We start from the raw sequence: 144,179 nt of genomic DNA, 5'->3' as shown, positions 1-144,179 counted from the left end.
CCCCCCATTAGGGTGTGACCCCCCCCCCCTCAGGAGAGGGTGGATTATTACGTTGGACTATTACGAACTTAATACTATCTTGAACCTGCGCAACCCTATCATTTTCTAATTTTAATTGGTATGTTGAGTGCATGGGATTGTCTGGTTGTATGAATGATCTCACTTTTATTTTATTTAGCTGTATTTGTGTTTTAATTCTATCAGTGAGGACTGCTTGTGTGAGAGTTTGAGTATGAATGATTCGGAGGACCTGGCGGGGCAAGCGGGGGCCATTGGGGTGGTTGGGGGAATTATGCCCACGGGAGAGAGTCGGAGCATTGCGGTCATAACAGGGAGAGGCAGATATGGCGGGGACTTTAGGGCTGGCCATTATAGGGGAAGGAGGGTTCGCTATATTGCAGAGATCCCTCCTTCCGGCCCTATGAGTCCCACTCCAAGGTCAGATGGCGTGAGCGATCAGGACCCTGGTCTCAGGCTGCTGTCGCTAAATGCCAGGTCTGTTATCCATAAGGCTCCCCTCGTCCGGGACTTGATTGTAGACGAGGGGGCAGACCTGGCATGTATTACTGAAACATGGCTGGGCACGGAGGGAGGAGTCCCCCTCGTAGAGCTGTGCCCAGACGGGTTTCAGGTGCTTCATCAGCCGAGAGCCCAGGGAAGGGGTGGCGGTGTGGCTATTGTAGTCCGGGAGTCTTTAGCTCCTCGTAGGATCCCTGCTCCGGAGCTTGTCGGGTGTGAGTCCTTGCTAGTGAAGTTGGACCTCAAGGGTCAAGCGGGTTTGCTGCTAACGTACCTGCCTCCCAACTGCGTTGCAGCGGCCCTCCCTGCGCTCCTCGAGTCAATAGCCGAGCTAGCAGTTGAGTTCCCTAGACTGATGGTTCTGGGGGACTTCAATCTGCCTTCGCTCGGTGAACACTCTGATGGAGCGCAGGAGTTCATGGCCTCCATGACAGCCATGGGCCTGACCCAGGTAATTCGAGGCCCTACCCACTTGGCAGGACATACACTCGACCTCGTATTCCTCTCGGAGCAGTGGAGTTATGATCTTGGTCTGAGGGGAAATGAGATCATTCCCCTGTCGTGGTCAGACCACTACCTACTGAGGCTAGACTTCCGGAGGCCAAACCCCCACCGTAGGGAGGAGGAACCGACCAGGTGGTTCCGCCCCAGGCGACTGATGGACCCTGTTAGGTTCCAGACGGAGCTTGGGGTCATTCCAGATGCTCTCGCCCACAGTTCGGCGGAGACTATTGCTGCGGCCTGGCACTCGGCGGCATCAGAGTCTCTAGACCGAATTGCGCCACTACGGCCCCTCCGGGTCAGCGGCTCGCGGAGACCCCCTTGGTTCACCGAGGAGCTCCGCGAGATAAAGCGCCGGAGGAGACGCCTAGAGCACCGGTGGAGATCCGATAGGTCCGTATCGAACCGAGCACTGTTGACAGCTTGCACCAAGGAGTATATTTGGGCATTGAGAACCGCCAAAAGATCACACATTGCCTCCTTGGTAGCGTCCGCCGAGTCTCGCCCAGCCGCCCTGTTCAGGATAACCCGCTCCCTCCTAAATAGGAGGGAGACGGGGAACCCCCTGCAGGGTAAGGCTGAGGAATATAGTCAGTTCTTGGCGGACAAAATTGCTCGGTTTCGATCGGAACTGGACTCCACCCCTGCAGATCCAGCCGGGACACAGGGGAATAACTTGGTAGACCATCTCTGGGTTGAGTTTCAGGATGTTGCCTCCGGGGATGTGGACAAGGCTATGCGAGCTGTGAGTTCCTCCACCTGCATACTGGACCCGTGTCCCTCTTGGCTGACTGCCAACAGCAGAGAGGTGACACGAGGCTGGATCCAGGCGGTTGTTACCGCCTCTCTTCGGGAGGGACACCTCCCCACCGCGCTGAAGGCGGCGGTGGTGAGGCCCCTCCTGAAGAAACCGTCCTTGGATCCAGCAGTTCTTAACAACTATCGTCCAGTCTCCAACCTCCCCTTTCTGGGGAAGGTTGTTGAGAAGGTGGTGGCCTTACAGCTTCAGCGTACCTTGGAGGAAGCTAACTACCTTGACCCCTTCCAGTCTGGCTTCAGGCCCGGTTACAGCACTGAAACCGCTTTGGTCGCATTGACCGATGATCTCTGGAGAGCCAGAGATGGAGGCTGTGCGTCCATCCTGGTTCTCCTCGACCTCTCAGCGGCTTTCGATACCATCGACCATGGTATCCTTCTGCGACGACTGCGGGAGGTGGGGGTGGGCGGCACTGTTTTACAGTGGTTCTCCTCCTACCTCTCGGACAGGTCGCAGTCGGTGTTGGTGGGGAGGGAGAGATCGTCCCCGAGGCCCCTAACCTATGGGGTGCCGCAGGGTTCGGTTCTGTCCCCCCTGCTGTTTAACATATACATGAAACCGCTGGGCGAGATCATTCGAAGGCACGGGATAAAATACCACCAGTATGCGGACGATACTCAGTTGTATCTGTCCGCCCCGTGCCAACTCAATGAAGCGGTGGACGTGATGAACCGGGGCCTTGAGGCTGTTAAAGACTGGATGAGAGCTAACAAACTGGTACTCAACCCGGAAAAGACCGAGTGGCTGTTGTGTTTTCCTCCCAAAAATTTGGCTAACGTTCCACCAATCAGGCTGGGGGGGCAAAACTTATCCCCCTCAGATAGGGTCCGCAACTTGGGAGTCCTCCTGGATCCACAGCTGAGTTTTGACCACCACTTGTCGGCTGTGACCAGGGGGGCATTTGCCCAGGTTCGCCTGGTGCGCCAGTTGCGGCCCTACCTGAACCGGGAGGCTCTCACAACAGTCACTCGAGCCCTTGTGATCTCTAGGCTGGAATACTGCAATGTGCTCTACATGGGGCTGCCCTTGAGGAGCATCCGGCGACTTCAGCTAGTCCAGAACGCGGCCGCGCGAGTGATCATGGGCGCACCACGGTTCGCCCGTATAACACCAATCCTCCGTGAGCTGCGCTGGCTACCTGTTGATCGTCGGGTGCACTTCAAGGTTTTACTTACCACCTATAAAGCGCTCCATGGTAGTGGATCTGACTATTTGAGAGACCGCCTCCTGCCAATCACCTCCCTGCGTCCCATCAGATCGCACAGAGTAGGCCTCCTCCGAATTCCATCCGCCAGTCAGTGCCGACTGGCGACTACGCGGAGGAGAGCCTTCTCAGTTGCTGCTCCGACATTATGGAACAACCTCCCCGTGGAGATCCGTACCCTCACCACAGTCCAGGCCTTCCGCACAGCCGTTAAGAACTGGCTATCCCGTCAGGCCTGGGGATAGGATTACTCTCACCCCGCCCGAATGTTGAGTGAATGTTGTGTTTTTACGAGCAATTTTCTTTTAATCACGATTCCTTTTTTTTTAAGTCTTGTCTTGCACTTCCTTCCCTTCACTGTTGTAAGCCGCCCTGAGTCCCCTCAGGGAAAAGGGCGGCATATAAATTTTCAATAAAATAAAAAAATAAAAAAAATAAGGATAAACTAATCAATACATGTAAAGGAGGGGCAGCAGGAGCCCTCAACACAACTAATAGCTTTTATTAGTTCTGCTGAAAACAGATCTCCATCACCTACTTTCCATTTTTTTTCACAGTAGTTGGACTATAAGTTTGTAAGTTTCCAGGAGTGAAATTAAAGGCCGATCAGAAAGGGAGTTCATGGTTAATTTAGAGGAAGGGGTAGAAACTTATTTAACTTCAAAATCAATGTGGAGATATAGCTAAAACGGCTAGTAAGTTACAACTCCATGCTATTTTTATAAGCACACCGACTAAGCTGTTAAATATGTAAAGAAAGCTTTTATAGACAGTTGACATAGATGCTGGATCAAAAAATGGATATAGAGAACATTATATCTAATTACAATATTATACCTAATAGCTGTCCTGCTCCATTCCATCAGAGATCAGTGGAATATAGGAAATGGGAGCATTTCATGAGCTCTGCTGAATAATTGGGGTCCTTTTACAAAAGGAAACATTTAACTTTTCAGAACTGATGTTTGAATGTGCTTTTGTTCTTTTCCTGCCCTTGTTCTTTTCTTTTATAAAAGGCCTTTTAACCTGTAAATTTTATCAATCAGGTCAGTCTTGTTCTGCTGATTATATATATATTATTTAAATCTTTTTTTTTTGGCTTCAATATCAGGGTAAAAGTACTTCAAATAATAATTTTAAAAATCCTCTAGTTTTAATACAGGCATGGTATTAACCCGAGCAATGAAATTAAGAGAAGATTACATATTTCCCACCAGATAGAAACCTTATAATCTATTTTTTGTAGTTTTAATTTTTGAGGCAAATCTTTGAAGCAGGCAAATATTATTTCCTTTGAATGCTCTGAGTCATCCCTAATGAGGCTTACAAAGAGCTTAACAAGCAATAGAATTGAAGTGAAAGATTATAAAGCAAGGAAAATTATACACAATTTTAAGTTCTAAAGTATTTTTTTACAGATTGGTTGGTTGTGCTAATATTAGTTTGAGTGGTGTACACTTTTTGATGAATTCGCATGGATATCCATTTTGTTGGAAGATGTATAAATAATCTTTTTCCCTTTTCTGCTGTTTAGAATTGCTGCGCTGTGTTTGTGGTTCTCTAAGTAGAATTCCTACAGTTCTTAAAACTCTATTGGTTCAAGATACCTGAGTATCTAAAAGACTGGATTTCCCAGATAGAGGCTGTCCACCCAATTCAGGCAGCCACAAAATGCCTGCCGAAAGTCTCCTAGTTTACATACAACAGGTGGATGCACAAGGGCAAACATTCTTTATAACAGGTCCTCTCCCATTCGTACAGCCTGTCCCAGAGGTGAGACTGTATCATCTCTTCATGACCTATGGAAGCTTGTATAATGCCTAGAAGGCCATGGTTAAGATGAAGCCATCAGTTCTGGTCTTTATGGATGTTTATGCACTATTTATGGATGATCTATTTTATGGTTATTATTGCTACTTTGCAGCGGTGAAATCCTCTGAGGTCTATCACCCGTTTGGTGAGTAGGCTACTGAGTGCGCACTTTGTGCGTGAGGTGCACCTACACAGCACATAAAAAGGAACATTTTGAAGCCTTCCGAGTCTGTGACGTGCGGGGAGGTTTATGGCTGGTGAGGCACTGACAAAAAAAAATTTTTAGACTTGTGGACTTCAACTCCCAGAATTCCACAGCCAGGCATGCTCAGTTAAGATTTAAAGCGACAGCATTTGTTTTTCTCCTTTGCGAAATTAGTTTCCTTCTTTCTTTTTCTTTTTCTTCTCCCGTCCCCTCCTTCCCTCCTCTCTCCCTTCCTCTCCCCCTCTCAAACACACACACACACAAAGTTGGATTGGAGGGAGTCAGGGAGACCAAAGGAGGAAGCCAGTCAAAGAGCCATACTGGAGCACACACATTTTCCCCCAGCCCCGGAAGGATCCAGTCCAGCTTCACTGATTACACGTTTGAAAAGACAACGTGGCTCTGCCTGCAATCAAACTACACTTGGGGAGGGAGAGCACTTCCCTCCAGCCTTTGCCCAAAGCTCCGCACCAGGAGGATGAAGTTCAAATTCCTCCTCCTCCCTCTAACCCACATGTACCTTTTCCAGCTGTTTCAGAGAGGATTTCAACTCTGCTCTTGCCTGTCATCATGAAAAGAAAATAACATGTAAAAGGAAAAAGGCGAGAGCTGAGGTCAGGTGAGCTAGTTGCTGCCTCACCATGGATGACTCTGCTTACCTGTTTAAAAAAGCCTCTAAAAAGCACCCTCTACAGGAGGAGGCAGGAGAACAACATGCCTCACCTATGTCAGGAATTTTTAGGCTTTCAACCCTTGCTTAACTCTGCTCAAGTGATCATAAAATGCCTAAAGTCAGACTAGATGAGGCACGTCGTTCTCCTGTCTCCTCCTGTAGAGGGTGCTTTTTAGGGGCTTTTTTAAACAGTTAAGCACTAAGCAGAGTCATCCATGGTGACTCTGGCAGCAACTAGCTCAGCCTGACCTCAGCTTTTGCCTTTTGCCTTTTATATTTTTTTTTATTTTCATGATGACAGTGGTGAGACTCTACCTCCCCTGCCTCCCCTGACTGCACGTCACTGCTGCAAAGATAAATAGAACAGTGAGGGGAGGGGGGAATCCACTGTACCACGTGATTTAGATTAGCTAGAAAGCAGGAAATCTGATGATTCTAGCTAATATAAATCATGCGTCACAGCTGATCGTCGCACAGCTGATCATCAGAAATACCAGTTTGCCCAAACCAAAAGCATTTCATCCCTGCTACTTTACTATTGTTTTAATTTTAGTAGCTGCATCCTGCCTTGTCCATTTGGATTGAAGTGGGAAATAAAGGTGAGTGTGGAGGGAATGGTAATAATTAAAAGTGTTGAGTCAGAGGAACAGCAGGTCTAAAAAAGAGTGATTTGAATCCCAGAATATAACAGCAATGTTAGTTTTTAATGAAAGAAATTAAGCAAACCATATGCTAGATGTTAATAAATATTGAACACAGAATGACATTACAGAAGAAAAGTGAAGAAAAACCCATTCAATCTACCAAAAATTCTGTTGAACTCACTTCTTAATCAGCTTGACTCTTCAGTAACACAAGCCCAGGCCAGGACGGAGCAGATTTTTCCTCCTTTAATAAGGTCATTTGATCTATACATATACATTGGAACTATGCCATTCCACCTTTTTGTGTTCATGAAACTTTAACACTGTACTAATAATGCTACTTATAAAAGCCCATTATGCATAATTAAGCCTGAGAGTTCTTGTTGTCCAAAAGAAATAGATCTGCCTTTCTATTTTGCACCAGAATGAATGTGAAACAGTGGACAAAGGTATTGCACAGAATCATGCTAATAGGATCTAATTAAGATTCTATTGTTTTTCAATATGTATAACTTTAGAAATAAGAACAGTTCATTTTGCAGGGTTGCAATATTTCCATTATCCAAAATTCTTTGTCCCTGCCCTCTCCGTCCACCCCACCATCTTTCCTGGCTCCTTAGGTGTCTCTCCCTCTGATGTAATCCAGGTACTCTAGCATGATTTTTGCTACTTTCCCCCAACACAGAGATGTGGTAGTGCTTTGCTGTTTGAAAAACAAACTTGATGACATAAGGAAGACAATGTAGAGGAGGCACCGTCTGGAGGCAGTAGTAACTGGCTGAATAGGAGGATGGACTGATGAGGATATTTGCACACAACTGTTACAAAAGGCTTGGAGCTAGCACTATGCAGACATTGCCCTGATCCCGGTGGGCTGTGGGAAAGGGTCATTAAAGTCATTCCAGTTTTCATATGACTATTCCAAATCTTTTAAAAATTAAAAGTGTGTGTGAGGATGAGTGGTGGGTTTCGATTTATTTTACTATTGGTTCGCTTGTGTGTGTGCTCACACGCTTGCACGAGCTTTTGCGCATGCGCAGAAGCATCTGAGTGGGTGGGCGGAGCTACTGCCACCACCACTGACAGAAACCCACCTGTGGTATGGATAATGAAGATTGACAGATGATATTATTTATAACTGAGGGTTGAATAGTGGACTTCTTGGTGCTTTCTGAGCTTGGTTGTTTTCTTGCAGCTATTACCAAACCATGCAACGTTAACAATACTAGTAGGGAGCTGGGTTTGATCTCAGTGTATATTCTAGTGGCTTGCTCTGTCAGTGTTGTTTGAGGTGATCTTGATGGATGCTTGATTGGGCTGTTATTTACTGTTAGCTTGTTTGAGTATAAAATGAGAGCAAACCCCATTCCCTACTAAGTACTGATGATGTTATCTGGCTGGGTAATAAAATGTCTGCAAGAAAACAGCAAAGCTCAGAGAGCACCAGAGACCCCATAGTGAGCTATTGCTAACATCAGTTGCTTTTCTGTGTCCTTGCATAAATATCATTTTCTCTCTCTTTAAGACAAAGCACATCTTTACCTTGACTCTATCCTCTGGTTTTGAAATGCCCAGATTTACACTGTAGACAGGAAAGCAATTATTTTATCTAGTGCTGACAGGATGATTCTATCTTCTGACTTAGATTCTCTTCATTCTTCTTGTTCCTTTCAATTTACAAGCTGATAAGATTGTAAATCAGTTGCAAGGGTTGCTGATCCTATATTCTTATGTACTCCATGAAACACTCTGGAAGAGCGGGAATGAACGGTGTTGTATGTTGATCTTGGCAATGTAAGTAGTGTTGTAGGATATACCTCATAAACTTTTAAAGCTGGGGCTTTTTAAAGGCACTGGGGTTCTTGGCTTTGATTGCTGGGCACAGAGATTACTCCACTAGCTTAATAAAGGAAACTGACTTTCTTTAGAGGCAACTTTTCCACCACAATATTAACTAGAGGTTCCAAAATCTGCTAGTTTTAAAATACATCCTGGGACCCTCATGAATAGGCAAAACCTTTTGAACCCCATTCCTTCACTTCAACTTGATTGTAACACAAATTGCTTGTTATTTAAGTAACTTGTTAACTAACATTTCAAGAGTCCACAGAACTACTTTCATTTCCATTTGACAGAACCTGCCTCGAGAGCAAAGATGTCCTCTGTGGCTTGAACAAAACTTCTTAGACTTCTCTGCCAGGCCAGTTTGGCAGGCAGACTGAATTAAAGTACAAGCAGAAGAACAGAGGAAAGCTAAGAGAAGAAATACAAAATGCAGAATCGTTCAACTGGGAGAGGAAAATCAGAAAGGAAGAACTATGTTATGTAGTTTAAATATGTGGGTTGCCCCCGTTTTAATCCATTTACTCCTTCCAGCTGAGAAAAAATGCATAAACTCTCCTACTCCCCAAGAATACTCAATGCTTTATACTTAAAAATGAATTACTCCGTAGATTGATTTTCAATTTTATTATGCCGGTATCTATGAATGTCCTTTCCCTGCATGAGGTTGTAAAGCTATATTCTAATAGTCTACATTGTGGATAGTAAAATTTTCTTGATCTTGGCAGAATGGAGCCCCAAGAGGGGAAATGATTGGAAGTTTTGCAATTCCTTTCGAATTAGCATGCAAGACAGGATAGCCTTGCAGCAGGATTATTACTGTGGCTGACAACCTTGTGTCCCGGTGGAACTCTTCAGTCAACTAACAGCACCAGCAACAGCGAGAGTTTTTACACCTTGTAGTCAGAAAGCCAAAAGAAAGTTAATATTGCATACCTGAAGGCATATATAAAACTACATGAAAAATGAAAGCACCTTGCTTCTTGTAAAAACAAACATCCTTAAGTCTCCTGGAAAGCATCATCATAAATAAAACAAATCTTCCCTTTTCCAGAAGCATGAACATAAAACTTTGGAGAGAAAAATATCATCTATATAATTTTTTTGTGTTATCTAGCAATGAACACCATGAAGGAAAGTAGTTCTTTGTATTGGAGTGTAAGAGACCCCCCCCCACCAGGCAGAATATGAATGGCAAAAATAATTCTTGACATAAACATCTTTCCAAGAATTCATAAAATTAATTCAGAAGAAGTTAGGAATAGCCATGACTTGTATGGTAAGCTGGAAAACCTACAAACCTAAGCTCTTATTTTCTTCTTTTCCCCTACAATTCCATTTAGAAATTCTTACTGTAGATTGTTTTCCACATAACCAGGTTAGTGGTTGCTATGAAGGAAATAGTTAGAGGATAGTTTGGATAACATGGACTGTCAGGGCATCAGTCTTGATAACTTCAATTTAATTAAAATAAAAAAGGGTGCATGAAAGTAAAAATCTGCCTTGTGGCAGATTGAATGTTAAGCAAATTTTATGGTTTCTTCCCTAATATACAGGAAAAATATGTCAGGTCTAAAAAAAAAGCCTGTTACACTATGAAAGCAAAAAAAAAATACATTTGGAAAAATAGAAAGAGGAACTTGTTTAAATTTCATTGTTTATTTGGTAATGTAGTTGTTGGACAAGAATATCATTAACTGTAATTATTTAGCTGAACTCTACAGTTGCTGTTTGTTTTGACACCTAACTATCATAAAACTCCTTAATATTATAGACCAACATGTATTTGTACATAGAGTATAAACTCAATTTGGTTAAATCAAACTAAGCAGATATCAGATTGTAGCCTTAATTGGGAGGGGGGTATATTGTTTTTAAAAATCCAAGTAAGTTCCTAACTGGATTAATTGGGCAGGGCCTGGGATTCCTATTTGCTAATGTGTCTCAGTTAGGTGGGTGGATTTTGCTCAGAGATGTTATTCAGCCAGTTCTGACAGGTTCTGAGAACTGGTAGTGGAAATTTTGAGTAGTTCAGAGAACTGGCAGATAGGCTGCCAGTTCTCCACTGACTCCCAGACTTCCAGCTGATCGGAGCTGGAAAACAAGTTAGTGGGGCGGGGAGGGAATGGGAATTTTGCAGTAACCTTTCCCTGCCATGCCCACAAAGCCATGCCCACAGAACTGGTAATAAAAAAATTTGAATCTCACCACTGGTTTTGTTCATTCTGAAATGAACAGTTTCAAATATTGCATTATCATCTCTTAAAAATAGGGTCATTAGATAAGCCTTTCTGCCAAGAATAGTTTAATGACTTAAACATTACTGTGGCTAGGATTGATTGATTCCAATCTTTTTGGATACACTTTCAGAGATATCTTAGGTCTCTCTGACATGGCAAAGAGACCTCAGCAAAAAAGAAAATCATAGTAAATTCTCTGTGCCTTCACCTAAAGTCTGAAGCTTGTCTTTGAAATGCAGTGTAGAGATTAAATCATGACTCCTGAGAAACAAATAGGTATTTATTTCTAAAATACCTCTTTTAATTTAAATGCAAATTGAGGTATGCCGTGTTATCAGAAGGTCACTTGTGCCAACAAAGCATATAATTGGAGCTGGTGCTACAATTGGGTTTCTGCATCTCAGGCTTTATTTTTAAATTAGAATTTATTGTGGGGTGAATGAGCCTCGTCTATTTTATTTCTTTTCACCAATCCCTTTTTCTAATTTGGATTTCATTTGGATTTCTAGTGACCCATTTTGGTAAAAATAAGATGGGGCTTTTCTTTATATTTTCTAGCATTCCTGCACTAATTTTGTTTTCCTTTATTAAACTAAAGACAATCTCAATCTTACACAGGAAAAGACCTGAATACAACAAGACCAGCATATGTATATGTATATGTATATGTATATGTATATGTATATGTATATGTATATGTATATGTATATGTATATGTATATGTATATGTATATGTATATGTATATGTATATGTATATGTATATGTATATGTATATGTATATGTATATGTATATGTATATGTATATGTATATGTATATGTATATGTATATGTATATGTATATGTATATGTGTGTATATATGATAATAAATAATTATATATATTATATATATAATTATATATATAATTATATATATTATATGATAATATAATCGAGAAATAAAAATAAAAAAGTAAGACATAAGCATATCCAATCTGATCCTTTCCCAATGTTATCGCAATATAGCATTGCCACTGTTAAGAAAATTTTCAATCAACCAACTTGGTTGGGTCCCTGCACTATTTTGAGACACCTTTTGCAGATACAGTTTTGATAATAAGTAACAAAATCCCAAGCAATGGTTTTATTTATTAATCAAATTTATTTGGCCACCTGTCTCATGGAAAGTGTCTCTGAGTGGCTATTTAATTAGTAATCAAATTTATATAGCTGCCCATTTCACCTAAAGGGCCTCTGACTGGCTATTTATTTATTCATAAAATTTTATATGGCCACCCAATTAATGGAAAGTGATTCTGTATGGCTATTTATTTATTAATTTATTAAATTTAATGATAATTTTCATTTGTAAAAAATATTTGAGCTTTACTTGCTCAATTGCAAGATGGTATAAGATACCTTGAAAGGAGACATTTATCAGAATGTGAAACCACTTCTTAGAAGTCTTATACTACATACCTGACAAGTCATGCAAAAAATCCATACGTATCAATATGTCATAAGGTACCATCTGTATCTCCTTTCTTTGTTCTGAAAGCTTAAGGGAAACTAGAATGCATATTACATTTTGATAGGTTCTAGATAGCCCTTCCTACAACTATTAAGCATTGGTAACTTTTTAAAGCTAAAATCCTGCATATGATAGCAATATCACTTAGACTTATATACCACTTTACAATGCTTTACAGCCCTCTCTAAGTGGTTTACAGAGTCGGCATATTGCCCCCAACAATTTGGGTCCTCATTTTACCCACTTCAGAAGGATGGAAATCTGAGTCAAACTTGAGCTTGGTGAGATTTGAACGGCCAAATTGCAGGCAGCTGGCAGTCAGCAGAAGTAGCCTGCAGTACTGCATTCTAACCACTGTGCCACTACCACCATAATTTAAAATGTGACAATCCATGAGTTCAATTCCCAGTAGAGGGTTTGAATTATATAGAATAACATTTGGCACTTGCATCTAAAGAATCCCAATAAAAATGAAATGGAACACATAATGCTTCCTGTGAAAAAATATCACACAAAATACACATTGTATAAAAATAGAGAAATCATGTAGAAGACACGTAGAAACTCTATGCGAGGAGACATGACATAATATTTGTAATTCTCTGCTTTAAGGGAAAGTTGGCTGTGAATACCATTCTTATAGCTTACAGGCAAGTTATTAAACTATTTTGTGCACATTCTGACAGAAAGTTAAACTTAGAAAACAATATTTGGCATCATAGAATGAAAATTGGACAGAGGGGACTGAAGAGATGTATAAAGTATGCTAACCACTTAAAGAATATTTTAACTCTTTCAGAAAATTGCCTAGAAAAGAACTGAGATAAAATTCTTCTTGCTTTGTTCTAACTCTAAGAACATATTTCACATTGGAAAGCAGAGGATATGCTGCCAAAAGACAAAATCCTGGGCTTAAAACATAAATGCAGAGAGATGTGTTACAAGTCTTAAGATCTTATCTGAGTGAAAGACAAATGTCCCTCAATCCATTGGTTCAACATTTCATTCTAATCATTCTTCTTTCCTTTAGACTCTATTAGTGTTAGACCTTTCATCTTATCTGTAATTGAAGGAATGGTTCTTGAAATAAGGAGCACATACTAATTTGCCTTGATGAACCGTTTGTTTAAGACAATGATAACAAGCTACTGGGAGATAAAAATGGAGAAAAATCACTTGCCTTTTCCATTTTAGTAACCAGATCCTCAGAGAGTGGCAAAGTGCATAAGGCCATTAGAAAAAAGTGGCCTTAATTTGAAAATATATTGAACTGTTTGCTAATTTAGAAATACCGTAAGTGTTTTGGCTTGTTTTTAGATCACTTAGGTAGAAACTTAGGTTTTCCTTTCTGAAGGAAAATTCACAGTTTTATTATTTTGCAGATATATAATTTGAGGAACAATTTCATTCAAGATGAAATGAGCAGTATCTAATTCATTTTATGAGCTACAATCTTAAGAGTCCTATCCACCTAGAAATTCAGGCATGGGAAGAACAATTTGCAACCTCTAAATATAGCAATTCTACATTTAGTAGAAAAAAGAAGGTACAGCAATAATTTCAAGTAATTACTACTGCTTCATTCTCTACCTCTCCTGATATTTCATTTCTCAATTAAAATTAAAAGGAAAAAAAATACTTGGAAGGGAAGAGCTTAAACATTGCATGCAGAATGTTTCCTCTAAGATTATTTTGTAAGAATAAGCATAAAAAAGAAACTTTGAAGAAACTGTACGAAACTACAAACTGGGTTCTTCTAGGGACTGATGTGATATTGATGTTTCTTAAACACTTGTATGTAAATTATTTTAGAAGAGTCCATGTTTCTTGATGATAACCAGGGTAGTAGGAGTGTAAAAATAAACCTATGAAGAGCTTCAGCAAGACTAGATGAATGGGATTCAAAATGGCAAATAGGAAAAGTAGTAGCATCTTCAGACACCCTTTGAGAATAAATTGTATTTTTTCTTTTAAAAGACAATTGGCAATCTTTTTCTTTCTCTGCTTTTGGGAGATGAATTGCTCCCGGTTTGGCCGAACCAGTAATGGCAGCGGCATCTGGCTCCGCCCACCCACCTGGATGCTTCTACGCATGCACAGAAGCATTGCGCACGCACACGAGTGCACGCGTGAGCACAAGGAAACATGTAGTAAACCAGTTAGCAACCCACCACTGATCATAGGAGTTCATGACCTAGAGTCTCATGAATTGATAGGGAAGGAAGGAAGGGTTAAAACTAAAACATTAGTCATACAAAGATTTAAGATCAAGAGCAATATATTTTATCATAAAGCACATAATTAAACTATGGAATTCATTGTCAGCACTTGTGGTATTGTAATTTGGATGGTTTTTGAAAGAAGACTGAATAAGGTAAAGGTAAAGAAAATCAGACTACTGATATTTATTACAAATTTGCATATTAAGATGTTAGATATACTGACAGGTGAGGGCAAAGTCTAACAAAACAAAATGAAAATCCCCAACTCGAACCTTCCACAAAATATAACTCCGTACAATACTGGCACAGAATTAGCTTAAAATTCTTAAACCTTCTAATAAGGTTGCTTCTAATGCTTCTAAGCATTTACTCTTTATGAGGCTTACCGAAAAGGGCAAGTCAGGACATGTTTCAACATATACCGTATTGTGTAAACACAGAACCCGTCTTTGGAATACTATCCTTCTGGGCTTTCTTAGCTAATTTACATGCTGCTCTAAGCTAATCTTTTGATCATGACTGCTTCATAGTTGAATCTTTTACCTCTTCTGTGATATTGCTCTTACACACCAAAAGGAGTTGCTTATGTACTCGTTGCAATCTTTGAGTGCTATTAAATAATGTTTTCCCTAAATTGTATCAGTTCTGTTCAGCTGTTAATGAATATTTAAAAATGTCCATCTTGGAGGCTCGATAATTGCTTTCTAATGAGCCTGCATAGGAAAGTTGTGATTATCTGCTCCTTAATTGTATCTTGGATAACATTTTAAACTTTTATTTTCACTTTATATTTCACAACATCTCTAAGAAATAATAATTCTGAAAAAAATGGAAGAAACTCTCTGTGAAGTTCTTTTCTGCAGGAAGATACATTGAAATAAGGTTGAAAGATCTATTAAGATCTATCTTCTTTTTCAAAAAAAGGAAAAATGACAGAAATTGGCATACAGATAAACTGTTACTGAAATAACAATATCAATTTAGACTTATATATCACTTCATAGTGCTTTATAGCCCTCTCTAAGTGGTTTACAGAGTCAGCATCTTGCCCCCAACAATTTGGGTCCTCATTTTATCCACCTTGGAAGGATGAAAGTCTGAGTCAACTTTGAGCCTGGTGAGGTAATTGCAGGCAACTGGCAGTGAGCAGATGTTGCCTGCAGTACTGCATTCTAACCACTGCGCCACCATGGCTCAATAGGTAATGGAATGATTACTATCAAGGCCACTGATAGATTTCACTTTCTTTCAACCATGCTGTCGAGATCAATGCATTGCATCACCTTGAACTTTGGATGCTATATGAAACAAGTTAGAAAATCTTAGATTTAGATGTATGTCTATCATATTTTCCTCCCTGGAAGACAACTGGAAAAAGAAAGAAAAATGCAGGTATTTGCCAATGAAACAGTATTTGGGGGGGAGATTAGATTTGTGATATTATATTACTTGGTTGATGGACACCCAGCCGCAAATGGGTTACATCTCAAAACACTAGGAAGAATTTATTTGGCTGAAGTATCACATTTGAACTGATTTTTGGTATGTGTTAGTCATGATTTAGAACTTCAGCTGAGAGCTTATACCCTGCAAGTGTAAGAGTTCAGTATGCTGGGGCCTATTAAATCTCTCAGTGAAGGACTGGAAGCAACCTTCACCCATTAAGTTCTTGGCCTGCATTGTTTATAGACTTAAGAGTATGAGAAATAAGATGAGATTTATCTTTCAGTACAGAAAGATAAATATGATTTAGTAAAGGGAGCATGAACAGAGCACATAATATTGCTTAAAAAAACAGAAACAATAGAAAGGAAAGAGTTGCAGTATATGTTTAAAAAATACCACAGCTACTCTGAAATCTGAAGGAAGAGAATTTGGTGATATTATTTATATAAATTAAATAAATGGTAGAAATTGTAAAAGCAGTACTGTTTCCGGTTTCCACTCCAACTACCCAGCCAAAGAAAATATGTGAACAATGTCTTCTAAAAGCATGTTCTAGATTAGGGGTGTCAAACTGGTAGCCTGCTTGCTGGATGCGTCATGCACAGGCCATGCCTACCCATGAAGGGGGAAATGCCGTCATACATCATGTGACGGCAACGTGATGTCATGAGTTTCACATCCATGTTCTAGATCTTTCAAAGAGAGTGGGGGACGCTAAGAAGGAGCACCAAGAAATATCCATGATTTGTTGCTAAATGCAACTTATAAAATGGAAGATACCTGATCATAAGAGTGAAAGGATCTTGGATTTGCAGCTGATTAAAAGTCAAATATTAATCAACAGTAAAAAAAAATTCTATAAAAATGCAAATGGAATAAGCTACAATGGTAAAAATATAGTTTCCAGTTCATAGATTCACAGAGTTTCACTTAATTCCATTTTGTCTTTACACATGAATGGATCTTTAGGCTTTTGCATTCTTAGGAGGCTAGTGAATTCTTGAGGTTTTGATTAGCTTTTGATTAGACTTGCATGTTGCTGCTAACAACTCTGAGACCGCCTCCTTATGAGCTCTGGATTAGCAAGTTCTCAGGACTCTGCTTGGTGCACGGTGCTTGCCCTCTTCTGCATAGAATAAAGCTTATTTTTGAAAGAAGATTCAAATGGTTATATTCATCATTTTTAGTTTGCTTCAAATCCTAGTGGCAAAGCCAGAGAAAAGCAGTTCCTGAAAAATGGAAAGGTCTGAGAAGCTTAGCAGAACAAATCAAACCAAAATCTCAAATGGAAGTTTTGTCTTTTGAAATAAGAGAGAAAATGGGTTTTCATGGAGGCCGTTATGTGGACATTGAGGTACAGCTGAAAAACCTCTTGAACAGCCCCTTCCTTTTGTGAGGAGGTGGGCCCCGGTGGCACAGTGACTAGAATGCAGTATTGCAGGCTAACTGTGCCCACAGCCTGGAGTTTGATTCTGTTAGGGCTTCCATCCTTCCAAGGTCAGTAAAATGAGGACCCAGATTGTTGGGGGCAATATGCTAACATTATAAACTACCCAGGGAGTGCTTGTAAAACACCCGTGGGGTGATATGTGAGGTTAAATGCTATTGCTATTTTGAAAGCTCCCTCTCTCTCAGTCTAAATACTGACACTCCTCCTTTGGTTTCAATTCATTTTTTCTTGCCTCTTAAAATTGTCCTTGTTTCCTTGTTTTTTCTTGCCTTTCAGTATATAATTTGGATATGTGTGCTTGATTTTTCTTTCTTCATCCTTTCACATTCAGGCTACAGTAGTATTCACTGTTTGCTTCTGATATAATTTAGCAATGTATCTATTTCTTTATGCTAATAGGGCTAAAATATTGGTTACTCCCAATATTCTGTGCTTATATAATGTTAATACTGGATCTCTGGCTTGCCCATTTTTCATCTTTTCTGTATTCAGATGTATTCTGTATTTATTGTCTTAATTTCAAGTTTCTTTGCAAATACTTACATTTTCTTGCTCAAGACACTTTTTCTCTCAACTTCATACATTTTACATGTTTTGACCAGAGATGTATTCAGCCAGTTCTGACCAGTTATGGAGAACTGGTAGTGGAAATTATGAATAGTTCAAAGAACTGGCAAGTAGGCTGGCCCCGTCCCCGCTGCCTCCCAGCCAATCTTATTTTGTTGTCCTGAACAGGAGAACGGAGCTGGAAAGTAGATTAGTGGGGTGGGGAAGGAATGGGGATTTTGCAGTATTCTTATCCTGCCATTCCCACAAAGCCACACCCACAGAAACAGTAGTAAAAAAAATTGAATGCCACCACTGGTTTTGACTCTTTACTTTAGTGATACTTTTCTACTGCCATAAGTAAAATTTGAAATTCAAAAATGCTATCATTTTAGTTTGCAAGGGAACAGTTTTGAAATCCCTTCCCAGCAAAAATTAAGGTGTTATGAACTTTGATTTTCACACATCAACTTTGATGCGCGCACACACACACACACACACACACACAACAAATACATAGAAAAGTTATCAAATGAGCATTATGCAAAAGTAGGACTGATAATAAACTTGAATCCACCCCCTCCCCCCGAGACCTATCACCAAACAGAAGGAAAAAAAATACCAATGTCCAATGAGGACTCACAGTAAGTAGGACAAACTTAAATTTCTACAGTTAATCATTACATCTGCTCATGTACAATTACATAAGTCACCATAGCACTACTGCATTAGAAAGAGAGGGATTTGAGATGTTTCCTTAGGGAAGACTCTTTTTTTGCTTTACATATTTACAGAACAGTTGCCAAAAAGCTGGCTCATTAGCAAGCCTTTGTACTTATTCCAGAGATTTTTGTAGAAGATTGCATTAGTGCTTCCATGTGAAAAGAATTTTGAAACACATGATGGTCATTTCACTGTTCTTGGACTCTGGTTAGATGGGACAACATAGCTGAAAAATTAACTTGGCAGAAGAAAAGTAACACTTCTCAGTAGGTGACTGTCATGAGTTCTTTTTACACTACTATATATCCATTTGCGTTGACTCATGCACAAACTATCCATCAAAAGCAATGGGGTCTTTATATCTCCCTATAAGGTTTGGAGAGATGTTTTATTTTGGAAAATAAAATGCATGAAAATGTTTACATGCCATTTCTTTGTCTATTTATTGTCTTATTTCCATCACTATACATTGCTCACCATATTCTATTATTATCATACTCAATATTGCTTGCACTTTTATGCTATATTGTACTATTTTTATTGCAAGTATACTATTGCTAATGTAGTATTACTGACATAACAGCAATAGTACTTTAAGTCTTACAGACCCTGGCCCGCTTTTAAATTCATGTCCTCTGATTTCTTTTATTGTTATTTTCTTCTTTAATAGTGGGCAACAGATAAAACACTTACACTTTCCTAACACCGAGCTTGAGTTGGCTTTGGTGTACCTCTTCTATTTCTTTTGGACATTTCCACCTCTGTGAAGAAAACTGCTCATCCTCTTGCTCTTCAAAAACACACACATTTCGTCCTCCATATCTTTCAAAGTAAATTTGTTCATAAACAATTCTGCTGGGCTGATGCTGGGGAGAAGACTCAAATAGGAGAAGGGAACGGCAGCAAAAGTGCCTGCAATTTTCTTAAAAGCTTGTTGTTCTACTGTGATGGGCCTGGATTTATGACTGAGACAGCATTGGTCATTCCCTGGATGATATATGTTGGTACCTGAATGTGGCAATTTAACTTTCTTTGTTCTTTTAGACTTTAGACTTCAATATCCTTTGGAGGCTATTGACCATGGCACCTTATTGGTGTGCCTGTGAAGGTTGCAGATGGGGATTCCTGTTTTGCAGGGTTTCACTCCTTCTTCTGTGGGTGATTTTAGCCTGTTGTAATGGCAGAGGACAAGCCAACCCATGGTCTTTTACTAGCATGAGGCGTCTGCTCTCAACCCCTGCTTTTTATTGTCTTATGAAACTGTTGAGGGAGATCATCTGACAATTCCTGGTGTAGTATGCTTCTGAGGATACCCAACAATACATGGCCATCCAGAGTTGTGGAATGAACGAACTCAATGGCCAACTCACCATGGCCAATTCATTGCAAGACAACTCACCATGGAATAAGTTGCTGTGGGACAATTTGACAATTCAATTTAATTATTTAAAATAATTTTTAAAAATATTTTAATGTTTGTCATTCACATTACATTTTGTCCCTTCTTTGGTGTTCTTTCTTTAATGATTCTATCCACTATTTCTTCAATATCAGTGTAACACTTATTCCACGGCAAGTTGTCCCGTGGTGAGTTGGCTGTGGTTGAGTTGGCTGCAGCAAGTTGGCCGTGGCAAATTGGCCATGACAAGTTGTCATAGACCCCTCCCCCCAATTGTTGGGGAGCTGCTGTTGATGTTTGTATTTAAAGATTACCCAGAAATTACAATTAGTACAGAATATGATAGCCATGGTCTTAATTCCCAAATTAGAAGTATATTACATGTGACTGCACTGGTTAACAGTATAATTCCAAGTTCAAGTCAAAGTTCTAGCGTTAACCTAAAAATGCCATCATCATGTAAGAGGATGTTCATTGTTGTCCCACATATCTGGGATATTACAGGAGATGAAGCTGGAAGGTGCTGCCTTTTTATAGTACAGTCAACACTTTTAGAACTGGTTCCTCACTGAGATCAGACTGGCCCCCTCTCCTGCAGATTGTTAAGAAGATACTAAAAAATGTACTTTTTCAAAGAGACTTGCAGTAATCTGTTTAATTCAGTTGTAGCTACCGTGATGTTGAAACCACTGAGACTCAAGAGATTGTAGCAGGAAAATAATCAAATAGGTCTCACTCAAAAAGAGGCAAGGTATAATATATCCACCTTGAAATGCTTGAAATGCTCTTGAAATGTAAAAAAGGACAGCCTAATATATCCACCGTCTCACTGACGGAAAATGAGTTAGCAGTCATAAGGCTTACAGGAAAATTAGTTTTATCTCAGGTTTCTCTCCACTAGATTTCAGTTCCTGCATGATATGAAGCAACTTTATATAACAGGACACTTTGAGTTATAATAAGCAAACACTGTATGTTAAAGAATTAGCTTCATGCCAAACTTTCAGGTACTTCAAGTATAATACAACAATGGAATAGAACAACAGCAACTATTTTAAAATTGCACATATAGCCTCCCCTCAAAATCAGAATTGAAAATCTAATGCTGCCAAAATGTCCTTAGACAAACTAGGCTACATAGCAGGACAAACAAGGCCTATTTGCTGTAGAAAAATTAATCAACCTAGTCTATTCAGAAACTACCCTATTAACAATTATGAAGTCACATTTTTTGGCTCAGTCCCTGGAATTGTTATGACCTGGTTGCCTGTGCAAATAAGTAGCCAGGATGTAACAGTACCAGGGATGGATTCATCAGAAAGCACTCTCTTGACTTTCCATACGATAAGCACAAACCTGTGCATAAGCGGAATATTATAGCATTACAAGCAGAAGCAGCAGAAAATGCCTCGTGCCTTCCTCAAAATGTTAAGCAACTCTGAAATCACACAATAATATCAAAACCAAACAAACCATATTATAGTTTGCTGCAATATGTGAACTAGGCCACAGCTGAAAAGAACTGACACAGGCTCCATGGATGATGGTCACTCTAATTTATACAAACAGGAAATGAAACTATACTTAGAACTTTCCAAATTTGCACTGCAGATAACTTGCCTTCCCCCCACTTATAAAATATGATACCCAAAGAAGCAACTCATGGGAATTGATAAAAGAAACCTTTCTTGTGAGATCTAGTTTTTTAAGGTACTATTTTTCTCTATTGAAAGGCACCAAATCGTTTTCAGTATATCGTGAAACTGTTTTTAACCACTCTATGAACTAAAGATGGCCTAATTAGAAAATCACAGGTTGTAGGTGCATTTTAGAATAACTATTCAAGCAGTATAGAAGCTGAGCCATTCAAAGATAAAAATACATTTGGGATTTTTTATATTGCAACACATTTTATATAAAAGTACTGTACTGATTTATTGATCTATTTGAATAGTATTCAAGGGCATCCACAAGAAGCAGAGATTTTGGCAAAATGATAAAATGTGATATTATAATGTCAAGACACAAACCCTTCTTCCCTTATGTACTTACATATAATGTCGCCATGCAAATATGAAAGGGGAAAAGTTTTTGTCATAACATTGCAATACACATTATGCCTTTTGCATATGTACCAGTGGTGGGTTGCAAGCAGTATACCCTGGTACGAGTGTACCAGTGCTTGCCCAGAGCACTAGGTACCGTTCCGGTACGGTGCTCTGGAGGGTCCACCTTCTCACCTGATCTCCTTACCTGTGTCTTCGGCACTTACACACACGGAGTGTACGGCACCTGCGCAATGCTACATCCAACAGCTGAAGCATCGCGGAGGCTCACGGAGGCATTATGTGTGCATGTGGTGGACGCCAGGCCCCGTTGCAACCATACTGGTTGCAATGGCATCCTGAACCCACCATTAACATGTACACACATGCTACACAGATGTCCATGATAACATTAGGCTGGAATAACTAGGGAAGTCTAGGGGAATCTTACTTCACAACATCGAAAGTATTCAAATTAACCTAAATCACATGTGCATGACTCCCCCAAACAAAGGAAGCAGGCTTGGACTATACCGTAGTATCATTTTACCGGAGGATTGACTGGCATCTGTCAATATTATATTTCTTCTATGTCACCAAAAGAACAACTAACTATTTTTTTAATATTATAAAGATATACAAATAGCATTTATATGTCAGAGTAATAAAATGTATTATTAGATTTGACATTGGTATATATCAGACAGGTACCATGAAGGAGATTACATTGGTTTATTATAGCTTCTTTAAAATATATTCACTATCAGAGTTGTGCAAAAAATGGGAGGGGGAATTGCCTCAGAATGTGTGAAAGCACAAATGAAGACTGACTTTGCTCTGGATCATTAAAGCTTATCTAGCTGTTCAAAATCTGCTCCTGGCTACTTGCACCTAAGGAGTGCTGAGACATGACATTTTACTGGGAAGTAAGAACTGGTCTTCAAGCTCTTGGGGCATGTAATTTCACATATTTATTTCCAGTCTCATGGCTTCAGAAAGACCTCAGAATTGTCCCTGAAGAGACAGAAGAGCACCAGAACTGCCCTGTATTAAAGTAAGAAACAGTTTCTGGAAACATGTCCAAGAATTATTAATGATTTAAACTGCTCTTAGTTCAAATTATGTATGTGCTTTGTAACAAGGAGCATTACTATTCCTGAGCTGTAAAAACTCTAGGGTTAGGAGAGTGATATAGCAAATTCTCCTTGCTCTTGGACAGCAGAGTTCCCGGAACTTTAACAGGAATAATTAAAAGGAACTCATTTTTAAAGCAATATTTGCTTGATAGTACAGTATTGTACAGGTGTAATCTGTTCAACTCTTGTCTCGCAGCTCCATTCGCTGCTTCTGTAATGGATGATTGTACAACAATATTGTTGTAAATATTGTTCATTATGAAAGTTCCAGGAATCCCTGCAGTTTACAGAAATTTCAGTACAGTGACATCCTGGGAGTTGGGGAGAGGGAAGGACTGAAAGAGGAGTTCTGGTTATTCTGAGGTTCTGTGCAAGTCTGACAGCACAAATTCAGTGCTCCTGATGAACCATGATAGTGAGCTTGAAAGGGATGCTTTGGAAAGCCTTCATAAAGCTTCTGAGACCTTCTGAAGGTCTTGGTGGGAACAGAGTGCAATATTTGGAGAAGGGTGCAAGTGCATTCAGGAAGAAGGCCCAGCAAGGTCAGCAGGTATTTTGGATAAGTGGGCCAACTGGCACAGCAGTGTGGGCAGCATTGGCTTTGTGCCGTATCACTAAGATGGCTGACCACAATGTGGGACTTAAGAAGGCATTCGTTGGCAGTTGCAGTGCTGGAGATGCAATTGAGACCTGAGGTGGTGGCAGCCAACTGACAGTGCTGAAGGCCCCAGACCTCTACAGCTCATTTCCATTGCCACTGAAAAGTTCTGCTGTGTAGAAAGCAGAAATGGAGAAGAGGAGATAGGTGTGTATAGTGGGGTAGCAGAAGGTAGGGAAGATAGTCCCTTAACTTACTGAGGCTCTGGACTGGGACAAATTAAGTCAGGAATGACTTGTATAAGGGTGGGTCCCTGCCTAACAACCACTGGGATTCTGTTAATGACAGCAACAAGGAGTGCTGGTATTGCCATTACTAAATAGTGTGGTCATGTAATATTTCACTTAATGACCACATTGCTTAGACAGAAATTCTGGTTCCAAGTTCCATCTTAACTTGAGGATCACCTATATGCTTTAACAATATAGACCAGGGATGTAAATTCGATTTCATTGAAGACCACCTCAGCGTTGTGTCATGGGGTTGGGGTGGGTGTGGCCTGCTCAATGCCACTCATGTTGGGGGCACCTGTGGTGCTCTGCCAGCTAAAATGGTTCCCAAGCTCCGTTTCTAGCTGTGACAGCCTCCTGCAACCCTCTGCCAGCGAAAATGGAGCTTGGGAGGGCCGCTTCACTGAAAGAGGCACCGCAGGCCAGTCCCTCACTGTTTCCAGGGTGGCCCCATGGGTCACATCAAAGCACCCTGTGGGCCAGATCCGGCCTGAAGGCCTTGAGTTTGACGCCCCTTATATAGACAGTATAAATTCTTGTCTGTTCATGTCTTTCTCTCCCTCCCTGTTTTTGCCTGCCTAATAACCTGCTTTTCCCAATTAACTTTCTTGCTATTTGCTGAAGTTTAATATCTAAAACCAAGGTATATATTTTGCTAGCTGTAGCGAATGGCATATGTGCTTGCTTTGCTTTGGAGATAGAAATTGTCTGGGAGTGTGCTGGGTGCAAACTCACAGTAATTTTTCCACTTGCCTTCATGAAAGTTATTGCTAAGGGAAAAGTTATCAAACCAGCTGCTCTCTATCTATCTCACATTTACCTGGTGTGGTGTCTTTGGCTGGGAAGAAGGAATAAATTGCAAGTAAGATTGCTTCAGTCTAACAGCTGTGGTGTTCTGCCAGGAAGAAGGAAAATGATGAAAGCAGGTATCTCTAGCCCATATTGCTTAGGCCTGCAGAATTTATGTAGGCAAGGAAGATTTCAGTCTTCCTTCACATGCAACCATGTCGGCCTAATGCTATAGGCCAGTGTTTTATAAAGCGTGGCCTGAGGACCCCCGGGGGGTCCCCCAAGAACATCTCTTGGCTCTATTAAATCAACATTATTTGCCAGATACTGAAGGTATTTTCAAAAATTTGAAACAATTTCACTCTTCTTATTTTTTATTTGTTTAAAATAGTGGTTTTTTAAAATGAAAAATATTGTACCTACCGTGTTTCCCTCAAAATAAGACAGGGTCTTATTTTCTCTGAACTTCCTCCTAAATAAATACTTGGCCTTATTTTCAGGGAGATCTTCTTATTTTTGAGGTGCAGGAGGCAGCAAGTGTGATCACCAGTGACGTGTAGTCACTAGAGGCAGGGGAGGTGGGGCCTCACCAGTCTCCTGAGGAAAAGGAAACAATTTTTAAAATAATTAAAAAGGCCAAGGTAGTTGCTCCTAGACTCTAAGTCACAATGACTCTAAGTCTGCTCAGTGCAGTTAGTAGGAAGAGGCTAGAGAACTATGGGCCTCCTTTGCATAAGGAATTTTTTACCTTTTAAGAGTTAACCAAGGGTTAAAAAGCAAAAAATTCCGTATGCAAATGAGGCACGTGATTCTCCCACCTTCTCCTGCAGAGGGCACTTTGTTTAGAGGCTATTTTAAAACATTTAAGCAGAGTCATCCACGTCATCCAGCAGCAAGTAGCCTAGCCTGCCTGGCCCTGGCCCTAGCTAGACCAAATCTTGCATTTTTGATACAGCTGGAAGGTATGTGGGTCAGAGGGAGGGGGCATGGGGGAGGAGTTCAATTTATTTGTAATGTAAGTAATTGTAATTTGTTTTTATTATGTGTGTGTGTGTGTGTGTGTGTGTGTGTGTGTGTGGTTTTTAGCCGCCTCTGCTGGCGCGCGGGCTGGAACATCTATTTTTATTTTTCATTTTTCTATATTTTTTTATTTTTTAAAGCCATGCCGCCTCGGCGCGCCATAGAGCGAAACATGGCCTGGCTTGTGGCCGGGCGGCATGCATTTTAAAGTGCAAGCGTGCCACCCGGCCACAAACCAGGACATATTTCGCTGAATGGTGGCCGAGCCCTGCCGGCACTCTAAAGTGCTGACATGCCTTTAAAGTGCCGGCTTGCCTTTCACACCAGCAGGCCTGGAAGGCAAGCCGGCACTTTAGAGCTCGGCTGCCATTCAGCGAAACATGTTTCGCTGAATGGCGGCCGAGCCCTGCCGGCACTCTAAGTGCCAGCATGCCTTCTGGGCCTGCTGGCCATTCAGCACTCACATCCAGCGCTCGCACACCTACTGGATGGTGCCGGGGAGGAGAGGTGCGGGTCCCACCACTGACGGTACGGGCGAGGGTTGGCCGGATGGGGGTGGGGGTGGCTGCTGCCAAGGCTTCCAGCCTTGCAATCCTGGGCGGGGAAGGCAAAGGTTCACTCCAGAGCTGCGGAAGACTGTTGCACTAGGAGGCCTCTGCCCCGGGGATCCCCCACTCCCCCCATTCAGATTACCCCCAAACCCAAAGAAGCCTGGGCACAGGGGTGCAGGCCAGGGAAGACGGGGTTTGGGGGCGTGGAGGAGGAAGGAGTGATCTCCCCCTCCGTTCGTCTGTCCCGCTGCAGAGCTCCTCCCGGGGGAGGGAGAGGCGGCGAATGTGCTGATCCCCGTTTACAAGACCAGCCCTCCACCTTCTTGTCCCGTTGGGAAGGGGGGGTTGGAGATAAGAAGGGGGCAGGCTGACCTCGCCGCTTGCATTTCCCCTATCCCCTCCCTCCCAATATAGGTGCAGAGAAAGAGCCAGGCTTCGGAAAGGAAAGGATATTTTTAATAATTTTCTTTGTCTGAATATGATTTCCCATTGAGGAAAAGGGGAGTTTTAATTCCTCACCAGTAAAAAAAACGTTTAGTCTTTGAAGGGCCCTTGTGTGACATCTGCCTCTGTGTGTGTGTGTGTGTGTGTGTGTGTGTGTGTGTGTGTGTGTGTGAGAGAGAGAGAGAGAGAGAGAGAGAGAGAGAGAGAGATCAGTGCCTCACCAGCCATAAACCTCATCACACGTCACTGGTGATCACTCATGGCTGCTGCTGTGTTTCAGGGCTTATTTTCAGGGGAGGACTTATTTTAGCACATGCGCTCAAAAGTTCGATTGGACTTATTATCCGCAGAGGTCTTATTTTCAGGGAAACAGGGCATGTTAATATCTGATGACTTTAGTATTGCTATTTTTATATGAATTAATAAATATTCTAGAAATGCATCACTTTTAATTTTTAATATGGTAAATATTGATAAATATAACACATACAAACTAAAGCTATTTTAGGGTCCTTCAAATTTATAAAAGCAGGAAGGGGTCTCGAGAGCAAAAACTTTAAGAAATATTGTATAAACCAAGGTATATAGTAAACCTCTCTATAGTAACTCTCCACTGAGTTACCTGATCCACCTATAAGCCTCTTTGTTTTCTCCAGATAGCATAAGCAGGAGGCTTTGTTGCTCGGAAGCTGCTACATTGATCAGTAAAGAGATAACATTTTTTTTCTCCTCAGTTTGGACAAAGTGGCTGTCAGCCAGTGAAATAAACACAGTGTGAAATGTTATTGGAAGAGAAGAGAAACAGCCTTCTACCAGCTGTAATTCAGGATCCCTGTGGTAGTGAGAGCAAAGCATGGAATGCAGATGAGGGCTAAAATTGGCATTGCTTGGATGACCCTTTAACAGAACCCCATCAATATATATTTATAGTTTAATCAGCATGCATCCTTTTAAGGAAGCAAATCAATAGCAGCTCACCAGAATGAAAATGAGGTAAACCGAAACGCTTGTTGTGTCCCTTTTCCCTCAAGTTACCAATTCCAGAATGTAACAAACAACAAGGCAACACTCATGAATGAAATGAGAAATCTTGTGATTCAAAATTTCAGCCCTGTATAGGCTGGATATTGATTCTTAAACAAAATCCTGCTATAAGCCTAACAAACTGAGGTATATGAATAGAACTTCAGATAAAGAGCTGTTCAAATACATACATACATACATACATACATACATACATACATACATACATACATACATACATACATACATACATACGGCTTTATATTCCATCTTCATTGTAACAATTATAAATAACCTTAACATAATCCTCTCTTAAACTAAAATAAATGATTTGTGAGAGTGAGATTGCTGAGACAGGGGAAGGAGTCAAATGGGCAATTACCGTATTTATCGGCGTATAACACGCACCGGCGTATAACACGCATCCCCCATTTTAACACAAAAATTTGAGTAAAAATTTTTTTCATTAAAAATAAATGACTTGGAAGCTCGGAACTTAATGTTGGATTAAAATTTATAACATTAGAACATGAATTATAACATTAACTCCTCTTAAAAGGCAAATATGAAATGAAAAAACACCTCTTTGAGCAAAAAAACTTAATCAGAATCACTGCTTTTTGGAAAACCAAAAAACTCTTCCTCATCTTCACTTGTATCCTCAAAATCAAACTGAGCACTGCTTTCACTGCTTTCACTGTCTTCATAGATCAGTTCGTCTTCTTCCCCATCCAAAGCATTGCTTATGCCACATTTCTTAAAAGAGTTGATAACAATATCTTCTTTGACTGCGTCCCATGATGTTTTCACCCACTGACACACTTTTGAAATGCTAGGTCTTTTCATTCGCCCAGAATTTGTAAATTCATGTTGAGTTTCATCACACATGTATTTATTCCACTCTTCACGCATAAAAGCTTTGAAGGGCTTGTTAATGCAAACATCTAATGGCTGTAATTGTGAGGTCAGTCCGCCTGGAATAACTGCTATATCAGTTTTGAACTTTTGAAACTCCGCCTTTGTTCTTTCTGTAAGATGAGATCTAAATGCGTCCAATACCAATAAGCATGGCTTCTTTAACAAAGCACCTGGGCGCTTCCCCCACACATTTTTAATCCAAAGCTTCATGCCTTCTTCATCTATCCATCCGTTTGGATGAACATGCACTTGTACGCCACTAGGAATTCTCTCCTTTGGTAACGTTTTTCTTTTAAAAATTACCAATGGAGGCAGCTTATTTCCATCTGCAGTGCAGGCAAGAACAAGAGTGTAACGATTTTTTTCATGCCCTGAAGTTTTAATTGTTACTGTTTTAGTACCTTTTGAATCCACAGTTTTATTTGAAGGAACATCGAAAGTGAGGGGAACTTCGTCCATGTTGCCGATTTGACCCATTTCAAAATTTTGTCTTTTTCTTGCATTGATAATAAATCTATGAAAATGTATTATCTTTTCCTCATAATCATCTGGCATACGCTGGGCAATCCTTGTTCTTGTTCGCATCCGAAGGTCATGCCTCTTCATAAATCTTTGGCACCATGACGTTGTCCCTTTAAAATCCTGGATTTGCAGCTCTTTGCTGATTTTCACAGCTTCAAAAGTCAGCATTTTTGTTGATAAAGCAATGCCTGCTTTTCTTTGGTTCAGGACGAATTCCTTCACTTTACTTTCTAGTTGTGGCCATTTCGTTATGCCACTGCGCAAAGCACATTTTGATTTTGGTAACATCTTGATTTTTTCGACATTTTTTCGCCACTCTCGTATTGTGCATTCTGTTGGTGGCTCTCCAAAATGCCTTGCTGCAGCCCTATTCCCATGTTGCTTGGCATATTCTACAACTTTTAACTTGAAAGCAGCTGTATATGCTGAACGCTTCTGTCTTGATTCCATCAGGGATATACAGTATTTTACCTATGGCTGTTTAAACAATAAAAGTTACCGTCAGACATGCGGTTCATTTCCCCCTCTGCCACTTCACTTCCCCACCAATGTTCCCTCTAATTTTTTTTCAGTGTGAGCGGAAAAGTATAGTGTTTGAGCGGCACATTTTCATGCCTGAGCACCTTAATTTTTTTCACAGATGTCACCTAAGACAACAACGAAATCAGTATTATTTGAAACTCAAAGTTATGTTTATTCAAGGTACCCGCTTAATTAAAAGTGTTATATAATATCAGTATCACTTAACAACGGTCCTGCTTAGCAACCAAAATGTTGGCTCAGAAACTCTGGCATTGAAGCGTGCAAGTCTTAAAGCTGTCAAGTTACAAGACCCTCGCACCCCTAACCCTTTAGGAAAAAAACCCCAGGGGTCTTCAAACCTGACAGCTTTAAGCCTTGTGGACTTCAACTCCCAGAATTCCTCCTCCAGTCATGTTGCAGCAACGTCATCTGCGTGGATCTGCTCCATCTTCGGTTTTTTCACAGGAGGCAGGGCTGCTGCTGAAGATGCCAACGAGCTCCCGCCGCCACTAGAATATGCATTTGTTTAGCATGACATAGAATAGTCTTTCAACCAGAAGTATGGAATAAAAGAGAGACTGATAAATATTAAAAAAAATAAAACCAAAAAGCAGCTATTTATTTGAGTTCTAGATAAACATTTAGTTCAGAAGAGATTAGAATAGAACAGAGAAAGAATAGAATATAGAGAATACAATAGAAATAGAATTGGAAGGGACCTTGGAGGTCTTCTAGTCCAACCCCCTGCCTAGGCAGGAAACCCTACACTACTTAAGACAAACGGTTATCCAAAATCTTCTTTAAAACTTCCAGTGTTGGAGCATTCCCAACTTTTGGAGGCAAGTTGGTCCATTGGTTAATTGTTCTCACTGTCAGGAAATTTATCCTTAGTTCTAGGTTGCTTCTCTCCTTGATTAGTTTCCATCCATTGCTTCTTGTCCAGCCTTCAGGTGCCTTGGAGAATAGTTTGACTCCCTCTTCTTTGGAGCAACCCTGGGCCCTGAGATATTGGAAGACTGCTATCATGTCTCCCCTAGTCCTTCTTTTCATCAAACTGGACATACCCAGTTCCTACAACCGTTCTTTATATGTCAATATCATTTAGACAAAGTTGATCCCCTTATTCTCCACTCCAGAACCTTGGAGTTTGAAGTTCTTTGGTTCTCTTCTCCCACCCTCTGTGTTCCCACGAGGGGATTAGCATCATAGCTCAACTGCCCCCCTCCCACCCATAAAGACCAGGAGAGCATCGCTGCGCATAGCCAAATGCTACCATAGCAACTATGGCGTTGTCTGATGTCTTTCTTGCACGCTAAGATGGACTGACGGGGTGAAGCATAGCTTGCATTGTCCCTAGTGCGGATTCTTTTCCCAGCCTTGGTCACTTTACGAGGGGTGGACTTCAGTTCCCAGAATTCTTCAGCCCTCCCTTATTCCTGTTTCCTTTTCCTTCATTATATTCAATTGTTTCAATATTAAGTGTAATTCTTCCTTCCTAACATTTTTCCATTTTTTCCCTTATATTCTTTTCCATTTCAACATTGTCTTTGTTCCTTCCATTCTTTCTTCCTTCTTTCAATCCTTCCAATATTTTTTCCTTCATTCCCTTGTCTGTTTCAATATTAAGTACATTTCTTCCTTTCTTCCTATACTTTTTTCCATTTTCTTCCTTATATTCTTTTCCATTTCAACATTGTCTTCCTTTTTTCCTTCCTTCCTTCCTATACGTCTTTCCATTTTCTTCCTTATATTATCTTTTCTGTTTCAACAGTCTTTGTTTCTTTCTTTCTTCCTTCCTTCCCTTCCTATACTTCTTCTTTCATTCATTATATTTTCTTTTCCATTTCAATATTAAGTGTAATTCTTTGTTCCTCCTTCCTTCTTTCAATCCTTCCAATACTTTTTCCTTCATTCTCTTTTCCTTCAATATTAAGTGCAATTCCTTCCTTCCTTCCTTCCTTCCTAAGTTATTTCCATTTTCTTCCTTATATAATATTTTCTGTTTCAACATAAAGTGCCTTCCTTCCTTCCCTCCCTCCCATCCCTTTCTTTATGTTTTCTTCATGCTTTCTTTTCTTTTTCCTCTGCTCTTTTTAAATCCCCCCCCTTCTTCTCCTCCTCTACATTTAGGTTGGATTAGTTTGTACAATGGTCATCAAACTTCTGAAGTAAAAATAAATAAATAAATCATATTTAAGAAGAAGAAGAAAAAGGAAGATGTTTTTAGTTAAGTCAAACGTTTTAATAAAAGTTTCATCTTTTAAGATTTGTCCAACACATCCAATTGTAACCTTAACAGTAAAGAATATCACCCCAGCTGCTAAAGGTTCAACCAGTCTGAGAACCATTGAAAAGACAACAGTGCAAAATCCAAAAGACACAACTTCCTCACCGCCATTGCTTTGGTACCAAATCTTTGAGGAAGGGGCTCCAGAAAGAAGGAGGAGGAGGAGGAGGAGGAGGAGGAGGAGGAGGGAACCAAAGAGAGGCTTTTACCGAGTCTGCGCCCCACAGCCAGGACCGTCCTGGCGCCTCAAGCCGCGTTTCTTCCCCGCAAAGCCCTTCGGGCAACCCGAGAGTTCCTTTTGGCGCCAGAAGGGCTTTGCAGGAAGAAACGCCGCGTTTCTTCCTGCAAAGCCCTTCTGGCGTCAAGCGGAACTCTCGGGTTGCCCGAAGGGCTTTGCAGGAAGAAACGCGGCTTGAGGGGCGCAAGGACAGTCCTGGCTGTGGGGCGCAGACTCGGTAAAAGCTCTCTTTAGTTCCCTCCTCCTCCCCCTCCTTCCACAGTCTGAGTGACGCTGCCGCCAGGCTGAGAGCTGCCGCTGAAACAAGTTTGGGAAGGTCCTTTGCGGGCGGCCAGTTCTAGCCGCCTGCAAAGGACTCCCCCACGTTTGCTTTGAAAGAAACCTCTGCGCGGGAGTCGCACCTTAGAGGGAACAGTGGACCCGGCGTATAACGCGCAGTATCGGCGTATAACACGCAGGCAGGGTTTAACCTTGCAATTTTAGTTTTAAAACTGCGTGTTATACGCCGATAAATACGGTAATCTGGTATCCAAATGTGGGCATAAAAGGGCAAAGTTTTACATGATCGCCCCCCTAATTATTTTTAAATGCAAAGCTGATCTTCACTGATCAGAAAGAAGTTATTGAGTAATAGGAATAGTCAATCTATGGCTGCCTGTTACAAAAGAAATGTGAATATTATATTGACTATATTTAGGGAACAAATAAAAACAAACTGACAACATAACACTCTTAAATAAATCAGTCTGTCAGACCTGCTTCAGCTTGAATCTCTAAATTAGAACAATCCTTAATTCTATTTGTTTAAAAAAGTACACTTTAATAGAGGTCAAAAGAATTACAATAATGCAAAGCCAGAACTGAAATTCTCATGCCAAAATCACTAAGTTCTATTCCCACCCCTTCTCTGCCTCTCGCTGTCCACCAATCAAATTCTTACAGGTTGTTCTATAACAACCAGTCTGAGCCTACATTGATATGCGGCTCCCTCCTTCTAGCTGGGTGACCTTGGAGCAGCATCTCAAGGTGGCTTCTACTTTTGTTTTCCTCCAAGCACCCCCTCCCTTCATTCTCCCTTCCCATAGTTTGATTGTCACCGCATAGTAGTGAGGCACAAGTGAGCATAAGGTAGCAGCTGACACAGTGTTATGAGCACTTTTAGAATAATATGCAGGGTCCCAGTTATTGAAGTATTGAAAAGCTAAAAGAATGAGCTCCAAAAATGATTTTTAAAAAGCTGGAAACAAATCCTTAATATAGAAAAACGTAGAATACTGAGTTTTTCAATCTCAAAAAAGCCCAAGTAAATAAATAGCAACTTACATATAGCATTATACAGCATGGAAAAATGGAGTGGGACTTTTCCTTCCATTTTATAATGCTAGATTTGATGGAACAGAATGTGATATTTACTCTAGATAAAATGTTTTTCATATACTGAAGGTACTGAGTTGACTACCGTAAGATATATAATAGTCCCCATCTCAAAGCCCATTAATAGAAATGTGAATAAGAAAGGGCTATTGAACTTATGTCCTACTTGAGGGCTTCTTATTAGGAAAATCTGGTTGATCACTGTGAGAACAGAAAGATAGATTAGGTAAGATTTTGGTTGATCCAGATGAATTTATTTTAAGCTTTTAAGAATCAACTCTCATAGTCCCTGCAGTGTGTTCCACAGTTCTGTCTCAGGCATAATGGAAACACTGCCAACGGTTAATTGCATAAGAAAGCCTAAGAACACACAGAAGTCCCAGTCTTGAGATTTTAGTCTTATGTTTCATTAAAGGAGAAGCAATAGAAAAATAGAAATAGCTACAATAATAGCAGAAAAAAGATTTGATTCACATCTTTAAAAAGAGGAGATTCATTTAAACGTTAGGCCAGAAGTTAATGAAAAGGGTGGGCTAGAGAAGAGAGTTAATTACATTGAATGTATCATTAATTGTTTCCAGTAAGGGCCTAATAACAATGTTTTTATTTCAAACATGCAGAATGAGCCTTAAAATGCTATTTAAAGCTAAGCAATAATTACTCAAATTCATTTGCTTGAGGAAAAAAGAGGACAGACAAACCATCTATTAATATAATTTCATATTGTGTGTGGGGAGCCATATTTGAGTATTCAATATGACCAAAAATAATAATAAAATTAGTCTACAATCTATAATCTAAACTAACAGTTCTTATTAGGAAAATCTGGTTGATCACTGTAAGAACAGAAATCAGAGCATGGCCTCTGGAATTGTTTCCAACTTGTTAAGAGAATAACAGAATTGGAAGGGACCTTGGAAGTCTTCTAGTCCAACCCCCTGCTCAAGCAGGAGACCCTATACCATTTCAAACAAATGACTATCCAATCTCTTCTTAAAAACCTCCAGTGATGGTACATCCACAACTTCTGACGGCAACTTAGGCTACTGATTAATCTCACTGTCAGGAAATTTCTTCTTATTTCTAGGTTAAATATCTCTTTGATAAGTTTGCATCTGTTACTTCTTGTCTTGCCCTCAGGGTGTTTTGGAGACTAGGTAGCAAATTGCAATGGCTGTAGGAAGCATGGGTATTTTCTTCTATGTAAAAAAACTTTGTAGTGCAGTGCATTGATGTGCATATTTCTGCTGTCCCTTTGTGTTGCAGTTTAACTGTACGTATGCCATGGGAAGCATGGGACAGGCTCCCTATTTTGCCCTCTGGGTCACATGATTCAACCATCGGGGCTTAGAATGGAGGAATCAACAGGGTATAGGTATATATTGGGAACTGTTCTTTTTCCCCCTGGATTTTTTTTTTCTCTAGAATACCCATTTCTTAACTCAGTTTTTTTGAAATTCTCAGATTTTATTACTGCACAATTGCATAAAGTGTGTGAATAGAATTACAAACAAAATTTTACCATTTTAATTTTAAAATGGTAAAGGTTTTGATGAAAAATGGAGAATCAAATGGAAACTTGTTAGTCTAACTATATTCAAATTAATAAAATAAACACATATGGGAATTTGAGAATACTTTTTCATAGCTTCCTACAAGCTTTATTGATCTTGACTTATATATGGCCTCCAAGGGCAACTAAGAGGCTCTCATACATGACTGCAGTTTATGCATATTATGAGAAATGTACAATCCAATATAATAATTGGCATCACCTCTTATGTTTTTTGAAGGTGATTTCCATACAGTAGTGAAATAGATGCAAAGCCAGCAGTGTCCCTGATTCCTGAAAACAGTGTTTAGATATAGTGACTAGAAGGAATAGGCTGAGGAAAAATGTATTTGTGGCATTCAACTAATGCTCTCTAAGGTAAAGGTAAAGGTTCCCCTTGAACATATGTGCTAGTCATTCCCAATTCTAGGGGGTGGTGCTCATATCTGTTTCAAAGCCAAAGAGCCAGCACTGTCTGAAGATGTCTCTGTAGTTATGTGGCGGGCATGACTAAACGCACATGGAACGCTGTTACCTTCCTACCAGTTTTGTGTGGGAATGTACAAGATGGGAAGGGCCAGGAACCTAAAAGTATGCTGATAAGAAACCCAAAGTTTGGAAGGAACATTCACCTATTTGGGGATCAGTCTTTAGTAGCCAATCATCTTTCAAATGACTAGAATAGAAAAAAAAATGATGTCACATAAAATATCTGTGCTTTCACATTAGTGGTAGAGATATAACCAAGTAATTGCTGATTTTTATATGTTCCCACAAGCCACAGTACTGTTCAGGAAGAAGGAAGTTCTTCAAAATGTTTTTCAGTATGTTGATAATTCTCCAGCAAATACCTAAACTAGGATGCCTTAGTAATAGTAGCTAGGATCACCTCATAACAAAATTATTGCAACCAATTTGTGCATAATGCAATGGCTAGACTACTAGTTTGGGAAACACAGAGTTGCAGTATTCACCTCCATCTTGAGGACCCTGTACTGACTGACTCCATATTGTGGCGTTAGTTCACAATTCTGGGGATCACCTCTGAAGCTCTATACAGTCTGGCAGTACAATATATCAGGGCCAGATATAATTCTGTCCACCTAGTCCGGGGTCAGCCAACCTTAAAGATTCAAAGAGCCACAAAGGTCCTAACCAGAAGCCCCCCATTCAATTCTGAAGCCAACCAGAAGTCCCATTGTCCCACCAGAGAGTTTCCTCCTAGCGTGGCATCCTTTTTCCTCTACCTGTCCTAACTAGAAGACCTATTAATTGTGGAGCCAACCGTTGACAGAGAGCTACAGCAGAGGGATGAAAGAGGCACAGGTTGCTGACCCCTGACCTAGTCCAATCAGTAAGGAAAGACATGCTAAGGATTCCCTCTCCCACTGCCTCCTTCCCAAATATCCCTTTAGATTTCATTTAGGAAAGACCTTAAATCCACCCTGTTTTAGGGGTGGATCCTCAAATCTGAAATAATTGGAGTTGTTGTTTAGATTGTATTGCTTTTAATTGCTCAGATAATCTGGTTGGATGAAAGGAGTTTAGGTTTTTTTGGTTCACTTTTGGGCCCAAGCTTGCCTTATAATGGGACATACAAATACAATGCTAAACATAAACATCTGTCATTGTTTCAGAGGCAATAATTAATAAGTGTTGACTGATCTGCCACAGCATGTAGTAAATTCTGCTGTTTGTTGAATCGTAAACATTCCATTAACGAGATAATAGCCAATAGAATTACTCAGGAGGTACAAGTGTTGAATTATGCTTATGTTTTCAAGGCCAAATGTTTGTTGACATATCTGTTTGACCTTGGTAATGCTATGTATGTTTTAAGTTGCAGTTCTCATTCTTTACAAGTTTCGCATTGAATAAGTATTGCTAGTCATTGCTACTACAGGAAGGGCAATCATAAACTAGATGACACCAGGTTGGAAAAGGCTGCTTTGGAAATTAGTAATCTCTGCCTCCAAGATCACAACACAATTTTAAAGGAAATATAAAATAAACTGTTCTTGTTCTTGTTCTGGGCCGTATCTACCAGGCTTCATATTGCATGAGTGAGGCTGGTGGAAAAATACAACCTCACTTCAGCACAAATGCCAACTTGTAATCAGGTAGCTGGATCCTCGGTTTCCATTATTACACAAAGAAGCTCTTGATTACAAAGCCCACTACTTTTCAGGATGGATGAAAGTGTAGTATTTTGGAGACGGGGATGAATGAATTCATTATATAAATTTTATTAGCTAAAGCCAAAGAACGAGGAGGGAGAGGTGGAGACAGCAGACATGAAAAGGCCAGAGTCATTAGGAAAAGTAACTATTACAGCTCTAATTTAGGATTTCATCAGTGCCGGCAATTATTACTATTCTGTGGAAATGGCCCACTGGATATTCAGTGTATTTTTATTTTCTTCTTATTTTACCTCCCAGCTGCATTTGCCAAAACAGAGCAAGCCACTACACCCTTCAGATTCTCTGTAGCCTTTTTTTTTTTTTTTTGGACAGCTATTTCAGCAGTGCAGCGCTGCCATCTAGGGACATATGCATATAATATTCAATCTACATTCTCGGGAGAAAAATAAGCCCTTTTGCTGGAAGATAGACTTCCTCCACGTGTAGCTACTCATTAATATTTAAAGATTGGTGTTCGATGAAGATTGCAAAGAGGCCACAAACTGTTTAGGGAAACAGCATTGGATTCCAGCAGTCGGAAATTAAGGATAAGAGAAATGCTTCCAACACTGTATCTAATTATCTTTCAACTCTCAAATGATTAAGGCAGTAAAGCTATCAAAAGGAGGTAAGTTATTAAGGAAACTACAGGGAAGAAGCATTTGTTTTCTATCACCATGTTTATGTCCCCTGAAAATCCCATATCCTTCTTACTGGTCACCCAAGACAGCAGAATTAATTTTTAAATATGCTTGGAGAACTGAGACTCTCAAATAATCATAATTTTATCTTCGATAGAATAAGAATTCATCCTTATTCCTCCCTTAAGTTAACCAAGAGTTTAATTGTGCTTTTCTATCTGTGGAGGTTTTTTTTTACATTCAAAACAAGTAGGGAAATTTACTGAGTACTTAAGAGTCGCATGCAAAAAATTAAAATCTTGCTTCTGTTCAAATATTTCCATAAATCCCTAAAGCAATACAGGCACTTAAAATTTCTCCCTGGGTACAAAATTTAAGGCAATGTCTTAATACAAATTCGAATGCATACTTACTATTTATCTGAAGTTACCTACTGATTAAAAGAAAAGAAAATGAATATGGCAGGTGCAGAAATTCAGACCTACTTCCAAATCACTTGAGACACAAATGACCAGTGTCAAATTATCCTACTTTGGACATATTACATGAAGACCTACCTTTATGGAGAAGACTCTGATGCTGAGAAAGATGGAAGGAAAGAGAATGGCTAACAGCAAAGTGCTGCTTAGCTCAGAGATGGCAAGAAGAGCTAAAAGTCCAGGTTAGGGACAGATTACCATGGAGAGAAATCTATGTGGTTGCTAAGGTTCAATTACTTGATGACATATAATTTAATTAAATTAGTGTGTAATTTGAACCTGACAGTAAATAATTTGCTCTTCTGATCAGGAAGCATGAAGCTGGGCAAAGCTTTGACAGGTCACATTAGTACGAGAAAGTTCTGAGAATTTTCTAAAGCTTGCCTAACCTTGAAGGGTCCAAATACTAATTGATAACCTTTAGAATGTAAATTCCATTTAATTTGCTTTTATAAATGCAATATTTCCTAAAAGGGAAGCTGGATTTGAAAATTGAACTATTGTAGTTTATTATTGAACTTTTTAAAAAGAAAAAGATTATTGCTTTACTTAATATCCTGCTGTGCTACATACCATCACACTTCCCCAGTGCATAATCATACACACTGTTTTACCTTCCTCAAAGCACACTGGCCACATTTAATACAGTTTTAATGCCAGAGCAATTTTATATAGGCAATGAACTGCTCGCTGAAGTTTGTAATCTATGCATTCAAATTGGCTAGATGGGAATATACTACATAACAATTCAGTGCAATATCATTACTTAAACCATGTATTCAATTCTTGAGGAACTTGTAGAGATGGTTTCTGAATTAGATATATTAAAGGGACAAGGATTTTTATTATTTCTTATATTTTGAACAATTTATTTTAGATAAGCTATAATCTTGTACAAGGCTATTATGGATATCTGTGTGTGTCTGCTTTCTTTATAAGGATAAGGAATTACCTTTTCAAAGTATTCAGTGGTTTGAGTGTTATGGCAGTAAATCCTTTAATACTCAGATTTATGCAGGGGTGGGTTCCTGCCAGTTCTAACCTCTTCTATAGAAGAGGTTCCACAAATCTGCAGTGCCGTTTATAACCGGTTCCAGCTCCCTCCCCCTGCCCGTCCGGACATCATCAAGATGAAGAGCGAGAGGAGGTTTGAACACCCCTGGGTTTTTTTTTCTAAAGGGGGGTGCAAGGGTCTTGTAACTTGACAGTTTTAAGACTTGCACACTTCAATGCCAGAGTTCCTGAGCCAACATGACTGGAGGAGGAATTCTGGGAGTTGAAGTCCACAAGTCTTAAAGCTGTCAAGTTTGAACTTGACTGGGGTTTTTCTTTCTAAAGGGTTAGGGGTGCAACGGTCTTGTAACTTGACAGCTTTAAGACTTGCGTGCTTCAAATGCCAGAGTTTCTGAGCCAATATTTTGGTTGCTAAGCAAGAGCGTTGTTGAGTTTTACCACATTTTATAAGTTGGCCACTCCCACCCAGTCACATGGCTGACAAGCCACTCCCACAAAGCAGGCCACACCTACAGAAGAGGTTCTAAAAAAAATTTGAAACCCACCACTGGATTCATGTATTGTTATATAAAAAAGCTTTTCAAGTACTTATACTTGCTCATGTGGAAAGAAGATTGACACACATCTCAGTTTCATCGTACTTTCTTTATTACACTGATTAGCCAGTTTCTATCTATGGCATTTCTGTAAATCTAATGTACAGTATTACCATATGCCCATAAAATTTGTAGCCAATTCTTCTCATGATGTATCAGTCATTTAACAGATGAACTATAAATCTAACCCTAATAGAATTAGGTCAAAAAGACCATTGGGCTTACCTGAATGGTCATTCTCGGGAGAGTCCAAGCAGTGGGTTGTTTCAGTCTGGTTGCCCTGGAAACTGAGGAAACTTTTCCTTGGCCACGCCTCCTGGCGTGACCTCTCTCCAGAAATTTGAGATTATTTGGCCGTGAGGATGCAGCAGCAAAACAACCGTTCTATACTGTTCTATACTGTTGACATGACGGCTTCAGATCCCTGGATGGATCAGGGTGGGTTGGACTCTCCCGCGATGCACAGAGAAGGACCCTTCAGGTAAGCCCAATGGTCTTTCTCCTGTGCACCGCTTGGAGAGTCCAAGCAGTGGGACATACCCAAGCTAATGTCCATCTGGGCGGGCAGAAGAAGAGTCCCAGGATACGACCAAAGAAGTCACTGCCTATAGCACCCGCCTGCCAAAGGTCACCTCAGCAGAGGCAAAAGTGTCCAGTCTATAATGTTTAATGAACGGAGATGGTGAAGACCACGCGGCTGCCCTGCAGATTTCTTCGATCAGAGCTTGAGTGGCCCAAGCCGCTGAGGTAGCTGCAGTGCGTGTTGAGTGGGCAGTTATATGGTGAGGCACCTCCCTCAACTGGAGCTCATATGCAGACTCAATGCAAGCCCTGAGCCATCTGCCAACGGTAGAAGATGAGACCTTCTTGCCCAAGGACCCGGGCTGGAAAGATCTGAAGAGGGCCTCGGACCTTCGGAATTCCGAAGTACGATGGATATATATCTTTAAAGCTCGTCGCATGTCCAGCTTGTGCCACTTGTGCTCACTCGGATGGGAGGGACAAGGGCAAAAGTTCGGCAGAACAAGTTCCTGCGCCCTATGATATCAGGTATTGACCTTGGTAACAAAGGTTGGTTCAAGACGCAAAACGACCCTGTCGGAATGAACGACACACAAGTCCTGACGTACCGACAGGGCCGCCAACTCCGAGATCTGACGGGCGGATGTAATAGCTATAAGGAAGGCCGTCTTCAGAGAGCGATGTCTAACAGAAGTCGTTTGGAGAGGCTCAAAGGGTGGTGCAGTGACAGCCTGCAGTACTATTGAAAGATGCCATGTAGGGTAGCAGTGGACCATAGGGGGCCGGATGTTAGAGGCGCCCTTGAGAAAGCAGTGCACCCTGGGAATCCTGCTGAGCAGTAGAAAGGGATCTACAGACCACACGGTTGACAAGGCCGCCACCTGGCGATGGAGCGTGGCTGGAGCGAGACCCCTCTCAAGGCCCTCTGCAAAAAATCCAACACCCGAGACACTGGCACCGTGACCGGGTCGAGCCGTAAGACTTCACACCACTGGGCGAAGGTAGCCCAAGTACAGTCATATATCCTCATTGTCAAGAGACGCCGAGCAGCTTGGATGGTACGAACAACCCCGTCCGACAATTCCTCAGCCTTCAGCAGGTCCCCCTCAAGTGCCAGACAGCCAACTGAAGCCACTGACGCTCTGGATGGACAATGGACCCCTGGCTGAGGGAGACCTGATCCGGGGGAATCCACCATGGCGGGGACACCGACAGGCTGACTAGGTCGGCGAACCACGACCTCCAGGGCCAATGGGGCACCACAAGCAGCACCTCCACCCCCTCCTCCATGATCTTGTGTAGAAGATGTGGAAGAAGAGGAAGATGGGGGAACCCGTAGAGGAGGCCCCAGGGCCAGCTGCAACCAAGTGCGTCCGTTCCCTCTGCCCCCAGAGAGTGGAAGCGGGAGAAGAAGCATGGTATTTGAGCATTGTCCTTGGTCGCAAAAAGGACGACCTGTGGCAGTCCGAATTTGCGAGACAGTTGATGGAACATAGCAGGATCCAGCCATCATTCTGCGGAGTCGATGGTGGTCCTGCTCAGCCAGTCCGCTTCTGTGTTGTCCACGCCGGAGATATGGTTGGAGTGGAGCAACTCCAGATGTTGTTCCACCCAGCGTCCTAGGGCCTCTGCCTCCACCATCAGTCTTTTGGACCTGGTGCCACCCTGGCGGTTGATACGCACCTTCGTGGCCACATTGTCCGTCATCAATAGGACGTGGCGGTGTCGGATGGACTGGTGGAAGTGCCGAAGGGCCAACCTCGCTGCACGCAGCTCCAGAAACAGTTTAACTGTTTAATAAATTTATAGGCCACCCAGTCCTGAAGGACTCCGGGTGGCTTACAGAAATACATTTCAAAAATAAAAAAATAAAAATAGAGAGAATAAAAACGGATTAAAAGATCACTTCATACACTCAATCTAGGCGGGGCTGGACCTTGTACATGAAGTCAACAGCCCCAGGCCTGCCGGAATAGCCAGGTTTTAGTAGCCTTTCGGAAGGCCGTGAGAGTGGGAAGGGTCCGGATCTCCGGGGGTAGATCGTTCCATAGGGTCGGAGCAGCTACAGAGAAGGCCCTCCCCCCGGAGGGGGGGGGGTCGCCAGACAACATTGTCCGGTTGACAGTACCTGGAGAAAGTTGATGCTGCACTTCGACTCCGCTGGGGACGAGACGTCCCATGTGCGCTCCCCAGCCGGCGAGACTGGTGTCGGTGGTAATGACCAGCCGGTCGGGCTCCTTGAACAGATGTCCCTTGAGGAGTGCAGGTGATGCCCACCACCGGAGGGACCTCTTCACAGCCTGTGGAACGGGAATCAGTCTGGTCAAATTGCTCCTGCTGGCTCTCTGGTGAGGTAGAAGAAGACACTGCAGGGCCCTAGAATGGAGGCAAGCCCAGGGAATGATCGACAGGCAGAAGATCATCTTCCCCAATAGTTGGGAGAAGAAGACAATCGGCACCTGCCTTGCCTGCATCACCGTGTGGGTCATGGAGCTGAGGGCCTTTAACCTGTCTTGGGAAAGAAAAACCCTGCAGGACATGGTGCCGATCACTGTCCACAGATGGTTGATCTTGGTTGTGGGGGTGCGGTGACTCTTCTCTAAGTTCAGTGAAAACCCGTGGTTTCTGAGGGTCCTCATAGTGATCTGAAGATCCCACAAGGCCTGCCACCTGGACGACAACTGGATGATGATGTCATCCAGGTAGCATTGGAGCCTTATAGGCCTGCGTCTGAGATGGACCACCACTACCGCCAGGACCTTCGTGAAGGTCGAATGGGAGTGCCCTGTATTGAAAATGGTGGCCTGCATAAAAGAAGCGCAGGAACTTCCGGTGCTGGGGGTGAATGGGAATATGGAGGTAAGCCTCCCGCAGATCGATGGAGGTGAGGAGGTCTCCCTGGCGGATCCCTGCCAGGATCGACTGGAGGGACTGCATCTTGAACCTCCGGTAGGCGATGTGCCTGTTGAGGTTCTTGAGGTCCAAGATGGTCCTCCACCCCCACCCCACCCAAGCTCTTTGGGACCAGGAAGAGGATGGAGTAGTATCCCCTCCCTTCCTGGTCTGGGGGCACCTGCTCTATTGCATTCATCTCCAGGAGGTGGAGGACCTCCTGGTTCATCTGCTCCCTCTTGATGGGACATGAGGAGGTAGGACACCTGACAAAGTTCCTAGGAGGGGGGATAGGAATTCCAGAGACAGAACCTCCTGAACTATCCGCAGAACCCAAGCGTCGTGAGCTGTCTGGGCCCAATGGGAGGCAAACAGTTGGAGTTGGTCCCCAATGGGTGACGAGCTCGGGAAGTCACTTTGATTTTCGGAAGGGCCTATTGGAGGCACCTCCGCGATTAAATTTGCGGAATCCAAATTGTTGTCTGCCTCTGTCACGAAAGGAAGACCTGTCCTGAGCCCTCTCCCCCGACTGCCCTGACGATCTATTAGGGGGGGTAGAAGGGAGTGGAGGTGGATGGCTCGGAGGGCCGAAAGGACTGCCTCCTCGAATATGGGGTAGACTTGCGGTCCTGCTTTTTTGAGGTTGATGGGAGGACCTTCCTCTTGTCTTTTGACTCGATGAGGAAAGGGTCCAAGACGTCTCCAAATAATTTTGATCCCTTAAAGGGAGCTGAAGCCAATTTCCATTTGTGCTTCTGGTCTGCTTGCCAATGTCGGAGCCAGAGCAAACAGTGAGATGTGACATTTGCAGCTAGGGCCCTGGAGGCTAATTTAGTGGCGTTGAGAGCGGCATCCGCCGCATATTGCGAAGTTGCAATAAGTTTGGTCACATCTTGATAGAGGTGTGCGTCTCCCATGGGGATTTTATTCGCGAGTTCACACAGCCAAATGACCGCAGCCCTACTAAAGAATGAGTGGAAGAGGACGCCCTAATGGCCCAGGCCGCCGCAAGGTGGGTCTTATGGCAGACCTTTTCTGCCTTCTTATCCTCCGCCTTGAGACCCTCTAACAGGTCCGCAGGCAAGGAGGCACTAGAAGTAAGGGCTGTAATAGGTGGATCTACAGCCAGAAGAGCTGGGAGATCCTCCAGGACGGACTCCATTGTATTAAGTTTCTTGTCCACTCCGCTGGGAGAGGACAATGTGGCTGGTTGGACCCACTGGCATTGGATGAGGTCCAAGAATAAGCAGTTGGGGTATCAAACATGGCCGCATTTGGATTAACCGGGGCCGAATCAGCCAGAGGTGGAGTGGGCTTGGGTTTAATACCCACCTTGGTGGTTGCCTTGACCTTACGAAGAACCAATTTGAATAGACTAGGCTTGAGAAAGAAGGGGCATCCGGAGTAAGATCCTCATCCTCAGACAGTCCCTGCTCCACCGGGTCCGGAGCCTCCAAGGCCAAAGCATCGCTAACCATGGAGGACTCCAGGGATGGATGATGAACCCGCTTGCCGGGGGAGGCCCGCCCTGATCAGAGGGGGAAGTGACAAGGGCTACAGGCTTGTCGTGTGCCCACATGGCATCTGCAATGCCCTTTGCGATGGCACGCTCCACCACTGCTTGCATGTGGGCGGAGAGTTCAGGTTCTTGGTCCGAGTCTGGGTCCAGATCAGCGGACTCCTCCATCTGGGATGGTGGATCCTCCAGCGACTATCCCCGACCTCCTGGGCAGGGTCCTGGTTGAGGAACTAAGAAGGGGCTGGGGAGGTTCAGTTATTGACCGGCCTGGAGACAAGTCTTGAGAATCGACCTCCTCTGCCATCAGAACCATAGGATCCCTCCTAGGGAGGGGAAGGACGAAGGAATCCCCAGGGGGAATCTCCTTTGCCGCCAGGCGTCGGGCTTTCTCAAATTGTTTGTCAAGCGCCCGTTGGCGCCTTGCAGCATCTCTGGCCTCAGCAGCAGAAGGGGCCTTGATAGGAGGGGTCTGGGTGGGAACCCTGTCTCTACTAGCCCCATTGCCCTTGGAAGGGGGAGAAACCTTGCCCAGGCCCTGGGAGGCTCCTGGTCTACTGGACACTGGGCCTGATGAACCCGACTTCTCCATGTCAATGACCGCACAGGTTGTTGCAAGCGCAGGCCAATAACAGGAGTAGCTGAGACTGGGATAAGCTACACTGCAAGAGAAAAGAACATTTTTTGTTAAATGGATTAAAGGAAAAAAACATGCAAAAGGTAAAGAATCAGTATGAACCTTCTAATGACAGTAAAGCAGTGTTAGTGAATAAGGTGGAGGATGGGGCCTGCAGCTGTAGGCTAGCAGGCCAGTCAGGAAGGCAGGGAGGCCCAGGCCTATGAGCAATGGTAGAAAGAAGGGGCTATACCTGTAAGGGGCCTACCCTGGGCCAGGGCAGTGGCTACGAGTAGACCAGGGCCCCAGCGCCGCGGTGGAAAAAATGGAGAGTGGCAGGTTGACAGTAGGCAACCCCAGGCTGGCCACCTGGCACCCAGCGGCTCCTGACATGGCGTGGCTGCGCGGCCTACCACTAGGCAAAGAAGGGCGTGAAACCGCGCTTAAAATGGCCACTGCGCAGCGAAGGGGATCTAGGAGGCGATCGCCTCAGCAATCCGGCGATCGCACGGTCCTCCGTGGCAGAGCTAGAGGGGGAAATGGCGAGAAACGAAAAAACTGCGCAAGAAAACAATAAACGGTGGTAGCTGGAAGCGATGGCTTGCTAAAGCCCTCTGCCGCCCTGCCGTACCTTTTAAAAGCGTGCGGCAAGTCTCCGAAGCCAGCCTGAGGAGATCGGCATAGGAAGCCCTACCCCCACAGCACGCTTACCTCCTGGCCTCCTGGAGGCTCGCAGCAATAGAATTTAAAGTAGTCAAACGAGTGGAAAGGAGAGATAATAAGAGTTATTTGCTCAGAAGGAAATGTCAGGAAGAAAGGAGAATCCAAGCCAAAAAAAAGCAGGTTAATTCAGCTGGAGCTCACACAAAAGCTTCCGAATGGGCCAAACTGAGGAAAATTTCTGGAGAGAGGTCACACCAGGAGGTGTGGCCAAGGAAAAGTTTCCTCAGTTTCCAGGGCAACCAGACTGAAATAACCCACTGCTTGGATTCTCCAAGCGGTGCATAGGAGAATAGTAACATTCATTCATTTCTGCATGATATGAAAAGTAAGAATATAGCAGAATGAGAGTTGGAAGGATCTCTATTCCAGCCTCCTGCTCAGGCAGAAAACCCTATACCATTCCAGACAAATGGTTGTCCAATCTTTTCTTTAAAAATGTCACGTTGGAACATACAAAACTTCAGGAGGCAAGTCATTCCACTGATTAATTATTCTGTTAGGAAATTTCCCCTTAGTTCTAGGTTGCTTCTCTCCTTGTGCTTTGGAGAAAAGACTTACTCCCTCTTCTTTATGGCTACTCCTTGGATATTGAAACATTGCTATTATGTCACCCTAGTCCTGTGATGGCAAACCTATGGCACATGTGCCACAGGTGGCACACGGAGGTCTCTCTGCCAGGACCAGAGCCCTAACTGAAGTCCACCAAGCATGCACTGCCGGCCAGCTGATTTGCAAAACACTATACAATCATTGATATACATCCAAAAGGAACAGTAAGTGCCCCACAGGCACAGATAGAGGTAACTCCTAGAGAGGTAGGAAATGCATCACTGAACAATGGAGATGAATGCTAGAGAGGAATAAAGCTGCATACAAGGCCAACATAATTCCTGTAAAAATGTAGGCATGCACAGGAGGGAGTGCGGAGGGTGCGGCGCCCCCCTGCACCCCTTTTTTCGTCCCAAGAGGATTTAGTGAGGACTGCTAGGCCCTAAATGGGATGCCGGGACTGCGTGCATTGTATTATGGGTGTGGGCACACACGCACATGCTGTCGTACCTACGCATGCACCTTCAGCACGCAAGGACAAGGTTAGCCATCACTGCCCTAGTCCTTCTTTCTATTATACTAGACATTTTATTTATTTATTAATTAGACTTATATACCACTTCATAGGGCTTTCAGCCCTCTCTAAGCGGTTTACAGATTTTTAGCAAATTGAGTCAGCAAATTGCCCCCACAGTCTGGGTCCTCATTTCACCCACCTCGGAAGGATGGAACGTTGAGTCAACCTTGAGCCGGTGAGATTTAAACCGCTGAACTGCAGATAACAGTCAGCTGAAGTGGCCTGCAATACTGCACCCTAACCACTATGCCACCTAGGCTCCTTATCATATCCAATTCCAGCAACCATTTTCGTTTTAGCCTCTAGTTTCCTTTGTTGCACTTTTCTGTACTCTATTCTAGAGTCTCAACATCTTTTTTACATTGTGGCAACCAAAACAGGATGCTGTTTTCCAAGTGTGGTCCTACCAAGACAATATAGTGTGATATTAACACTTCATGTGTTCTTGATTCTAATCTTCTATAAATGAAGTCTAGGACTGCATTGGCAGCTGCAGCACACTACTGGCTCATATTTAATTGATTGTCCACTAGGAGTTCAAGAACCCTCTCACAATTACTACTACCGAGTAAGGTACTACCTAAAATATATCTTTGTATTTCTTTTTTTCTTGCCTAAATGTAAAACCTTACTTTTTCACCATTGAACTACATTTTGTTAGGTACAATAATTCTAGTTATGCTACAAGTTCAAGACAGACACTTACAAGCCCAAATGTTCAAACATGGAACACAAGTAATGAAGGCTATGAAATTGTACAGAAGACTATCCACGTCACAATTAGATTATGACAAACCAAAAAAGGTAATTGTGTATTCCTTTATTGGATAAGGTATATTACAACAGACAAACATATTATACATGCTGTACAAAATATACATTCTGATTACGTGAGAAAATATAAATAGTTACAAGGAAAGAACAGCTATAAGAAAACATTGATTTGCACTACCCTGGATATTTACAAGTATAATTACTTTGGCATTGGAAAATATATCAGTAATTTTCTTCCCTGCAAACTGAAAAAAAAGCACACAAGTGTTTCAAAATTGCCTAAATTCTAATCCCAGTCAGAGTTCCTTTTGTTTTCAGAAAAGGAGAAAGTATTTGCTTGCTAAGAAGTCATCTCTCCACAACATAGCTTAGAGAAGCTATAAAATGTTCTTTGTTCTACCATTTACTTTTAGACATCCTTGTGCTCATAATATCCTCAATACTTTATTCATTCCACATTTCCAGTCTGATTGCTAAACCAATTCTAGCCCCAAAGCTGTATCAATTGTTTTACATAAAGATATGTAGGCCGTCCTTGTTTATCCACCATTCAGTTATCATGGTGATGAAAACATAACTTCACAATCAATCCTCACATTTGTGAGTTTTTATAAAGAAAAGGAAAGCTGAAGATCATAAGCACAGTGATGGTTTCACTTTGTGACCGCTTAATAGCTGAGTTGCCAGTCATAGTCGTGGTTGCTGAATGGGAACTTCTTTACATCTAACAAGGTTTGGGTTACCAAATCTGTCTCACTACAGTGATGCTTTTAAACTTCCAGTGTGAATAGTAAAATATTGAGATGTGCAATGTGTCATTTACAATCTGGCAAGGGGTATATACAAAGATCAAATGAAATTCTGGTCTTACAAACTTTTCCAACTTTGGCATCTCAGATTCTTCACAAGCTGTCTCAATTTCCCATAGCCGGTTTTCATCACTTAGGGAAGGAAAACTATCTCATGTGCTAACTTCACATCAGGTAAAATAGAAATGCTTTTAACTATCTGGTAGGTGTACACCCTGAAGAAAATGCAAAACCAGCAACAAGAAATTCTAATGCAGAACTTTCTGTTGCTGATTTATTTTAGCTCATATCAACTTTTTATTCAGATTACAAAAATCAATTCTTGCTTCCTCCCAGAGACACAAAACATGGTTTTAGTGCAGCCTGACTCTTATTCTTCTCAATGTACTTATATTTCAAAGTGTTTTTAACTGGAACCTTTCTCTTATATGACCTATAAATTGCCTTCCAACTCTGTTAATCTGTCATTATTATGAAAAATGATAATAAAAGAATGCTTACCCATTCCATCACCTTCCTGGCCATTCTGTACATTCAATGTCTCCCTTTTTACTGCTAAAGTTCAGGTATGGTTCTTACAGACAATAAGGCAGTGAGTATTAAAATTGTAGCTGCAAGCAAGATTAATCAAAAGCTAATTTTTTGTGGTTCAGTACTTTGAAGCAAACAGATAAAAGAAGATGGTTATTTTGTGCCCTAGAAAGCTGAGCTTTATCTATTTGCTGACAATAATCTGCCTTGACTTTTGTATTTTCAGCACTGCTGCAGACCTCAGACAAGAGATCCCTGTAAGATTTGGGACACCAATATTATGAAGAAGAAAACAATATGTAAGTTGGCACTTTCCACTGGTACAAAAACCAAAAGAGCAAGAAACCACTACTTAATGAGTTCATTCTTTCATAGCTTTAGTTACCTGGCTGGCTACTTTTTATAAATGGGACAAGTCCATTGGGATTCTTAAATTACAAAGAATTTTACTGCTTCCAGCCAGAAATTCTGGCCTTATATAATAAGAGTTTTAACAAAAACAGTAAAATTCCAGCTAGTAAAAATAGGCCTTTTCCAGTTAAATATTACTCATGAACTTAGTACATATTATTTCCATTAGTGGGAATATAGTCACTAATTGATTCATTTACTAAATAATAAACTAAAGAATAAACTAACATACAAATAAAGCAAATAAAACCCAGCACAATATAGCAATAGCACTTAGACTTATATACCGCTTTATAGGGCTTTACAGCCTTCTCTAAGCAGTTTACAGAGTCAACATATTGCCCACAACAATCTGGGTCCTCATTTTACTGACCTTGGAAGGATGGAAGACTAACTGAACCTTGAGCCGGTGAGAACTGAACTGCTGACAGTTGACAGTCAGCAGACATAGCCTGCAATACTGCATTCTAACCATTGCGCCACCACAACTCAAACACCAAAAGCTCTCCAGAAAAGCTCAACCTTCAGTTTTTTTTCTAGAAGGCAGCAATTTTGGAGGCAAATGAAATATATTTGCCTCAATAATTTTTCATGCCAACATTTTACTATAGAATTATACAAATGGTTTACAAAACACCTTTTACTGAACTCTGAGAAAATATACTACATGAAAACCAGACTGTGGCTAATTTGCAAATTAGACTACAAGAGTAAGCCTACTGCACTTAATGGGACTTAAATCTGAATAAATATGTATGGGATTATATTGATAGCTATCATTTGTCCTACATTTTGTTGAAATACAAGTGCTTGCCATAGCTGATACAGAGTTTGAGATGTCTTTTAGCTGCAGTCAGAACTCTGAATTATTATATCAGGAAAAATTAGTGAACAGATTATCTCAAGAATAGCAAGGATTAGCAAGAACATTATCTCAGTATAAAAACGAATCTGTAGACTATTCAGAATCTATAGTCTTTGTTATTCTGGCATGATCTTCCTTTACTAGCTGTTACATTGTTATAATTAGAGTGTTATATAACATTTCATTTTGGTATACAAAAGCATATTACAAAATGTCAAATTCCTTCCCAGTCCTGTTGTGTCAAAGGTTTTTCTATACAGTATTTCTCAATCTTGGCAACTTTAAGATGCGTCGACTTCAACTCCCAGGATTCCCTATCCAGCTATGCTGGCTTTCCCATATTCCCCAATGGTGGCTGAGGAACGAGAAGGTTGAGAAACACTGTTCTTTGACTAGCCATTGATGTTCAACTCATTTAATTCTTCACATCTCACACACTCATTGCTTAATTTCTCAGCCATGGGTATAAACAGAGGTAATCAGTTTAACTTTTCTAAGCTTGAAAAAAGTAAAATCATTTCAGCATCCATGAAATTTTAAAAATGACTTTCACATTAAAATAGTTCAGATATCCAATAATACAGCAACTTAACCATTGCTCACGTCGTATGTATCTTATCCTGTATTAAAAACCAATAGGGCTGATTCACAGAAATTCTCCTTATACACAATCTTTCATCCATCAATTACTGCCCATACATAAAACTAGAAAGGGGAAGAAACACCAAAGAAGGAAAATCTTCAGTGAATAGAACATTTGATAACTCCAACCATGGAATGAAAAAAAAATATGAACCCAACCCATCTGCATCATTCTTAGTAAACAATTTCTGATTTCTGGAAAAACAAGTCAGAGAAGTCAGAATGATGTGATATTTGGCATAATTTTTTTAAAAAAAACCTTACATTTCAGTCTCTTATCTCCATTAGTGTATACAAAAAATATTTATATTATGTGTATATATTTACATCTGAATACTTCAGAGGGAGAGGAAAGTAAATAGAGTTTGTGACTGGACATACTGAGAGGAATTCCTGCTAGTTGTCAGATGGATCAAAAAAAAAAAAAGCAAAGTTTTATATTGATGAATACCAAGGAATCTTGCTAAGTGGCTCTTTTAAAGCTATGTTTTTTTCAGCAGGAAAGATAACTTATGTGAACCATTCTTGGGAATGTTTCCAGACAACAGAGATACTTTTTAATCACACTTCCACCACGGTGTTGTATCTTCTTTTTTTTCACCATCCGTTTAAGACTGAGCTTTAATATATGCTACTTATTGGAAAATAGCAGAAGGAAGTGATTTTGCCCTCCAGCATGCAGTCAGTGGTCTGTTCCATTAAAGCCTCTGTCGGAAGCATGAAACTTTTTTTTGCCATGAGTCAAAATATGAGGTAGCAAAAATACTAACAAATGCTTCAAGCTGCTAATGTTTCTTATTTCATTTTTATGTAGCTTCACGATGTTCTTGCATGTCCTGAGTCCTGTTAAAATCAAAGTTGTATTGATGTAATCTGTGATGAAGCCTAGGAGGAATAATCTGCTCTGGCTCTTTCTCTGAAATGCCTTCATTTCGCAGAACTTCTGGAACCTCATGGGTCTTGGATGGAGATGAACAATGAGGGTGCAACAACCCAAGATCATTATTGATACCCCATAAAGACTGTTGAAAAAGATCTGTGGAAGGAAAAATTAGAAATTTGAATTTGTAAACAACCTCAGGACTAAGATTCTCAACAAACCCCAATTTCATCTATAACAATACATTTAAATCATGTATTCATTATTTTTCTATGTTGAGGAATAACTTTGTATATTTTATAAAAAGCTATATACAGTATTCAGATATATCTATAAAAAACATAAGATAACCAAAGTGTATTCCAAACTAAGATACTTATTAATAAGCACATATATCTAACAATATTTATAGATCAATCTTGCCTTCAATATTATTAAGGTAACTTTACTAGACCTTTTTTAGTCAAACATTCTATTTTATTTCCTGCAATAAATGCTACAAGGCATATTTGGAAGGTATTGTGTAATTCTCATTCTTATTCATATGACAGTTTACAATGAGATAGTCCCAGTTTGACAACTGGAGCTTTTTTATTGGGGGGGGGGGGGGGAGAGATTCAATGAATTAATAATATTAATTTCTGACTGATCCAGTCATCAAAAATATTGAAAGAACATTTCAAGTTGTCTAAAACTATAGAATGGCAACATATTAAATTAAAATATCTTTTAATTTCCCCATTTGTTAAAATTTTTTAAAGATAAATGGTATTTGCAAAAAAGTTTGACAAAAAATTGGAATATATCAGATTTAAAAATAAATTACTTAAGTCTTATGATTTTAATATGAAAACAATTCAACATTTTCATGTTTATTGACTTGACAAAATGTTTTAAAATGTATGGCCATTGACTTCTTTACGTTGGAAAGTAAAATTATGGAGAGGGACAGGTACGTTTTCCGATTTTGCTAAATATACATAAGTTTGTTAATATGATTTTAGGAAAGAACAAAATGGTTATTATTAGCTGATTTGGAATTATATACCAACTATTTCAAATACATTATAGCGTATTTTTCGGAATATAAGACACACCGGAGTATAAGACACACCAAGGTTTTAAAGACACAAATTTTTTTAAAAAAAGTTTTTGCACTCTGCAAACCTCCCATTTTTCACAAAAACGCCCCCCCCCCTTTTAAAAAGGGCATGAATAGCACTTAGAAGGTTTGTAGAGTAGTCAGGAAGGCAAAAACGAGCAAAAGATGGGGCATTTTTTGTGAAGCTTATAGAGTACTCCTGGGGCTGGGAGGGGGGGAATTGAGCAAAAAACGGCCCTTTTTGCTTGTTTTGGGGGCCCAACCCCCCAGGAACACTCTACAAGCCTTTTAAAGCTATGTCCGGCCATTTTGGTGAAGGGGCGGGGTTTGGGGAGGCAAAAAATGCTGTATTCGGTGTATAAGATGCACCCAGATTTTCAGCCTCTTTTTTGAGGAAAAAGGTGAGTCTTATACTCCCAAAAATACGGTATGTAGAACAATGGAATTATCAACTATGGGGCACAACCAAAAATATTTACTCTTTTACAGTGGCAGGATAGAAGCATCCTAGATTTACAATCTTTGATTGATTAAATGTATTCATTGTCTACTTATGATCTGGTTCTCTCGTGATATAATGGAAAACTAATTCATATTGTACCATATGGTCATGGTTAAATGTGTTTAAAAGCAAATGTCTTTTGTGTATATATTATGTTTTTACCTTTTTCATTTTTTTCTTTTTGTATATTTTTTGTTTCCTTTTATATAGGAAATCAAATAAAATATACTTCTGGAATTATGAAAGACAATGTTTATATAACCTATTCTTTGGCTTCATAAGCAAATGACATTTAGATATATTTTGAATAATGGATCATGAACATTAAGATCAATAAGACATTACTCAAAAAGTGAACTCTACTCAGGTGGAGGAAGCCTAAAAGGCCATTAACTTGGTTTAAACAAGATTCAAATTGCCCCCATTAAAAATCAAATTGTCCCCTATAGGGCACATGCCCCACCTTGGGAATCACTGATGTAGTGGTTAAGGCAGCAAGCTAGAGATTGGGGGACCATGAATTCAAGTTCCACCTAACATACCAGTTGGGTGATTCTAGGCCACTACCTCCCTTAGCTAAACTCATTTCACAGGTATGTTGTAGTGAGAAGAGGGAGGGAGTACTAGATATATTTAATGCCTTGAGTTATTATAAAAATAATAAAGGCGAGATAAAAATAAATAAATAAAATTATGATAAAGGCAGATTCATAATGTGTATTTTGCAATGTAGTTATTAAGTATTTTGCAATAGTCAATTCATTATTTATGTGAAAATGAAACGTCAATCAAAAAAAAAGGGGGGGGCACTTACCACTACCACAGGACTGAGAACATGGTTTCCTCTCATGCAGCCTGTCTTGACTGCTAGCAAACACTGGCCTATCTTGGCCATCTGAAAGGCTATTAATAGTTGTGGTTTCATGCTGAGGGCATCCAGGATAGGGCTCTTTAGACATCTGTACCATTAAGCTGGACAATGATTGATCCAGTGGATCATCTTCCGTGTTGTATGTATAAGGACAATATTCCCTGTTTCTGGAATAGATGTTGGCATTGTCGTAACAATCTGAGCAGATCACCAATGGCTCTGTGCCACCTAATGAAGAAATAACAATGACAAGTTGGAATACTCTGATATGATCACTAGGAAAACAAGTGACAAACACTTTACTATCTATGGGAAAATCTTTGAGGGTATGGAGTTTTGCAAACAAAAGCCAGAAGAAATAGAATCATATATTTGGAAGGGACTTTAGAAGTAATTTAGTCCAATAATTCAACCTCTGCTCAGTGCAGGAACGGCTTGCTCATAATGAGCATTTAACGAGTTTTAACAGCAGGAGGGTTGGGGAAGAAGGAGAACCCAATCCAGCATTCTCTCTGTCATCTAAATTAGAAGGGGGAACTAGCAAGCCTTTGTCAATTTAGGCCTTCAGGCTTAAAAGATGCTTTCTCCCAGCACTTGGCTTTATAGGTGCTATTAGGAGAGCTTCAATTAGTTAAAAGTAGAATAGGATGTTAGTCCAAGAAAACTAGAAGGCACAACTTGGAAATAAGAGAAGGGAAGGAATTGTTTTTTTTAATCTACTCTCCCCACTTTCGTGACTGTAAAGAAGTGGTTCTGGGTTTGCTTGCTTCCTTGCTGGACTTGTTCATTCAAATGCATCTAGAAAAATACAAGGATTTCCCCTTCTCTGCCTCTTCTCCCTATAGCCTTCTCTGTCACCAAACAATCCTAGCTTCCCGATTTTAAATCATTTCTATGGGAGTAACTTTTTTTATATAAGAAAGCACATAGACAAAGAAAAAGAAAAGAAACCAACCAATGGACTAATTTTTTAAAAGCTGCATTCTATTACTAGTCCTGCACCGATGACTGGAATTGGAATTGGAATTGATTTTATTTGTAGGCCGCCCTTTTCCCTGAGGGGACTCAGGGCGGCTCACAGAAACCAGGGAGAGGGGAATACAATACAATACAGTACTAAGACGACAACACATAATAAAATAATACGCAACATGCATACAACATTCGGGCGGGGTAATGGTCCTTATCCCCAGGCCTGACGGGCGAGCCAGTTCTTCAAGGCTGTGCGGAAGGCCTGGACGGTGGTGAGGGTACGGATCTCTACGGGGAGTTCGTTCCAAAGGGTCGGGGCCGCTACTGAGAAGGCCCTCCTCCTTGTGGTTGCCAGCCGACATTGGCTGGCCGATGGGATGCGGAGGAGGCCCAACCTATGAGATCTTATAGGCCGTAGGGAGGTAATTGGCAGAAGGCGGTCTCTCAAGTATCCAGATCCACTGCCATGTAGGGCTTTATGGGTGGTCAATAGCACCTTGAAGCGCATCCGGAGATCGACAGGTAGCCAGCGCAGCTCGCGGAGGATAGGTGTAATGCGGGTGAATCGGGGTGCACCCGCGATCACTCGCGCGGCTGCGTTCTGTACTAGCTGAAGTCGCCGGATGTTCCTCAAGGGCAGCCCCATGTAGAGCACATTGCAGTATTCCAGCCTAGAGATCACGAGGGCCCGAGTGACTGTTGTGAGAGCCTCCCGGTTCAGGTAGGGTCGCAACTGGCGCACCAGGCGTACCTGGGCGAATGCCCCCCTGGTCACAGCTGCTATATGATGGTCGAATGACAGCTGTGGATCCAGGAGGACTCCCAAGTTGCGAACCCTCTCTGAGGGGTGTAGAATTTGACCCCCCAGCCTGAGTGTTGGATTAATGGCCGAATTTTTGGGAGGAAAACACAACAGCCACTCGGTCTTTTCTGGGTTGAGCACAAGCTTGTTAATCCTCATCCAGTCCATGACGGCTTCGAGTCCCCGGTCCATTACGTCAACCGCTTCATTGATTTGGCACGGGGCGGACAGATACAATTGAGTATCGTCCGCATATTGATGGTATCTAATCCCGTGCCTACGGATGATCTCTCCCAGCGGTTTCATGTAAATGTTAAATAGTAGGGGGGATAAGACCGAACCCTGCGGCACCCCATATTTTAGGGGCCTTGGGGACGATCTCTGCCCTCCTACTAACACCGACTGCGACCTGTCCGAGAGGTAGGAGGAGAACCACCGTAACACGGTGCCTCCCACTCCCACCTCCCGCAGTCTTCGCAGAAGGATACCATGGTCGATGGTATCGAAAGCCGCTGAGAGGTCAAGGAGGACCAGGATGGAGGGATGTCCTTCATCTCTGGCTCTCCAGAGATCATCCATCAATGCGACCAAGGCGGTTTCAGTGCTGTAACCGGGTCTGAAGCCTGACTGGAAGGGGTCTAGATAGTCTGCTTCCTCCAAGGACCGTTGGAGCTGGAAGGCCACCACCTTCTCAACAACCTTCCCCAGAAAGGGGAGGTTGGAGACCGGGCGGTAGTTATTAAGGACAGCTGGATCAAGGGATGACTTCTTCAGGAGGGGTCTCACCACCGCCGCCTTCAGTGCGGCGGGGAAGTTCCCCTCCCGAAGGGAGGCGGTTACTACCGCCTGGATCCAGCCTCGTGTCACCTCACTGCAGTTAGAAACCAGCCATGAGGGACACGGATCCAAAGCACAGGTGGAGGAACTCACAGCTCTCATGGCCTTGTCCACATCCCCGGGGGTAACCTCCTGAAACTCAACCCAGAGCTGTTGAACTTGGTCCCTCTGAGTCTCGGCTGGAACTGCAGGTGTGGAGTCCAAGTCCGTCCGAAACCGAGCAATTTTGTCCGCTAAGAATTGGGCATATTCTTCAGCTCTGCCCTGCAAGGGTTCCCCCGCCTCCCTTTTGTTCAACAGGGAGCGGGTTATCCTAAACAGGGCGGCTGGACGGGACCCAGCGGACGCAACCAGGGAGGCTATATGTGATCTTTTAGCTGCCCTAAGTGCCCTAGTATATTCCCTGGTGCAGGTGGTTACCATTGCTCGGTTCGATGCGGACTTATCGGACCTCCAACGGTGCTCTAGGCATCTCCTCCGGCGCTTCATCTCCCGGAGCTCCTCGGTGAACCAAGGTGGTCTCCGGGATCCGCTGCCTCGGAGGGGCCGCAGTGGCGCAATCCGGTCGAGGGCCTCTGACGCTGCCGAGTGCCACGCAGCAGCCAGAGTCTCTACCGGACTGTGGGTGAGAGTATCAGGAATAACCCCAAGCTCTGTCTGGAACCTTACTGGCTCCATAAGACGCCTGGGGCGGAACCACCTGGTCGGTTCCTCCTCCCTACAGTGGGGGTTTGGCCTCCGGAAGTCGAGCCTCAGTAGGCAATGGTCTGACCACGACAGGGGTACGATGTCACTCCCCCTCAGACCAAGATCACACATCCACTGCTCCGAGAGAAATACAAGGTCAAGCATGTGTCCCGCCGAATGGGTTGGGCCTCGAATTACTTGAGTCAAGCCCATGGCTGTCATGGAAGCCATGAACTCCTGCGCCCCATCAGAGTTTTCACCGAGCGTCGGCAGATTAAAGTCCCCCAGGACCATCAGCCTAGGGAACTCAACTGCCAGCTCGGCTACTGACTCGAGGAGCGAGGGGAGGGCTGCTGCAACGCTGTTGGGAGGCAGGTACGTTAGCAGCAAACCCACTTGACCCTTGAGGTCCAACTTTAACAGCAAAGACTCACACCCGACAATCTCCGGAGCAGGGACCCTACGAGGAACTAACGACTCCCGGATAACAGCGGCCACACCCCCACCCCTTCCCTGGGCTCTCGGCTGATGCAGCACCTGAAATCCTTCTGGGCACAGTTCTACAAGGGGGACTCCTCCCTCTGGGCCCAGCCAGGTCTCAGTAATACATGCCAGGTCTGCCCTCTCGTCTAAAATTAAGTCCCGGACGAGAGGTGCTTTATGTACAACAGACCTGGCATTTAGCGACAACAGCCTGAGACCAGGGTCCTGATTACTTACACCATCCGGTCTTGGAGTGGGACTCCTAGGGCCGGAAGGAGGGATCTCTGTGATGTAGCGAACCCTCCTTCCCCGGTAATGGCCTGCCCTAGAGTCCCCGCCGTATCTGCCCCTCCCTGTCACGACCGCAATACCCCGACCCTCTCCCGTGTCTTTAGCCCCCTCAGCCACCCCCATAGCCCCCGCAACTGTGGAGAGTAGAGCAAATGATATCTAAACTGATGCAAGGAGGGCATAAATAAAGGTGACATTTTCACACCTGACACCCAGTGGGTCTGTCTACCCATGTTGCAAACTCAGAATATGCTTATACAAGTAGTCCTCGAGTAACATCCATTTGTTTAGTGACCATTTGAAGTTACAACAGCACTGAAAAAAGAGACTGTTTTTCACACAACGTTTTACAAACGTTTGCAGCATCCCCATAGTCATATGATCAAAATTTGGATGCTTGGCAACTGGTTCATACTGATGATGACTGCAGTGTCCAGGGATCATGTGATCCCCTTCTGCAACCTTCTTACAAGAAACGTCAATGAAGAAGCCAGATTCACTTAACAACTGTCTTAACAACTGCAGCGAGTCACTTAACAACTGTGGGAAGGAAGGTCACAAAATGAGGCAAAATTCATTTAACTATAGGTATTCAAGGACTACCTATTGTATGTGTTACATAAGAGATTAATTATGTATTTAATCTTGCTTTGATCAATTTAATTCAGTTTACATTCTTTGATAAATCTCAACAATTAAGCATTTGGTCATTCCACAGTAAATTGGCTGTGGAAAATAATCTATTTTTTGCCTAAGAATAAGACACATAGGACTTACCATCTGCGCCTTTGTGTAGGTAACTGTTGGAGGGAGGCATAAGTTGCTGATTGCTTCCTGCTTCAGAATTACTGTAGCCTTCCTGTGGCTCTGACAGAGTCCCTTGAGAAGATAAGTAGCTAGGAATATCAGGAGGCAAATTTACCTCTTCTGAAAGAGGAGGGGGGAAAATCCAATAGTTAAACATTATATTTTCAATATGGCATTAAACCATCTAGCAACTAAGTACCGTATTCTTCGAACTACAAGACACAATGGAATATAAGACACACCAAGATTTCGAAGAGGCACATTTTTAAAAAAGGTTTTTGCACTCTGCAGACCTCCCAAACCCTCTGCACACCTTTTTTTTTTTAAATTGGGCATGCAGAGAGTTTGAGAGGCTTGCAAAGTGCTTCTGGGGGCTGGGGGCAAAAATGAACAAAAAATGGCTTGTTTTTCATGCAAATGGGCCTGTTTTTTGTCCCAAAAAGGGGCATCCATAGCCTTTTGGAGGCTTGTAGAGTGCTCCTGGCCCATTTTCTGCTTGTTTTTGCCCTCCCCAGCTCCCAGGAGCACTTTGCAGGCTTCCCAAACCTTCTCTGCACGTCCATTTTTGTGAAGGGGCGGGGGTTCAGGAGGCCAAAAATGCTGTATTCAGTGTATAAGACGCACCCAGATTTTTACCCTCTTTTTGCGGGGAAAAAGGTGTGTCTCATACTCTGAAAAATACGGTATCTATTATTAGGACAGTAACATTCAAGCAGGATATCAAGGAACACAGCCTCACACTATAAAAAGAAAACTTACCTAGTATGGCTAGAAGAATAAAATTTCTTGAAAGCATTTTCATTTATTCTTTTCTAATGCTAATTTACCTCCATTTATTAAACTATAAATATTTAATAATTTTATACTTAATTCCACACTATAATACTATTTTTTCTGAAAATATGACAAAATGTAATTTTTGAAAAATGTTATGCAATAACTCCAAACACTACAAGCTTATCACAAACAACAGGGACACATTTGTATATATTTATTTACAGCTTTCTTAATTTTCAATATTTTGACTTTATATATGATCACTTCTAGAGGCTGAACATATGATAATGAAAGGCTCTGGCATTACCTCTCTGACAGAGGTTTGATAGTTTATGAAACAGGTATTTCTGGATGTGCCGACAGATCTCTACTGAGCCACTTTTGGAATAACTCAATTCTTTTTATAAATTGTCATGCTAACTATGAAATGAATAAGATTAAAATTTCAGTTTTCCCACCTGTGTTAGTGATGCTATAATCTTCACTTTTTCTTCTCATGTGATAGATAACAATAACCCAAATGAGAGAGGTGCCTACAACACAGCAGACCACAACAATGATCACAATCCCAACTGTTGTCCAGCCATCGTCTCCAATTCCAATGGCACTTTGGGAGGAGTCACAGTTTGGTGAAGATAATACATATAGATAAATGTGTCCACGCACTGTCCCAAGGGTATTAGACATAATGCAAGTATATTTTCCAGCATCTTCTAATCCCGCATCTACAATAATAAGCAGTTGATTGGCAGCCGCAAAGAAATGCCGTTCTGTCACTGTCAGAGAGCCATCATCTTTGGTCCAGTTTAGGCGAGGGGCAGGGCTGCCACTGGCAATGCACTGCAGAACCGCTGTTTCACCTTGAGCTACGGTCCTGTCTTCCAGAGGCCTAACAAATGAAGGTGTTTCTGGGAAAAACAAATATGATACTTAAAATATGTGCAAACACGTAGACTAAATGGCATCAAAATATCTTCACACTAGTGATTCATGGGGAAAATATTCCATAGATATTTGGCGATGTTCAATTTGATTTTGGGATTAAACCACATTTAAATTCAAACCAAACGAAAAGTATTGTTTTTCATTGCCTAAACCAAAGGTCAGCATTTTCTGGTACTGCACTATTGGTATTATTTTTTAATAATTTGATATAAAGCTGTCAAGATGGTTAACCATCAATCCTAACATTCCTCTCTTCCAAAAGTGCCCAAAACCTAACACACAATAACCAATTTTAACTTTCTCAGAGATAAAGCAGCTTCTGAGCTTATACCTGTGGAGACAAACCACCTGAAATATATCCAAGCATAAAAATCACGTAGCTTCAAGTCTGCTTACCTAACACAGTCAATGTTACATTTGCTGATATACTGCCAGCCACATTTTGTGCCATACAACTATAAATCCCCATATCTTCAATTTTCACATTTACTATGAAGAAGACATCATCCTCGGGCATCACGTGCATGCGCCTTTCACGAGCTGCAGGGAAATCTGTGCCGCCATCTTTTTGCCAGGATATCTGGGGTGGTGGATGACCTTCTGCAGCACATTCCAATTTAGCCATGGCTCTCGTACGTACTGTCAAATCCATGGGAGTTTTCACAAAAGTAGGCAGCTCTGAATGAAAATGCAATAGAATATGGGAATTTTCTTTATACAGAACATGAAAAATCCACAAATCTCCCCTTGTTAAAAGATTTACTTTTTTTACTTTTTACTTTTACATTTTTTTACTTAGATTGACACCAAACATTTGGAAAACTATCTGGATTTTAGGGGGCCGAGGGAGATAAAAATTATTCTCAAGTCCACTTTCTGACTCAAAAGATAGTTGTTTGTCCAATAAAAAAACAAAAAACAAAAGTAAACCCACAACCATCACAAACTAGGATTCATCAATCTGACCTTTTTTCAAGATCTAGTTTACTCCCAAGTTTTAATAATGATTTGGAGTGGAAAACAAAAAACCAAAAGATTTTCAGTTTTTCTGGAACAACCCATGTTGTCTTCACTTTTTCATCCTTTAATGTTAATAAAATCAGTAGTTTCATTACATTAAACAGAATAGCACATCCTCAATATGGATGACCTTACTAGAATGATGTGATTTAGTACATTAAGAATTAAATGGCAAATGCTTTCCATATAACCTTCTGGTGTCATCTTTACATCAGGTGAATGACTGCCCAAAAATATTTGGGCACCTGAATGCTGGCACTGCAAGGGAACTAGGTGCATTCTATATTCAGATTGGCGGGGGGGTGGGGGGTGAGAGAATCTTAAAATAAAAAAGCTAATCCACAGAAATTGGACTGAACCAGCCAAGAAGTTATATGGAACACATGTATTTCTTAGTGTGCTAAATTACATCATTCCAGGCATGCCTTGACATTATCCATGGTGCTTGCTTAATTCTTGTTACCAGTATGGTTGTTACCATGGTAGTTGGCACCACTCTACTCCTCCTCCAGCAATTCCACCTGGAAGACAAAGCACCAACTCTTCCGGAGAGGGCAGAGACTGCTGCTCCCATTCTTTCTTCCACAATCTTTTTCTAATGCTGCTGTTTAACTAACTCCTCAGGTTACAGCTTTCCTGACTCTAGTACAGTAGATATGCCAGACAGGCAGCTACAGAAAAACACAGAAGCTTTTGTTGCTGCAGTTGCCAAAGCCATCTCCACCCATGGAACTGCTATGGCTGCCTCTTCCTCAGTTTGGTCTTTACGGGGGCATTGAGCCAAGAAGCAAGCTGGCTGTTCTCTAATTTAGTTAACACACCAGGTTAAACTGTAACATGGCTTATTTGTTTTGGACTTAGCATGTTATACAATCTCATCTGTTATAGCTTTTCCCCTAACCCACAGTTAAAAATCCTTAGTATTTATACTGATTTTTGTTTTTCTCTTTTTAAAAAAATGAAAAAAATGGTCCTATGCCTAGTTTCTATGTAAGAAGTCTTTCATAACTTTTCAGCACCAGCTAATTTTTTTTACCTACTATTTTAGGGAGGAACTGAAAAGGGAAAGACTGTTGGCACACATTTGGAAGCTAAACAAACCCTGCAAATCTTTTTTTTCTGATGAGACTGCAGAAAGGGGGTTGTATCATATCAGTGAAACTATAGTCAAAGGTTATGTAAACACATATTTCTATCTCTTAGACACCTCTTCTCCCCACACAGTACTACTTGAGAAAAGCGAGATCACTTTTGCCAGAGATCTAAATTGCTTACTTGCAATGGACTATTGGAAGTGCATGAAAGATAAAGGCTCTCAATCCCTCTTGTACAGATTAATTTCTAGGATTTTTCTTCTTCTTAAAACAAAGCAAAACAAAAGCCCCACTGCTGCATACCATTGATAGTCAACTTGGCCTTGTTGGAATAATTGGACCCAAAGTGATTGAAGATGATACACTGGTATTTTCCTTCATCAGTAAAGTTCACATTGAAAACATGCAGGATAGAAGTATATTCCAGGATTTCACCATCTTGTCGTTGGTACCTCACATAATTTTCTATATCTGCATCATATAATATTTCACTGTCCTTTCTCCAGGCAGCAGATATAGGCAAATCACTGCTGCTCACAGCCTTGCAAGTCAGAGTAACATTGACTCCTCTAAGTGCAACTGTAGTCTCAGGATGTATTCTAATCTGTGGCTTGGGAAAGTCATCTACAAAAAACAAATAAAAATTAGCTACATGTCCTTTTCAAAAGGGAAATGCAGTAAATACCAATAGAAATTTTGTGAGTAGGGGGATATGAAGCTTTGAAACCGTATGGATATGTGGAACATACCATCGTTGCACTACAATGACAGCAAGAGATACATTATAAGATAACCCAGGTATTTTCTGAAGGTCTCTCATTTCTCATCATATGTTCAAAGGGTTTAAAAACACATATTTGGCAGGGAAACATCTTGTGGCACTAATTTGCATCTTTTTTTACTGCTACAGCTTTATTCATTTAGAATGTGAATAATCTATTTTAAAAATCCATAGTAGAATAACAGAGTTTGGAAGGGATCTTGGAGGTCTTCTAGTCCAACCCCCTGCTTAGGCAGAAAACCTACACTACTTCAGACAAATGGTTATCCAACATCTTCTTAAAAACTTCCAGTGTTGGAATATTTACAACTTCTGGAAGCAAGTTGTTCCACTGATTAATTGTACTTGGCAATATAACATATTGGCAAAGAAAGTATGTAGACAACTATTTAAAAACTGTTAGAAGGAACAAACATGGATACAAGGGATTGGTTGCTGCAAAGTGTCCAACTTCAAAAAATGTAAAAGCCAATACTACATTGTACCTTGCTAATGTAAAATAAAACCTGTCATAAAAACTTTAGCCAAAGAGTTTCATTTAGCCCACTAGGATTCTTCCGTAGCTCCCAGAGCTTCTTCACAATTACTGGGAGCAAGAAATTGGGCACATTTAAATGTTTAAGTCCTGCAGATTTTTTAAATATTCATTTTATCCATTCTGCAATTCTGGGAATCAAAGTTGACACTTCTTACAATTGCCATGCTTGAAAAACACTACCTTAGAGCCTCTATTTCACCCTGTCAAGTTGACTTTTAGAAATTTCAATCTCCCATAAAGAAGAGAATTTCAAAGTATTAATGTCACTGTACTTATCATTTTTCTCTATCATTTAAGCTTTATTAAATGACAAAGTTGACTTATTTGAAGATCTGGCGAAATTTGTTTACTGAACAAACTAGAACAAATGTTCCAGGCAACTTCTGAAATATGAGTCTAGGGTTTTTGAACCAACATTTGGGTTAGCCATATATGTCCTTAATATATACATAAAAAATAAATGACAATACACATAAACCAGATGGTTAAGTTAGTGAAGTAATACTTTTCTTCCTAATTCATTCATGCAACCATTTTTCAGGATATAAATTATCAGTAGGTTCATCATAAAATGACATTATTTTATTTTTTTTAAAAAGGATAAGAGAACACAAACCACAAACAAAGTCTTCAGTGTTCACACTGAGAATACTCCTTCCAGCTAGCCATTCAGGATGAGCACAAACGACATTGACAGTGTCCTGCAAACGGCTGTGGAAAAGCCAGCGTGGGAGCCATTTCAACTGGCAGTCACACAATAAGCTGCTAGTGTTCAACAACCTGAAAACATAAGGCACAAGGAAATATGCTGTAAGCTGGAAGGCAAAGAAATAGCAGTTCACTTAGAGGGCATGATTCTTTTCCCTGCTTATTCCTGCTAAAATATATATGAAAAACGTCATTAACATTTCAGAATTAAAAGCTTGATTTTCCTAAAATGTATCATAGATGTAACACCTTTCATATTTTACATTCCTATCAACCAACTCACGTGCAAAGAGGTAATACCTAATGAGAGAATTGTTTCTAAATATAATCAGTATCTAATGCTATTTATGATAAGAATGTTACTAGAAATAGTAAATCATTGCAAGAATAAATAACAGAATAAAGCAATCTGCGCTAACTTCAAGATGCAAAGCAACTGTCAACCCCATGAAAGTAGTAAACTGTCAAATCAGATTTTTAAAAGTAACAATAATAGTAATACATAGCAAAGAAGTGTGATTCCATATTTGTATTTCTGCAAATGCAATTTGTGAAGACTGAATATTGACTATAGCCTTTAAACTGAATTAGTTAATACTGCACTATAGCAGCAGTGTCAAACTGGCGGCCCACATGCTAGATGCATCAAGGAGAGGCCATGCCCACTCCAGCTCTGCGAAGGGAAAAAGTGTCACAAAACATCATGTAACGGCAATGTGGCACCGCGAGTTTGATACCCTTGCACTATAGCATAGCTATATGATTTGAAATACTAAAATGTACTATGATGTCATCTGATTTAGCATATCATCTAAACAAAGGCACTATTTCTTGGCTTTAAAAAAATCATTCAACAAAGTATACTGAAAGAAACATTTCTAAATATATACCATATATATCAGTGGTAGCCAACCTGGTCCCTAGCGCCCACTAGTGGGCATTCCAGCTTTCATGGTGGGCGGTAGGGGTTTGCTGTAACTCTGATTTATAAATTTTATAAAGTAAAATTACTTTCCTACTTTATAAATCACCATTACTGTGGAACCGGTAGGCGGTTAGAAAATTTTACTACTAACAGAGATACAAAAGTGGGCAGTAGGTATAAAAAGGTTGACTACCCCTGATATATATCCTTTCCTAAACACAACCTTGTATATAACTGGTAAAACAATATATTGGATCCTTTGATGTCTATATGCTGCTGTCTTTATGTTTTTATTCTTCAATAGTCATTACAGATATCTGAAATATGTGTAATGCATTCTGCATTTTACTTTTCAGTATTTTTATATATTGCCTAACTTAAGAAAAGTTTTGCCTCTGAAGTAAAGATCCCCTTTGTCACAGGGAAGAAAATTCAAAAGTAGTTTAACTAACCCAATTATTGTTTTAATCAGAAAAAAAAACAATCCATATCAATTGTGTTAGAAGTACAAGTTCTTTTCTGTGCAACTAATTTATTAACATTAAGTGAATTTAAGATTTTTTAAGATTAGATACTTACAATTCTTTAAGAAGAGGTTGGGAAAAACCACCTTCTTCAATAGATACTATAGCATTGTTGGTCAGATCTCTACAAAATTAAACAAGAACCATATATTCATGAATTTGTTTTATGTTTGAATTTTTAAAACTGGGATATATTCTACAGAAAAACAGATCCCCCCCCCCAAAAAAATACTTACAGATATTCAAGGGCCTGAAGATCAGAAAGTGCTTTCTTTGTAATTGACTTAATTTGGTTTCCTTGAAGAATCCTTTTTTTAAAAAAAGCCAAAAGATAATTTATACCAAAATATCAAGACATGAATTCTAATGTATTTTAATAAAAAATAATTTGCAAAAACACATGCAACATTTTAGGCAGACCACACGATGGTACCAGTCTGCTACAATTAGCAAGTTGTGACAGAATGTAGAAGAGCAATTGCTACTACATCAGATTTCATCTCAGGAGTTGGTAAAGAAAAAAAAGAATAGTAAGCATAAGGTTACATAGAATACACAACCTGTTCAGAGACAATAAGTCTTATGTAACACCACACACAGAAAAAAATAAAGATAATAAAAAACTGTTAACACTGTTAACAGTTTTTATTTCGACTTGTTAGGCATTCCTTAGAGACAAAGAGATTACTGAGGCTGAAGTCCTCTATTTGTTCTTGCACTTTTTGGTAGATTCTGACCTTTAATTGGAGACTCAGGAGAACGGTATTCGTTCTCTCCTTTCCCTAACTTGGCATCAGTTTCTGCCTTTGTTGAAAAAGAACCAAAACTTTTCTTTTTTCAATTGATAGGGGTGGGAGAGGGGGAATCTCACTCTGCATGTGACTTGCATATAAGGTGTATGGCTAAATTTTAGAAAATACTTAATAGAGCAAAAATCCCAACAAAAAACTCCTCTCCAAAATATATTCTTACTAGGTAGCAACTATAAAATACAACTTATTATAATTGATTCTCATCTATCAATGAAGCCGCACTAAAACTCTTTTCCTTTATAATGTGAGGGTCAAAAGAAGAAGAATAAGTATACATAAGGCTACAAAAGTTTTATTTTTAAAAAAACTTGCAGTCTTGCTATAAATTTCCTTGGGCAGACCTTTATAGCTTTCCCAGGTTAGCTTTCATGTAGTGCTAAACCATAATGTATCTACTTTTTATATCTTCTTATATATGAATGGATAAATAAAATAATTTTACAGTAATAAACATGGTTAACATAAAAAAAATATTATGGTTTGTAGTTATCTTACCAAATGCAACTACTTAGCATAATGTGTGCATGGAAGACATGGTTAATTTTTATTTCTGACTTACTACTTTTTGAATGTATTACTTTGCTTTAGCCTCTAACCCAGTGTTTCTCACCCTTGGCAATTCTAAGTTCTGTGGACTTTAATTCCCAGAATTCCCCAGTCAGCACATGAGATACACTTCTCTAATCCACAGCAGAATATTTAAACAGGACAAATCTGGAACATAATCTGATCCAACAAATAATATTTCCTTCCCTTGCTTGTAATACTGCTTCTAGCATCACTTTGGATTTTTAAGAAAAGTGCCCAAAACAAATTATACTTATTAGCTGGAATGGACATATTTACCTATGATTTACTCAATAAACCATAACCATGTCCACACAGTATGCCAAGATAAACTGAGGTTTACAACCACATTTTGGCTATGTCATCATCATTATTTCAGACACTGTCTATCCATTGGAGGATGAAGGTTTCTTCCATAAGTCTCCAACAATATTGTGCTAAGCTTTCTTTTGTCAATTGGGCTGCAATACTTGCTGATGTCGTCCATCCACATGTTACAAATAAAGCCGTCTTCTTGAAGCCGTAAGTTTTTAGGATACTATTTTTAATAAACTGAGTTGAGAATCTTTTTGTATCACATTCATAAACTCTGACAGGCTCAACTATTCTTTTTTTAATACTCTAATATCAGAACTAAGTTTTAAACGATATAAAAGGTTTCTAAAAATATCAATAAAACAAACTGCCCCATACTCTGAAGGTTTCACTTTTAAATCAACCAATTCTACAAAAATTTTAAAACTTACAATTTATTAAGTCTCTCAAGACCTGTAAATGCTTCATTTGCATCTTCTATGGCCCAGGAAATCTCATTATTCCGTAGATCTCTAAAAATATAAGTACACATTCCAAATAAATATTTGACAAACAAAGCAAAGCAAAACAAAACACATTCTTCTAACCCCAATTACTCCTCTCTCTTTCAGGTTTTGCCATTTTTAAGATTCAGTTTTGCAATAAAAAAATCTTTATATGGACATTCACATTTCTGGTTAATATAAATTCTGGCCTCATGAGATATAATTTGGTTTAAAAAAATATGACTGGAAGAATTAATTCATGAACATAGCACCAATGGGGAAGTGGAATTATGGAAAATCACTAGAGCTAAAGCCAGACAGCACTTGTTACTACAGCTGAACGCTATTTATTAGTCTTTAATGGCTTTAGAATGTCATTTACCACCAACTGGTGATCCTCTTCAACTGAATTAATGTTGTACCATTGTTGTAAATGATTTTATGTTAATGAAGCAAGAAGCTTATAACATTAGCACAGTGAGGGATGTTGAGTGAAGAATTGCTAGCCAGAAAAAAACAGATTTTCAGAGAGACATGTGGGTGGTTTTATTTCCAAATTCTATTATATGCCAATGTGACTTCCGTTTATCCTTTTGTCCTCTACATCCTTCTAAGGGATAGAACAGAAATCTATTAAAACCAATTCAGTGAACTCCTAAGAGGAAAAGAGAATGCTTAGTTGAAATCTAATAATCTTAGTAGTCCTAAGGACAAGTCATAAATTTATAACAACTTTCACTTTCCTAAGTTTAGTGAATTCATAAACTTAGCTAATAGTTTATCAATGACAACCCACACAGAAAAATCAACACAATTTTTAAAAATACACTATTTCTGTCATTTGGTACAGGTAGTCCTCAACATACAACCACAACTGAGCCTAAGATTTATGTTGCTAAGTCAGAAACTTGTTAAGTGAGTTTTGCCCCATTTTATGACTTTTCCTGCCATATTTGTCACCAGTTGTTAAATTAGTAATACTGTTGTTAAGTGAATCAAGTTACCCCACTGACTTTGCTTGTCAGAAGTCGCAAGAGGTGATCATGATCCAGTGACACTGCAACTGTCATAAATGAGTCAGGTGACAAGCATCCAAATCACATGACTATGGGGATGCTGCAAGTCATAGGTGTGAAAAATGGCCATGTCACTTTTTTTAGTGTTGTTGTAACTTCAAACGGTCACTAAGAGGACTGGTGTAAGTCAAGGACTACCTATACCATGTTCCAACATTTTGCACAATCAAAATAACCTCCCTGATGTACTCATGCTGCAAAATGAGAGAATATTTAAGATGTTTATTATTTTCAGGAATTAATTTGTTAACTGTATATAAATGGATAAAGCAGTATAACAGAAAGCTTGTGTAGCAAAATAAATGCTATGCTGCATTTTGATTTATAATAATGCAACACATATTCTATATTCCAGCCTGAAACCAGGGCAGTAAATTAGTTTATACTGCAAAGCCACTGACACAGGAAAAGATCTATTAAAGAACAACTTTTTCGGCTGTTGAAGTTGACACATTCCAATGTCATGTGTAAGTAGAACAAGTTCTTTTGAGTAGGCCCTTACTGGGTGGGCCAATAGGCATTTACATTTCATGCCCAGTTAGGCACAAATACTTGGAGCCCTGTTAATCACTCTCAGACCATTGTCTGTAAACATCCAATGACCCTGAACCAAAAAACTAGCCTGTCAGCAGCTTGATGTGTCTCAAGATTCCAGCAAAATTCACTAATTAATCTGCTGTTCTTTTGTTTTATGCTACTTCAAGTTTAAAATATTAGCTTTAACTAATCCCTTTAAAAGGCTACATTGAATTTAAAACAGTGTAACTGATTATGCAAGTTTTCTGAAGACTGTTAACTATTTGAGCAACAGATTATTCTCTTTTCTTTCCGAATAATACTTAATGATAGCTGGGAGAGACAGACAGCGCTGTCACTTTCTATTTTCTCATGCTATATTTTAGTTATTCTCCCTGAGAAAACCTGTTACCCCAACTCAATTTAAATTACACTTTGTTGTGCAGTTTCCATCTCTATACCTAAGAATACACTCTTTCCAAATACTTCTTTTAACATGTTTCTAAGGATAATAATATGAACCATGTTCTTTATGTTTTATAAATTTAGAAGAATTTCAACCATTTTACACATCTCTGGAGGCTTTTTTCATCTCTTGGAACCATTTAAAATAGACTGTGCTGTTTTTGGACCAGAAAGAAAAGAAGCAATAAAGAGCCATTTGATGAAAATAACTGGGGGTATGTGGATTAATGTTGCAGAAAAGACAAAACTCCTTGAGCAGACTTCAGTGGAAAATTTTGAAAGACTGTGTCTCCTATCCTTTTGAAAACTGATGCTTGTATGCTACAGTAGAGCTCACCAGGGAAATAAGTAATGCTTAATTTCCAGAAATAAAAATGCCGGAAATTCCTGAGGGATAAAACCATTTTCACAACCAACCTTTCTCCACTGATCTTTATGAAGGACAGGTTGCTCTTCGCTGGACTAAAAGGGAAAAATATTCTACATATGTTCAGATGCTAGGTATATATTTGTATCTACCTGCACTTCAGCCTCCTATCCTAGCATAGAAAGAACTGAGCCTGAAAAAAATAGGCTTGCTTAGGAGTTCTTCATGAAGACAGATGGTTAGGTAAAGAGGCAACTAACAATGACTCCATAAGAATTATTTAATTTTACATTATACAAAGGTTCCATGTAAATGCTGAATCCTTTAAAAAAGCACTGAATAAACCTGAGCAATACGGATCAGCTCTTTGATATAATAAACCTGTCATATTTTTACCTTTTGAAATGCATATAAATAATCTAAGGCCAATCGTCAGAAAGTGGACCCACATCTCCTTTGTGTTCGTAATACCATAAGTGTTACTATCACCCTCTGATGAGAGTGTTTAAGTTTTATTCCTGCTAACTTCTGATAAATCTTATTTTCCCTCTAAATTATATACACTTACAAAATCTGTAGATATGAGAGTCCTTTAAAAACTCCATCAGCAATGTAACTGAGCCTATTGTCACTCAGATTTAATTTTTCCAATACATTCACTCCAATAAAAGCAAAGTCATCTAGGCGAGTCAGTTGATTGTATGACAGATCTCTGAAATGAAAGGCACAATAAAGAGAAAGATGTAAGTAATAAAATTGTTGAAATGTTGTGACACCACTAATTAATTTGATTTGAGAAGACAGATCCATTTTTGTAAGGTATATTAAGAAACTTTCCCAACTAAGATTATTTATTCCAGTAAATTTACCTCAATAAAACAAATGTAAGTACTTACAGTTCAGAAAGACTTTGGCAGAATTCCCATGCATCGGGTCCAATCCTGTTAATGGCATTCTGACTGACGTAGAGCTTTTGCAGGGCCTTTAAGCCATATAGCCATCCCTTATTTACTTCTGTCAGATTATTCTGTTCCAACTCTCTGCAGAATCAGAAGAAAATGTTACATATGTTTTAAAACAAGTATGTATTTGGATGCACATCATACATAGCAATTTGCTAGTAGAAATGCAAAGCTATTATTAAATACTATTGTACCTACAAGTCCTCAATATAAAAGCCAAGGCAATTTAGAAAGCAAAGAAAAAAAAAGGTTTAAGTAGAAAGCAAAAGGCAAGGAATTCAACATTCGCTATATTTTTACTGTTATTATGAATTATTATCTGACACTGTTTTCTGAAAACTTAATAAAGTGTACTAGGGAATATTTTAAAACCCTATTAAAATTTGATGAAATATACTGTTCAAATGAATTGATAAACCGATACATATATCAGTAAACTTAATCAGCCCTTTCAACTAATGAAATCTAAGATTTTTAATGAAGAGGTTATATAGTATACTCACAATTCTTCCATATTATTCAGTCCAAAAAAGGCACCATCCATCAGATTATTAATTCCATTGCGTTGCATTTTTAATGATTTCAATGAGTCCAAGCCTTGGAAGGTAAGGCTTTCTATTACCTTAATTCTGTTTCTTTTAAGTTCCCTGAAAATAACATTTTACATATAAGGTAACAGAAATCAAGCTATCTGCCTGCCTGCCTGTCTAGCTAATCTAATCTAATCTAATCTAATCTAATCAACAAATATAATTTTTTCTATGCTTGCTATTCTAATAAAAACATTAAAAAGATGTTGATGTAATACACAGAACATAATTTCACCATCAAAAACACAAAAACTGAACTACGAAACTAAATGGTCAAAATCATACCTAATACTAACATATACCTGGATAATAAGCCCAATTGAGCTTTTGAGCGCATGTGCTAAAAATAAGCCCTCCCCCCAAAATAAGCCCTCCCCAAAAATATTTAACTGCCTGCGCAGCCGGTCTCTGCCATGCTTGCTGCACAAACAATATGAGGTGAGGAAGTGAGGCCGGGGGGAGGGGAAAGGAGGGGGCAACATCCACCATGCGCTCCACACGCCCTTATCTAATGGCTTCTCCCGCAACACTAGCCACTGTGCCCCTTCTGTCACACTAATGGCTGTCACAAAAAGAGCAGCAGTTCAGCACGTGCAACACAGTAGCAGCCATGAGGTGATTATGCTCACTGCTTCCTGCACCTCAAAACTAATAAGACCTGCCCTAAAATAAGGCCAAGCACTTATTTTGGGGGCCAAAGAAAATAAGACCTGTCTTATTTTTGGGGAAACACAGTATTTAAATATATAAATCCTCAGATGACTAATATTTCCACCCTGAACAAAAGGTTTAGGTGATACACTTTCTATCAGGACTTCAGCAGAAGATTTAAAAAATTCTTTCCTCATATTAACCATTATTTTAATATCATCCCATTATTTTAATGAATGCTAAGGCCCGTATATAAGTATATTTGGTTTGAAATTGAAACCTGTTATTTGAAGAGTAATATATTTATAGTACAATGTGAACTTTATTCCAATAAAATAATAAAATCTAGGGTCTAGGAGGCATCATTTTCAGGTAGTCTCAATCTACAACCAGTTATGCCAGACCTCCCTCAGGGTACTTAAGACTTGGTTATGAAGTTCTAGTGGTTACATGACTGCATTTCAAGTGCTCGGCAATTGGCCTGCATTTATGGCTATCTGCACCACCTCACAGTTACATGCCATGTTTTATGATGGTTTTGCCAAAAACCTGCCCATAGTGAACCAATGAGCTGATCAGATCAGTCATGATGATGACCTGATTTATGACCATCACTACTTATGAGCAGAATGGGCAGGCTCTATTATGATCATATGTCAAGGACTACCTGTAATTCAATCCCTGCTCAGAATTCAGAGTCATGGAATGTTGGGAACTATTAGTGCTTTAGATTCCTGCATTGAGCAGAGATTCAGTAGTACAAGGGTGTCAAACTCAAGGCCCGGGGGCCGGATCCAGCCCATGGGGTGCTTAGATCTGCCCTGCAGGGCCACCCTGGAAACAGCGAAGGACCAGCCTGTGCTGCCTCTGCCAGCAAAAATGGAGGGCTGTGTGTGCGTGCCCCCCTCTGCGGCCTGTGGTGTCCCTGCCAGTAAAAATTGAGCTCAGGAGGGGGACACGTGGTCCTCCCAAGTTCTGTTTTTGGTGGCAGAGTTACAGGAGGCTGTTGCAGCCAAAAATGGAACTCGGGAGCCCATATTCGCTGGCAGAGCACTAGGGGCCACCACAGGCCTCGCCCGACATGAGTGATGTCATGCTGGCCATGCCCATCCCAGCCCCCTGAGGTCAAACACAACCCTGAATCAGCCCTCAATGAAATCCAGTTTTATACCCCTGCAGTAGTATAAATGACCCACCACTAGAAATTTATCCAATATTCTTATTATTTTATTAGACACATACAAAGATCAAATACTTCTCTGGCATTAATTTATGACATTCGTTAACATGCTCCATATATGGATTTCAAACTGACAATGTATAGTCACTTACAAGAACTGCACATAGGGTAGTTTCAAAGTCTTCAGTGGAATCATGCTTATTTTGTTTCTGTTCAGTTTTAGAACTATTAAGGAATTGGACAGATTATCAAAACAGCCTGCTTCCAGAGTAGTTATTCTATTGTTGCTCAAATTCCTATAAAACCAGAGTTTTAGAAAGGCAGATGTTAAATTCTGATAGAATAATTTAACAAAAAAAACAAAAAAACAAAAACAAAGGTGTCTATGGCATTTTGATTTAGAATTGAAATTTATTTTCATTAGCGTGCTGTTTCACTTAATTGCATACAATAAAGTAATCATCCTATATTCTCAGTTTACTAGATACTACTCCTTGTAGAATTGGTATTTCCCACTGTCACTCACCTACTATTTTAAGCAACCTGGATAATCATGTAAGAGAATCTGAAACATACTACAGCTTTGAGGACTTGAGACTGAGACAAATATTCCTTTTCCAGATTCAAGCACTGCACTAAACTGTAACTTAGCTGACTCTATTCCCACATAGCTGAAGAGTGTTCATTTCTGCTTTTAATTAATGGTTTGGTTTTTTTAAAACCACTAAGTGTGATTAATATTAATCAGTTTATGGTTTGTTTTAAACTAACCATAGTTACTATTAATTACTGTTCTTGATCCAGGCATACATGTTGCAATTAACTAAAAATGAAAGTTTTTGAACTGTCTTGCAGAATAAACTGAGAATGTACAAACCTGGGAGGATACTACATTCATGCACTCATGAATGCACTCACTACATCTCACCAAGCTACAGTTTAGCATGTTTACAACCATATTAACATTCCATATAGTGAAGATCTGCTTGACATTATTAAAGTCTATCTGCCTATGCTATTTCCAATCCCCAATCACAGTTAATAAATTAACATTAAAAGTTTCTACTATTCCTGCAATTGATATTTTGAGGGATACCACCTCCTAATCTTGGAATCCATACAGCCACCTGTATATCCATCCCTCTATTCAACAATTCCTGAACTGGTTGTGTAAGATTTTACTAAATCTATTCTTCACAGCATGTCTAATTTTATTAGTACCATTGTGAATTTTGTATTATTTCATTAATATTATCATGACTTCATAAAAATGGCACAGAGAGAGATTATACATGTGATTTGGCGCACAGAAATCCATCAACAACCTTTGCACTCTTTTTATATAAAGGAAAAAAATCTGAGGACAGATATACAAATTGGAAAATAAGCTACTTTCAATGCTCATGCTAAGTATCGCCCATCTACTTACAGGTACTTCAGCTGCATATGTGGGAATGAAGAAACTTTGATTTCTGTGATGAAGTTGGAGCTGAGATCAAGGTTCTCCAGGGAGAAATAAGGCTGCAGCTGTTCAGAGACAATCTCCTGAATTGAATTATGCACTCTAAAATATAAACAAGCACCTTAGAAACCATACTTATATTATCTCTGAAATTTCAGCTCCTTAAAAAAATACAGATAAACATCTTGTAGATTCAATGTAACTCTAGAATAATATTTAGCTGTTTATTTTGATGACACGAACTGTTTTAAGTCTAATCTTATCCTTTTAGTGTCCAAACCTGGATGAGGTTACTGCAAAGTATCAATGATCACTTCAATTTTCTTTTGGAATTATGGTTCTAGAATGGGCTTCTCTGTTGATTGGATAGGCTACTATTCAAACAGCTTTATGGATCACTTCTAAGCATCATTTGCTGGCTAGAGATTTTAACTTATTTACATGTTCAATATGAACAGATAGTACAAATATGACAACATAATTCTGATATTACTCTTGTTCTTAACTGATCTTTCGTAGTACCACTAGATATTAATTACATAAATTTTTCAATTTACTTTTCAAACATGCTTCATTTTTATTTGATTAATTATCTAACAATTTTATTTTCTACACTGCTAAGTTTAAAAATCATCCTGAGAAATCTGTGAATATTAACTTACAATGATAGTAGTGTGATATTAGAAGTTAGTTCACCAAAGTGGGGAATGCCACTTAGTTCATTGTGATTCATCTTCCTGAAAAAAAGATTTATTTAGTAGGCTCAAAAAGAAGTCAAATCAACAAAAATAGAGTAATATTCTTGTTCTATGTGCATTTTTTTAAAAAAAAATATCTAGAAGCTTTCTAAGTAGTGAACTTCATAAAAACCAAACAATTCAAAGCACCTAAATACATTTATTTTATTATTTGAATTCAGTCATTCTGGCAAAATAGAAAATTTTGCAAACAAGTATGTTTGTTTGCAAAGTACAGACTAGCACAGAAGTCTCACTGTGCTGAAGTGATACTTCTGAAGAACACTGATTTTCTCACTAAAATACTATTCATAAGAGCTTTAAAAGTAAATTGAGTAATTATTTGAGTTAAATCAACAGAATTGATTCCCAAATATTCATAAATGTATTATTTCTCAGAACTAGTCTACTTCTTTCTGGAGAAAATTAAACATGTAAACACTAGTTAATTTTAAATTCTATATTAAAAGAAAAACATTTCTATATATGCAAACTAATTTAAGAACCATAAGTAGCACTTAGACTTATATACAGCTTTACAGCCCTCTCTAAGCGGTTTACAGAGTCACCATATTACCCCCAACAATCTGGGTCCTCACTTTACCCACCTCGGAAGGATGGAAGGCTGAGTCAACCTTGAGCCTGGTAAGATTTGAACTGCCAAATTGCAGGCAGCAGGCAGGCAGCAGAGGTAGCCTGCAGTACTGCACTATAACCACTGTGCCAAAACATATATACATTCAATGAACTTTCTAAATCTGGAATTCTATGCATCTGAATATGCGCCTACTAAAGGAACATAATCTTCAATTTAAGAAATGGTATCATTGTACCCTATAAAATCCAAACTGTACACTTCTCAGCTAAATTATTTTAATGATTAGAAACATAGGTGGTACTCCCTAGTCAAACCTGGCTACACTTAGAAAAAGCCAATCAAGGTCAGATTGGGCTAGCAATTTATTGGGGAACCACAGGCAACTTCAGGGCTATAGGTCTGAGTAAGAACTGGGCAGAAGTGAACAGAAAGAATAGATCCCTCTTCCCTATTGTACCAAATAACCTGTATGCTCTTGTGATCATCAGATGTAATCTGACCCAAAGTCAGACTTTAAACAAAAAATTATTTTGAATCCCATGCTAGAGAAAAAAGTGCTCAGGACTTTTCTCTGTACATCAGTGTGAAACTCTCTGAAAACATAACACATATTGACCAAATTTGGGGTGGGGAAAGAAGCTGTGAAAAGAAAAATTGAGTTTAAACCAGATCAAGCTGGAGGCTTCAGAACAAAGTTGTATGTTCTACACCTTTTCGGCTTTGCAGACTGGTGGAAGGGTGGGAGAGGGATGGTTCCATGCATGCGGCAGGCAAGCACACATGCAGCTCCATTTGTGAGTGGTGAGCAAGCTCGCCCGCTGCTTGCACAAATGGAACACATGCACTCGCACGCTGCTTGCACGAGTGACGGATGCACATACATGCCCTGGCCCGCCACTTTTGTGGCCCAGTTCCAAAAGGCCCAATGCCTGATAGTGGGATACGACTCAGGCCTACTCCCTCCTCCTTCCTAGTCATAGGATCCAGAATGATTATTAAAGGCTCAGCAATAATTGCAGAAGCCATAATCTGAATGGCTTATTTTATTTTTCCATTGCATTTGCAACCCATACTGAGGGTGTCTAAGGCAGTTCAGTATTAATATGCCATTATATCACAACTCCTATCATATTTAATCCTTTTTCCCCTTCCCTTCTTAAAACTCTTTCACTGACGATCCTACTGTTAGAAGCTTTTTGTAATTTTTTCTGCTCAATCTGTCATTTTCAAATATCACGTCACTTGACATATAACAACCCTTAATGCCATATCACTTAGTTTATTACTTTACAGCTAAAGTAACTTACACTTCTTGCAGCATTTGACCCGATGAATCAATACTCCAATTAGAGGATAACAAATTATTATGACTCAAATCTCTGCAAGCAAAAAAGAAAATTATAACATTATTTAGACAGCTTAATATGAAATTCATGTCACAAAATCTTGACACTACCTTCATTTCTAACTTTTTTAGTTGCATATAGGCAAGTATCACAAGAGAATAGACAGGAGAAACTGTTGCCTGGCCAGGGATAATGTGACAGGGGAAGGAACCCTTGTTTGAGAGGTTGCTAATGAAATTCTATTATCTGAAATGGGCAAAATTGATATTCTACAATCTACAAAGTTGTGCCCAAAACCAAGAATGACACATAGTAATTCTTTCAAGCTGGGTTCTTTATTGTTTTACACCCATAGACACAATCTTGTCAGACTACATGATTGTGTCTATGAGTGTAAAACAATAAAGACTCTACTATATGCATCTATAATACACTCTGTGAACTACAGGTAGTCCTCTACTTATAACAACTGAGTCCATAATTTGTTATGTGAGACATTTGTTAAGTAAGTTTTGCACCATTTTACGATCTTTCTTGCCACCGGTTGTTAAGTTAGTCAGTGTAGTTGCTAAGTTAGTAACATGGTTGTTAAGTGAATCTGGCTGCAAAAGGTGATCACATGACCTTGGGACACAGCAATGGTTATAAGTATGAATCAGTTGCCAAACATTTTGTTCACATGATCATGGAGATGCTACAAAGGTTGTAACTCGTAAGTTACTTTTTTCAATGCGATTGTAACTTTGAACAGTCACTAAAGGAACTATTGTAAGTAGAGGACTACCTGTATTAAGGAGGTGTTGGATCACATGATATCTGAGCTGAGTTGCCTGGTACTCCACTGGAATGCATCCCCTCCCTCCTGGGGATCCATCTCCTCACTATAATCCATCACCAGTAGTGTACATTCCATCCTACACAGCCAACTAAATAGTCTACATGTCCACATTTGTTTAGCTCAGCAATGGTATTTATTTTTATGGCAACAATATTTATGAATTAGTTCATTACAAAGATACTTCACTGATAAAAACAATATTTAAAATTAACAGCACAGCCAACAATGGCAAAACAAAATCTAGGAGACAATCCAAATACTTCCTGATATGATGAAGTTGACAGACTTACATTCTTTAGCATATGACTCAGCACTAATTTCAAAACAGTTTCTGATGAAATGTCAGACACTAAACTTCAGAACCAGTCTCAGTTTGAAGGTTACTATGCATACTCCATAAAAACACACTCAAATATATGTCCAACTATCTTTTTCAGAACAAAATCTGAAGGCTTACATAAAAAGGTATCTAAAGTGTTCTATTATATAATATTCCTGAATCCACAACATTTATAACTCTCCCCACTACAATCCTGTTGATACCAGAAAACAGAATACTTTAAATTGTTATTAATCAGTTATTAGAACATATTAACATTTGCTGGTGATGCAAAACTTCAAAAATATAAAAATATAAAGCAAAAATTATTATAAACTTGTAATTTTTACTCACATGCAAATTTAAACACAAGAAATAAGCAGACGAAAAGCACCTGGGAAGTCCATACATTATAGCTTTTCTTCTGACCAATTATGTCCCACATGTCGACTGTTAGTGACTATGTGAAACTGTCCCTAACCCAGTGATTCCTAACGTGGAAACCAGACCCCACAGGGGAGGGGGCTATCTGATTTTTAATGGGGGCAATTTGAAACTTGTTTAAACCATGTTAATGGCCTTTTAGGCTTCCTCTGCGTGAGTAGAGTTCACTTTTTGAGTAAAGTAAGAATTATGTCACCTGGGGGGCGGGCATTAGGATTTTAAAGAAGCTTAAGTGGGGCATGGCCAAAAAAAGGTTGGGAACCACTGCCCTAACCTGTCTTTCAGATCTTCTACCAGTGCCTTTCAATTACAGGAGTGTATAAAGAATGGCAATGACAAGAACAGTGAATGCCATGGATTAAGACAAAATAGAGGCTCCTATCATCACAACAGTAGGGAAACTGAAGAACTATTTAGTTGCTAGGAAGTCTGGCTGTCACAGGTTCTTTTATGTATACCCAAGTCAGTGGACTCCAAAACCAAGAAAGCCACACAGGTTTAGGCAACACAAGCACTCATTGCTCACTGCTGCACTTTTTCCTGCTTCTACTACACCTCATCCTCCTGCTCCTCCAACTATTATTCTTACGAGTCCTATTGCGGAAAACAGTACCTTTTTCTATTTCCTTTAGGTTGCTTTAGAAACACACAAACAACCTTCCATCTTTCCCACACACTCTGTTGCCTCTCTGGTCAGCATATTTAGACAACAGTTCTTGTACTTCCTAGGGAGGGGCCTTCCAGAGATAGGCAAAAGTAGCACAGGAGCTAGCCATTTGGCAGCCCTCACTGGCTTAATTTCTAATGCCCCAATGTTTGTCCTTCTTACCTGCCTCCAATGATAACTTGCATTTCTTTCAAAAAAACTCCTATAACAAAAACAATATCATTCACCCACTTTATCAGTTAGTTCCCCCTCTATTTAACCTTACTAAATTTAGATTTTTCTTTTCTGCTCCATCCTCTAAATCACATGCCCATAAGTATGCAAATTTCTATTTCTTTATTACCTCAAGGGAATACCTAATCTTTATTTGTCCCATTATTAATTCTTCTTGCATTCCATTAAACTGTATCCATCTCCAAATCCATTTGAAGGGATTTATTTTATTTTTCTTCTTTCCCAATGTCAAGTTTCACAGCTGCATATCAGTACTAGAAAGACAATTGCTTTAAGTATCCTACTTCATGTGTTAATTTATCACCGTCCTCTTAATTTTGGATAACAAAGTATATCAGTTACTTATTTCAACTTATCAATGTTTTAATCTGTAATTCTGATTTAAACTCCTTCTCTTCCAGTAATAACATTCTTAGAATATATTCAATATAATTTAAACAGATATGTTGGCAATATAAATCTCTCTCATTCCTATTTCGTAATACTTTGTTTCTATGGTTTCTATTCTTATAGTAGCTTTCCATTCATGATAAATGTTACTTAAAGGACTAATAACTATTTTGGAATACCTGTTAGATTTAAAATATTCTAAATTTTTGGAAGATGATTGAATGCAGTGGTCCCCAATTCCCTGGTCCACGGCCTATTCACAACCAGGCTGTGGAAGTGGTGGGCAAGTGTACCTGTGTGCACTCGCACACGTGAAGCTGCATTGTAAAACTGGCACTCATGTGCAAAACCATCCCCTCCCCTCCCCCCCGCTAGCCAATTGAGCAGGGAAGGTTGGGGAACACTGGTCTAATGGAAAGCAAACTGTTCCTGGAGCAGTAGGAACTGCAGTGAGACATAAAGTGGTAGCCAGATAATAAATGTTGATCAGAAGATTGTCTCTGGAGAAGGAGAGACTGGGAGATTGTCCATCTACACTCCAGGCAGCTACTCCTTGTGAGGAGGCTTGTGGGTTTGTGGTCAACTTGTGAGTTGAATGGCTGGATTCAAAGGTTTTCAAACGTGTCCACAATGCAATGCAGCTAATACTGGATGTAATGTTTGCAAAAGCTTCAGTTTATTAACTGTTATCAGATATAATCAATATAAAGTTAAAAAGAGATCTTCCAATTGGCAGGATACAGGAAAACCTCTTGGTAAGTCAACTTTCTTTCTAAGTCAAAAAAAGTGAAATAAATGTTTTAAAACAGCAGTTCCCAACTTTTCTTGGACCAGCAGCGGCAGCAGCGAGAAGGGAGAACGGGGGGGGGGGGGTTTGTGCAGGCTTTGTGCAGGCTTCTATAGCCCTATTCTCAGGTTTTAAAGGATTTTGAACTATTACTAAAAAAAACTGCTGAAGAAAGCATAAATGGATAAAGGAAGCAATAATATTGAAAGATTAATTTTTGGCAAAAGTGCTTTTGAAAACATTAGAACTAAACACATAAATGGACCAGACTTTTGTGCAAATGTTATTTGTTTGATGTTAAAGAAGTCAGACAATTTGTGGATTTTACAAAACAAAAACAGAAAGGTAATATGAAACAGACTTTATGACTATCATAGTGTCAAATGAGATTAAGTATTAAGGACATAGAAAAAGCAAAACAGAAAAAAAGGTGGGCAGACTGCTTTTTATTTTTTCCCCTTGTACTCAAGGCACTTTCACTTTTGGATTATAATATTAGAAGAGCCATCACCAGGAAAGTAGCAAAAGCAGGAAGGAGAGAATTGTTAGAGCAACTTACAGAAAGGGGATTACCCTGGAGATGTTGCAGAAAATGTTTGAAGAATATGTCAGTAAGATATCTGAATATTACTTTGGCGACTTGTGAAGAAAGAATGGAAGATTTATAAAGACGAAAATGAAGTAGTAGTTAAGAAACTATAATACTTTCCTGAAATCCCTTCTTCTTTAATTCTCCACTCTGTGAGGCAGAGTGGGGAGAAGTGTCAGGTAAAGAGAGAGATGGCCTGCAGAAATTACTTTTCTCTGGAATGCTTTAATAAGCCTTACTGTTATTTTTCACACTTGTAGTCTTTTCTGATGTACCATAAACATTGATGTTTACATTGCACTCTCCTGTTACCTAATTCCATGACACCAAAACTGTTGTTAGGAAGACTCACCCGAAAGCAAAAACAAAGGATTTAGAGGTAGAAATAACAAAAAACATACTGTATTGGAAATGCAGTCAGTAAGAGGGCTCCCTGCTGGCAACATTGGAAGCAGGTAGATAACAAAGGACAAAATAGAAAAAAAAGTAGACAGGTAGACAGAGAAGGGGTAATATAATTTCTTAGCACCCTTTCCCTTGGAATGCTTTGATAAGATATTAGATAGACCTACTGTTACTTTTCACACTTGTAAGTATCCTTTCTGATCTTATCAACATATACCATAAATATAGGTATTTATGTTGCATTCCTGTTATCTAATTCTAGATGCTTAAGGGCAAACATCTAGGTTCTCCTAAATTTCTCCATTCTAGAGCCACAGCACTGGTAGTAGGATTATAAATTTACATTATTGCTACTAAAAAAACAATTCTATATGCTTAACATGATTCAGAAACTCTATTCCACCATCATACTAATAAACTCTTTCATTTTCAAAAGAGAATATACTGAATGGTTCTTATCATATTGGCTTTTTTTTTTACAAAAGTATTTGTGCTCACAGAATGATTACTCATTATATTGTGTATAGAAATGGATAGTATCTTGTACTATGAAGACATTAAGAAACAAATTGATAATCCTAATCCATCTGATAGGTTTCCCCTTTCTCGTTAACCTTCCACATGTATCAGAATTTCAAACCGTCGGGCAAGCATGAAAATTCCTTATCAGTTCATGCTGAGATTAAAAACAAGTTAACGTTTTGTAGTCTTTCTGTTCTTTAGTTAAGCCAAGTATGTCAATTTCAGTTTGTGATACAAATTTGGCAAGCTACAGATAAATTGTCATGGCACAAACATTCTGAGTCATGACAGAAAAACATGAAGTAGCAGAGCGAAGAGAGAATCATTTAAATCTGTATCATGAATTGCCTTTAAACCTACACAGAATACCATTTCTTTATGAAAGTAGCTAAATCTCAACAATAAACCGTAGATAGTCCTTGATTTACAACTACAACTGAATCCAGAATTATGGTCATAATTTGATTGGAAGCATTACATGACTGAATCTGATTTTTTTGACATTTCTTGCAGTGGTTATTAAGCAAACACCCCAGTCGTGAACACTGAAGTCATTAAACAAATCCATTTTTTCCAACATGCATTTTTTGTCACAAACTAGAAATAATGTTGGAAACTAGTAAAAAAAAAGTCACTATCATAGTCATGTGATACTGAGATGCTGGAAACAGCCATAAAGGTGAACCAGCAGTAAAGGTGAATTGTCATAACTACAAAAACTGTCATAAGTAATTTTAGGGAACTCCATTATATTTTGGTCATTAAACAACCAGTTGAAAGTTGAGGATTAACTGTAGACAACTTGGAAAATTTGATGTAAAATAAATGAAGCAAAGAATTAAGAATTTGGCCAAAAGAGAGTAACACTGCGCAGTTACAAATACACTATATTGCCAAAAGTATTCGCCCACCTGCCTTTACTCGCATATGAACTTACTATAAGTGACATCCCATTCCTAATCCATAGGGTTCAATATGACGTCAGTCCACCCTTTGCAGCTATAACAGCTTCAACTCTTCGGGGAAGGCTGTCCACAAGGTTCAGGAGTGTTTATGGGAATTTTTGACTATTCTTCCAGAAGGGCATTTGTTAGGTCACACAGATGTTGGATGAGTTTACGTTGCCTACCACTTCGTGAATGAGTTGCTGTCGTTCCCAAACACTTCCACTTTCTTATAATACAGCTGACAGTTGACTGTGGAATATTTAGGAGTGAGGAAATTTCATGACTGGATTTGTTGCACAGGTGGCATCCTATCACAGTTCCACGCTGTAATTCACTGAGCTCCTGAGAGCAACCCATTCTTTCACAAATGTTTGTAAAAACAGTCTGCATGCCTAGGTACTTGATTTTATACATCTGTGGCCATGGAAGTGATTGGAATACCTGATTCTGATTATTTGGATGGGTGAATGAATACTTTTGGCAATATAGTATATGTTTAATCATATCAAGCCATTGAAAAGTGAAATTTGAAACTTCCCAATGGAACTCAAAAATAGTTCACAAGAGATACTTTAGTTCTAATAGTACTTCGGAAACCTAAGGATAACACATATTTTAATGTATTAATATTGCACTGACCAAACATATTTCCAATAAATTGTTACAAATACAGTCTATTAAAATGTTAGTAGATGATTTGAAAAAAAAATCTAAAACCTTTACTGAGTATTTCAATGCATTCCAAACTTCAGGGATTCAACTGTAGAAAGCAATAAATTATTAAAATATCAATACCATGCAGAGTTGTAAATAATTCAAAGAAAATATGAAGAAACATAGTGTATTTTTAAATAAGTTAACCTGACACTTGAAAAGTGTGCATTATCTTTTTTCCCTTGATAGTCAAAACAGATGGACAGAAATGCCTGATCTTAAAATTATATAGCACACTTGGAGTTCTAATTACATGTTAATGGTTTCACTAAAAACTCTTTTTAGAGGATTTTACATGAATGTGCCATCAAATGTTACATTTGCTGCAGCAGCAGGTTTTGATTTTTATTTATCTTTTTACCATATAGTTATCATTGAAGCTTTACTTTTATTACAGTCATGTCAAACACAGACCACATTATCGGAGGACTAGAGACTTGTTCGCTAGAATGCATCTCTGAAAATTCAAACTTGATCATTTCCTTTTGTTAGCAGCTTCTACATCTAGATTAATTAACATACGGTAGTTCTCTGATGTCAAAAGTCTCCTCTTTCAAAGTCAAACTAACACAGTATGTTTCTAACGTAACAGAGTCAGAAAAATATCTTCTGATGCATTATTAGATCATCATTTCCAGATTCAACAGAAATGCCTTTTTAATAGCATTTTACTATGCCTTTTAATAGCATCCAAGACAGCAGTTGCTATCACAGAGATGTTATCTGTTGATGGACTTTTGCAATAATCTTATTAAGAAGCAGTTTGCATAATGAACAAGCCTCAAAAGCCTACATGGCATTCATTACATAGGTATTGGTTTATTAGATATATGCAATGCACTGGAGTCTTTTTCTTGTGTTTTCTTGGGTCTCCTAATGGGAACAACAAGCATTGGAACTTATGGTGGCATCATTTTAATCATATAGGTCAGTGTTTCCCAACCTTGGAAAATTCTAAATATATAGACTTAGATTCTCAGAATTCTCAGCAATAAATAAGTGACTAGAGAATTCTGGGAATCAAAATTTAAACATGTAGAAGTTGTCTAGGTTTTCTTTCAATTGACAAAGTAATACTAATACTAATTTTATTTCAATTGACAAGGCAAATTTCTGCCAAATTTGTCATGATTAGTACTTGGAATATAACCAGCAATAGTAAATTAGTCATTTTTAAAATTTCTAGACATTCTTATATTTAAATTTTGAGATCTTATATTTTTTATTTAAAAATATTTTGGGATCACAGTGTTTAATTTAAATTTAATCACTATTATCCATTATTTTTATTATACTATTACTTCTATTGTTTATATTTTGGTTGATATAGTTCAACCAGAGTAGTAGTAGTAGTAGTAGTAGTAGTAGTAGTAGTAGTAGTAGTAGTAGTAGTAGTAGTAGTAATTTGTTCTTGGCTTAGAATAAAAATCTGGGTGTAAAATATTTCCAAGCGAAGAATGGTGAACTAAAATATCCCCAAAGGACCAAGATGACACCTCTGGCAAAAACATAAGGACTGTTGATGATCCTGTCCCTTTTTGGAAAGGAGAAAATTAGAGATTTCCCACTTGTGCTCCAGACAAATGCTTACATGAAGACCACATGACAATACAGGAGACTGGGACATGAGGAAGCACTCAACCACAGTGATGCCCTTAAGGACACTGGGTTTGTCAACATCATCTTCTAAATACATTTGGATTTACAATGATTTCAAAGTTAAAAGAGGCCTTTTAGGTAACAAGTTGAAAAAGTATGAGTAAAAGTGAGTGAAACTTCATTCCAAATTGAAAAATAAATAACACTTTAAAAACTAAGCAAGAATGTAATTCAAGAAAGATGAGATGGGTTGCTACATAAACGTGATAAATAAAAAATAAAAATGGTTTTCAATAAAGAACTACTAAATAGGAATTACTTAGACACGTTGTTCTGATAGGAATCTGATCTTTAGACCTGGCTTTTGCAACTAGAATTTCACAATACACCTCTAGAGGTTCTATGAGATGATGACTTTGTGTGCCACAAAATGCCAGTGCTCACAGTGGTAGAAATATTTAGCACCATGATTCAGCTGCCAGCTGCTGCTTTGCTGTTGTAAAAGTAAAATATGGATTGTGTAATAATAAACTCAACTGTACACAAGATCTGAAAAGTATTTTGAATTGGAGAAAAGAGTATTCTCATTCGTGAGATCAGAAAATTATTTCAAAGGTTCCATCAGATTGAGAAAGGTTGAGAAAGACCGCTTTAGCTATTGGATATTACTAACTCCAGTGTTCTCTTTGTTATTTGTCTTGTTATCTGGCTTGTTATTTTAATGAACTATAAGGTTTACCATGAAGTCTTAAAAACAAAGCAAGATAGTACTTAATACAGACATATTTTTTTAGAAGATTTAACCCCATCCAGATTGATATTTTGCTTTTTGATTCTTTAATTAAGCAAAACCTCCTTACATGGTTGTTACATTTCAAAGCATGTTGGCAAGGAAAGTATTAGTTTGGCAATGATGAAATAACTCATCTAAATTGCTTTGTAATTTCCATTAACAACATATAAACAAAGTGTGGTATGTTTATACACAAACTATTAATTTTTAAGTTTCCAGATATAACATGAAAACTATTTTGGACAAAAACAAAGATTGTTGCTAGCCTAGAGGTGGGGAAATTGGAGACTAAGGATTGTAATGTAAGTTTATTGTACCTTTATCTTTAGTGTATGTTTTGCCTTCTTATTCCCAAATGCAAAATGTACCTATGAAGGAAGCAAGTCAACAACAACAAAGTATATTTTTACTGTTACATTATCAACAAACTATGCTGCAAGGTGAAAACTTTGTGATTATTTAAGTATGCAGTGTTGTCATTTTTTGTCCAGAACATTTAATTTTTAAAATAATTCCATTTTTAGTATTATTAGAGCATTAGTATTATTATTAACACGCTCTGATGCTAAGGAGTTAGACATTCTATTCCCCCTTGCAACCTGAAAATAACTCTGTTCCAACTGCCATTTGGATGTGGGCCTGGCCAGCACGTGAATTATCTGGCCTGCTGGCTAGGAGTTTGGAGAGGATCCTGATATCTGTAGTGCAAGGCTGAGGGAGAAAAGGGGGTAGGATAGAGGAGGCTTCTGTGGGGCAAGGCTGGGGTGGGGAAGGAGATAGGATAGGGAAAGTTTCTGTGGGGCAAGGCTGAGGGAGAGAAGGGGATAGGATAGAATGATTAGGGGACTAGAGACTAAAACATATGAAGAACGGTTGCAGAAACTGGGTATGTCTAGTGTAATAGATAGAAGGACTAGGGGAGACATGATAGCAGTGTTCCAATATCTCAGGGGTTGCCACAAAGAAGAGGGAGTCAAACTATTCTCCAAGGCACCTGAGGGTAGAACAAGAAGCAATGGGTGGAAACTAATCAAGGAGAGAAGCAACTTAGAACTGAGGAGAAATTTCCTGACAGAACAATTAATCAGTGGAACAGCTTGCCCCCAGAAGTTGTGAATGCCCCAACACTGGAAGTCTTTAAGAAGATGTTGGATAGCCATTTGTCTGAAACGGTATAGGGTTTTCTGCCTAGACAGGAGGACCTCCAAGGTCCCTTCCAACTCTGCTATTGTATTGTATTGTATTTATCAGGCCTAATGCTACCTACTCTGTATTTCTGAGGTAATCCAAGTTAGATAGGTGCTGCTATCCAGCTGTACAGGTAATCTCACACTTGTAGTATGTATAGTTACATAAGAGGACAAAGTCACAGATTTATTACACAGGTTGGAAAATGAATTGCCACATACCAGTAGTTCCCTTATTTTAATAAAATAAACCCTAGTTATAAAACAGAACACTTTTTGAAAATTGGAATATGAGAGGATGAACGCTTTTATTTTTTTCAATTAAATTAATTCTAATTAAACTTGAAAAACACCTAGCAATAATTCAATACATGTATTCAATTATGAAAGCAATAGAAAATGACTTTGTTATTGGGCAGTTTTCTATGCATACAAGCCAAGTCGATTGAATTAAGTAAGCCTTAGAAGCAGCTATTTGAGTGCATTCTGAATGAAAAGGGCTATAAATTAAATAATAATCAGTTATGCTTAGGCTGCAAGATCTCCTATATGAGCTCTAGTTAAGTAAGTGATTTCTTGTATTGATTATCATTACCTTTATAAAAATAATTAGAATTTAAGCTTTTTAGTAATTTAAGTAAAGCCACAGAACCCATTGAATTAAGTAAAAATATAAATATGTACATATCATCTGCCAACCAAGGATGCTACTTTGTGCATTTTGGCAAACTGAGTCCTAACCAATGAATCTTAAGCTGAAACAAATGTTAATCTTTAAATTGCTGTTAATAAGCTCTTTTTGAATGTTACAAAGTTGCTTTGGCCCACCCTTTCCTTTGTCTGTCAGGTTTAGAAAACTGATGAATAACCATCCCAAATTTATCCAACTTGAATAATATTCATGTATTTCAAATGACCTAATATGCAATTAATTTATGGTTTGTGATGTTGGTTAAGATCAACAGCCAAAAAAGTTACGTAATTCTGATTGATATTTGGACTTGCATCTAAAAATCCCAAATTGTAGAATAAGTTGTGGAGTCAAAAAAAGTCCCAGTAGGAAACTAGATTTCTATTATGCCAACAAAAGTGCATTAATGTTTCTATGTAAGTCATCAGGAACATCAGACTTCCTTCATTATGCACAGCAAGAGGTTACTAAACAGTAGACCAACTAGTTTTCATGACTAAATGTTAAGACTACCTAGGAAAGATCAGAAACAAGCTTATCTGATAATCAGTCCCAGAACCAAGAGTCACCACCCTCCACAAAATACTATTCACATAAGCAGGTATTTTCCATCACATTTTACATATAATTTGCATATTTGTTGCAACAGAAATACGTAAATCAGCATCACTTTGCCTACTGTACTTAATTTTTGTCTTCATAAAGTGAACACCTGTCACATAATCTATCCTGCCCATGACAAACCTAGGCAGATCAATAACACAGTGTTAAACCTGTTTGACAGTCATTCCACTCCTCAATAAATCATAGAACTAGCATCAATTTTTCAAGACTCATTTGAGAGTTTAAAATTAATCTACAGCATGCATATGGAGGCTTGTAATGGAATGCTGTAAAAAAACACATTCTTTGAGGAACTGTCCAAAAATTTATATTTCAGGAATCAGAAGCCACGAAGAGAATACCTATGAGAGAAGACTCAACAATGAACCACTGAAACAGGTTGACACAATGTATATAACTATGTATTATAATTAATAATAATATAATAAAGTTCAAACAAAAAGAAATACTTATAACTTGAGCTAGTTTCTCACTCCAAGATGTAATTAAATAATATTCCAAATATATGTCCAATATATCTAGAAAGAATTAATAAGATTGAAATATCTAAAAAAAATCAATGTCACAATACAACATTGCTGTATTGAACAAAACAATTGCTTAATCTAACGTTCTGTTCCCAATTATCCACAAAATGAGCATGGGAATCTAACAAACATAAGATTGGTCTGCTACCTCTACCCACCAGGTAGTATATGAAAGGACAGTTCTGTATAACTATCATTATTAGTTGCCACTGATAATCTTACACTCCATAAATTAGTCTAATCTCCTTTTAAAATTTCCTTAATGACTATAATTTATTCTGAGAAAGGAAATTATTTTATTGTTATTAAGACTAATTTCCTTTTACTTGCCACAGACCTTGTACAATTCAACTTAGTTTAATTAGGCTCTAGTATTAGAAAGAGAAAGAAAAAAATCTGTGAATTATTGCCATGCCATGAATAATTTTATACTCCAGTTATCTCCCTCTTTAGCTGATTTTTTTTTAAAAGTCACTTCTGCATGTGGGAGTTACTTTGCCAGCACTTTTTTCAGCCATACAATATTTTTTTGGAATGAAACTGCATACAATATTCTAAATTTGATAGCTTCACAAATTTTTAATAACAAAAATAAGTTTTAAATCTATTTTAATACTTTTGCTAATATTTTTCCCTTACAAAGCAGTAGCTGTGACATACAGTACTAGGCTGAGTTATCATGACTTCAAGTTTCATTTTTTGGAAGTTAACAATGAGTATGTAAGTGAAATTATAGTCAAGAGGAATGGATATAAAAATATCACTACAGAGGATGTATATGCGCTTTCTCAAACTTCTGTAACTTTAATCATTAATTCATTAATTTTCTGAGGATAAGCATAAACAGTGGTACTGCAGATGACATTTTATTTTTCAGTTTTTAAAACAAAATGAAAATTGAAGAATACTCCAAAGCAACAGGAAAAACAGAGAGCAAAATGACAAATGCAGCTCAGTTTAATGAAACATTATTTGATAAAGCTAAATAAAGAAATGTCTAAATCACATGAAAAGCAAAGGATTTATTAAATTATTCTAAACCAGTACAATTCTCTTAGGGATTTTTTTTTAGTGGGGGGGGGCACAATTTACAGAACTTTTTGAGATCTCACTGTCAATATTAGATAGTCCTGTATCTAATAATAGCCTTGGAGAATGCATCTCAAAATAATTCTGAAAAGTCTCCCTTATTTTGGACTTTAGAAACCTTGTTTTGCAAGGTGGTTTTGTATTAGCCTTGACTTCTAGCAAATATATGGATAAGTCCATGCAATTTTCTTGGCAACTTTTCCTACAAGTTGTTTGTTGTTGTCATCTTCCTAAAGCTGAGATCATTAAGGCCCAAGATCATGAAGTGCGAATGCAGGCCTAGAATTCGGGTCTAATTGGTCTCTGTTTTAATACCTAGTCCAAACTGGCTCTCAGAAATCTGATAGATGTCTTAATATTAGAGTGCAGATTTTAACATCGGACCAAAATAACACACCCCACCAAAATTTTACTGTCATTTAATAGCCAGTAAAGTGCAAGCAAATCTATTGAAACTAGGTCACTGAAAAAGACAAATTGCACAAGTTATCCTGGAAAACTATGTTGCAGGATTTATCTCGCTCCCTGGAACTTTTAAAATACTATGAGTTGATCATAACTCTATAAATTTAAAGACTAAAAAATGCAACCTTAACTGAGGAATTAGGAAACAGTAAAGGGAAGAGAAAACTAGGCAGCTGTTTTGATACACAGCAACCCTCATCTCTGATTTTTAATATACAGTTTATCACAGAAGTGAGTACATCCCCATCACTTCGTACTCACTTTTGTTGCCAGCAGTTTAGACATTAATGATTGCGTTATTTTGAGGGGACAGCACATTTACAGTTATACAAGCTATACTCACTACTTTACATTGTAGCCAAGTATCATTTCTTCAGTGTTGTCACATGAAAAGATATACTTCAATATTTACAAAATGTGAAGGGGGGGGGGGTACTCATTTCTGTGATATACTGTATATAGTATAACTCGCTTTGTCTTCCAGTCCAGATAAAGGCAAATGTCTTTTTGCGATCTTAGCAAAAGAAAACTGGAGAGCAAATCTACTCTCCCGGGAGAGAGAAGCACCTACCAGGTCCCCCACTCGGCCCTGTAACACTTCCAGACCCGCTTACAAACGGACAGAGAGGCAAGACCCCGCGAGCCGACAAGAACCGATACTTACAGCGCGGTGATGCTGCGAGGCAAAGGTGGTAGCAGGCCTGGTTCTAAGCTCCGACCGGACAGGCGGAGGCGGCTGCAATCCAACACACCTCGCCGGCAAGAACAAGGCGCGGCGGCGGCGCAAGGTTCCCCCGCAGCCTCCCGCAGCAGCGCTACCAGCATCAAAGGTAACAGCGGCCTGAACGCCCCTGGGCCAATCTCCTCGCCCCGCCGCATTCTCCTTCCCCCCCTCTTGCACGGGGGTCTGCCGCCCCGGAGATCTCGTCAGGCCGCGCAGTTGCGAACTAGCCTTTGCGCACCGCGCCCGCCTTCGCGCAGGCCGAAGCGGGAGGAGCCAAGTTGGGCCTGCTGAGCGCATGCGCACCAAACACTGAACGAGCCGACGGGAAGAGCGTTCGGAAGGGGGAGGACCCTAAGGGAGTGGGTGGGGCTTCGTCGTTGACAGTTGGAAGGGCGGAAGTGGGGGGGGATTCTGGGGAAAGTGGCGGAAATTCTCGCGTATGCTGGGATTTTAAATTATGATTTGCAATGGCTGTTAGTTTGGAGCAAGTGTGAATTGGCTGTCATTTTCTTTCTGCCGTAGAAGAGCCATTTGCTGTCCCTCTCTGTCCTTCTGTCCGTCCCGAGTTTCTCCTTCAGCCTCCCGCAGTTCTTTGATTCTTAAACGTATTCAAAAATATCATCCTTTTTATATCCGAATTATTCCTTTAAAAGTTTGCAACTTTAGCTTTAAGTATTCTTGCTTGAAAATAAAATAAATCAACATCAGTAGGAATATTATCCTGCAAAATATCACTATATGTAGAATATATTAAACAAAATATTGTGGGGTGGGGATAGTAATTGGAACAGCTTGGATCTTACTGTTTTACATTGCTATACTGTTTATCAATTGCACAGCAAAATTATTCGAAGCCAACATTTTGTACTATTCTAATGCACAAACCGCACAAACATAAATATAATCTCTGAAGAGGCTATCACATTCGGGCTACAAAAATTTGGTTAAAGCATTTCTGTTTGCTGATATTTTGTGGTCCAAGGATTTTCAGACAAGATCTAGTCTGCCCAATTTAAACGAAAAACAATATAGTAATGATTCATGCTTCAAATTCACATTAGCTCTGGATCCATTATTTTTTTTCCATTTCATTGTTACAAATATACTGTTTATAGTCATCACTTATTCTTTTTTGATGCAATTGAAAAACAAACACATCCCCATCTGATCACCATTCTTATTCATTTGTAGTTCTCCCAATAGCCAGTCATTAGTGGGTCTCTCATTCTCTAATCTCATTCTCATTCATGCATTCATATTTTCTTAACAATTTTGTCTTCTGGATCACAAATGACATTAATTTCAAATGATGAATGGGTTCTTTTTTCCTCCCATGCTTTTTCCCAATTTCATTATTGCCAGTCACTAAAGCAGTGTTTCTTAAACTTGGCAGTTTGAAGATGTGTGGACTTCATCTCTCCAAATTCTCCAGCCAACTTTCTGGAAGTTAAACTCCACGGATCTTAAATTAGCCAAAGCTGAAAAAATACTGCACTAGTTCATAATATACATCTATTACTAACCTATGGATTCCTGCTTACATATGGCCACACAACAATATAAATAAGATCAGTTCTGGTTTTTGACATTTGAACTTTCATTTATAATTAAAATTCACTTTTCTGTATTCATGAAAATCTCAAGATCAGTCCCCTTTCATCAGAGGTTAATTGTTTTTTCTTAAATTCATAAGCATACAAAGCAACCTTCCTGCCTCTCTCCCTTTCTCCCTTCCTTCTATGTATCCATCCATCCATCCATTCATCCCTAGAACAGAACAGAACAGAAGCTGGATAATCTATACTATTTCAGACAAGTAGCCATCTAATCTCTTCTTAAAAACCTCCAGTGATGGAGTGCCCACGATTTCTGAAGGCAAGCTGTTCCACTGGTTAATTGTCCTCACTGTTAGGCAGCTTCTCCTTAATCTCAGGTTGCTTCTCTCTTTGGTTAGTTTCCAACCATTGTTTCTTGTCCTACGCTCTGGTGCTTTGTAGAATAATTTGCCTCTTCTCTGTGGCAAGCCCCTCAAATACTGGAATACTGCTATCATGTTGTCCCTAATTCTTCTTCTCTTTAGACTAGCCAAACCTGAATTCTGCAGCCGTTCTTCATATGTTTTAGTCTCTGAACTTTTTCCAAGGTCTCAACATCTTTTTTGTAGTATGGCAACCAAAATTGGTTGCAGTGGGGTCTTACTAGGGTTTTATAAAGCAGTACTAATACTTCATGTGATCTTGATTCTATCCTTTTTATACAATCCAGGATTGTATTAGCTTTTTTGTCTGCTGCTGCATATACTGGCTTATATTCAAATGATCATCTACTAGGGCTCCAAGGTCCCTGTCACAGTTACTGTTTTTGAGCAAGGTCTCGCTTAATCTGTATTTGTACCTCTGATTTTTCCTGCCTAAATGTAAAACTTTGCTTTTCTCCACATTAAAATTCATTTTGTTGGATAGGGCCCATAGTTCAAGTTTGTCAAGATCTTTTTGGATCCTAAGCTTGTCATCTAGGGTGTTGGCTATACCTGCCAGTTTAATGTCCTTCCTTCCTTCCTTCCTTCCTTCCTTCCTTCCTTCCTTCCTTCCTTCCTTCCTTCCTTCCTTCCTCCCTCCCTCCCTCCCTCCCTCCCTCCCTCCCTCCCTCCCTTCCTTCCTTTCTTCCTCTGTACCACTTATTTCACTTACAGTCTAAGCTACAATCATTTTCAATGGGCTCATCTTTGATCACATACAGTAGCTTTTCACATATAGTAACATTTTCAATGAGATAGAAAAATTGCATGATATTAGCCATATTTATACTTACATCACATGCTACATAACATAGGCTTTCTCCTGTTATACTATGCAGGCTAGGCTGTGGAGAGATATTTTACATGTAGAATATTCCATCAACCAGGAGGTACGTGCAAGTATACTAAGAACATTTCTGAATTGAACCAAAAGCGCAGCTAATCCAACCAAGATCCTACAGGATCCTATAAGATGCCTCTAGGAAACTTACGGAGGGCATGACTCCAACACATACACACATTCATGTTCTCAGCATCTATTACAACATTTTTATGATCAATCTAAATATTTTTTTTCTGTGACTTCTCTAATATTTATTCCTTAAATGCCATTCTATTCTCTTCTTCCTCTTGTTATAAGATGCTGGGAACAGCATCTATCTTTACTCTTTTAAAATAGGACATAGGGAAAAAAGCAGTAATTATATTTTTAGATATAAATAGATATCAAAGGAAATGTGGTCTGACATACCTTGATTTCAATTGACTATCTTGATTTAAATTTCAAGAACATTCTTGTGTATATTTGAAAAATAAATTGCTTCTGTATTACATTAACTTTCTTTTAAGGGGAATGTGGACTACTTTTAATTCAATCACATGCAAAGCACTTCACATCTTTGGCTGTTAAATGACCTACATGAGCTGCATAGCTATATTATTAGTTGCTCAAAGGAATGATCAGAGGTTGTTAGCTATTTAAGCTTTGTAAAAAAAGGAAGATGGAAAAAATATAAATGTTTTGTAGATGTTAAACACCGTATACCCAAGTGAGATGTCTAGATGCATATTCCCCGTGGCCCAGAGGAAGAATGGGACGGATCATAATTTAGGATATTTCCTGTACTTCAAGCCCTATCAAGAACTTCCCAAGCAACATTCCATTAAATTCTCTGTATTGGCAGGACAAGCTAGACAGGTGTTGCCAAAAAACAGGAAGAGACTAATTCCCTTCAGGTCCTTGACGGGTGGGGGCAACTCACCCAGGATGTGGCAACACCCTCTGTTTTGATCCCTTGTTTGCAGTATTTATTATGAACTTTCTTGGTTCCACTGTCAGCCTTGTGTGGAAAACAAATAGCTCTCTGCCATCTGATGGCTTGCTTTCTTGCTCAGACTTGCTCAATTTTCTTCCCTCCGCCAAGATTTCTGGAATCTGGAATTCCAGAAACACTGAGCTCTTTGAGATTCCTATGATATTTCTGAGGAAGGCAAGTTTATAGAGCTTGGTTCTGGTTTACATATACCTATGTACTCTCTTTGTGATTACAGTTGAAATCTTTTCTCTATTTTTTTGCACAATATTTAGTACTCTATGTCTGTTGAATAATTTGGTTTCTTCAGATGAACTTGAAGGAGAGTTGAAGAAATCTTGTGTCACTTTTACATCTTCTTATGTTCATATGTGCATGTATGTGTGGATCAGGGATGTGCAGGCAGGGGAGGCAGGGCCTCGCCACTGTCATCCTGAAAAGAAAAAAAATTAAAAGGAAAAAGGCTGAGGTAGTTGCTGCCAGAGTCACAGTGGATGATCTGCTTAGTGCTTAACTGCAGGTGGAGGTGAGAGAACCACGTGCCTCCTTTAGTCTATCTTTATGATCACTTGAGCAGAGTTAAGCAAGGGTTAAAAGGCGAAAAAGTCCTTATGCAAAGGAAGCATGTGGTTTTCTCGCCTCCTCCTGCAGAGGGCACTTTTTTTAGAGGCTTTTTTTAAACAGTTAAGCAGAGTCATCCATTGGGGACTCTGGCAGCAGCTAACCCAGCCTGATCAGCAGCTTTTGCCTTTTTCTTTTTACATTTTCATCATGGCAGACAAGAGGAGAATTGAAATCCTCTCTGACACAGCTGGAAAAGGTATGTGGGTCGGAGGGAGAGGGTAGGAATTCAAAATTATTGTAATTTGTAAGTAATTGTAATTTGTATTATTGTAATTAATTTGTGTTTGTGTGTGTGTTTTACCCGCCTCTGCTGGCGCGCGGGCTGGCACTTTATTTTTAATTTTTATTATTTTTATTTTTTAAAACGTTAAAGTGCATGCCGCCGCGCCCCGCCATAGAGCACGTCCTGCTGTATGGCCGGCATGGTGGCACGCACTTTAAAGTGCTGGCGTGGCTTTTCGTCATAGAGCGGGACACATCCCTCTGTATGGCCGGCGTGGCAGCATGCACTTTAAAGACGGCGGTGTGTGTGCGCCCTCATGATTCAGTGCAGCCACTCCATCCCGTTAAACCACCTCAAGGTTAAAAAAAGAAAACTCGGCCCAACTTGGGTTTAATGAAGGCGGCACTCTGCACACGCCCAGAGGACCTCCCCGCTTTTGTAACCAAAGAGGCACGCTGGAGCGGGAGCATCAAGCAGGCTTGTCGTCACGTGACGGCTTTCTCTTTCGCCACCTGCCGGTCCCTTTAAACCCTCTTTGCGCCACGCGAGTTGGGAGGAGACGGACGGAGGAAGGCTGGAATGCGGTGGGGACGCACCTTGTGCCGCTGCTTCTCGGAGCGCTGTGTGTGGCTTGCTCGCCCGAGTCTCTCCGGCCGTCCTTCCACCCTGATTCAGAGGCTGCTGAGGGAGGAGGACCGAACCAGAAGTCCCCCACCCCACCGTGCATGCCTCTCCAAGCCGGATAAGAAGCACTGTCCCCCACTCCTCTCTGGCCCCTCGCTTTCTCTTTAACACCCGCCTTCTGGTCTGGCTCTGTTTTCCCCGCTTTTGCTTCGACTTCGCCTTTTTGCAAAGGGGGAAGTGTGTGGCCGGGGGCGCGCGTGTATGAGCAGAGTGCCTAGCCGCAGGTTTCACCTTTTTTCTCCCCCCCCCCCCCGCCAAAGCCGCCCCTGAAGCCCCGACATGGGCGGCTGGCGCTGGCAGACATAGGGCAGTTTTTGCCTGCTTGCCTCACCAGCGGTGAACCTCACTGCATGTCACTGGTGTGTATAGATGCAAACTATTTTCTTTGCTCACTGTATGAGCACCCCTTATTTCTCTTTTTCTGAAATTCCTCTTCTATTTTTTCTTCTTATTTTCTATCCTATGTTGCATTACTTTCTCTTTCTCTCATTTTGGTCACTTTCTGTGTTGCAACAACATATGTATTCATGCTTATTCAGTTAAATCCATTCCCTGGATTCATACCATACCCCAAATTAAGAACACTGGCTGGATTCATACAATACACTGGGGTAAAATGTGATTGGTTTGTTTGTGGTTCAATGTGTTATGTGCAAACAGGTTCCCACCCCCCTCCTCACTCTTTCTTTTCCTTATCAGTCTTTCCTCCCACTCCCTGGATCATCTCCTCCAACTTTCTTCTTTCTTACTACTTGACTTTTACACTAATCTCTCCTCTCCCCTCTGCCCCACCTCTACTTGGCATTCATAGCACTATTTGTTTTCTTTTAACATTTACTTTGATAAACGGCCAGATGCCTGCTACATTTTTTACAAGAGTGTTGGATTCATAGATGCCCAGAGACATGTTGACGAAATTAATAATATTGTATTCCCCTAGAGGAATGTGCTTTATTTTGAACATATAAATTTGCACATATGTATTGTGCACACATATGTAAAACCAGGCATCCATGAAAGATTAGTTGTGATAATATGCCTAAAAGCAGTAGAAACTGGAAATTTTGGCCATTGTCACTAGGATTTTTTCCTTAGAATTTTTAAAATTGATTTTATATCTCTGTATCGTTACTGAATTCAATAATTTCACACTTGATCCTCAAAACAATTATGCCTACACTTTGATTGGATTTTTACTTAGTGTGTTTGATGAACCCAACCTGTAGTTTGGAAACTTTGATTAATGGATTGGTATGCTACACCAACAAATCTAGACAGCATGCTAAACAGCAGAGACTTCACTCTGCCAACAAAAGTGTGTATAGTCAAGGCTATGGTTTGCAATGTATGGCTGCGAAAGTTGGACCATAAGAAAGGCTGAGCACCAAAGAATTGAAGCCTTTGAACTGTGGTGCTGGAGAAGACTCCTGCGAGTCCCTTGGACTGCAAGGTGATCAAACTGGTCAGTCCTAGAGGAGATCAACCCTGATTGCTCCTTTGAAGGCTAGATCCTGAAGATGAAACTCAAATACTTTGTCCATCTAATGAAAAGAAGGACTCACTGGAGAAGAGCCTACTGCTGGGAAAGACTGAGGGCAAAAAAAGAAAGGGACAACAGAGAATGAGTGGCTGGATGGAGTCACCGAAGCAGTAGGTGTGAGCTTAAATGGACTCTGGTGGATGGTAGAGGACAGGAAGGCCTGGAGGAATGTTGTCTATTGCTATACCAACCCAGCCACTTGTGGTTGGTTTTCTTAGTAATCATGGCTCATCATGTTTTTGAATTGAGCAACTACCTCTCTTTTCCCAAATGTTGTCCCTTTCTTGTTCTTTTCTTGACAACCTGGTTCAGATAGTCTTCTCTACCTTGTGACTCTCATCAGTATCTGTTAGTCTGATGGCTACATATTTCTTTTATAACTTTCCTTTTTCTATTACAGCAGTTTCTGTTTTTGCCCTTCTTCCACAACAGAGTGTACAGCAGCCCCTCAAGCCTAATTTCTTTGACTTTCAAAGCCTTCCAAGATCAGCATTCAATCACAACTCACCAATTTTACATAATTTTTAATGTCACTTGGTAGAAGAGATTTAAAATAAGTATACTGAGCACCAGAAATACAAGGGGATGCTTCACTTTAACGAAGCAATGCCGTATGATAAACCACCTTATTTATTTATTTTGACAAAATGAAATGTGTTGCATTGTGACACAAAGATTTTTGTGTACAAAAATCCAATCCATCTTAGATCCGGCTTAGAATTTTGCATTAAAATAAACTCTTGACACCCCCACTTTTGAAAAAGAGATCAAACATTTCAGCCTTTTCCCCTTCAGTTATGAAATCGGCAGGTAATCTAGAAAGTCGTATCTAGAAAGTCGCTCTTTTTACTTCAGCCATATGAAGTGTGGAGGCAGAAAACAATTAAAACTAATAATAAAATTGGAAGTTGGAAAAATGGAAAGGCTTGAAAATTTTCATTTGCTATTTAACGGTCATTTAATTTTATCAATCAACTTTTCCCCAATGGGCTCCTTAAATCAATGGCTTAATCCAAATTTCTAAACTGTTCTGCTAATGACACTCCAATAGAAATTGTTTACTGAAATATAGAAAGAGAGTGAATTTTTTAAACTATTGCATCATTGATGAAAATGGTATTTATTTGTTTATTAAATCTGTATGTGACCTCTTGCTATCCATAGTGACTCTGGGCAGCATACAATGCAATAAAAATAAATGTATAAAAACAATTCTAAATATTAGATTGTTAAAATTACAAGAATTAAATAGATTAAAAATCAAGGGCTCATATAATCATAATCCTTTTGGATTATATATAAAGGTTAATAATAATAATAATAATAAAAAGTTAGATTCAGTTAAGTCTTGATTACTAGGGGGGAAAATGATATGATGCAGGATATAGTCAAATAAAGGAGGGATAATGATAATAACATATATATATATATATATGTATGGGTACAATATAAGGAAATGAGATGTAAATTGTAAACAGTGTTTTGGAAAGAAGCATAGAAAACTTTGTTATTAAATATTATGGATGTTTAGCTTAAATAGGACATAAGGATTCAGTGTCAATGGAGGATTTTAGAAATAGTAAATGAAATGCCAGTATGTGATTATGTATTAAATCTTGGTATATTTTATGATGAAGGACGTTTAAACAATTATAGTCAAATGAAAATGGAGGTATGATGACGGTAACATGTATAAATATCTGAGTTAAAATACTTGAGTTAATATGAATTATGCTTGATGACTGTGGAAGAAAGTCTTTTGTAACCAACTGATACACTTTCTACAGTATGTAAAAAAGGAAGATTTTATGTGTTGTGTTTGTTTTGAAAATTAAAAAAAATTATATATAAAAAATTAAGGGCTCAGATGGAGAGGGAGTGTTGCCTTCTTCTGTCACTGTATCAGCCATCTCTAGCCTAAAATGTTCTCATTAAGGTACCATACTAACTGGCAGAGCCAGGTCTTAAAGCCCTTTGGAAGGTCAGAAGAGAGAAGCAAACATCACGTCCAGTAGCAGGAAGTTCCAAAGGGCAGGAAACATGGCAGAAAAGATTCTGCTCCAGACCCTACCAGGTGAAATTCCTTGGCTGATGGGGTCCACAATAGACCTATTCCATCAGAACATGGGGGAGGGGGGGCAGGCCAGTCCTATTGGAAGGTATATTTTCTGTCTTATAGTATCAGTGATACGGTTGTAAATATTATCTATTTCCATTATTTTCCAAAGTGTTACTATATAAATCGAAAGAACAAAGATGTATACAAAAAAGAAATTCTTCTAGAAAAGAATTAATGTCTGAGTTAAAGGAGCCACTATAGTGCATGACTATTTTATGTAAACCAAAGTTGCATTTTAATTACAGTACAATCACCTGGATTCATGCTTCTATTACCTACCCTTTTCAGCAAGATAATTCTCCTTATAAATTTTTCGTGAATTATATATGCCTCTTTTGTGCCCTAACTTAAATAATTAAAACAGGGTAAGCATAATTTTGTTGCATCGTAACTCCCAGTAACTATAAGGATGGGACCACAGCTGCAGATAGCAAGTATTTCTTGTTGCATCACATTTTGGATACATTTTGAAAAGACAGGGGTTTTAATAGATATGAAATGGTCACTGACCTAAATACCATTTATTGTATGTGTGTATTTATTTGTTTTACAGAATCTGCTTTTAAATAAAAATGCAGTCATAAATCCATATGTCACCAGTATAATTTCAGGTTGCAACTGATCACTGAATCACGGAATTATGGAGTTAAACCTTCTAGGAGGTTTAAGAGCCATCTTCTCCAATTGTCCATTGACTGCAGATGATTAGAAGATGATAAATGAATGCCAGATGATTGTCTGAGTTCCTGTTCCTAAAATGATCCAGAAAAGGGTTGCGCAGCCTCCTAAATTGATGGTAGTCTCTTACAAAGAAAAACATGAGTCATCTTGATGAAGAAATTAAAATAGTGATGAAATTGTAAATTAACATCCAAGAAAACTGTATTCCATGATCCAGAAAGCGAGGGGAGGGGGAGCAGTTACAACAAACCAGACTGGGATTGGTATTGTTGAGTGTTGTGATCACATGACTTCACACTTTACAATCAGATCAATTTGCAATGGAAATTTTGGTGCCAATTGCTGTCACAACCAAAAGACGATCTGAACGGATTTCTAACTTACTTCTAAGACTCCTTTAAGGAACAAACTAGTCCATATGAGAATAAATTCTTTCCCATTTCCCAAGTAGAATAAATTCTTTCCCATTCCTTATCAGAACTTGTGGGTCACATATTTACTTTTAATAAACATGCAGAATCTGTAAAGCTCTACATAAAGTCTCATATGTGATAATAGCAGGCTCCTCATAATATTAGTTTATTAGTTATTTGTTTAAACTAACTAATAAAATTAGTTGTTTGGATTAACTACTGTAAATAACTAATTGTGACCTGGATATAGTTACTCCTTTTTCTTATTGTTATAAGATTGCTTATTAAGATCCTTTTTGGTCAGTTAAAAAATTTCATTCACTAATGCTGCCACCTAGTGCCTCTATCAAATTGATAATAAGCAATTTCCTCAAGTACTACTTGAGGTAAGAGCTGTTTTTAATTCTAGCTGTGCTACCTTGCCCAGTCCCAAATGTTGTTGGAAATATGTGGGTTTTTTTTTAAATAGGAGATCCAATAAGATCCAATATGACCGCAAGTTAGTGGGATTTTTTTGCAATGAACTATCTTCCTATTCAAGATCCTACTGTCTTTCATCTGAACTGTCCAAGCAATATACAGGTAATCCCCAACTTACAGCAGTTTATTTAGTGACTGTTTGAAGTTACAATGTCACTGGAAAAAGTAACTTATGACCATTTTCCACATTTATGACCATTGCAGCATCCTTATGGTCATGCAATAAAAATTCAGATGCTTGGCAAGTGGTTCATGTTTCATGTTCCGGCGTTCACGTTGCATACAAACTGAATCTCTGTTATATACACACATACATACATACATACATACCATTACCCCACCCAGCTCCACCCACAACTCCACCCAGATGACACCCACCCACCATCACCAATCATCATGACCCACACCCTCAGCCACACCCCCACTCAGTGTCATCATAGCCTCTTTCCTGGTTAGCCACATCGGAGCAAAAGAGTTACATCCGAGTAGGCAGTTGCACCCGAGTAGAAGAGTTACATCCGAGTAGGCAGTTGAACCTGAGTAGAAGAGCCACATGCAGCTACAGGCTCAATTAACATCAGAGAGGCAACATCAATGTGGCAGCATTAGTGGCGTGTAAGCATGGCCGAGCGGGCATGGTGATGGATAGGGTCCCCCTGGATGGCAGTCTGACATCATGTTTATGACTGTTGCAGTGTCCCCAGATCATGTGAACATCTTCTGTGACCTTCTGATAAGCAACATCAATAAGGGAAACCCAATTCACTCAACAACTGGCTTTATTAACTTAACCACTGCAATGATACACTTAACAACTGTGATGAGAAAAGTTGTAAAATTGGGCAAAACTCACTTAACAAATGTCTCACTTAGCAACATAAACTTTGGGCTGAAATTATGGTTGTAAGTCGAGAACTACCTGTGTAGGATTATCTCTTCGACTTTTTAAAACAATTTTTATTAAAATAAGTTTTACAATAATAAAAGATAAACATATTGTATAAAGTTATAGAAAAGGAAAATACTGACAAACATATAAAACTCATTGAAATAAGAAAGTAAATCAAGAAAAAATAACATATGCAGGTAGTCCTTAAGTTACAATGGCAATTGGGACCAGAATCTCCATCACTAAAGTGGTCGTAAAGTGCAATTCCATGTGACTGCATTGCTTGTTGATGGCAATCTTTGCCCTCCCTGTGCTGTGGGTCATTAAGCAAGCACCTCCTTGCACCTTAGGATCAGAATAGAGCTGGAAGGGACCTTGGAGGTCTTCTAGTCCAACCTCCTGCTCAAGCAGGAGACCCGATACCAGAGGTAGTATACACTTACCTTCCCTACCAGTTGCTAATGTGAGCACATGAGCCACCTCTGTGCATGCACAGATCCTCCCGTGCATGTGCTTTTGGTGAAAAAATGGCCTAAATGGGATGCCGTAGATCCAGGTGCTGGTGGGTAGAGCCACCCATGATTTCCACTACTGATTCAGGCTATCCGGTCCAAACCGGTACAACACCACCTTTGCCTATACTTTTTCAGACAAGTGACTGTCCAGTCTCTTCTTAAAAACCTCCAGTGATGAAGCACCCACAACTTCTGAAGGCAAGCTGTTAATTGTCTTCACTGTTGGAAAGTTTCTCCTTAATTCCAGGTTGCTTCTCTCCTTCATTAGTTTCCCTCCATTGTTCTTTTCTGCCCTCTGGTGCTTTGGAAAATAAATTGACCCCTTCCTCTTTCTGGCAGCTTCTGAAATACTGGAAACTACTGTAGCTTGAAACAACCAACTTTCTATTGAATTGTAACAACAAAATTCAATGGGGCACTCTGTGCTTCCATACCTCGGTCTTGTCAGGAGGTTTAGTGTCGATTTTCAGCACAACAGAGTCAGAGTTTGCCTTCTTATTTCTGCAACATTTCTGAAAATGTTTCTCACATTTCAGTTTTGGCCCATAGCCAGAACTGGTATCCTTAGGGACTAAGCAAGCCCCCAAAGTCTTGATATCTGTTTTAAGACCAGATCTTGTCTCACTATTCAAGACCTGTGTTTCATGGGAGATTTTCTTGAGTAGCTATTATATCCCCAATACTGCCAAATAATAGCATTTTGGGGCATTATGGCCATAGGGACATGGTGGCTTAGCGGCTAAGACGCTGAGCTTGTCAACCAGAAAGGTCAGCAGTTTGGCGGTTCGAATCCCTAGTGCCGTGTAACAAAGTGAGCTTCCATTACTTGTCCCAGCTTCTGCCAACCTAGCAGTTTGAAAGCATGTAAAAATGCAAGTAGAAAAATAGGGTAGGATGGTAACAGCATTCAATGCACCTTTGGTGTTTAGTCATCCCAGCCACATGACCACGGAGACTTCTTCAGACAGTGCTGGCTTTTCAGCTTTGAAATGGAGATGAGCAATAGCAATAGCAATAGCAGTAGACTTATATACCGCTTCATAGGCCTTTCAGGCCTCTCTAAGCGGTTTACAGAGAGTCAGCATATTGCCCCCAACAATCTGGGTCCTCATTTTACCCACCTCGGAAGGATGGAAGGCTGAGTCAACCCTGAGCCGGTGAGATTTGAACCGCTGACCTGCTGATCTAGCAGTAGCCTGCAGTGCTGCATTTAACCACTGCGCCACCTTGGCTCTAGCAACACCCCCTAGAGTCGGCATTGACTAGCACAGGTGTGCGAGAGAACCTTTACCTTTTTATGGGTATAGTAACCTAGCAGAGATATTGAGTATGCCAAGCTACTTAAAATATCAAACCCAGGGGAGGCGTAGCCAGCATCGCATCAGAATGACGCTTTCCTCAGGGGCTCCTGAGGGATTTCAATATCTCAGCCATCAAGGGGTCTCTTTTGACTGAAACTGTCCTGTAGGGACAGTGAATGAGTGAAGCACAGAAACAAGAGTGAGGCAAGCCTGTGTACACATCGCTGGTGTAGCTGGAAGAAGCCTCCCAACTGGGCGACTGGGAGAATGGCCATTGCAAGCCATTAAGAAGCTGGGATGATCACAATGGAAGAACTGAAACAAAGAAAGTGTGAATCATCTGGGTGAGAGCTTTGCATTATTTTAAAGGGAGGGGAGACTTTTTTTAAAAAAAAATCTCCTTGGATTAAACTAAAGGGGAAAATGGCATAAAGAGAGGAGGTGGGAGTGGGTGTGTGTATGCCACCCTACCTCCGGTAGTACAGTGGTGAAAAAAGCGTCATCCTAATCTAAAATAAAATGGTAACTGTAAACAAGGTCCACATTGAGATACACTTGTAAACATTGGTTTCTTATGGCCTTTAAAAAAAAAACCTCTGGTAACCCCTCTTGAAAAGCCAGGTTTGATTTGAATGGTTTTCCAGTTGTACTGGCTCTTGGTTTAATCTTGACTAGTATCCATTCCTGTTAGGACAGCTTTTTCTTATTTCTTGGTACATCAACAGGAACCATTCTAGCCTTTCTGCCAAGGACCCCCAAATGACCATCAGGAGCACAACAGTTTATGTATTTCTCTTTATTCATTTAAAATATTTACATGGCTGCCCTCTTAAACTAAACTCTACCCCAATAACATTCCAAGGATACAAACAATAAAACAAAGGCAGTAAAGCCAAAAGAAAAGAAGAGAAAAAAACCCTGTGCCACAGCTAAGCCTTCCAATGCAGCTCACAACACACTCCTCCCATGCCAATCTCATCCTATGGCAGCACTTGGGGGAAAGCCAGGTCCTCAGTGCTATTTGGAAGGTTGAAAGAATAAGAACCTGCCAGAATCAGACTTCAGTGGGAAGGATTTTCCATAGGGCAGGCTTCCTAGGTGCCATAAAATGGCAGCATTTAAAGAAAGAAACATGAAGTGTGCCCAACCTTACCCGATCTGACAAGGACATATGTCCTCAGGGAGAGGAAGTCCTGCAAGCTGATTGGAACAGTAGTGAAAGGTGTTTTGCATGAGGAATGTTAAAAAATTACATTGCTTTTTAAAATGAAATAGTATACCCCAATAAGTAATGTGATTATCTAATGGAAGTCTGTTATAGGGTCATTGCCTTTTAAGTGTAAGATTTCCTAAATTGTATCACCAACCTTCTGTGAGTTGGATGTGTTTTAATGGAGGGAGATCTAATTGAAACTGCACCTTGGAGATGCTTTGTTCTTTCATGAAGTTTGCTAAACTTTCAGTCAAATAGCAAAGCCTTTCAGTTCAAAATATAATTCAGCTGGTGGAATGAAAACAAGCCTTATCAGATCTTATCTGCGGATTTCCACTAGAGGTCATGAACATTCCAATTTTGCTTAAACTGTGGTGCAATCAATAAGTGATATACCAGAGTGATGCTATCAGTTCAATCCAGGAATAAGAGCAAATGCCTTATGAGAAATGCAAGATCGTCGGTACCTTCAATTTGGAGATGTGGGTAATAGTAGATGCATTTAAATGTCTGAAAGGGTTTTCATGGAGAAATTAGAGCAGAATTATTCTGTGTCTTGGAAGACAGGACAAGAAACAATGGGTTTAAATTATAAGGGGGAAGATATCTGTTGTATGTCATGAAAAATTACTTAACAGTAATCATACAACAGAGTGCTTCAAGTTGTGAAATCTCATATATTGGAATACTGTAAATATTTAAACGGAGGCTGGATAAGCATCTGTTGGAGATGCAGTAGTACTGGATTATTGCACTGCTGTGGGGTTGTTTTAAATCAGTGTTTCTCAGCCTTGGCAACTTTAAGATGTGTAGACTTCAACTTCTAAATTCCCCAGCCCAATTTAAGAAAGTATTGAAATGATTCTCTAAGCCATATGAGCATGCAACTACTACTCAAATCTCACCAGGCTCAAGCTTAACTCAGCCTTCCATCCATCCAAGATGGATAAAATGAGGACCCAGATTGTTGGGGGCAATATTCTGACTCTGTAAATTGCTTAGAGAGGCCTGTAAAGCATTGTAATGTGGTATATAAATCTAAGTGCTATTGCTATTGCTACTACTGTATCAGTGGTGGGTTTCAAAAAAATTTGGAACCTCTTCTGTAGGTGTGGCCTGCTTTCCGGGTCCACTGGTGGAACCTCTTCTAACCGGTTCGGTAGATTTGATGAATCGGTTCTACCGAACTGGTGCGAACTGGTAGGAACCCACCTCTGTACTGTACATATATCATTTTCCCACATAACCCCTGTGGCTTTTTAATCATAGTCAATGGCTTATCAAAGGTTAATTGTGCTGGCTAAATCAGAAGTAGTCACCATTTTTGAGTAGCATTTATTGGAATGTGATATCATGCTTAATTTGCCTTTCAAATTCTAATTAGTATTAACTGAGAAATATGCTTAGCTACAGAAATCATCAGACTATGGTTAAATGATTGTGCAGAATCAGGGGTGATTGTTAATCTACTACAACGGCTTAATGTCTTTAGTAAATATACTCAAGGAATATGGCCCTCAATAAATTTCCGGGCTGTTTTTATATTTGCTGGCATTAAGTGTTATGGTATCTCTAGGCACCAGTAGATGGCACTAGAGGGCTAATAGCCGGTTTTTATCATGACCTAGAAACATTTTCTGAATAATATTTCTTACTGTTTTTTAACTTCTGAAAATTTGCTTGGGTTTTTGGCCTTTCCCAACTTTGCATAAGTGAGAATCCAGAGAACTTTGCAGCCACTTGTCTTAATCCAAACTGCTGCTTAATACAAACTGCTGGTAATAAGAAAAACCTTTCCAACTGTTTCTAAATCTAGGAAGGAGCAGTACTTCTCTTCTTTCCAAGCCATAGAAATCAGAAATAGCAGATAGATAGATAGATAGATAGATAGATAGATAGATAGATAGATAGATAGATAGATAGATAGATAGATAGATAGATAGATAGATAGATAGATAGATAGATAGATAGATAGATAGATAGATAGATATAGAATAGAATAGAATGAATTCTTTATTGGCCAAGTGTGATTGGACACAAGGAATTTGCCTTTGGTGCATATGCATATTTTTTTTAAAAAAATATTACACAATGTTTTTTTCAAAAGCATGTTCTACGTGGAATGTAGATGAGTGTTAATGCCATTTCCATGTCTCAACATATCCATAATGATGTGTCATCTGACCTTACAATGAACATCATACTAAACAGTGGCATCCAGATATGATAGAATTATGGATAGAAAGCAAAATATTCCCAATTTCCCATGAATGTGAAGCATACTAATTATTTTTATCCAGAGTCTATACATTATACCAAATAGATCACATTTATTTTTGTTTAAGACTCTTTCTACTTTTTAGATACTATCATTTTTATTGTATACCACTTTACAAAACATGGATGATTGTTAATGAGTTGGATTCTGGATTTCACTTTTTACCTAATTAAATGTTGGCATAAATTTAAGTTTAAAGTTTCAAATAAGAGCCTTAGTAGTTTAAAAAAAAATTGCCAACATTATTGCCAATGTCCGATGACGAATATGGCACAAGAAGAAGAAGTAGATTAAACCTATTACTTGTGAATAAAGTCAAACCCAGCCATTGACACATATTTTCTCTTACTTAAACTTCTTAAAGGAAATAGTTTCTGTCTTTTAGGAAACTATGAACCACTGAGGATCCCTTTTCATGCTTCCTTTTTACCAGGGTTGTTAAAATGGATTAAATGCACCATCCCCTTGTAGCTCAGGCTTTTTTTCATTGTGACCAGAGATTTAAGAGTATTTCTTAAAGCTACTCACTGAAACCAGATCTGAAAGCTATTGACATAAAAAAAATTCTTGAGTTAATATTACAACAGATATTTCTGCTTCCTCCTGTTTTGGTCCACTCATTAAATTAAAGGGGTAAGATAAATATTGTTTAGCAAGTAAATTTATTTGAGCAATATAGATATTTTTAATGGGAAAGAATGATTTCTTCAGAGAGAGATGGAGACAGCGACATCTCCAGCTAGATTTTATGAGCAACAAAATAAATTACATATAAATTGTAGTTCAGTGTGAGGGCAAAATGTTGAAATCAGTTTCACATACAAAAGTGGAAGGGAAGGGAAGGGCTTGACATTCCTCAATATGTAAGCCATAGCAGATTTTTTTTAAAAAAAAACAACACATCACAATTAAAACAAACTCCATGTTTATGTATATTTTATATTTCAATCATTTTCCCAGATCAAAATGAAGCAAATATAATTTCACTATTTATCACACAGACAGTCGATACCTCACAATAGCAGTAAATGACACAATGATTGTCATTACTTACTAAAAATTGGTGAGGATACATATCTTTACTGCCTAGATATATTAATTTATTTACAGAATCATTATATTCTATCTTTTGATCTTATCACTTCCACACAGATGCTTATATACTACATTAGAAACATGGAGGAGATAAATTTAAAAATTTCTGGATATCAGTACAATAATACAATACAATACAATAACAGAGTTGGAAGGGACTTTGGAGGTCTTCTAGTCCAACCCCCTGCCTAGGCAGGAAACCCTATACCGTTTCAGACAAATGGTTATCCAACATCCTCTTAAAGACTTCCAGTGTTGGGGCATTCACAACTTCTGGAGGCAAGCTGTTCCACTGATTAATTGTTCTAACTGTCAGGAAATTTCTCCTCAGTTCTAAGTTGCTTCTCTCCTTGATTAGTTTCGACCCATTGCTTCTTGTTCTACCCTCAGGTGCCTTGGAGAATAGTTTGACTCCCTCTTCTTTGTGGCAACCCCTGAAATATTGGAACACTGCTATCATGTCTCCCCTAGTCCTTCTTTCTATTAATCTAGACATATCCAGTTCATGCAACCGTTCTTCATATGTTTTAGTCTCCAGTCCCCTAATCATCTTTGTTGCTCTTCTCTGCACTCTTTCCAGAGTCTCCACATCTTTTCTACATCATGGTGACCAAAACTGAATATCCTAGTCTGACCAGATGGGGAGTTCTTAGTTCTAGTATCTGGACTTCTTCCATTGGCCCAGTCCTAGTGGGGGGAAAAAGCTCTGAAAGGAAGACCTATTGGTTCTTCCTACCCAAAACCCAGAAACACAGAACCCATCTGATTGTGTGAAGATAGAGATAACCCCCAAGTGGTCTCAACGACTCCTAGAGAACTACAGACTAGTCATTATTCTCATCAGAATGTGAGAAATCAGATGACTGCAAAGGATCTAAATCTTTCCATTCCACATCAGTTAGTTAGAACTGAAGAGGTTTCTTGGATGAGAAGTGAAATGTTTTCAAAGGTTAAAAACTAGAAAAGTCCAGTTGCCTTTTGGTGGAAAAAAACACTTTGGGACACCAGCTACTAGAGCTAATGGGAAATGAAGATATTCCTGGACTGAACTGAAGTTCATTAGACTTACTGCTCAAGGTCTTCAGAGATGAAAAATGTTATGAGGAGTATATTTGCAAGGAGCTGTGAGTGGATGGAGTATGATCCCATCCATTCTTGTACTCAATTAAGGGGGATGGTTCACACAGCAGATGAGACAAACAGAAAGTGCAGATCTCACATAAGGACAGAAATAGACCTTTATATAATATTTCCCATTTCAATGTGCATTAATATACTATATATTAGTCTGAGACCAGATCTATACTCTGCCAAGAAGAACCTGGACTTTTTCCCCCTCATAACATGCAAACTCAGTTTTGGAATGTTTCATGCCAAACAAACAAAGACGTTTTTCTTTGCATGCAAAAACATATTTTAGGTGGATGGCTGAGTTCCAACCAGGCTATAGAATAGTTAATTCTGTGAAAATTGGTGGGGCTGCACCTGACTACATTTACACCCTCTCTTTAAAAATTTCCTGAAGCTGCAGTAGGGTCCAAAGGGCATTTTGTTTCACAAACTTAAAAGCTAGATCGAAGTTCAATCAAACATAGGATACACAGTTGGATTGAACACAAAGTATGTGAATCTGTTCCTGATGACACTTTTCTGAGAACATGGTTACAAAATACACCGTTGTAACCTTAAGAGAATCACAGATGAACTTCCACTTCCCCTCTGCTATAGCCAGCAAAAAAAAATCCAGGCAACCAGTATATGGCAGTAAAAGGTAGATTTTCCCATATGTATTGGTTATCTGGGTTTGTGTAGTCTAGATCTGATAGCTGTAAGCATTGCTGGATGCTCCCTTCACCCCTTAGATCTGAGTATGATCAGATTTTACTAAACATTGCCCAAACACTAAACATCATAAAAGTTTCACAAATAATTAGACTTTGGGCTTTTTCCCCCAACTTGGACTCTAGTATTAGTGAATAAAATGTATTGTGTTTAATACCAGGGTCTAAAAGTCCTAATTTCTATTACAGAATGTATTTATTACATAATGAAGGACGTTTAATGTGAATAGCAAAGCAAAGATAAAAACAATTTAAAATAAATAAAAGCAAAATTAAAAACATCACCCAAGAATTATTAAAAATAGCACATTGATAATCCAGCAAGCTTGCTTGTACAATAAAGGCTTGATTTTTTTTCTTTTTTAATATGCTAGAAGAAAGATAACATCAATTTAACCCAGCCTTACTGGGTTGTCGCAGTTCTCTAAAGATTTGAAGGAACCTCTGAGAAACAGCTAATAAGACTGATAGATGAGCTAGGAACAAAGTTGCTGAACTAAACAGAAAACTCCCATATGGCCTCTATGATTGTTTCTTTTGTGCTTATTAGCAGAGTTGAGGACCTAAATAGCATCCCTAACGGAAGCAGCTGATAAAGGATTTAGGCTATCCTGTTCCTGCATTAGAGAAAGATTATCCCCATGCAAGTATGCTCTGTGAAACTAGCTTCCTATACATATACATATACATATACATATACATATACATATACATATACATATACATATACATATACATATACATATACATATACATATACATATACATATACATATACATATACATATACATATACATATACATATACATATACATATACATATACATATACATATACATATACATATACATATACATATACATATAATACCATATACACATATATACACATATATACACATATATACACATATATACACATATATACACATATATACACATATATACACATATATATACATATATATACATATATATACATATATATACATATATATACATATATATACATATATATACATATATACACATATATACACATATATACACATATATACACATATATACACATATATACACATATATACACATATATACACATATATATATATATATATATATATATATATATATATATATATATATATATATATATATATATATATATATATATATATATATATATATATATATATATATATATATATATATATATATATATATATATATATATATATATATATATTAGATTTTACAACCCCCGGTATGCCCAAATATGGGAGGAAGATCACTACTTCCATTCTCTGTCCTTCAGCTCATCACAAGAGACCATCCAGGCAGAAACCCAATATTTTTACTGTTGCCTTTTTTGTTACATTGTTGTATTTGTGCTGATAAATAAATAAAGGGAGACTAGTATAGATCTATTTCAAGCTATTTAGCTCTCATCAGCCCTTACTGGGATTTGAACCTGGGCTATGTACGTACGTACATACACACACACACACACACACACACACACACACACACACACACACAGACACATTCAACCTATGGGTAAAATAATTCTATTTTTAAACTGATATTTTATTGTATGTAAATTGGGTGCTGCTTATTTAAACTTTAACTGAAAGATTTTTTTTAATCTAATGCCTTGGAACTAGGGACTAAGGTAGCAATTATATATACATTTTGAATGAACTTCAACAATCAGTGTTTTTTTTTTTAAAGAGGCCATGCTACATTAATCATTAGATGGCTCGAAAAGAATGTTCTGGGTGTTATAATTCAATACATTTGGAAAATCAGATCAGGAAGTAATGTAGACCGAATGCCAATTTTGTAAAGACTAATACACCAGTGAAAATAACAATATCATAGGACTTCCATAGAAAAAAAGAAGAATCTTATATGAGAATCAAATTCAAGTGTAAGGGCAATATTTTAGTGATGCTATGAAGGGCTGATGATTATGTACTCTGGGAGGTTTGAGTGTAATTTATCTTCCATCTGCTGGTATTTATAGTTTCTCCAAGACCTGCTTTTCATATCTTTATACTGCTTCAACAAGAAATTCAACAAGAAAAAAAAAGAACACTACACTAATGTTAGACAAATACAGCATTATTTGAATTGGCACGTAAGACAGTAAATGCCTGAATTTGGGCTGGATAGTTCACATTTACAAGAGTTTGCTCCTTTGATGAATTCACCTTTGGCCCCTTTTTTTTTTGGTCTGCTCTGTCTCTGTTCTTGATACCTTGTGAAAGGCTGCTTGGAGGGAGTAAGAGCACCTGCAAATGTGAGATTGGGTTGGCCGGTCTCCAATTCTGCCTGCATACCAGTAAAGTGGAAGCCGTGGGTAGAGAAAGGGTGAGGCAACAGCTGGTCTGCTTTGGTCTGCTAGTAAAAGAGTCCCAAATCTACCTGTATATATAATGGGAAAGGGAGGGAAGAAGTCAAGAAAAACAAAGACATGTGTGTGTGAAAGAGAGCATGTTTATAGGTGTGTGAGGATGAGAAAAGAAATACAGAACAGGTGGGTGGTCAGAGTAAAGTATGCTATTTTCTCAAATGGAATGTAAAGGAAGAAGTATATTGTAGCATTTTGCCCAGAGTTCCAAAGCCTGATTTTGCTACCACATTATCTTGGGGTTCGGATCAGAGGTGGTATTCAGCCAGTTCTGACTGGTTCTGGTGAACCAGTAGCGGAAATTTTGAGTAGTTCAGAGAACCGGCAAATATCACTGGTCAGGCCCCCATCTGTTCGCTGCCTCCCGAGTCCTAGCTGATCAGAGACCCAGCAGATCGGCTGGGTCTTCTTCTGTTGCCCTCCACAGGAGAACGGAGCTGTAAAACAGGCTAATGAGGTGTGAATGGAATGGGGATTTTATAGTACCTTTGCCCTGGAGTGGGATGGAAATGGAGATTTTACAGTATCCCTCCGCTGCCATGCCCACCAAGCCAAGCCATGCCCACCAAGCCATACCTACCAAACCGGTAGTAAAAAATTTTGGTTTCGGAACCACCACTGGTTCCGATACTTATAGTAAGATTTCAATCCCCCTAGTTTTGGTATTAATTCATTATCATTAAGGATGGGTGATACATCGCATCAGTTGGTGTACTGAACAATCAGTTAGAATGAATAATTGGTCCACCTCCAAATAAGTCCAGGCAATCTGTTTTTCTGTTGTAACATATGTAATTTTGTCTAGCAGGTTCCTTGGTGCTTTCCTCACAAAGCTGTTTTGAAATAAGAAGACTCCTTTTCTTGTTAGCTGAAAATCCAGTCCCTCCTTCAGACTTTGTTTAATTAGGTATCAGCGTTGCCCTGGCTTGTTCATTATTTTTACACTACTGTTATGAACTTTTCAAGTGATTTTGTTGCTGCTGCTATTTGTTAATGTCCCTAACCTTTGTAATATCTGGGTTCCCCCCCTCATCTTTGGAGAGACTGCAGGGGACTCTTCAAGGTATTTTCAAAAGACTTATGACATGCAATTGAAGCATTGTCTGTTCTGGTGATCATCAGTGGCAGCAATGAAGATTTAGAAAGTTAGCAGACACTCTTGTATTCACCATGATTAGGAAGGCAGATAATTTCTTTTGAAATAGTATTATAAGCATGACAACATACGTAAATGCTGGTAAAAGGCAAATTGTTACTTATCTATTACACCATCTGCCTTTATTTATTTTATTTTCAGCTATCTACAACATAACATTGTTCAGTTCATGGGAATCAATAGTCAAGTTATTCTATCTACTCATCTAAGGAATTCAAAGTGTTTGCTCTGAGACAAAAACTGATTTGGGGGAGAGAGTTTTCATTCTTTCTTTTAAGCTGTTTTACCTTGTTATCTTCCTGCTCAAATATATTACTTCAGACTCTTTTTTTTATAAGTAGAAAGTAGAGGTTTTTTTCATTCTGATTCTCCTTTGTGAGTGCATCAAATAATTCTAAAGGAAGGTTTTTAATTAATCTCTCTGACTATTAATGGTTCAAAGATCACTATTAACTGAGCTGTTAATAGAAAGTTGTTAGTCATTAGTTCCAAGTTGGAGTCCATTTGATGATTTTGAAAATCCAGGCAGAGGTCACTATTTTTCTCTATGTTTCTTTCCTGATTTTCAAAGATTTTATATCATCATTCCCCAAATCTAGGGCAGTATGTCATTAAGAGAAAGGAAAGTATCCACTCCCTCTTGATTTTTGTATGTCAGTTTATCCTTTGTTTTAAGGGATGTGGTGGCACAGTGGCTAAGAATTTTAATTACATTAGGAAGGTCATTCTTATCCTCCCTTCATCCATGGTTAGTATTTTTGTTTTTATGTTATTTATTATTGTGGTCTTTATTTGAGTGTGTTTTTCTTAAATTTTTACAGGGATCCATATGGCCACATATTCGTTTTGAGAAATATTAAGCCATTTCAAAATGTACAGGATTGAGAAACCTTGGCTGTGAAGACTTGAAAATTGAGATAGAGGAACTGCTGGGGCTATATGGGAGTGGGGGAAAGGGTTAATGGATGGATAGCTGGTGTTGAAAAGAGAAGAGGAAAATAAGAACAGTAGAGAGGTTCTGGAGGATGAAGAATGCAAAACAAGCAATTGGAGTTCTGGATGGCTCTGCCAGGGAAGCAGCCGAGACAACAGGATGGAAATTGGATCTGGGATCACTGCAGTTGCAGGAGAATATGTAGGAGGATCATGGAGAGATAAATCACCAAGAGACAATTTGCTAGTTGGTAGATCTAGAAGCTACAATGCAGAGGCTTCCAAAAAAAAACAGCAGTGAATAGGAGGCTGGTGGAAAAACCACTTAGGAACAAGGGACAGAATTATGCAGATAGATCCACCAAGCTGTACTGTAGATAAACACTGGGTGAAAAGTACTGCTGGTGATAGGATTTGGCACTGGCTTTGCTATATCTACTACCATCGTGGGACCAATCAGTATGGCAACAAAATGGAAAAAAATGAATGATGTATGCATCCTGGATGAAATCCAGAATCAGGAGAAAATAGCACTGAGCAGTGTAAGTATAGTGAGAGTACAGAGGCCCTAGTCAGAGCTGGATAAGTTGGAGAGAAAAATGCCAAGAAAAGATAGTGGATTTGTTTGTGAAGTGATCCTGAAGTTGTTGAGTGATTCACATCACAGATTCAGCACTAGTGGAGTAACTGAGTGAATGAGTGAGATGATATGGTAATGAATTTATGTGGGGCGGGCTTTCAGAAGTGCTGTGACCCCAGAAGTAAGATTTCATTGAGACATAGCTAAAGCTACATGGATATCAGAGAGCATAAAGTGGGGTATAGGTGGAGGGTGGGTAAGTCAGCACCTAGAGTGAGATAGTAATAGGTACAAAAAAAAATACAGTGAGTTGTATTGGGGAGACTGCAGATTGCTGGAGATCCTTTGTAGCAGACCAATTTGTTTTATTCCTTGATTAAACTGTGGGGAACCTTGAACTTAGATTGTTGTTGGTAAATATTAAATTGTTTGAAGAAGAAAAAACCTGTATCTACCCATAATCTAGTTGTGGAAGAATGTGCTAAGCCACAATTTATTACTGTGATCCGTAGCAGCAATAGCAATTCATTTCTGCATTCTATAGCTATGGTAATGCCAAGGAGCGAGAGGAAGGACTACTGTAATCATTTGTGAGTTCTTGACAGTGATTAATAGCATTGCACTACAGGTGACTGGTTGCGAATGCCTATTGGAATAAGATAGGGCTGCTGCTGGTATACCAAGTGCCTTGGAGCATCTGGACTCACTGTAGTGCTTGTGTTGGAATTCTTAGGCTTTGGGGGAGACTTCAATTAATCTTTTGCAAAGCTGGGAAGACCTGATTCTTCCCCTGTGCACAGGTCACAGTGGTAATTGAGTCTATTCTGTTGGGAGTCAGAGTGCTGGCTATGTATGTAATGGCTGTATTTTGTACGCTAGTTTTATATTGATTTATAGTTGAGTTATCCTGGCAGCACCTTCTCCTAAGTAGTTACTATTGATACTGTATAATAGCAAAGTTCTGCTTTTGATAGACTATGCTCCACTATGTGGTAGTGTCAAGGAATTAGTCCAACAGTCAAATTGAAGATCTATAGAAACATGCTACTTACTAACCTTCTGTATGCCTGTGAATGTAGACTGTGTATCAAACGCATGCAAGGCAGCTCAACCACTTCCACATGACTTGTCTTCATAGAACATTAGGCATCAAATCGCTAGATAAAGTACCAGACACTGAAGTTCAGAGAGTAAGTCGGCTATCAATCCACACACTGCTGATGAGAGCACTGACCTGGTGGCTAGATCATGTCATCTGTATGCTGACAAGCACATACCCAAACAGCTCCTGTTTGGGGAACTCTCTCACATGAAGGGCAGAATAAATATTATAAACATATATTAAAAGCCTCCCTGATATAGATATGACCACTTGGAAAAGCCAGCATAAAATTTCTCTATCTGGCATGGCCTCATCCATAGGAGCTATTAAACTTGCAGAGTAAGGTGGAAGCACAACATAAGAATGAATTGCCCAAGTCTAGAATCATCAGTGCAATTACTGCAGTGTCTACATATTTGTCTAACAAATGCCAACATGTTCCATGTTCAAATTGGCCTGACCAGTCATCTTTGGGCACACCACATTAATTTTAACATGACTAACGAAGCTGAGGTCTTCATTGACAATGATGGATGAACCACAATTGCTGTGTTTCCAATAATGGTTTTTATGTTGATTGGATTCTGATTGTTTGGGTTTTTTTTTTAAATTTATGCATGCCACACAGTATCATAAATCATTTATAAAGGCAACCTTATAAATTTAATCAATCAATCAATCCATGTTTTTGTGAATGGTTCAGAACAGCCTGGGAATTCATGGCTTTCATGTTGACATGGGATTGTCATAGATAATTAAGGGCTTAATGCACATATGTTACATCTGAAATCTTTATTTCAAAGTACATGTTATCTGAATATGAAGGATATTAACATTCTCCTTTGCTCTGGTTAACTTAATTTCTGATCAGGTTGCCTTTGTAAGAGCAAAGGACCTATTAGAGTGTTCCACCCAGGTTTCTGATACATCCTGATTGTTTTGTTATGTCCTGTGTCAGCCAATCTAAACAAAAAAACCAGGCAATTATATGTTGGAAGACTTTTATTGCCATGTCCTAAACTTCTTTATATTAACTGGGAATCAGGTGAGCAATTAGCCAGAGAGCGCTTAAGAGTTGGAAAGCTCACAAAGTTCACAATGTACTTTGTAACTTGAGCCATTAATGATCTGCTATCAGAAGAGAAGCAGAAATGCATGATTGGCCCTTAACAGTCCAGAGTTCTATTATCAGGGAATTCCACAACCTAGTCCTAATGTCAAGCTACAACCTTGAAGTCAGGATGTATGAATTCAAGAATGCCAAGAATGCAGTTCCAGAGTTAGAATTATTTCCAACAAAGAAGCAGAGACTACCTCTATGTAGCCTAGTTGCTGGTAGATTTTAATTAGGAAGGTTTCTGGTCTCTCCTCTCGAAGAGAAATGCTAACTCATTTCCAAACTTCCAGTTGACCCATTGGGCCCGTTTTTTGCCCTTCCCAAGCTCTGGAGGCTTTTCTGAAGCCTGGAGAGGGCAAAAATGCCTCCACCGGCTCTCCGGAAGCTGGAAACGGATCATTTCTGAACTTCTGGTTGGCTCATTGGGTCCATTTTTCACCCTTGCAGGCTCTGTAGGCTTTCCTGAAGCCTGGGAAGGGTGAATATGGCCTCCCCCAGCCCCCTGGAAGGCCGAAAATCAGCTGGCCAGGGTGCACATGCGTACTGGAGCTGACAGCTCACATGCCAGCAGATATGGCTCTGCATGCCATCTGTGGCACGCATGCCATAGGTTCGCCATCACGGTCCTAGACTATTCCCTGGTTTTTAGTGGAAGATCTGGGAAATGAAACCAATACAAAGATGCCTGTCTTGGGCATACATGTCCCCACCCTGAATTTTGTGGGAGATCTGGTAGCAGGCTTTTCAGGCTGACAGTATTCCTCAGAAATATCTTCTCCTGAGAATTCTTGATGGCTCCTACCCTGATACCATTTGAGAAGGTAGTAACCCTGGTGAAAAAGTATTCCATTTATTCGTGGTTTACCCTTTTTACTATAGGCAGACTTTACTATATTTAATGGCCAAAAAACTATATAACAGCTCTATAGATTAATAGAAGAAAAACCCAGGAATGCTGTATCAACAAATTTCTCATAATCTCAACTTGGGCCATGTTTTGATAGTGTTTGATTGACATGTTTATTGAAACTTTAGAACCAGACCATATCTAAATTGGCAACTTCCAGATGACGCTATTGCTTCAAAACATTTAAAATTAATGTAACCTGAATAGGGAGGGGAAAATAGGGAGGTCCCCCTTTTTAAAAATACTATAGATTAGCATATTTTTTCAAATATGAACTTGATTATAGCTGCAGGATGCTTTTTTGTACACTAAATATGGGGAAGATATTTATTATGTGTGCTTTATATACTTTTTAATTTCACCCTCAGATTCCATATCGCTTACTACAGTATATTTTATATTATTTTATTGATAACTCCTTTTTGATATAGAAAAGTCTAATTAATTATTAGGGTGCAAAGTCATTTAAGGCCAATATTGTTTCTTCCAATGCATTTAATTTATACATGGTGACAAGCGCAAATGAAGACTATTAAAGTAAAGGTAAAAGTTCCCCTCACACATATGTGCTAGTCATTCCTGACTCTAGGGGGCAGTGCTCATCTCTATTTCAAAGCTGAAGAGCCAGCACTGTCTGAAGATATCTGACTAAACACCAAAGGCACGTAATGCTGTTACCTTCCCTCCAAAGAGGTTTCCTGTTTTTCTACTTGCATTTTTACATGCTTTTGAACTGCTAGGTTGGCAGAAGCTGGGACAAGTAATGGGAGCTCATTCCATAATGCAGCGCTAGGGATTTGAACCGCCGAACTGCCAACTTTTCTGATCGACAACCTCAGCATCTTAGCCACTGAGCCACTACGTCCCTCAGGATGTCCCAGAGGTCTATTCGACCCTGGCAAATAATAAACCTGAAAGTGTTTTGATGAACAAAAAAGGTTACCTGAAACCTTTTTTCAGGTATTCTGAAAACCCTTTTCTTTTTCAGAATAAAATCTGAAAAATAAAGAAAAGGACAGAAAACATATCAGCAGATACAATCTCTAGTAACTTTTGAACTTTTTGCCAAGATGCCATTAAGATAGTTTATGTGTGCCACTGGAAGGATGACTCTGAAATCATTCTGCATGATGACTTAGCAATAGCAATAGCAATAGTAGTTAGACTTATATACTGCTTCATAGGGCTTTCAGCCCTCTCTAAGTGGTTTACAGAGTCAGCATATCGCCCCCACAGTCTGGGTCCTCATTTCACCCACCTTGGAAGGATGGAAGGCTGAGTCAACCTTGAGCCGGTGAGATTAGCAATATAGCAATAGCAGTAGACTTATATACCGCTTCATAGGCCTTTCAGGCCTCTCTAAGCGGTTTACAGAGAGTCAGCATATTGCCCCCAACAATCTGGGTCCTCATTTTACCCACCTCGGAAGGATGGAAGGCTGAGTCAACCCTGAGCCGGTGAGATTTGAACCGCTGACCTGCTGATCTAGCAGTAGCCTGCAGTGCTGCATTTAACCACTGCGCCACCTTGGCTCTTAGATTAGAACCACTGAACTGCAGATAGCAGTCAGCTGAAGTGGCCTGCAGTACTGCACCCTAACCACTGCGCCACTTCCCTTGTCTCCCTGTCCTGGGTTGGCACTGCGAGCTCACTTTACTTTTAAGTCCATGCCTTAAAAGGAACTATAGTAAAACAAGACAGTGACTGTGTTTGAGAACATGTGTGTATATGTGCAGACGAAGCCCACTCTATGGGACAGGTCTTGCATGGGGCTTTGTATATCTGTCATTGATAATATCAGATTGTACTGCCAAATATTCCTGAGTGGAGCTCTGAATTTATCTGTAGTGACAGGATGGAGAATACTTTATTCTTCCAACAAGGCAGCATTAAATACTTCCCAGCTCTACAATTCCTGTGTGCTTGGTCTCATGGGGAGAAATGAAAGCTTTCCCTGTAACTCTCCACATCAGCTCAAGATCTGCCAATGGCTTTGGCCAATGCAGAATTCTCCATTTAGTTGCTTGACAGAAGCATCTTCTTAATTGGGTTAATGAGGGGATCAGCAGTAAGGAAGAGGACAGAAAGATGGAGAGGGTCCAGTGTGGCTAATAAAAGGTTCAAAATTTGAAGAAGCACATTATCACATGGCTACCAAGCTATTAAGTAAGCAGTTTGGTCTGACTATATCGAGAATAGGGGAGGAATTCATTTCCCAACAAATGTATTATTAAAAGAGCAAGCTATTTTTCCTCCTTATAATAGGATACAACATTGTATCTATGCTTAGCGTCATTCAGGCTGCTGCCTCTGGCCTTGACAAAATAATCAGGAATTTAAGAAACTGCTGTGCAAACAGAAAAGTGAGTTGAGCTTTAAATGTTTTACTAAAAAAAAACGAATAAAGTGATACTTTTACCAGACAATGTATATCTGGGGTGGGGGGGAAGCTGCAGGTGAAATGCTCAACCAAAAGGAATATATTCTGCCTTCTTTCTTCTTAGATGGACTACTTACATTCTAAGGTAAAGGCAAAAGTTCCCCTCGCACATATGTGCTAGTTGTTTCTGACTCTAGGGGCCAGTGCTCATCTCCATTTCAAAGCCGAAGAGCCTGCGCTGTCCGAAGACATTTCTGTGGTCATGTGGCCAGCATGCATGACTAAATGTCGAAAGCGCACGGAATGCTGTTACTTTCCCACCAAAGGTGGTTGCTATTTTTCTACTTGCATTTTTACATGCTTTCAAACTGCTAGGTTGGCAAAAGCTGGGAGAAGTAACAGGAGCTCACTCCATTACGCGGAGCTAAGGATTTGAACCACTGAACTGCCAATCTTTCTGATGGACAAGCTCAGCGTCTTTGCCACTGAGCCACTGTGTCCCCTTAGGTACTTACATTCTAAGAGAAAGTTTTGCAATGAAGGAATGAAACCAATCAGCCCTTAGGTCTCCCACTTCTCCAGACATGGACAACTCATCAGACAGTTGCCTGGGTTCTGAAAACAATTTTAAAACCCCCCAAAACCTTATGGGATGATTTTGGTAAGGTTTTATACAAGATTACTAAAGTTTTCTGAATTCTGATGTAAGACCATCAGAACCTTAAGATTTCAGTAAGGTTTTGTTATTATCATGTGAAAGTTTGCAAAAATTTATTAACCTGATGGGGTCAGCATGCCTTTTGGGGGTGGGGTCTGGCATGCATTCTATACTTATTGATCTCTAAATCAGCTATTTATTTATTCATCCCATTTCTACACCACTCATCTCACCTACGTGATGCTTAGCTGTTTATTTTATTACATTGCTATTATATTTCTAATAATAAGTGCTCTTTTAATGATTCACAAAATAGAGTTTAAAAATAATATAATGCAAAGTGCTCAACTTATGAGCACAATTGAGCCCAAAATTTCTGTTGTTAAGCAAAACATTTGTGAATTTTGCCCCATCTTAAGACCTTTCTTATCACAATTGTTAAGCGAATCACTGCAATTGATAAGTAAGCAACCTGCTTGTGAATCTGGCTTCCCGATTTACTTTGCTTGTCAAAAGGCTGCAAAAGGTTATCACATGACCTTGGGGCACAGCAAGTATGAACCAGTTGCCAAGCATCTGAATTTTGATCATATGATCATGGGGATGCTACAAAGGTTGTAACTATGAAAAATTGTCATCAGTCACTTTTTTCAGTGTGTTGTAACTTTGAAAGGTCGCTAAATGAACTGTTGTAAGGAGGACTACTGTACTGTATGAACATATAGTAAAAGTTACTAAAGCAATTACACCTCTGTAATGTAAACCCATAGTAAAACCTACAGGAATTGAAAAAGTCAACCAGGTGACTTTGTTTCACCTGTGTCATGCTCTTCTCATAATCTGGGACATCCCTCTGACTACTCCAGCAGAAAATTCTAGGTAATGGTTTCCCAAACATACTTGGGAAGCTTCCAATTGGAAAAGACTGACTAAAAATACAAAGATATGCAGAAGGACAGGACCATGACTTTTGATTCAATCAATGTTGAGATGGTGATTAGCACATCTACATTTTAAAAGAAAAGTAGTCTCAACCTTTCTTCAAACAAAAGGTATGATTTTATTTTTAAATATTTTGAAAGCCAGCTGTATTATCAGTAATATTGAAGATATAAAGAATGGATGAAATGATTTAAAGTGTCATTGCTTAAAACAGATCTCTCTTTCAGAAAAGTAAGTATATTCTTTTGATTCACCATATCTATAGATTCTAATTGTTCATCATATCAAAAAAGACTTTGGTAGTTCTCTTGTATTATCTTACTATCTTTCTCAGAGATTCTTTCTTTTTGTGGATAGACCAATCCATTCTAATCTCCCATTAGTTTATCCATAAATTCTTTATAAAATATTGCTTTATCTTTATTTGGTACATAAATCAAATCGTGAGAACCTTTGCCACCATGTACAAGATAAACATTTAAATAAGGATTTATGAAATTTGAATGAGTCTATGTAGCAAGGAACTAAACAAAGTTTATTAAAAGTAAAACAGTATTTTTTCATTTTCATCAGAACTATTGTTTTAAAAGAGAGAGAGCTTTACATGTGGCTTAAATTTAACTTGGGATAAATAGAAATGGAAATACTCATTTAGCTAGTCCTTTGTTTGTTGCAATTTGGTTGGGGGGAAGGGAATAGATATGTGGCTAGGGTGACCAGACGTCCCGCATCTGGCGGGACAGGCACGTGTTTTCATCATTTTTCCCGCGTCCCGCCCGGTTCTCAAAAAAAACCGCTTTATTTTGGCGCTCACTGGCTCCCCTGCCCATCAGCTGCCGCTAGCTCGCTCGTTCCTTTCCCCCATCTATTCTATTCTACACTAAAAATCTAAGCCAGCCCAGCCTGCCGCTCACTGATTGGCCTGGACTCCAGCCAATCAGTGAGCTGGCTGGGATGGAAAACTTTAAGCACGCGGCATCCCAGACAGCTCAGTGATTGGCTGGAGTCCGCTTAAGCACGCCGCGCGAGTCTCCATTTCATTTCGCCTTCGCCGTTTGCTTTTGCTGCTTCACTGGTGAGTAACCAGTGGGAATCGGGAAGCTTCGCCGCTTCGGGTGGGCGGCGGTTGCCTTTAGCAAGGGAAGGCCTTCCCTAGGGAGTCTGGCTTTCCCCACCCCCACCCCGCCTCCTCCACTAGCCTTTGTCCCTCCACAGTAGGGTGGCTGGGGGGAGGAGACGGCCCTCCTCTCCTTCTCCCCCTTTGCAGAGTTGGGCCGGCCGGCCGTCTCCTCCCCCCAGCCACCCTACTGTGGAGGGACAAAGGCTAGTGGAGGAGGTGGGGCGGGGGGAGGAAAAGCCAGACCGCGGCGGCTACTACCAGCCCGCGGCCTCCCTACCCTGAGAGAGAAACCCGGGAGAAGATGCAGGGAGGGGGGGAATTCGCATGGGGCGGGCTGCAAGAGGGAAGGAGGGAGTCTGGATTGCTGCAAAGCAAGTCTTGGGAAGTCCTTTGCACTGGCTAGAAAAGGTCTTCACTCACTCCCTCTTCTTGCAGCACGCCCCAATGCAAAAAACGCCGAGATTGGCGCACTTGGGGCTGCAGTGATTTCTATCAAAGCAAACGTGGGTGCAGCCAAAGAGCTTTTCTGAATGGGGCTGAAGGGAGGGAACCAGGAGCCCAGTGGAGCAAGAGCGCCACATGCCCGCCGCAAACAAAGCACATCCGCGCCCGCCGATAACTCCTGCGCGGGAGAAACGAGCCGGGCTCCCCCGGGAGACACCCACCCCCAGGCCGGGGGGGGGGCTGCAGGTGGGGGAAGGGCGGGGGGGTGGAGGAGCCACCGCAAGGGCACCGCATTTACCCCTGCACCGAGGCTGGAAACGGCAAAGGCGGCCAGGAAGGTCCGATTGGCCGAGACTATCACTCCGTGCTTCCTTCCCTAAAAAATTACATTTCTGTCAGAGGAAAGGTCACAGTGTTGTGTGGTAGGCGGAGTTCAGAGCACAACGGAGAGAGAAGGAAAGCGGGCGACAGTACTGGCTCCCGCGAAGCGGAGCCTTTAGGGATTTAGGGAAGGGAGCCAGCCGTGGAAGGGAAGGGAGTGTGCGGGGCCGTATGTATGTGCACGCGCGCAGGCAAGCCGCCGGGGAGTTGCGTCTGCCTTTGCCAAGGGAATATGTTGCTGCTGCGGTGGTTGCTGGCCTCCCGTTGCCAAACGGCACCTGGAAGCCATGAGCGGTGGACGCAGCCCTTGGCGGCTTCTAGCAGGGAACCGTAGCGAGCATCTCCCCCTTTGGCTGCAGCTTCCTTTCCTCTCTCCGCCCGCCGATGCTGTGGCTGCTTTTCGCTTCTCTGCCTCTTCCTGGGGATCGTGGAGGAATCTTGGTCTGGCATCATTGTGTATACCCATCCCAGCCGGCCGCAATTTTGTCCCTTCTGTCTCCCCGTTGCTCAGAAAAGCAACTCTGGGAAGGTCCTTTGCTAGCAGGCAGGTTCTAGGACGCCTGCCACCACCAAAGGACCTTCCCACAGTTGCTTTTCTGAACAACGAGGAGACAGAAGGGACGCAATCTCCTTTCATTCTCCCTCTGCCTCATTCACTCGTTCGGGCAGCAGAGAACGAAAGAAAATTGCATAGCCAAGGACAAAGGAGCCTGCAGCCTCCTTCATTCAAATGTTCAGGCAACGGGGATGGGGGGGGGGCTTTCTCGCATGCCTTCTTTCTCTGAAGCCGCGCTGGATTTAGCAAACTTTGGGATTGTGCAGCAGCCGAAGATCGCCTGGTTAAAAAGGAGGAAGAGGAGGCTCCACTAGTCCGGAGCCCATCCGCGGTGGCAGGGATCTCCCACACACATACACACATACACAGGGAGGGAGGAGAGACAGACACACACAGAGAATGACAGAAAGACAGAGAGAGGGAGGGAGGGAGATAGAGGCAAAGAGCCACACAGAGAGTGAGAGACAAACAGATACAGAGAGAGAGGGAGAGGGAGAGGGAGGGAGTGTTTATGCACAGAAGGGAGATTTAAAACTTCGGAGTGAATCCGGGAAGAGGGAAGAGATGGAGGACTGGCTTTTCACTCCGATTTCTGAGCCCCCAGCTGTTAGTGACGGAGGAGGAGAAGGACGAAGGAAGAGGTTGCATTTTTGTTAGGCTGAAAGAGCTGTGGCATTTTAAAGAAGTCCCGTTCTTTTTATTTAAGCACGAAAGGAAAAATCTGCAAAAAGCCCGGGGAAATGTTGCTTGCAAAGCATCATGGTCGCAGAGAATGCAAATGAAGGTGCTTATCTCCCCACCTAGCTTGGAGTCACGCTGAGTCCCATTCAGAGGGCGGAGGGACGCTGTGCTTTTTTTTGTTTTGTTTATGTTCTCACAACCATGCAAAGGTGGGTTTTTGCTACAAGGATCTTTCTTTCTTTCTTTCTTTCCCTGTCTGCGGTTCCGATTGCAGTTCCTTCGGTTTAAAGCACCGTTTCTCATTCCTTGCAAAACTGGGGCAGGACTGCCTCTCCTTGCAGCACCCTCGGTTGCAAAATGTTTCCCTGATTTGGTTTATAAGTTCGCAGCAAGGCAATCCAACAAATAGGAAAGTTTTAATAAGATTTTCTGACTTTATTTGGTCTCTGCTGCCACCCCCACCCCCAACCCCTCCCAAGGAGAGAGTGGGAAGAAGAGGAAGGAGGGAGGGGGAAGGAAAAGAAGAAGGGAGGGGGAGAAGATGGAAGGAGAAAAGATGGAAGGAAGGAGAAAGAAGGAAGAAGATGGAAGAAGAAAGGAAGAAAAAGAAGAAGGGAGGGAGAAAAGAGGGAAGGAGGTGGGAAGAAAAGGGGAAGAGAGGGAAAGAGCAGAAAGATGAGGAGGATGAAGTTGATAGGCAAGAGGAAGGAGGAAGGAAGGAAGAAAGAAAAAGGGAGGGAGAGAGGAAAGAAGAAAAGATGGAACTAGAAAGGAAAGAAGAGAGGGAGGAAAGAGGAAGACAGGGAAAGAGCAGAAAGACAGAAGGTGAAGGTAGATAGGCAGAAGGAAGGAAGAAATAGGAAGGAGGGAAGGTGAAAGGATGGAAGGAGGAAGGAACAGAAGCGAAGAGGAAGAGAGAAATGGAAAGAGCAGAAAGACAAAGAAGGTAGATAGGCAAAAGAAAGGAAGTTGAAAGAATGGAAGGAGGAAGGAAGAGAAAAGGAGGAAGGGAGTGAGTGAGGAAAGAAGAGAGGATGGAAGGAGAAAGGAAGGAAGAGAAGAAAAGAGCAGAAGACAGATAAGGTGAAGGTAGATAAGCAAGAGGAATGAAGGAAGAAGTGAGGTGTCTCGAGGAGGGGGAAAACATTTAGTGACCAAAGTTACAATGGCATTGAAAAAAGTGACTGATTACCATTTTTCACACTTAGCAACCATTTTCACACTTAGCAACCGTTGCAGCATCCTCATGGTCACACGATGAAAATTTTGATGTTTGGCAACAGATTCGTATTTATGATGGTTTCAGTGTCCTGAGGTCATGTAATTGCCTTTTGACAAAGTCAAATGGGGAAACCAGATTCACTTATGTTAATAACTTATCAGCTGCATTTATTCACTTAAGAACTGTGGCAAGAAAGGTGGTATAGTGACCAAAGTTACAATGGCATTGAAAAAAGTGACTGATGACCATTTTTCACACTTAGTGACCATTTTCACACTTAGTGACCATTGCAGTATCCTCATGGTCACATGATCAAAATTTTGATGTTTGGCAACAGATTCATATTTATGATGGTTTCAATGTCCTGGGGTCATATAATCACCTTTTGACAAAGTCAAATGGGGAAACCAGATTCACTTATGTTACTAACTTATCAGCTGCATTTATTCACTTAAAAACTGTGGCAAGAAAGGTGATATAGTGACCAAAGTTACAATGGCATTGAAAAAAGTGACTGATGACCATTTTTCACACAGCGACCATTTTCACACTTAGCGACTGTTGCAGCATCCTCATGGTCACGTGATCAAAATTTGGATGTTTGGCAACAGTTACAATTTATATTTGTAAATTGTAGTTATGTTGAAATTAAAAAAAAAACATTACAATACTATTTTTGCGTTGTATGAAAATTTTTGTTGCTCCATATAACATTTTTAATCAACCCCCCCCCCCCCGGTCAAAGGTGTCCCTCTTTACCAATCTGAAAATCTGGTCACCTTATATGTGGCCACACCGGAATGTTTTCTCTTCCCAAAAATAGAAAAGAGAGTTCTGATAGACAGAGCATATTAGCTCTGTCATCCATAAGCTTTCCTAAATTCAACATGAATATTAGTAATTAGATGTTTCACTGGGGGAAAGGGTTGTTGGTAAGAAATAAATATATAATGAATAAAGGAAATAAGAGGGTGAAAAAGAAACAAACATGTTTAACTTGTGTAGGAAATTAAAACCCACCTCTCTCCTAGAAAAATGAAATATCCTGAGAAATATTGAAAAGACAGAATATTATATTTCCCTGGATAAGAAATGAAGAAACATGTTTTTAGGCAGGAAACAGACTCACTCTTAATACCCCACACCTTTGTCTATGGGCCATTAAAGGCTTGGGTCAGCCTATTCTACACCCATCTCGCCACATGTCACCTGGGAGGATTGCATCATCCAACAGGACATATACGCTTGGGTCTCAGCACAGCCTACACAGTTGCCCTTGCACGGCCCCCTGGGAGTGTCACCACCAATCAGGATGCATTTCTTACACAGGAATAGGAAGCTCTGGGATGGGGCCAAAGAGACAGCATAAAACCAGAGATTTTCAGCATCTCTGTCTCTTTTCTTCTTCACCCAACATCTTGAAGTATGTGATCCCTCTTTTCTGTTCAGGAGCTCAAGCCATGTGATCCTGTCCACCATTAAACCATCTTTCCAAGCAGCCTGCATGTTTCCAGTGTCTTTTCCCCCACTTGGAACTGAACCCAGAAGGACATTTCTTCCAACAATTGGAAGTGAAAAAACGTACTATAATTCCTAATAGCCTATAGAATTATTGACATTTGGTATATCTTAGCTATTATCTTATAGTGCCTCATTTTATTCTCATTTCTAGTACTTTTTATATATTCATATATATTTTTTGCCAGACTAGTTGCTATATGTGTTAGTATTTGCATTCTTCTGGAACTGTTTCAACTTTTTATAATCATTAACTGTCCAATGTGTACATAGGGTTGCGTGCGCACTGACATATGTGCATATGATATTTCATCCAATATGACAGTAAGCATTGTGGGTGTTTTGAAATCCATGTGAAATACAGGCTCTGGCTTGCTCTTTGTACCCTCTTGCTCTGCAATGAAGTCTGGCTGAACTTTTCGTGCCGATAATCCTGTCCATAGCCCCACACCAGACATATCTCTGTCTTTAACAATTCTCTTATTTAGGGCAGCTTGGAATTTGGTATGTCTCTTGTTAGACATTGGTATTTACTTTGTCACTTAAGGGGTGGAGAATCTCATTCCAAGTTTTCTACACAATGCATAAGTAAATTATTCCCTTGCTATTGGCGTCAGTTGTGTCTACATATTGTTGAAAAACCAGTAGTTTAGCCTTTCTTTATCTAGTACGTTTAATTCTATAGATTACCATTTCAGGAACCGGGTTAAATGCATTTCAAGTCCTAGCCCTTCTTATTAATTTCAGTACTCAATGAATCTGCATTGCTTTATAGAATTCTAAAACATTATAGTTTTCAAACTCTGAACAAAGTGAATTTCTCATGATGTAAAACTTCTCTGATGTAAAACACATCACTGAATTAGAAATTAAGTTAATTAGCTGTCTGGTAGCTTTAGTTTTATATTATTAACACTATCAACAGTGAATATAACAACAGTTAGCAATCAAAAGACTGGTTGTCATAGTGCAACTTAGCTTATATTCCCTTCCTTTGAAAATTGATGTAGGAAACCAGTTAGAATTGGAATTGGAATTGATTTTATTTGTAGGCCGCCCTTTTCCCTGAGGGGACTCAGGGCGGCTCACAGAAACCAGGGAGAGGGGAATACAATACAATACAGTACTAAGACAACAACACATAATAAAATAATACGCAACATGCATACAACATTCGGGCGGGGTAATGGTCCTTATCCCCAGGCCTGACGGGCGAGCCAGTTCTTCAAGGCTGTGCGGAAGGCCTGGACGGTGGTGAGGGTACGGATCTCTACGGGGAGTTCGTTCCAAAGGGTCGGGGCCGCTACTGAGAAGGCCCTCCTCCTTGTGGTTGCCAGCCGACATTGGCTGGCCGATGGGATGCGGAGGAGGCCCAACCTATGAGATCTTATAGGCCGTAGGGAGGTAATTGGCAGAAGGCGGTCTCTCAAGTATCCAGATCCACTGCCATGTAGGGCTTTATGGGTGGTCAATAGCACCTTGAAGCGCATCCGGAGATCGACAGGTAGCCAGCGCAGCTCGCGGAGGATAGGTGTAATGCGGGTGAATCGGGGTGCACCCGCGATCACTCGCGCGGCTGCGTTCTGTACTAGCTGAAGTCGCCGGATGTTCCTCAAGGGCAGCCCCATGTAGAGCACATTGCAGTATTCCAGCCTAGAGATCACGAGGGCCCGAGTGACTGTTGTGAGAGCCTCCCGGTTCAGGTAGGGTCGCAACTGGCGCACCAGGCGTACCTGGGCGAATGCCCCCCTGGTCACAGCCGCTATATGATGGTCGAATGACAGCTGTGGATCCAGGAGGACTCCCAAGTTGCGAACCCTCTCTGAGGGGTGTAGAATTTGACCCCCCAGCCTGAGTGTTGGATTAATGGCCGAATTTTTGGGAGGAAAACACAACAGCCACTCGGTCTTTTCTGGGTTGAGCACAAGCTTGTTAATCCTCATCCAGTCCATGACGGCTTCGAGTCCCCGGTCCATTACGTCAACCGCTTCATTGATTTGGCACGGGGGCGGACAGATACAATTGAGTATCGTCCGCATATTGATGGTATCTAATCCCGTGAGTTAGGATTCTAAATATGCATAAGCAACTTCTATTTTCATTTCCAGACTTTTAAAGGAGATACCATGTTATGACTTATTCAACCAGTTTCTTGGCTATTTTAAAATGGGTACTAACCTCTTGGATTCTCTTTTCCTACACTGCCATCCCACAGGGTAAGTTAAGAAAATTTAATTAGATTGGTGCAACACTAGCTCTGCAATTGACTTTAATTGCTTTGGCTAAAATACTCAAAGTTTAAGTAGCTGCTATTATTTACTAAGGATTAGTAAAATTATTCAGTGTTAAACCCTGAACAGGGTTTACTTCCAATTTTCATAGTGAAGAATGGGTTCACTTAACAATTCTAGCATTTGCTCAATGACTAGTGTTTGCTTAATGACCATCCCAAAAAAGGTTGTAAAATGGGTCAGTAATATGGGTGACCTGTGTTACGACCACCATGATTTAAAACTATAATGAGATGGCTCCATTACAGTCATAAATCACAGAAAAAATTATAGGCTTCCTGAATAGATTGGCGGGTTTTCTCATTGATTAAACAGTTTATGTGAATATTTGTATTTAGAATAGATGAGCAGTGGCATTTTTTTTTTCAGAAAGGCATTAAAAAAACAATGTTCTAATGTTTTTATTTAAATTTAAGAATATGGTGCAGATTTTTACTAAAAAGAGAACATCTGCCTGGTCTGGTGAATTAGTTAATAGTTCTGTTATCTGTAGAAGATGTTATAATTCTTTCACTAAAATCTACTGGGAACATTACAAGCTTTAGCTACTTCTTATAAAGGGAAGACTGTGTTGATAAATTATTACAAGCTGAAGATAACTGTGTTTTCAAAGAATTTTACTAAATTTATATATAACTGATAATTACCTGGGCATATCAGGTAAAGTTCATTAGCTATCTGTAAACTGCATTTAATATAATCAATTCTGGAAAACTCAAATAAATGTGTTCAAAATTGTACTCCAAGATGTTTGACAGTCACATTAAATCTTTTAAGACTGGTAGGAGTGATTTTATCTCAACTATTGAGTGGTTTTTGAGACTATGTTATTTAGCCTCAAATGGTTTTATGGAGTTCAAATTTGTGTGTTTGTGTGATTGTGTGTGCATGTCTTGATTTGGACCTATGGGAAATAATGTAGAATAGCAGAAGCAATATATATTTTGCTTCACAATGCTTTACAGCCCTCTCTAAGCAGTTTACAGAGTCAGCATATTGCCCCCAACAATCTGAGTCCTCATTTTACCGATCTCAGAAGGATGGAAGGCTGAGTCAACCTCGAGCCTGGTGAGATTTGAACAGCCAAATTGCAGGCAGTCAGTAGTCAGCAGATGTAGCTTGCAGTACTGCATTCTAACCAGTATGTCACCAGAGCTCATACTCAGCTTAGAATTCTGGTATCAAATGTCGGTGTACAAGATTGGTACTTTTGTAATGATGGCTATTTTTCTGAATTAGGGGGCATTAAAGTTGAAGATATTTCCTAGAGGTTCCATTTCTTCCTAAGATGCCCCTTGTATAGATCCCCAGATGACTTGCTGAAGCCATCTCAAACACTTAAACTTTGCTTCTGTTAGTACCATAGAAGCTAAAACTTGAATTCCGATTGAAATAGGTGCTGCACTTAGTATAAATAAGCAATAACAATCTATTTTTCCTCTGTTTTGAAAACACAAAGCTTTCATATTTCAGTTCCGCTTATACATATTCTTTGGCATAGTATAGTTCAGGGGTTGGCAACCTTAAACACTCAAAGAGCCATTTTGGACCTGTCTCCCACAGAAAAGAAAACACTGGGAGCCACAAAACCCTATTGACATCTAAAACAAAAATAGCACTGCATATATTATTATTTTACTTTTATGCTATGTATAAAAAAAACCTGTAGTGTGTTGCACTTATGAAATCAATGAACTGTTACAGAGAAAACAAATTTTCATTTCTGCATGCAACAAAAACATTTTGAACTCCTAAAAAAAAAAAGTTGGGTTGAAAACCTCAATAAATCGTGTGCCATTGGGTATTGCACATTGGCAGTTGTGACACATATTTTAAGCAACGGAGCCACAGCAGAAGGATGAATGAGCCACATGTGGCTCCAGGTTGCAGACTCCTGGTATAGTTGAAAGTAAAGCTAAAGATCAATGTAGGAAAAAAGAAGGGAGAGAGAGGGGAGAAGGAGGGAGGGAGGTTAGTTTATGTAGTACTGTATTTCTTAGCAACTATACAATTCTGATTATTCATAAGTCAGCTTGAGGTTACAAAAAAAACTCCAAACAAACCACTCTACAGTTGCCAGAATATTTTTTTTTAAATCTTAATGTGGAAATGTGCTAAGTCATCTACTGTCATACTTACTGGCAAGATCATAACAGAATTTCCTGAATGCTCATGTCAACACAGACTCTAGGCTCATAGCTGGCTTCAAGCTCTCAGATACACAGCAGCACAGCTAGATAAGAAACTTTATTACTAGTAAGAAGCCATTGAAACATTTGATTATCCTCTGTCAATATGCAGGTACAATTCCTTTTTACAGACACTTTAGGTTAATCCGAGATTTCTTTGTCCTACCACTCCCATTGTATAATAAACTAATGTATAATAAACTTTTTGTCCTGTGCTTTTTGACCTTGAAGTTGGGTGAACATTCTTTGTTGCCACAATTGACATAGAAAAACATAGAAAACTGATGGACCCAGTTTTTTTTGTTTGTTGGTTGTTTTTTAAATTTATTTTTAATTATTGAATTTATTTATTTATTTTATTATTACTTTTTTTATTTTTGTTAATTTATTTTTAAAATTTTGTCAGATGATAGACATTTGTTTATCCCAAGTATGTTTAAATTCAGTAACAGGTGCTACTCGACTTACAAGCAAATTGATCCCAAACTTTCTGTTGCTAAGAGAGCTTTGCCCTATTTTATAACCTTCTGTATCTGTAAGTATGAAAAATGGACATAAGCACTTTTCTCAGTGCCATTGTAACTTGTGATCTTTTTGGCTGTATTGCCATTATTTAGTTCTCCAATCAGACAAGCAGGTAACATGTATGAAAAGATTGTAGAGGGTTAAGATTAAAATTCATAAATGAATTTAGCCCAGTAAATATTGTGAATTACTGCAGATCTTGCTGAGACTTGCAAGCTTCCCGCATCCTTTATTTAATATATTTTGATTATTTCCTGATTTGGAGATGATCCCCAAAATCATGTAAGACAGCAGTCTTTGGAGTTATTCCATATAAACAACTCTCTAAACAGATAATTTTTTGTCTTGCAATAATTTCTAAGAACTATGTTTTTACTTTTGGCAAATACTATTAATTGAACCTTCACAATTTAAATGATTCTTGTGACTATTCTGATTAGTTCATGTTTTTAAATGGACATTTGGAATTCTGTCCGTTCTTTCCATAGCTTCTATTTGACCCAGCACAGTAGACTGAAATTGTATCTAACTTTAATTAAAAAGTTCATGGAAGAGAGAAAGGAAGAAATCATTTTATTAAGAAGATCAGGAATTTACAGGCATTTTGAAGGGAAAAAATGGAGGTTGTGGATAATGAGATAATAAGGATAATGAGACTTGTGAGGAAATAATGCTTGATTTTCTGGTATTTACAAACCAAAAGATTTTAACTCTTATGGTTAAGGGGAAAAATACAATTTTTGATGAATCCTTAACTTGATTTTGTCCTGCCTTTTTTTTTTAGCATGCATAGGTATTTTGTTATGCAGTTGGTACACCTTGAGGTATAAAAAGAATTACATGAAGATAAATGTGCAGAATTCCTAACAAGCTAAGCAATTTTCGGCTCATCTCTTGGAATCAAAAAGAGAAGGAAGTTACAGTATGAAATAGTGTTATCAGTATTTTAATGTTGATGGGGAAGTAGTCCTAAATTCTTCAGATGTTGTGAAAATACATTTCAACAACAAAGCCTACTTTAAGAAATGTGTGAGATTTTTATTATACAAGAGTAAAAGAGCTACATGGTATAGTTGGAATCAGTGGTGTAATCCTCTGAAGTCTGCTACAGAGCGTGCTTTGCAGACATGTGCGCCTGAAGTGTGCCCCACAGCTCTAAAAAACAGAACATGTTGAAGCCTTCTGAGTATGCAAAGATAAGAACAGCCGGGGAGGGGAATCCTCTGTGCCACATGATTTAGATTAGCTAGAAAGCAGGAAATCCGATGATTCTAGCTAATATAAATCATGTGTGACAGCTGATTGTTGGAATACCAATTTGCCCCAACCAGTAGCATTTTTTACTACCGGTTCGCTCGAACCAGTCCGAACCGGTAGCATTTTACTCCTGATTGGAATCCAATCTGATCATGGAACAGTTTCTATGCCTTTATTCTGATTCGAAGAAAGACTGCTTGTAATGTCAGACATTTTTTAGTTTTTAAAAAATAATCTTTTCAGCTGAGAATAAATTCATTTAAAATAGATAATACAAAGAAACAGTTTGAATGTTTTCTTTGATATGCTACACTTTTATTATTATGTAGAGAGTATGCAGCTTTTTAAAATAGCTTTTAGCACCACTGAAAGTTAAACGCTTTCAATCTTCTTTTTGACTGCTTATGCATTCTATGTAGTTAATTTTATATAGTGTTACTTTGTTTGTGATATAATAAACATGATGTTGTTAATAATAACTATAGTGCATTGAAGCTCTTAGTTTCTCATTCATGGAAACAATGAGTGAGAGCTTGTGAACCAATATGTATCTAGATACTAAAAAATGAAAGGGAGTAAATTGGCTTTAGTCTACAAGAAAATACTTTCTCAATGCATATACAGTAAATATCTTCTCGCTGATTTCTTATCAGTTTTTACTTACAATAATCTCATACACTCATCAATTTGTTATAAATATGCACTGGATTGCATATATGGAAACGAGCTGCCACTGAAATGATGAAATCATCTTATACATATTTAATGTTTAATGCAGAAAACGCCAGCTACAGTTCTGAATAGTTTGTGGATCCGAACTATTCAACTCTTCATAAAAATACATTCACATATGCCTCTATCTTACAAATGTGGCTGAACAATTTCTACCTTATGAACAACAAAGATAAGGTGGGTATTGGCTAAAGGTCCACTTGGATTATAATATTTTTTACAGAGAAAGGAATAAATGATTGTAAATTAAATTCTAATGTTTTCATTTTATAGTGACAAAGAGGCTGTTTTGTAAGACCTAAGATTAAAACTGGAAGTAGCCTCTGATTTGCAACACCTAGACGTCAGTTTCTATATTTTCGTTTTCTTCTCCAAAGAAAGCAAACAGTATAAATAATATTGAAAGTAGAAGTGATAGTCTTTTGATAGCTGCTGAAGAAAACCATTGGTTTAACCACATCTGACAAAATAGAAAGCTACTTGGCTTAGGGTGGTTATTCAAGAGCAAAGTAATTGTATGTTTATAACCAAAAGTAACTAGTGATAAACCGTAAGAAGGCTTAGTACATGTTTGTACCTTCTATGTGCAAGCTTCTAGTACAGTAGGTCTCTTCAGAATGATCCAAAGTGTATAGTAATTATTTAAAATATCATATCAGTGGGATAGTCCATAGAAGAACATTATTTGTACAACATGATTCACCACATTGAAACGGAAATACTTTCAAGTCTTCACACTTTACCACTATCACCACACTCACATAATTTCCTGCTATGAATACAGGTTTTGCGTATGTGCTGGAGAAATAGGGGAGAGGAGAAGAGAAAGAGGATCAGAATTGAACAAGATCCAGAAAACTGTTGCAATAGTTAGAAAGAAACATGCAACTTTAGAATATTACTAATGAAATTTCTAGCTTTGTTTGAGACAGAAACTGATATTTCTGATGAGATCTACTATGTCATAGTGTAATGGTTGGTGCTATATCTTTTGTTTCTGGAAGTTGATAGATATCTGCCTTGGATCAACAGCTGCTATGTAGAGATTAGAAGGTTGAATAACGTTAAGTCTTCACTTTGTGTTAATGTAACTATTGTCTCCGTTTTCAAACTTACTCTTTGAATCAACGTCCCCCCCCAAACCCACGTCCATCCAAATATTTCCGTAGTGTGATTGTTTTCCAATAAACATTATTCTGAAAGTATCTTGGAAGTTGTAATTTGGTAATTTGCCTCAGATGGACCAGGACTCTGGAGATTGACTGCCATCGCTGAATTTAAACTTGATATTGTGTTTTATGTTACTGGTGAAAATCACCTCTCTTCTTTTACCTGTGATCTCTGACTGAGGAAAGAAGCAGGTAGTGGCAGCAATACTAATCAAAGTAATCAGTGCTGTATTCAGCTTTGGCTGCCCTGGTTAAGTGAGGCTTACAACATAGTCTCCATGAAAGCATGGTATTATCACGCAAGTGACATGAATTATGTGATCTGTATCATTTGTTAGCGCAGTCAAGGATATTAAAATATCATGATATATATTTCCCCAAAGATCAGAATCATGCAAGAATACTAAGACCAATGGTACTGCTCTCTGAAGAAGCAACATAAGGAAGAGAATTAATGCTTATGAATGAAAGCGAATATAGATGTCTCTTGATAATGTTGCAGGATCCAATTTGGGTCAGTCACAGGGACCAGAGGTTTTGTCTTCTGAACTTTCATACCTGTGCTGGAGCCCATCTTCTCTAGCTAGAGAAAAGTTCCCTGAAGATGGGTTGCAGCAAAAGTCCAAAAACTCGGAAGACAAAACCGCTGATCCCTGTTATCAACCCAGATTGGATGCTGCAGTATTAATGCTTCTCAATGTTGATGATGGAGAACGTTCATGAAAAAACTGCTGGCAGTTAAAAAACAACATCAACAAAGAATCATCAAACCCAGAGTTCTCAATCAAGGCACAAATGAGCAGTCTCAGCAAGGTGAATGAATTCAATTATGGTGGTAAGGAGTACATCTTTGGAAAGTCTGAAAGACCAGGTTAGGCAGATCATCATGGAGAATATCAAAGTGGTTGATAAGACTCAGTAATGACTTGATGACTAGATGGCATATAATTCAATCAATCAATAAATCAATCATTGTGTCATGATACAAAGTTGTTTCCCTCACCCCCACCTTCCTATGTTGAAACAAGCGTACTAGAAACATTTTAAAAAATTCTTGATAGAAGAATGCTGCTGCAAGATCAGTTCTGCAAAATTTTTCATTATTTTTCACACTGTACAGGAAAGCTTGATGATTCATCGTTTCCTGTTTCAGTAGAAATTATTCATCCTTATGATTTCTGTTACCCCGCATAAACTTTTTGCACAAAAAGCACTGCGCCCTTTAATTTTCTGTAATGAAGTTCTTTGATTATTTTTCTATTATTAATCAGACAATTTTGTACATTAATAAACCAGTTTTTCCTAATGTTCCTAATGTTATTTTTCAATAACATTATTTATGTTTATCTATAATTGTTTAATATAATTGGAAAATATGTAAGATAATGCTTGTTACTATTCTTACAGTTAATAAAACTCTTTTGTAATAAACACAGTAAACACAAACATTACATTACAGATCCCATTTAGAAAGAAACTTCTTTATCTTAAACTATTTTATTTCAATTTATTCATAGAAAAGGTCAGAATACTTGCCTATCTTTCATAGGAATTTGAAATGTTTTCTGGTTTCTCATGTTAATGATCAAATTGAGCTAAAATCAGATTCTATTCATTCACTACAAACTTTTTAAAAAGTTTTTCAAATACCTGAATTAAATTTTTTCTCTTTTTGCAGATTGTTTGCAAAATGGAAAGTTCTGATTCTACCATGCAATCCTGCACATCTACACACACACTCTCTCACACTGTGTACAGGATTAGTTAGATACTTCAATGCCATATCCAGCTGATCTTACTTTTGATGAATGCATAAAAAAATTATCATCAGTTAATCCAGAGATTTGTTCTATGCTGATATACATTGCAGGTAAGCATGGGTCCCTTCCTAGGGAATCTGTTAATTACACAATCATAGCTAAAAAGATTAGTACAATTAGTTACTATTCTTTTGTTTGGTCTCTCTGCTGATCTTGCATGCTTTTATATTTTGAATAAAAAATTAATTTACTTCATCTCTTACACATCATGACTTTATGTTTATTGCATGCATATATATTATAACAAACAAGGAAACAAGCAACATGTTCTATATTGATATATAAATCATGAAATGCAAGCAACAATAAATATTTCAATGCCACAAGAGCTTCTAGAGACATTGTAGGAGAGCAGTCTGGTTGCATGTTTATAGTAAAAATATTTATGAAAAAGTACAAGCTTTCATGAGATTGTTCTTTGGATGCAATGATTGGCTACACTAATGTAGGAAGAGTTTTGTGTATTGTTAGACTTCAAAATAACAGATTACGTTTGAGATAATTGGCATTGGTCGCAGTTTTGGATGATGTCTGGCATGGGTGAAATTGGGAGCTGTGTATCCAACCTTGTCTTTACTTGACCTCTCAATGGCTTTTGATATCATCCACCATGGAATTCTTTTGGATCAATTCAGAGGATTGGGAGTGGGTGAGGCAGTGTTGTGCTGTTTCACCTCCTTTCTCCAGAATCCATTCTCACAAATTTCAGTTGGTGCGAATTGGTGAAGGAAGATTGTATTCTTGACCCTATGGCATGGGGTGCCATAAAGATAATTGCTCTATCTGCTCTTATTCAACCAATATCTATTGAAGGCCACTGAGGGCAAGGTATGATTAGAATAGAATAGAAAGAATAGAATTCTTTATTGGCCAAGTTGATTGGACGCCCAAGAAATTTGTCTTTGGTACCTATGCTCTCGGTGTATATAAAAATATAAAACAGAATACATTCATCATGAATCATAAGATACAACACTTAGTGATAGTCATAGATTACTAATAAGCAATCAAATCACACTAGGAAACAAATAAAACAATATAAATTGTAAAGATACAAGCAACATGGTTATAGTCATAAGTGGGAGGAGATAGGTAACAGGAAAGATGAGAAGAAGAGAAAATATGACAAATGAAACAGTACTGTGTTCAGCAGAGTGATGGCACAGGGGAGAGGGAACTACCGTATTTTTCGGAGTATAAGATGCACCAAGATTTTCAAGAGGCAAATTACAAAAAAGTTTTTGCACTCTGCAGACCTCCCCAAAACAGCCTGTTTTTTGTGAAAATGGGGTGGTTCCCCCCCCAAAGGGCAAGAATAGCCTTTAGGAGGCTTGTACAGTGCTCCTGGGAGGGGGGGGAAACAAGCAAAAAATGGTCCATTTTTCAGAAAAACAGGCCCATTTTTGTCAAAAAAAGGGCATGCATAGCCTTTAGGAGGCTTATAGAGTGGTCCTGGCGGCTGGGGGTGGGGGCAAAATTGAGCAATAAACAGCCCATTTGCCACTCATTTCTACCCTCCCTAGCCCTAGGAGCATTCTATAGGCCTCCTAAAGGCTATGCATGGCCATTTTGGTAAAGGGGCAGGGTTTCGGGAGGCAAAAAAATGCTGTATTCAGTGTATAAGACACACCCAGATTTTCAACCTCTTTTTTAAGGGAAAAAGATGCATCTTAGACTCCGAAAAATACGGTATCTTTGTGTCTAGTTGTTTTAGTATGCAATGCTCTATAGAAGAATCTTGAGGACAGAAATCGACAAGATTATGTCCAGGATGTGAGGGGGTCTGTATATATTTTCTCAGCCGCCCTTTCTTGTTTGTTCTGTATACAAGATTCTCAATGAAAGGCAGTGTCATATTTTCTTTTCTGCAGCCATATTTTCTTTTGGGTCTTTGGCCTGCCACAATTTCTATTATTTTGCTATGCATTTTCTATTGTGAGAAAATGGGAGGGGGGATTGTAAAGAGTCACATACTATGTAGCCACAAAATTCTTTCTATAAAGCCAAGGTCATCCTTTGTCTCTGCACCTGACTGGAATTGGATGGGTGGAACTGCAGTGAGAGATTGGACCATGTGATGGACTTGTGAGTGTGGGAGCAAGATCTTGAACTTTCAACTGGGTGGGGAAAACCGGGAAGCTTTCAGATTTGGGTTTTCCCAGATGTGCCAACATGGCTCTCTTGATAAATTGGAACTTTGAGCAATACTTTGCCTTGGACTCTGATATACTTTTGGATGCTATTTGGAAGCCTGACAGGCATGCTGGTTGCAATTGTTTTATCTGAGGCCCTAACTATCTGTTGAAGTCTATATCTGTCCTGTTTGGTTGCTGTGCCAAACTAGACAATTATTGAGATACAAATGACAGATTCAATAATTCTACTGTAGAACTGTACCAGCAGATCCTTAGGAGATCTGAACTTATGCAGGAAAGGCATTTTTGTTGTGCTTTTTAAATTATGATTCTAATGTTAGGTGTCAATTTCAGGTCCTTGGAGATAATAGAACGTAGAAACTTCAAGGTCTCTACTGTTGTTATTGTGTTATCTAACATTGTAAAAGGTAGAACTTCTTCCAAAACGTACCATCTCTACAATTTTAATAAGAATTCAGCTCGATTGTTTCTACTACACTACAGGGCCAATTGGTCTACCTCTCCTCTATATGCAGACCCATCATTGTCTCAAATGAGACCAATGACTGCTGTATCATCTACAAACTTCAGTATTA

General features: G+C 39.4%; 1 protein-coding gene across 1 annotated transcript; it reads right to left on the bottom strand.

Annotated features, from left to right (window-relative positions):
• Positions 1 to 48,171: 48,171 nt before the first annotated feature.
• On the bottom strand, positions 48,172 to 93,883 carry LRIG2 (leucine rich repeats and immunoglobulin like domains 2). The gene is made up of 18 exons (XM_087720149.1): positions 93,569 to 93,883; positions 79,035 to 79,106; positions 77,055 to 77,129; positions 76,360 to 76,494; positions 75,083 to 75,226; positions 73,013 to 73,156; positions 72,444 to 72,587; positions 72,116 to 72,259; positions 69,070 to 69,150; positions 67,181 to 67,252; positions 67,000 to 67,068; positions 65,404 to 65,567; positions 63,772 to 64,092; positions 61,751 to 62,032; positions 60,868 to 61,317; positions 59,603 to 59,752; positions 54,697 to 54,981; positions 48,172 to 52,434 (listed from the first exon to the last, which is right to left on the bottom strand). The coding sequence occupies exons 1-18, from the start codon at positions 93,781 to 93,783 to the stop codon at positions 52,205 to 52,207; spliced, it is 3,177 nt and encodes a 1,058-aa protein (XP_087576275.1). The 5' UTR covers positions 93,784 to 93,883; the 3' UTR covers positions 48,172 to 52,204.
• Between the last annotated feature and the right edge of the window lie 50,296 nt (positions 93,884 to 144,179).

This window comes from Thamnophis sirtalis, unplaced genomic scaffold, assembly GCF_051295495.1.
Source record: "Thamnophis sirtalis isolate CommonGarterSnake01/CBP01778 unplaced genomic scaffold, rThaSir2_p1.2 scaffold_7, whole genome shotgun sequence".
Lineage (NCBI taxonomy): Eukaryota > Metazoa > Chordata > Lepidosauria > Squamata > Natricidae > Thamnophis > Thamnophis sirtalis.
This window is presented reverse-complemented; position numbering and strand designations above follow the sequence as displayed.

What these genes read in the sequence shown, in the direction of transcription:
- LRIG2 (XM_087720149.1), bottom strand. Translation starts at nt 93,783, where the DNA reads ATGCGGCGGGGCGAGGAGATTGGCCCAGGGGCGTTCAGGCCGCTGTTA. An exon ending in TTATAGCATCACTAACACAG is followed by an intron (nt 59,753 to 60,867) that starts GTGGGAAAACTG and finishes CTCCTCTTTCAG; the next exon opens with AAGAGGTAAATTTGCCTCCT. An exon ending in CCTACACAAAGGCGCAGATG is followed by an intron (nt 54,982 to 59,602) that starts GTAAGTCCTATG and finishes TTTCTTCATTAG; the next exon opens with GTGGCACAGAGCCATTGGTG.